Source organism: Strix uralensis, chromosome 11 (assembly GCF_047716275.1).
Source record: "Strix uralensis isolate ZFMK-TIS-50842 chromosome 11, bStrUra1, whole genome shotgun sequence".
Taxonomy (NCBI): domain Eukaryota; kingdom Metazoa; phylum Chordata; class Aves; order Strigiformes; family Strigidae; genus Strix; species Strix uralensis.
Genome location: NC_133982.1, coordinates 11,251,298 through 11,391,182, shown reverse-complemented (window position 1 = coordinate 11,391,182; position 139,885 = coordinate 11,251,298). Strand labels below are relative to the sequence as shown.

Here is a 139,885-nt window from a genome sequence, read left to right as displayed (position 1 = left end):
CCTCTCATGAGCGTCTTTCCCTGGTGTTGTGCTTCCCTCCGTGATTACGCCTGTCAGTGTTGCAGTGAGCTCTTGCATGTTACTGACACTCAAATGTTGGCTGAACCATCACTGGTGTAGCGTGAAGTCTCCATTGCAGTGATTTTACTAAGGAGGCTTTAATATCAATCTCTTATTTGCCAGTTTACAGTGGATTTAAGTGCTGTGCTGTGCTCTCTGCTGACGTTAGCGTGCTGTTGGAGCAGGGGAGCCAGGTACAGCTCAGCACCCCGACTCTGCTGCTGCCCAGGGGGATGCAAGTGCTGGACTGGTCTGTGCTGGAAGCCAGCTAACTTCCCCTCCTCAAAAAAACAGATGGGTGGATGCTGCAAAAATGGTGTGCACGCACACCAAGCAGAGAGGGTAATCTCACCAGGGTAGTGCGAAACCAGCCGCTGCAACAGAAAACACATTTCAAGCTTCCACAGGTTTAACTTTTTTCAGTGTTACCTTGCAAAGCAAAATAAATCGATACGGGAATTTTTAAGTACAGCAGGTTGCTTGTGTTTGTTTTAGAACATATTGTTCACTGTTGAAGTCAGGGCTGGGACTTTTATTTGTGGCTGAGACACTCAGTGACCAGAATTTATTAATAGTGTACAAGCTGTTGTGACAATTTTGTTGGGGTTGGGTTGGTTTTTTTTTTTTTTGAGGTGACAGTTTATCCCAGCCCCATCCTGCAGCCTGGGCATGCACTAGACCTGGAGTGGTGCAGCTGCATTTCTCCTTTAGCAGTTTTGATTTTTACCTGGGTTTTTCCCCTTGTTCCTTCCTTCCTTGCCTGTCCAATCTCCCTGCCCCTTCTCTCCACTCTCCCTTCCAAAGATCTCTCCAGTTTAAGGCCCTGGTTTCTGAGGTGTGCGTGTTCTGGCCTGCGGGAGCTAATGGTTGCAGTCCTCTGGATGTCTGAAAAGGGGGGAATGGGGGATTAGATGCTGAATAGTGGCAAGAACCTCAGGGTGACTTTGTGAAGAAGTTGCCAAGAGCAGAGGAGACTGCTGCTGGTGCAACCACAGTGGCTGGAGACTTTGGAGGAAATCTTAAATGTTTTCCAAGACGTTTCTGGATGCTAAGCCAACCGCAGGTCCTTCTTATGGAGTTTGTACTGCATTTTCACTTCAAATGTTGCTGTAAACAGGCCAAGGGCAGGTTTGATGGACTCATGCATTGTCCACAATTATATATTGATCTTTGAAGTATGTTTTTATTGCAGTTGCAGGCATGACTGCAGCAGGCGATATGCTGCTGAGCATGGTGTGGTCTAGCGAGTTCAGGTATTAGAGGCAGCAAAGTGGTTTTGGCACAGACTTCAACACAGGCCATCCATGGACATTGTACATCCTTGGGCCACTTGTGACCTGGCTTTTGGTGCCTGGCCTGAACATGCCATGGGCTGTCCACCAAGACTTGCAAAGACAAGTCCCACTGACGCTGTAGTCTCAGCTTTGGTGGAAATCTCTGTTCTCCCATTCCCTGTTTAAAAGCAAAGAAAAAAAAAACCAAGACAAATCAAAATGGAAAAACAACCACCAGATTCTGAAAAACATCTAGTAAAACCATCCCTTCAGCCTGAGAAAAATCCTCACTAGAGCAATATAGTCTAAAAACACGGGAAATCTAAAGAGTAGTTTCAAGTTAAGCTTGTTCCTAGGGAGAAGAGTGAGTGTGTAAAACCCCAGGCTTCAGTGGAATGACCTCACAAAACAAAGCAAATAGGGTGAACAGCATGGCTAGCTGACGTTTTCAACCTTGCGTAGCCTGCAGTTTCCCTTTGCGTGTTGTGAGTAGCTTAAATGCAAGGATATACTGGGTGTGAGATGTTTTCCTCTGCGGGGAGCCTCTCCATCGTAAAGGAGATTCATGGGAGAAGCGGACTGGCTTTAATAGCTGTTTTTTAATTGCCCCAATGCATCTGCTCTTCCTTGTCTGTGGGCTCTTGATTGTTTTTCCCTAGTTCTCACTAGCATCCTTGACTGTTGTTTTGTTTAAGAAGCAAAACAGCTACTACTAGGTTATGTTGCTTCTAATAAGCATTTACCTTACTCGTGCACATTTGCACCCGAAAGTACCAAAGTGCTGGGCAAAATATGCTTGCACTGATTCTCACAGCACTCTCGTGAGAGAGCAGAATCGTTTATTCCCTTTTTAACCATGAGGCTGAGGGAGATTAAGCAGCTTTGTGAAGGTCATGCTGGAAAGTGTGTGGCAGCTTGGGAATAAACGCCAGAACTCCTGTCTCTGGATTCCTGATTGTGCCCTCTCCTGAATTGTTTTCATGGGTAGGAACCAAGTAAAACCAGGAATATTTCAGATTGAATTTGTTTAGTAAAACGGTGAAACCCAAATATACGTGGGATGTCTGGAGTGGGAGATAAAAAAAAAAAGAGGGTGCTGTCTGTCTTTAGTGTTGTTCCTGATGTTAGACATTCAAGACCAAAGCTAAAGATTTTTAGTAGCCAGGTGTTGGAAGGAGAAAGACGTTGCCCATATGTTTAGTGCCGCAAGCATCTGTGTACTTCAATGCATCATTTTAAGATCATCCATCTTCTCTTTGGTAGCATTGAACTGTCGCCATCCTCGGAGCTCTCGAATGGACTCTGGGTATGTTGCTCTTCCTTGGTGAACCATTTTCCAAGCAGTGACTGAGTGTGAGCACACAGGCAGCTGCCTGCATGGGAAATTCAGAGCGCTCTGACAAATTTAAAGTTACTGTCTACAGCTAAGAATGGCTGAAAGGAAGCAATTTGCTTCAAAAAATTGAATATGGGGGGAAAACATCTATTTCTGTAGCAGTTACAAAGAGCAAACTCAGAAAGGTCGATTACAATGGCAGGTAGCAGCTGCCCACAATTTCAAAGGCCTGGAGATAAAATTAAGGGCTTGTAGCTTGAGCCTGGTGGGAAACACTGACAAATCTGAGAAGGGGAAGGCAAGTTCTTTGAACTGACTTTGCTGTGGAAACATGTAATCACACGAGAGTTGTGCTGCAGCCTCCATTTTGCAGGAGTCGGGTTTGTATCTGCAGATTTCAGCATGTTTTCTGGGTTGTGCATATCCACACGTATGTGGGCTTTCACACAAAAGGAGTTTTACATAGAAAAGCTCATGAGCTCATGAGCAACTGTGCCATTTCTGTTGTAGCTTCACCCTAGTCACTGCGGTGTCTTTTAGATTCTGGCATGTTGGTTGGGTTTTTTTTTCCCCCCGTTTCAAATTTGAGTTCTACACTGAGCAGACTGAAGCTTTCCTTGGGGTGAAAAAGCAGGGCAGCCATTGGGTTGCAGTGCGCATGTAAGGCGTTCCCAAAGGCTGTGCTTTGTGTGCACCCCGTAAATAAAGAAATCCAAGAAGGAGTAGAGGCCACCAGCCTGACCTGTTGATGCTGATACTGGTAAGGAAACCCACGAGTGCAGCTTCTCCCTGCCCAGGCTGAAATACCGACTGTTGCTGCAATAGACGTGGCAGGGCAATGAATGAACCTGGGGAGGAAACGTGTGGGGTATTAGTCCTTGCACGAGCAAATCATAACAGACCTCTCTACATCACGGGGTTTTGCTCTCGCAGTTCAGCTGCTGCTGGAATTATTCATATACTCACTGGTCATCGGCAGTGAGGTTTGTTGGGAAGTGACTGGGGTATAGTTGTTTAAAGTAAATTATCTGCTCTCCACCAAGGTCTGGCCGTTCTTGTAGGGTGGTCACAGCATAAACCTGTGCAGTCTCTGATGAATCGATGGAGAAAAGTTTGATTTAAGTAGTTCCAAAGTAAGATCTGTTCATAGCTGAGAGATTAAGCCACTAAATGTCCTGCCAGGTGCAGCTGTGTCTCCTCCCACTTCCCAGCTCTTTATTAGCTTAGAGGCAAACTTGCTTCTCCATTTTTCCCCACTTTTGGGGTCTCTCCCTCACCTTTTTTTAGCCATATCCTCTCATCGTAATACACCTTTTGTCTCAAGTCTGTGGGCTGTGCCACCTCGACTCCCACTAGTTTAATTGTGGGAATGAGTCTTTTGAGATGAATGGAGGTGAGAACCAGTTCCCAACAACTATTGGTGAGTTCACCTTTACGTGTTTATTAGCTTTGTCTTGCCTCTTACTGTGGTGTTCCTCTATCTATGTGAAGAAGGACCCACATTTGCAGTTTTCCCCACCACGAGAGCGCAGAAGAGATTGCAGTGTGAGCAGAAAAAAAGACCAAGTAACATGCTAGTTCTGTGGGCTACAGGGGTCGGTCGCTGCCCGTCTGGGGACCTACTGGCACAGAGATTGCTGTGTGCTGGTTTTCTTCTCTGAGCTTAAAACGCAAGCTCAGAGCTGATCCAAGACCACCACTGATCCAGGCATGGAGCGGCACTGTCTTTCTGGCCACTGCACCAGGACCCTTTTCAAGCTGAAGTGTTGGGTGCCAGGAAGTTGCTGAGATGGAAGAACCATTTGGGCTGGACTCTGCTCCATGTATGCAGGCCCGGGTCACAATGGCTCTTGCGTTGCCCCTTCCTTGCGTTGCCTTTCCCAAAAGCCCGTGGAGGTGCAGCCAGCGTCCTGCAGATGTGCCCATGGAGAGGGAAAGCTGCTCTTCTGCCAAGCCCTGGGGTTGTGGCTGGCTGGGGCCCGTGCTGCAAAGAAACTCAAGCCCAGGGCTGTTAGGCAGCTTTCATGGCAAAATAAAACACTTGAGACATTTGTAGCTCTTCATGGCGTAGCCTGTGTGTTGTGTTCTCCTCGTGGTGGACCTCTTGCTCAACTAAGTCACTCCACCAGAGTATTCCTTCCGTCTTTCCTCTATGAGGTTAACTGGGAAAGCAAACTGAGCTGGTCCCAGTAAGATCTGAAGGGCTCTCCACGTCTCAGACATCTTCCTAAAAAGTTATAGCTGAGATTTCCAGCCATCCCAAAGAGTTGAAGCAACAGCATCTCGCCCTTCCTCCATAATTCTTGTAGATAATGGCATATTTTATTCCTGTGGCTCCTGCATTTGCTGGCCCTGGCCCACAGAGTGTTTTATTGCTTGGAGCTGATGCCGTGAGGATTTATTGTGCTCTATTTAGCCTGGCGCTGCTTCATTGCTCCGCTCGGTGCCATCCTAACCCAGCCAACGACCAGGCTTCCTGGGCCCCACGTCAGACCCATGCTTGCTCTCCGTGTGCCGATTGCTGCCGTCCACCGCTGCGGCTGGCGTCGGGCTGCGCGCGCCGGTAATTCCCACATGTACGTCACCCTCCCAGAGGCTCCCCGGCAGATCTACTCTGATTCCTTTCAGGCATTGTTTGCAAGAGCCATGAAGTTTAGTGTTGCAAAAACTGAGCTGCTTTTGAGTGATTTGGAGTAGAGGTTTTCATCATCTGTGATGGTTTCTCCTGGCGATTGCTTTCTTTCAGTCATTTATGTAATTGTGGTACTCGGTTTCCTGTGGATTTTTATACTTCATTTGAGATTCATCTGAAGATGGCATGTTCCCATCTCTAGGAATGTGGCCAGATTGAGACATGAACTGCCTAAGCTGGCTGCTGAAATTGCAGGCCATATTTTTGTTTCATCCTGAGATGCTGTTCTGATTTTCTGAGGTGTCTAAGACACAGTCTTCCAGTGCCTGCAGTAGCCATTTAATTCATGACCGGGAATATTTTATAGTTATCCCTCTTCCCATCATACTTAATTCCCACAGTAGCTTCTCGTGAAGACCTGTTTCAGTTACACTTGGGTGATATTTTCATTTCTGTATCAACCGATCACTCCAAATGATGTGTACTAGCATGTACGTGCATGAACAAATCCCTCTCCTTACGGATGCTGTAAGTGCTGCAGAGCCTGGCGCCTGGTCCTGCAGGCACAGAGCTCAGCAACCAAGGAACAAATGGAATTTAACACTTGCAGGGATATTGTTTTTTTCCTAGGTAATTTGTAGAAGCGTCCATTTAAGGGATGCCTGCGCACAGGGTAAGGCATAAGGTTTCCACTGATAAAAGTCAAGGACACAAATGTAAGTGAAGGTGCCGTGTGTACAGCGGCGTGTTTTCATGCCCCGTGCCACGATTCAGTCTCTGCCCCACGAACAAAGTAGTTCAGGTAAAGGGGGCTACTAAAGAGAGAAACTTTACAATTAAGAGATCACAGACCTTTTCAAGCAGGCTAGTAGATCAGTGGTTTTGTCAGGATACCCTTTTACTAAGACATCATTTAGAAGTTGAACAGCCTGGCAGGCCATCCTAGAAAGGAGCTGGTTCAAAGCATGATGAGCTAATTGAACATAAAAAAAAAATCTGTGTTTTCAAGGAGTGATAGGCTAAGGCCTCAGTAGAGAGTCTGGGTTCCCTCAGCCCTCCTTTCTCTGTATGAACAGTGTACGTGGATAACATGGATCCAAGAGGAAGTTCACTGGTTCGAATCACTGGTTTATTGCATTTTTATAGCTGTAACCACAGGATGTTCCAATATATTTTTTCCAAAAAAAATTTTAAAAACCCAACCTTTTTTGGGTTTTGACTGGAAGGGTTGTGTTTATCTTGGCTAACTCTGCCTTCTCCCGCTTTCCAGGGCCACCCGTTCATCGTGCAGTACAACGATGGGAACGCAGAAGTCGTGTCCATGTGGGTGTGCAGGATGCTGGAGGAACGGCGATCGACCCAAGGACCGCCATGAGCTGGGCTGGCTCGCAGCACCGCGCCAGGCAGCAGCTCATCCTGGACTAGCAGCACCAGCCCCGCGCTTCGGACTCTCAGTCTCTCTGGATCGTATTTTACTAAAAATATTTTCTAGAAGCACCAACAAAATCTTTCAGGATATTTGTTGCTGCCTTTCCCTCACCACCGCATTAAGGATTTTTCTTCCCACGTTTCTTTTGTTGCTGAACAATTTAATGTCCTCAGATTATCTTCAGTTAAACTGTACACAGCCTTAAAGCAAGTATTTTATATCTATATTTTTTGTTATTGAATGTATTGTATATTTCCTGGCTCCAGAGTATTTTTTAACTGTTAGTCTTTTGCTATTGTACGAATGACCCGCCGAGTGTTCAGAGGATCTCGTAAGGAGTTGTTGGCTGTCTTTGAGTGCAGACATCCACAAAATGCTGGTTTTAAATGTAAACTGAAAGCAAGCAAACAAGCAAAAAAAGTATCTAGACTTGCCTGTCCTGTGAGGAGGTGGGGGCTTGCCCTTCCAGAGTTAAAAGCAGGGCAGGTAGGTGGGCATCGCACTATCAAATGACCGGCGATGCCTCTCTGCTCCGGGTGCTGTGGCTCGGGTTTGCCAAGCGGGAACGACCTGATCCGTAAACACAGGAAGGTTTTCTGAGGTGGAAGGAGGTGAAGTGAAAGAGGACAGTGCTCTGCTAAAGCAAGGGGTGCTGCTGGGTGAGCACCAGCCACAGGTGGTGGCCCCAGAGCCACACGAGATGGACTATTGGCCTCTGGCCACAAAGGGAGAGCAGCCCCGAGCGTGGGGCTTTGCAGACAGCAGCAGTGCAGAGGGGGTGAGGCTCTGCCCGTGCTCACGAGGAAGCTGAGGGCCACCACAGCCCCGGGGGGGGGCACGGGAGACTGCACAGAGGGGCCCAAGCTATGCTGTGCCACTTGCCCTCATGGCCAGAGACAGGCTGCAGGGTTTTAGTTATTATCGTGGCTCACTTGGAAGCGTCTTGCCTTTCTCAGCTCTACCTTGATCACTTATTTCCTTAACATGGGAGTCACTGCACAGTGGGTGCCACTGGGTCAAGCAAAGGCTCCCAGGTTTGCTGTTACCATAAAGGAAAGAAGAACGATTGCAACATCTCTGCTGTGTGTTTCTTCCTCCTGCAATTTCTGTGTACGTTTCCACAAGAGACTGACACAGATTTAATCAGTCCTTGTGTTAAGACGCTTATTAAAAAAAAAAAAAAACACAGAAGAGAGGACCGTGAAAGGCAGGATTGGTGTGTGTGACTTGGGTGGGGGAGGAGGTTGGGGCTTTTGTCTGCTTGCTTTGCATTAGAAATAAACTTTTGCTAAAAAAAAAGCTCAGGTAGTTTATTATATACCAGCAGCTTAAAAAAAACCCAACAATTCAGTGAAAAATTCCTCCTCAACCACTGCAAATCCTAAATGTTACTCTGGAAGCAGCTTGGAAAAGACTTTTGTTTCCTTCCTTGGAGGGATCGTTTGTCTTCTTTTGAAGTATAGAGGTTGCAGGCATGAACTTATAGACTAAAGTTTGTCTTAATTGCTCTGATGTCACAACCTCCCTGGCAGATAACAGTACAATGAATGAGTCAACAGCCCCCATACCTCCAGGTCCTTTTTCTAAAGTGAGACAAATTTCTTCCCTGTGAGCCAACCAGACTATAGGCAGCTCTTCCATTTATTTATCTCTAACAGTTTGCATTAGCTTTCTCTGGATAAAAAGTCTCTCCCTTGGATTTAGTTAAAAAGTCAGTAAAACCAAGGCTTTTCCTCGCGCTTTCCCTGGCAGGGAGGTCGGGAGGGGAAGACGTCACCCTGAAAATCTGTGCGGGATGCCAGCTGATGGAAACGTGAAAAATCTCCTGGCTAACGGGCTGACAGTGTTATAATTCACTGGCACAGGTATTAACCTTGCTGTCTTCATCAGTATACTTAATCAATCCAGCAATCATGGGGGAGGTTTGGGGCCTCTGTCATCTTTCTGTCCCCAAGTCCTTGAGTTTGGTGCAGATGGGAGGGGGGGGGGAGCGGCCAGGGGTCTGCTGGGCGGCACCGCTTCCACCCGACTCTGCTCCTAGTGCCAGGTTAACACCGTTTTGGGGGGGTTAGGGCTGGATGGGAGAGCAGAGCAGGCAGGCTGGGGAAAAAACAGCTCCTCTTCAGCCCGGCCAGCCTTGCTGCAACCCCAGTGTCAAGTGGCGGCGAGGTGGGGTGTCCCCAAACTGCCACCTCCTCGGGGATGGTGGCCCTGGATGGTGGATCCCTATGGGAGGTCTGGACCCCACAGCCCACTCTGTGTTGCTGCATGGGGGCTACTGCCCGCCCCCGCCCCCAGCACAGCACCTCGCTCTCCCCTTCCAACCCGTGTCCTGGCCCTGCTTTGCATGCGTGTGTGCAAACCCCTGGCGCCCACAGAGCCCAATTCCAGCAATTCAGCCCGATTCTCACCACCACCCATCAGCACCAAGAGGCAAAAGTAAGGGGAAAGCGGGGAGGGGAAGGCAATAAAATTGTGCCAGGATCTGGGCAGATTTGGCTTCACTGGGTGCCCCCACCCACAGCAAGCAGGTCTGCACCCAGGAGAGCTGCTCCTTTCCCTGCAGCCTGTGCCAACCCCGTGTCTGTGCTGTGCGGGGCGTCAGGGTGGGCCTGGCGTGGGGCACCCTGATGCGGTGCAGTGTGTCCTGTCCCCTGTCCCCCCCAAATCTGGCTGAAGGGATCCCCTGGGGTGCAGTGCTGGGGGCAGCACGATGAAGCAGGGCTGCTGCGCTGCGTTTGGGCTGAGGAAATTCTGCCTGGGCACCAGTGACTTTGAGATCACAAGACACGTGAACCGTGCCCCGGGCTCTGCCGCCAGCCTTGAGTATAACGTCATCCTGGCCCCAAATCCCACTCTGGGGACAGGAAACAAACCGGCACGGAGCTTTTCCCAGCTGCCAGGCAGGGCTGGAAGTGCTGGGTGCTGCGGAGGGGCCCAGCAGTGCTGCCCTCCGTGCTGCACTGGAGCTGAGGCTGCCCGGGGACGTTGTCCTTCTCTCCTTCCCTCTGCAACTTTTTGGAGTCTGAATCAAGGCATTTCTTGTCTGAAAAGCTTGCAGAAAGTGCAGCAATATTATACCCTACAGCTGAGTCCTGCTCAGAACACAGCACTGGGGCAGGGGGATGCGTAACAAACACATTAATTCAGCAGTGGATGCTATAGATGAGCTGAGTGACCACCCCCATCTCCCCCAGTCCCACTCCTCATCCCACCAGCTCTTTTAGGGACTCCACCAGCAGCCCCACACCAGCCTCACCACTCTGTCTCCTCTCCCTGTAACCTCAGCCACAGCGGTACCGATAGACCCAATCTCCTATGGGAATGTGTCTGCGGGAGCTCGCAGGCTCTGCAAAAAACTGGGTACGTCCCATCCATGCCAAAACTTCCAGTGTTTTCCGCTTTTCCCTGTCTGTGATCCTTGCCAGGTAAAGCTCATCCTGTGAGACGAGCCCGCGGTAGTTTGCCCTTCAACACAGTGTAGAAAATCAGAAAATATTTTGTTGTTTGTATCCCGTGGCCGAATACATCCTGCTGTCAGCTTTCCAAAGGCAAAGTGTCGGTCTTTGTTTTCCAAATAACAGCCTGAAAAGCTGCGTATGCATGTGTGTGTGTGTCTGTACACACTCTTACATCTGGCAAAGAAACCAAAACGGGGAATTGCAGCGGGCTGTGGCTTCGAGGGCTGCAAGGGGTCCCCGACCCATCCCTCTCCCTGGGCTTAACGTCTGTCAAGCAGGGACAGCAGCGGCTGAAAATATGTTAGCGTTAATAACTGAACAATCACTAGAAACGGCTCTTAGGAGCTTCACTGAATCCCTTTGATATCGGAGAGCATACACAAACCAGAGGATTTGGGAGTGGCATTTGTGTTTTCCTGCCTCCCGGAGCTTTGTGGTCCTGCAGGGAAAGTTTACCTGGAAGCATCAGTGGAAAAGGGATAGACCGCAGGGACCCTCCGCCACTATGATGCAGGGAGCATGTGGGCAACGTCTGAAGCAAAAACTGGGAATTTGGGTCTTAGATGGAAAAAAAAAAAAAAAAATCCCTAATCCTGCAGAGACCAAAATCCGCTGACCGAGAGCAAAGGCCCTGGGAGCCCCTGGCAGAGATCACTGTTTGGTGGGCGAGGGGCAATGCCGCCAGGGCAGGACAGCCCGGGGGGGGGCCATCGGCATCCAGCCCTGTGGGAGCTGCACCTGGGACCCCCCCCAGGGAGTCTACAGCCTCAGCCAGTGAGGAAGAGGAGGGAGGAGGCAGGTCAGGCAGCAGCAAGAGCTGATATGCCCCAAGCTGGAGCTCTGCTCTTCGGCAGGGGGGGTCCCCAGCACAGAGAGAAAAGCCGAGGTGCTCTGCTGCTCCCCGCAGCGCAGGCGTCCCGGGCATGCAGAAACCCCCTCAGCCTCTTCGGGCACTGAATGGGAGAAGCAAATCTTTCGCCTTCACGGGGGTTTGGGGCGGGCGGCCCCCACGCTGCTCCCTGTGAAGGACTCTGAGGCTGCTCAGCCTCTCAAGGACTGAACATCTTTGTGCAGAGGCTCTTCCTCCTGCTCCCGTTGAGACGTGGCACCAGCAGAGAGAAACACGTAAGAAACCCCACAACACCCCGAGGAGACCCGTCCTCGCTCAGCTGCCAGGAGTTGGCCCAGGCAGGCCTCGGCGTGCTGATGGGGCTGAGTTAAACACATCCCCGGTGACCCCAGCTCTTGGAGAGCTGCACAGGAACCGGCTCTGGCCTCTCAAGCTTCCCCAGAGGGTGCTCAGGAGACCCTCGTCAGCCGTGTGACGTTATTTGTGGGTGACTCCTGCCCCACTGCTGCCCTGGGGCTGTCCTCTGCCCTGCGGGGACCCGGGCAGGAACCAGCCTGAGCCCCAAACACTGCAGCTTGGTGGGCACCATGTCCCTGCGGTGGGATCCAGGCCCCGGGGAGCAGAGGGGGTGTCTGGTGGGGAGGGGGAGCCGGGGTGCATTGCATGATGGTGAGGTCCTGAGCTATAGCAGTTCTTTTAGGATAACCTATTTTCAGCCTTCCCTCAGGCTGGGGGAGGGGGGGCTCAGAGGCACCGTGGGACACAAATCTGGAGGGATGGGGGGAACATCCCCTGAATTTGTTGGCCTCATCCTGTTCCTCCAGCTCACCAGTACTGCACTGCCAGGCTGCCCAGTCTGGTGTGTGAAAGCCTAATGGGGAAAAAAAACCCCCACAAACCCTAAAAAATCTCTAACTCTATGGAAGTATTTTGGGCACATCGAATAAAAAGAAGGTTGTGCTTTAAGAAAAGAAAAACTCAGAGGTCTGTGCCTTTCCCCGCGGGAAGCTGCAGCGGGAGTGCTGCGGCACGGCTGCCGAGGAGCTGCGCTGACCCGGGGCCACTTTACCTTCGCTAAAGGGTACGGCCATAAACTACAAGTGTGCACTAAGGACAGGATTTATAGATTGAGCCTTACCGGCTACTGGAGCTGCTGCTGCTTCGCCCGTACCCCGCTGCGGCTGCTCTCGCTGCCGAGTCCTGCAGTGAAAGTTCAAGGTTTATAAGTAGCTGGTCAGCCCAGGAGATGTTTAATGGTAAATGGATGTCTGGGGCTTTTACAGGCTGGAGGAGGAAAACTTCTCTGTGGCCAAGACAGAGCTGCTGGCCGGGGCCCAGACGCAGGTGAGTGCAGCTCGGTCCCGGGGGGCTGCGGTGCCCGGGTGTCCCTGGCACGGCACGGCACGGCCTGGCAGGATGAAGGCACAGTTAATGGCTGCCCTCAGCTCATCCCGCTCCAGCTCCACCAAGGTTTAACCTAATCAATAAAGCCGTGTCTATCGATCGTGTACGTTGCGTTCCGCCGTAGCCCCAGCCGCCCCGCAGCCGCTCCAGCCGAGGGAAATCAGGCAGATTTAGAGCTGGAGGGGACGGTGCAGGGGAGGTGAGGGGCAGCACTGCCATGGGGGGGGGGGGCAGGGGACAAAGTGACAGAAATTGGAGGGATGGGGGGTGAATAGTGGGGAACCTGAGGCACATCAAGAGGTGCACATTGGAGAGAGCCAGGGTGCGTGTGGTGGGGGCAGATAGTGCATGGTGGGGGCACGGTGGGCATCGTGGAGAGCACAGAACAGGGGGACGTGGTGGGAGAGATGGGGTGCATGGGGGGGGCAGCAGGAGAGTTGGGGTGCATAGACGAGGGGTGGGGAGAGAGGGAGCACAAAGGGTGGGCGGTGGGAGAGCTGGGGTGCATAGATTGGGGGGGCATGGTGGGAGAGTTGGGGTGCATGAAGGGGGCGTGGTGGTGGGAGAACTGGGGTGCACAGTGGGAGTGTATCGGGGGGGGGGGGGGGTACGACGACACGGGAGGGGGGACGGACAGACGGACAGGTGTGCACAGCCAGGGCCCCAGGGCCCACCGAGAGGGCCCCACGGGCTCCCCGGGGGTCGCAGGGGAGGAACCTCGGGGGGGCCCGATCCCCCCCCCCCCCCCGCGCCGTGTCGCTGCCGGTCCCTGCCCACCCCCGCGGGGGCTCAGCACGCTGGGTCAGGCGGAGTGTGCCCGGCCTGCAGAGAGCCTCCGCCCGCTCCCTTTGTCAATGTCCAGTAATTAAAATGTCACCGTTTAATTTTCAGGCCTCTCGGAGCAATCTTTTCCTAATAAAGAGTCTAATCGAAACGCTCCTTTCCCCCCCCGCCTCCCCGGGAAGGGCCGCGGAAGAGGCTGTAAAGGCGCAGAGCCGCGGCGGATCGATAGAGAGAAGCCCGGATTGATCGGCCTCTAAAATTAAATTTATTGGGGTCATGGTTTTATATGGTGCTGATACAACTGTTAAATGGGGAACATTCATTTCCAATAGGAGGCGTTTATTAAACTTCCACTGAATTAGACCGCCGTGATTTATGTGGCAATCTCGGCGCAGCCCTCCAGGAGAGAGGGGCCTTTCGCGGCCGTCCCCGCGTGATTATTTATTTATACACCCGTGACACGGCTCCCTAAGTTTTAACCTAAATTATCCGCCGGCCTCGCCTGCCAGCCGTACCGGCCCGGGGGCGGGAGGTGGGGGGGTCCCGTCGGGGCGCACCGCCCTGCCCGCCACTCCTAACCGGCGGCCTGGAGGGGGGGGGGGTGTTGGGGGGGGGTGGGGGGGGGTAGGGTGTCCCGTCACGCTCCTCCGCGCCCCTCCGCGTCCCTTCCGCGACCGCGCACCCCAGTTCGCTCGGGGGCCCCCGGGGGGACGCCCGGGGCGGCGGCGGAGCCCGCAAACGTCCCGGCTCTCGCGTGCGGCGATCGTTGAGCGTTAATTAGAAATTCATTACAATTAAAAGCCGCGCGCACACGCCTTAATTACATCTGATTTTTAATTCCGAATCCGTGTTTACACAGTAAGCGAGACGTACCTCCTGATTATCCCCAATACTCTTTATACTGTACTAATTATGTAAATTAAACCTAATTAACTGACAAAAACTGCAGTCAATTCAACTGTTAAAAGATACGGCGGCTGCGAGAAGCCGGGGGCCGGCGGGGGGAGCGGCCGGAGCGGCGGGGCCGGAGCGGCGGGGCCGGGGCCGGGGCCGGAGCCGGTCCCCGCCTCGGGGCTCCGCGCTGCCGCCCCGCCGTCGGGGCGAAGCCGCCGGCCGGTTCCGCCGCTCCGGGCTCCGGCGGGCACCGGGGCAGCCGCCCGGCCCGGGGAAGGGCACGGCGGAGGGGGGCCAGGCCTCCCGGAGCCCCCCGCCTCCCTTCACCCACACCCCCCTACACACACACCCCCCCCCGCCCCGACGTGCCACCGCAGGAGCGGCCCCGGGAAGGGGGGTACCGGCTCGGTCCCCGCCGCCGCCTGCTCCCGGTGCCTCGCAGCCTGGCGTGGCCTGGCAGCCGGTTCCGCAGCCGCTGCGGGTATTTCACGCCGTGGGATCACCCGAAAAGCGGCGGCGAGAGGGGCAGCGGGGCTCGTCCCCAGCGCGGGCGCGTCTCACCGCGCTCCTGCACCCGCCTAGCCGGAGGATGATTGGGGCGGGGGGGATAAATAATTAAAAGGCGAGGAATAATTACCGGCTCGGGTTGCGATCATTGCGGGAAGGCCGCGCCGCAAGGCCCGGCCCGGCAGCACCCGGTCCGTGTCCATTCCCGCCCCCCCCCCTCCCCGCAACTCGACGGGACGTCCCGGGGGGAGCGGCCGCCGCTTTCCCGCGTGGGAGCGTGGACCGGGGCCGGTTCAACCGCGGCGGCCCGGGGAGCGCGGAGGAGGTGGGTGGCTCCGCACCTGCGTTTCGCTCCGCGCCGGCTCCGCCGCATCCTCGCGGCGCCGCTGGTGATGGCGGGGAAGGGCGGGGGACACACACACACACACACGCACAAAAGTGATAGCTGGGGGCGATCCGCGCCGTTATTAACTTCTGTTTGATCAGTGTAATTGCGCCGATCGCGGCCGGACGCGATGATTAATTACAGTTTAATTAACGTGGCCGTGACGAGTGCTGCATGCGGGAACCCAACCAGGGCAGGGACGCGGCTGTGGGCCCCCGCCACGCCGGCAGCACCGGCGGCCACCGGAGCGGGGGGTCCGTGTGTGTGTGTTTGTGTGTGTGTATGTGTCCCGCTCCGGTGGCCGCCGGTGCTGCCGGCACGGAGTGGGCCCCCGTGGGGAACGAAAAAACACGGGCGCGCACCCCCCCGCCCTCGCTTCCCGGCGATTTCGTTGCCGCGCCGGTGTCCCCCCCTCTTCACCCCCGGTGCCTCTCCGCACCCGCGCCCCGCCGGCAGAGCGCGCATCCCGGTAAGAGGGGGGGGAGGATGCGCGGCGGCCACGCATTCCCGATTTCGATGGGGCCCCTCCGCCACCCCCCCCGGGCTCCTCTTTTCGTTACCTCCCTCTCCCCACGCAAACTTTCAACGAGCGATCGCTCCCCCCGGGGGGATACCCACACCGGTAGAAGGTGGGGGGGGGCGCGGAGAGGCGCGGAGCCCCGCGCAGGTGCGGCCTGGGGCTGATCCCCGCTCTTACCTCGGGCAGCCCGGGCGGGTCCCCGCTCGGTGGCGGCCCCCCACGCCCCCCCCTCTCCCTCCCTCCCTCCCCGCTGTGCCTTAAAGCCGCGCCGTGATTGACTGGAGCGCATCGGTGATTGACGGCCGCGGGGTCCCGGAGGCAGTTAATGTAAATATGCTGGTGCTAAGTGGGTGTGTCTTCCCGTTATTTTAGCTGTCACCGGATCAATGTGCAGCGTCTCCAAGTACGGATCCGGATCCTCCCTCGGTGGCGCGGCTGGTCACTCGCTCTTGTTGCATCTCGCCCGGGCGGACACGGCGGCGGCGGGGCGGGCGGCGGCCCCGAGGCGTCGGTGAAGGGCGCGTCGCTGCCCGCCCGCCCCGCGCCCCGGCGGCTGCCCGCGGGAAAAGGGCTCGGAGGGGACGGGACCCCCCTTACACACACACACCCCCCACACCCCGGATGGCGGCCCCGGCGCCGGGCTGCGGCCCCTAACCCCGAGGAGAGCCCGCACGTCCAGCCGGGCTCCGCGGCGCGGTAAGTGGGAGCGGGAGGTGGATGGAGGGGACGGGGAGGGGTGGGGGATCGGAGGGTGGGGGGGTGGGGTGGTGTTTTCGGAAAGCGCTCCCCGTTATTTTGTGTAATGACCACGGAAGCGGCTTACCGCCGCCCGGAGCCCTCCCCGCTAAGCCAATTTGCTTGGCTCGCCGCTGCCCTTCTGCTGCTACGTGCTGCCGGTCCTGCCCCCCCCTCCACCCCCCTGCCCTGGCCCCTAAGCCGCCCGTTCCTAGTCGCCGACCGGAGACACGACAAAGGGGCTCCCGGTCAACCGCGCCCGCCGCCCCGCTCCGCCCGATAACGGGCACCGAGCGGCAAGTTTCGGCCCGCCCGGCCCGGCCCCACGGCTCGGCGACCCTCACACCCCCCCCACCCCCCAACCCCGGCCCCGCCGCCGCGGGACGAGCCCGGTCGCATCCTCCTGCGCGTTTCGTTGGAACCCGCCCGGGGCTCGGTGCAACCGGCGGCCCGGCACGGCTCGGCGAGCCGGCACAAAGGGAAGGGACGCGGTACCTCCCGGGGACCCGGGGAGAAGAGAGGTGGGGTGGGGATGCCCTTGCCCCGGGCGACCGCTGCCGCTGGGCTCCCGGGGCCGCCCAGCTGCGGGTGTTTGCGCCGGGGCTCGGTACCGGCGGCCGCGGCGCGGAGGATGCGCCACGGATCCGCCAGACCCCTCCGGCCGGCCTGCCCGCGGCGGGGGGGGGGGGGTCCTGCGGCAGCGCCCGGGGCGGGGGATGGTGTGGAGAGCGGGGGGGGGACACACACGGACACCCACCGCCGAGAGGGGACAGGCCGGGGCGCGGAGCTGGGAGCGGGGGGCGGGGGGGGGAGCTCCGGGAGCGGCGGGGCCCCGGGAGCGGTTCTAACCCGCGTCTTTCCCCGATTTTGTTTTGCAGGGGCGTTTTGGGGGGGAATGGAGGCGATCGCCAGTCAGATGGGAAATGGGAGAGATGCAAGCTCCTCCCCAAATTCAAAGCAAGAGCTGCAGCCGTACCAGGGCTCCAATACCCTCAAGCCCAACCAAGTGGGTGAGACCTCTCTGTACGGCGTGCCCATCGTGTCCCTGGTCATCGACGGGCAGGAGCGGCTGTGCCTGGCGCAGATCTCCAACACGCTGCTCAAGAACTACAGCTACAATGAGATCCACAACCGGCGGGTGGCCCTGGGCATCACCTGCGTGCAGTGCACGCCGGTGCAGCTGGAGATCCTGCGGCGGGCCGGGGCCATGCCCATCTCCTCCCGCCGCTGCGGCATGATCACCAAGCGGGAGGCGGAGCGGCTCTGCAAGTCCTTCCTGGGCGAGCACAAGCCGCCCAAGCTGCCCGAGAACTTCGCCTTCGACGTGGTGCACGAGTGCGCCTGGGGCTCCCGGGGCAGCTTCATCCCGGCCCGGTACAACAGTTCCCGCGCTAAGTGCATCAAGTGCAGCTACTGCAGCATGTACTTCTCCCCCAACAAGTTCATCTTCCACTCCCACCGCACCCCGGACTCCAAATACACCCAGCCCGACGCCGCCAACTTCAACTCCTGGCGCCGCCACCTCAAGCTCAGCGACAAAACGGCCACGGAGGAGCTGTCGCACGCCTGGGAGGATGTCAAGGCCATGTTCAACGGCGGCACCCGCAAGCGGACCTTCTCCCTGCAAGGGGCGGCCGCCGGCGGGCCCGGTGCCGGCTCCCCGGCCGCCAAGGCCGCGCTGCACCCGCCGCCGCCCGCCGGCCCCGAGCTGGCCCCGGCGCACAAGAGCCTCCGGTGCAGCGGGCAGGAGCCGGCGGGCGAGCGCGGAGCGCTGGGGCTACCGGCGGCGCACGGCGGGGCGGCGGGGGGGCACGGCGGGGCGGGCGCGGTGCGCAGCTACCCGGTGATCCCGGTGCCCAGCAAGGGCTTCGGGATGCTGCAGAAGCTGCCGCCGCCGCTCTTCCCCCACCCTTACGGCTTCCCCGCCGCCGCTTTCGGACTCTGCCCCAAAAAGCAGGAGGACGCGCTGGGCGGCGCGGGGGGCGGCGAGGCGGGCAAGGGCGGCGCGCTGCCCCCCGGCATGTTCTGGGGACCCCCGCACCCCCACCCGCACCAACCGGCCCAGCCGCCACACCAGCCCGGAGCCGCCAAGGACGCCGGCGTCTACCCTTCGTTCCCGGTTTTCTGGCCGGCCGCCGGCAGCCTGCCCGTGCCGCCCTACCCGGCGCAGAGCCAGGCCAAGGCGGCGGCCACGGCCGTGGTGGTGGCGGCAGCGGCGGCGGCGGCGGCGGCGGCGGCCGAACCGCCGGGCTTGGCGGGCCGGCACGGCGAGCTGGAGGGCTCGGAGCCGTCGGGCAGCGGGAGGAGCAGCGCTACCCCCCAGGAAGGCGCCGGGGCGGAGGGCGAGCGCTGCCCCAGCGCCTTGTCGCGGGCGGCGGGCGAGGAGGAGCGCTCCGGGGACGAGGCGCTGCTCCCGCCGCTGCCCCTCCCCAGGAAGGGCAGCTACCTCTCCGCTTTCCGCCCGGTGGTGAAGGACGCCGAGAGCATCGCCAAGCTCTACGGCACCCGGGAGGCGTACGGCGGCGCGGCCCCCCGCGGCCCCGGTTACCTCTCCCCGGACTTCCTCAGCGAGGGCAGCTCCAGCTACCGCTCGCTCTCCCCCGGGGGGGACACGGCCGAGGAGCCCGAGGTGGACGTGGAGTCCAACCGCTTCCCGGAGGACGAGGAGGAGGATGCTGCCGTCGCCGCCGCCGCCCACCCCGAGGGACGGGACCCGCCGCCGCCGCGGCTGCTGGCCGGGACCGAGGAGCCGCCGCCCGTCGGGGCCGACGGGCCCGAGGAAAAGGCAGGCGAGCCGGCGGCGCAGGAGGGTGGCCAACCGCCCGACGGCAGCCCCGAGCGGAGCAGCAGCCGGGGCGCCTACGAGGTGCAGGACCGGGCTGGGAGGGGGTCGGGGGGGGGTGGGTGTGTCTGCCCTCGGGGGTCCCCTCGGCACCGGCCGCGGGGCCGCCGCCGCCGCCCTGACTCGTTTTTTGTAGGTGTACGCGCCGGAGAGGGGGGAGCACCTGCAGCCGCTGAAGACCGCCGCCTCCCTGGGAGCCCCGGCCGCGTACCTGTGCACCCCCGAGGCGAAGGGTAACACGGCGCCGGGGGGTGTCGGTGCACATCGAGGGCGCGGCCCCGGTGCCCCCCGCCACCGGCTGCTCAGCCCCGGGGGGGCTCCCGGGCCGCCACTTTCGTTTTGGGGAGATTTCGGGCGAAAAACGAATGCAAACGGTTTCCGTATAGGGGACGGGGCCAGACCCCCCCACCCCCCCGGGCCCGGGGGTGCCGCCGTGGGACGGGGCCGGTGCGGCTGGGATGGGCTGGGGTGGGCAAAGCTCCTGCCAGCGAGCTACTTTCCAACAGCAAAGCGATTAGGGTGTCCGCTAAGAAGGTTTTAACGAGGGCTTTGTCCGTAATTATGTAATTAAGGATATATCAGGCCCGTACTTTCATTGCTTACGGTTGATAATCGGTTTACTAACTTTAAGAGCAAGATAAAGAAGACAATCACTCCGCGGCAGAGGATTTAGAGACCAGAAAATCCTATCAGGACCAAAGGAATGTCTCGCATCCCAGCCCTGTAAATACCGACAGAGGTAAGCGCCCGTCCGCGCTCCGCCGCGGCCCTTCCGCGGGGCGATGCGCGGCCGGCGGAGCCCCCCGCGGCGAGGCTGACGGCGTTCTGCCCCCCCGTAGGAGAGGACGGCCTCGGCATGGATGTCGCCGGGACGCAGCTGGTGGAAAAGGACATCGAAAATTTGGCCCGAGGTGAGGGGGGGGGGGGGGGCACGCGTACCGTGGCGGGGCGGGGGGCTGGCGGGACCCTCCAGCCTCTCCCCGCAGCTCGAGGTATTTGTGTTTTCTGCAGGAGTGATTAGCTCCTGTGATTAATGTAACGTAATGCGATTAGCGCCGCGCTGAGCCGCCTCCATATGGAAAAGTGGGGGCTCCCCTCAACCCCGCCATGTATTTTTAAACAGACGAGTTGCAAAAACTGGTCCTGGAACAAATGGAGCTGAGGAAAAAGCTGGAGAGGGACTTTCAGAGCCTGAAAGGTACCGGCGATCCCCCCCCGGCTCTGCCCCGGCCGGAGAGCGGTGCTGAGCCCCCCCCTGCCCCCCTAGATAACTTCCAGGACCAGATGAAGCGGGAGCTGGCGTACCGGGAGGAGATGGTGCAGCAGCTCCAGATCGTCCGAGGTAAGGCCGGGCCGAAGCCATCCGGCAATTAGCACTTTTATTTTTTTAATCTCCTTTTTGCATCTCTCCTTTTATTTTTTTTTATTTTTTTTTATTTTTTATTAAATCGATATCCTTTCGCCTCGGGGTTTCCAGCCGCCCCGCAAACGGCTGCGAGGCATCATTACACGGGAGCGAATGAACCTTCCCTCTCGCAGCAATTTCCACCCGGGCTAAATTAAAAAACCGAGGCGTAAAATTACCCGGGAAGCCGTGCCCGACTTTGCGCGCATCGCGGGCCTCCCCGTGTCCCCGTGTGTCCCCCCCCTCCTCCCCCGCCCTGCCTACGAGCGCGATGCCCTTCGGCCCGGCGCATCCCCGACGGGGCGGCCGCACCCTGGACCCCCCGGCGCTGTGTGATGCTCCCCCCACCCCCCCAATCCCAGATACTCTCTGCAACGAGCTGGACCAGGAGAGGAAAGCGCGCTACGCCATCCAGCAGAAGTTGAAAGGTACCGGGGCAGGACGGGGCGGGGGAGCAGCACAGACATCTAAAGGGGGGGGGGGGGGGGGGAAGACACCCCCCCGTGTGCATGGGAGGGTCTGGGGGTGACGGTTGTGTCGCTTTTGCAGAGGCCCACGACGCGCTGCATCACTTCTCCTGCAAAATGCTGACCCCGCGGCACTGCACGGGGAACTGCTCCTTCAAGCCGCCGCTGCTGCCCCAGTGAGCCCCTCCGCTCCTTCCCCGACCACTCCCAGCCCCCCCCCCGGACCCCCCTTTTCCCCCGAAGCCATGCGGGCAGAGCCCACACAAGCCATTTCCACGAGGAGACTCTTTGTACATAGAGGACTCGGAGCCCGGTTTTCCTCGGACTGGCAATACGGCGGGGAGCGGCCCCGGGACGGCGGGAGGGGGGAGCCGGGCCCCACCCCTGCGCCCCGCGCCCCCCGGGGCCCCCCGCTCCGCCTCCCCCCCCTTCCCCCCCGTGTGTCCGCTTCTTCAACCCTTGTCCAGACTGGAAACAAAAGTGGCTATGTGCAATGGATATAAATGTACTGTGATTCTCTTGGTACAGTATTTGTTGGATTTTTATTTATTTATGATGTATATTTATTTCCCCCCCCCCCCCCTCGGGCCCCCCCTCCTCCTTCACCACCCCCCTGTACATTTATGGATGTAACAGCACTTTAACGGGCGGTCCGCGACTCCGGAGGCAGAACAACGCTCGCCCGCTCTGGGGAGAGACACCCCCCCCGGCCCTTCCCTGTACGTGATTTTGGTTCTTTAATAAAAACTCGACTTTAAGAAGCCGCCTGGTCCGTGGGGGCTGTCCCGTGGGGGGGTGGGGGTCCCCCCCCTACCATGGGCACGCCGCAAGAGGGGCTCGCACAGCCCCGACAGCCCCCCGGGGCTCTACCCCCCCCTCCCCCGTGCCCGGGGCGGGCCGACACCGGGTGCCGCAGCCGGGGAGGGGTGGGGGGGCCGTTCCCCTTTCCTCCTCCCCCCCCCTCCTCCTCCGCGCCGCAGCCGGGAGCTCATTAATGCCCATTTATATGCTCGTTTCACACATGAAAGTCTTACATTAATGAGCTCTGAGAGCGGGCGTGGAGGTGCTCGCACACCTATTAGCCCGAAATACCTGTTTTTCAGTCCAGGATTAACCTCGCACGACAGCTCGGGGGGCTGGGACCGGGGCCGGGGGGGCGGGGGGTGATACACCTTGCACCGGGGTTCTGGGGCGCTCCGGGGACGGGAGGGACCGGGACCGGGGGGACACGCACGTCGCACCGGGAGCTGCCGCGGTTGGGGGGTGGGGATGCACCTTGCGCCGCCGCGCACCGGGACTGCGGGTACCGGGAGCATCCCGGGACCGGGGCGGGATGGACTCAGGGGGGCGGGAGGGTGCTGGGCGTTGCCCATCCCGGCGCTGCCCGCGGGGTTTCTGCGGTGTGACCCGTCCCCGGGGGTTGCGCAGCGCGGATGTGTCGTTAATTAGTTTCGGGACTCTCATTAGGCGGAGCAGCGGCGGTTCCGCGGCCTCGGCCGCCACCGCGTGGGCTCAGCCGGTGCTGCAGCCCCCCCCCCACCCCCCCGACCATCTCCTTCGAGGGGTGGAGGGGCAGCATCCACCATCACCTGTGGGTGAGAAAGACCATCCGAGCCCCAGCTGGGGACACGGTGGGCTGGGCTGAAGGTTGCAGAACCCTCGGGGTGGAAGCACAGTTGATTTTCTCAGGTTTTCCTCGTTTCTCTGAGCACCAGGTAAAAAGCTCTCAGGGCTGGTTTGGGGTCAGATGTCCTCCTGTGCTGTGAGAGCGGCTGATGGTGTCCCTGATACGTGACCCGGAGCGGGAGCAGCGGGGCTGGGGGTGCTGGTGGCACCTCTCCTGTAGGTAAGTTGATGGGAAGGGGGGGGTCATCCTGCCCCAACGGGGAAGGGCTGCATAGACCTGGGAGACGGTAGCAAGGAGGTGACTAACAAGGTAGAGTCCAGCTCTGCAAGGTGAGAGGTGGGTCAGTGAGGGGATGAAATAGTTGGGCCTTTTTGGAGCTGGTGGAGGGGCAGCTGAGCCTCTTCCCTCTGCGTCTCTCCGGCTGGGTCGTCGCTGGCACCTCGGGTGCTGGAAGTGGCACGGGGTGACCCTGTGGAGGAGCTTGGCCTGGGCACTGCTCTCGCTCCTGACCCCAGCCCCTCGCCAGGACCCGGCCTGCCCTACATCCCTCTTTCCTTGTGCTGGGGGGCTGGAGCCGTGCTCTCCCCAGCAGCTCACCAGCCCATGAGCTCGTCCGGCCTCGGCTGCACTCACCTGCCTGGGGAACACCAGGCACGGCGGCGGCGCTTGCCAGCGCGGGTGCAAAAATGAACTATTATGTTGTATTAGTATTTTCACACTACTTAGCTCTCATTAAAATGTACTTTGCTGAATTTAATATGCGACTTCAAATGACACAACGTATTAAGTGCTTAATATACTAGAAATTATGAAACTATTATAGTCTAAGTAATATGAAATAATTAGAGTGAATTAAACTTCACCGGCAGAATGAGGGAAAGGCTTCAAATTTTTTAATTTTTTTTCCCAGTCTTAAAATAGTCGAACGCAGTAATAGCCCCTGAAAATAAACAACCAGAGTTAGGATTTCTAAATAATTAAAGCAGGAAAAAGCCTGGAGTGTCTGATTTGAGCCTGTGATGAATTCTGAACTGAGGGAAGCAGAAGGTCTGTTTGCTGTAGCTGATGGAGTTGTTCTTTCAGGCCAGTGGCAGAGCAGCTCCAAGGAGCTGATCACCAGACCTCCAGCCCTGCCCAGGCTTTTCCCCATATGCTATTTTCCTCCAGTACACAAGGCTGTTTATTTGGTGGCAAGCAGACGTGATGGCTCCCAGTTCCGGAGCGGTGTCTGCTCTGGGTTTCGCTGTCACGCTGCCTCTGAGCTGAAAGTCCCCTTCGCAGAGCAACTCGCCTCTTAACGGGGGTGCAAACGCCAGAGACCCCCCGCGTTAAAATCACAGCGCCTGGATGGAGCGTGGCCTCTTGTTTTGAAACTCTTTGAGCCGTCACACTGAAGATGGGGGTGAATTGTGGGTGCTTTCCTCGCGGGAAGGGGATCGTCCTGGAGCGTGGGTGGACTCGGGGTGGGTAGATGTTCTCTGGCGGGTCTGCAGCGGCAACACAAAGCGCCCAGCCCACCGTCTGCCAGGTTTAGGCACGGTATTTCGTGCTGTGGTGTGGACGTGGGGGACCTGCTCGATCGGTGTGTCACAGGCCCCAAACCTCTGCCGTTGACCCGTTGCAGAGCGGGGTCAGCTCGGATGCGGGTTGTCTGTGGCCAGATTCAGAGGACGCCAGGAGATGGCGTTCCCAGTGCCGTTCTGTGCAGTGCTCCTCACTGGAGTTTGTCTGGTTTTGAACAGAGGTTCTGTGCAACTTCCATGGAAACTACCAAAATTATCCCTTGTGAAAGCAAGTCTGAGCCTGGGAGGGGGGTACACGGGCAGAGCAGCCCAGCTGGGCAGAGGTGGGCCATCGCCTCTGTGCGAGATGGATGTGCAGCGGTGAAGCTGTTGAGTCCCCCCCGAAGCAGCAGCTTTTGGGGGCAGGAGAAGAAAACAGGTTCTTACTATCCCCATGGGCTTTAGGGTGTCGCTGCTACGCTGCGGGATGGTGGCCTTCAACGAGTGAAAACGTGCTTGTACAATATTCTGCCTTGAGGGGAAGAAAATGAGCAACGGGTGGATGCCAGTCCCAGCAGTGCAGGACTGGGGTGCTCGGGTGGCATGGAGCCGTGGAGGGGGGGCCTTCCCGAGAGGCTTGTGTGTCCCTCACAGGTTTGCTGCCCCCCAGAACGCAGGGGAGAGGGGAAAAGCAGCTTTCCTGTGAAATCTTGGTGTCAGGAGAAACCTGGACTGAACCAGAGGTCACAGACCTGATTCTGGGGACTAGACCAGTGGTACTGTTACAGGTGGTCTAAGCTGCTCTGTCCTGAAGTAAGGACAGGCTCTTCTGTAAATGCGTAAGGCTCTCCCCAGATTTATGGAGCAGTATCAGAGAAATTGTGCTGCACTCAGGTGAACACTAGGAAAGCTAACGCTGAAGTTAAAAGTGAAGAAAATGGTCCTTAATTTGCCTCCTTGAGGATTATTTAGGTTCCACTGACTGTATCATCAAAAGACACATTTGCTTGGAAAGTCTAATCATTAAGTACAAAGAACTTGGCAGCAAGCATCTAAAAAAAGTGTTAACTTTTTTTGTACGTCTCTTTGATTTCAAGGGACTCTTTGCTGTTGGTGACAGGGAGGAAAAATTATTGCCTGATCAATCTGTTTGAAAACAAGTGGTCTAGTTTTGGGCTAGCATGGCGTGCTTTGTGTGTTTTTAAGACTCCTCTGACTTTGAGCGTGTTCTTTTATTCCTGTTTTATTGCTATAGTAAGTATTATTTTGGACTGTGGGCTGGTGAGTGCTGTGCAGAGACACAGGGAAAACGTTCCCTTTTCCACCGACCGTCCAGGCCCAGGGTGGGCGTGGCAACCAGCAGGTCCCATCCAGGTTGGAAGGGACCTGTGGCTCTAGTCCAGCCCCTGCTGAAAGCAGGGCACCTCCATCAGGTTGCTCAGGGCTGTGTTCAGCTGAAGCTTGGATACCTAAACGAGCTCCACAACCTCTCTCCACTTCGAGTGCTTGACCTCCCTCATGATAAAAGAAAAAAAGATTTTCTCTGTCATGTACTCAGAATTTCTCATGTTTCCTGTTACCTCTCTGTGCTCCTCTGAGAAGAGCCTGGCTCGCCTTCTCTGCACCCTCCCACTTGGGATTTGCAGGCAGCAGCCAGACCTCCCCTTTGCCTTCTCCTCTCCAGGCCGGATGAAGGCAGCTCCCTCTGCATCTCCCCGTACATCACGTCCTCCAGCCCCAAACATCTCGGCCCATCAGGACTCCCAGTCCCTTCCTGCGAGGCTGTTCTCCAGCTGCTCACCCCCTCCTTGTGCTGGTGCAGGGGCTTATCCCAGCCCAGGGGCAGACCGTGGCATCTGCCTTCATGAGGTCCCTGTCCTTTCTCCAGCCTGCCCCAGTCTCTCAGAATCTTATGAGGAGCAGCTGAGGGAACAGGGGGGGTTTAGTCTGGAGAAGAGGAGGCTGAGGGGAGACCTCATCGCCCTCCACAACTCCCTGAAAGGAGGGTGCAGAGAGGGGGGGATGAGTCTCTTGAACCAAGGAATGAGTGACAGGACAAGAGGGAATGGCCTCAAGCTGCGCCAGGGCAGGGTTAGACTGGCTCTTAGGAAGTATTTCTTTCCAGAAGGGGTTGTTGGGCATTGGAATGGGCTGCCCAGGGCAGTGGTGGAGTCCCCATCCCTGGAGGGGTTTAAGAGTTGGGTTGACCCAGCGCTGAGGGATCTGGTGGAGTTGAGAACGGTCAGTGTGAGGTTAATGGTTGGAGTGGATGATCTTCAAGGTCTTTTTCCAATCCAGATGATTCTGTGATTCTGTGGAATCACCCTCCTGTCTTCCCCAACATGGACATGGAATGGGCTGCCCAGGGAGGTGGTGGAGTCCCCATCCCTGGAGGTGTTTAAGAGTAGGGTTGACTTAGGGCAGAGGGATATGGTGTAGTTGGGAACCTAACTGAATGTTAGGTTAATGGTTGGACTGGATGATCTTCAAGGTCTTTTCCAACCTAGATGATTCTGTGACTGCCCCTCCCAGTCTGGTGTCATCTGCCAATGCTCCAGCCCATCATCCAGGTAGCTAATAAGGACAATATTGATCTCTAAGGACAGCACAGCTCGCTGGCTGCCAGTTGGACTTTGTACCCCCAAACCAGTGTTTGAGCCTGGCAGCCTGGCCAATTTTCCTACTAGTCCGCTTAGCCAGTTCGTATCTCACCAGTCTGGCTATGAGGATGCTCTGGGAAGTCATGCCAAAGGCCTTGCTAAAGCCAAGGTAAATAAACCCCCTTGCTTTCCCCTCATCCCCAGAGCCAGCCCTTTCATCACAGAGGGCATCCAGGAACAATTTGTACCTGGGGACCCTGCGCTGGCTGTTCCCAGTCGCCGTCATCTAGCCTCTTGGCAATGCTTTACAGCAGGACTTGCTCCATCACCTTCCCGGGGTGATGCTGGTGAGGCCAACTGTTCTGCACCACTCCAGACCCTCCTCCTCGCCCAGACCAAAGCTGGGTGTCGTATTTGCTTTTTCCCAACCATCAGCATTGCCGTGACCTTTCGGAGATGATCCAGAGTGGCCCCACAGTGACACTGGCCGATCCCTTGGGTGCTGCCCGTCTGGCACCACAGACATCTGTTTGTCCAGGTGGCTGAAGTGGACCTGAAATGTGGAGTTGTGACCAAAATGTGCCGTTGGCTGCCTCGGCCTCATCTCAGCAAACTGAAAAAGCTCTTTCTTAGGGGAAAAATCCTGGCTATTTCGGAATCTGGCTGGCTGCAAGGGGCTGGGAACAAGGTGTGTGTCTAGTCCTTGCCTGGCTGGAGGTTCCTCCTGCCTTCATCTTAAGTGGTTTGTGTAAATCACTTTAATTTGTGCAATGAAGTGTATGGCTGGTGTCCTTTGGGTTTAATTTCAAGATGTAAGGGACAAGTGTGAACAGGACAGCAAGGAGCTGTATGTAAACAGGCTGGAGTGTCCACATGCAAGGAGGTGTGGGTTTAATTAAATTGATGGAGGTTTGGGTGCAAACAAGATTTTCTGCGCGGCGTGGATGAGAGAAGGGTGTACAGCAGGGTAGCTCTGCCTTGCTTACAAAATCACTGATTTATTTTCATGTAACAAAGTGAACTCTGTGGTTTTCTTGGAAACTTAAAACATATTTCCCCCCCTTTTTTTTTTTTCTTTTTTAAAGCTGAAAATTCTTTCCTTTGATCTCCTTTCTGACTCTTAATGAAGCTGTGGGATCTGACTTCCCGCATCGTGCCTGTTGTTTTCGCTTCGCTTTGCTGCCTGACCGTGGCGGAGCCAGCAAGTGGGGCGAGCTCCCCTCTCCCGAGTATTTCACACCTCCTAACACCAGCCCAGCTTCAAAGCTCGCTACAAACAGGAAAGGCCCATGTCTGCCTGCGTGAAGGCCACGCTTTCACTGAAGTCCGTAAGAGCTGAACATGCACATCCAAAGGTATAATTTGACACTAACAAATTAATTCTCACTCTTTTTTTTTTTTTTTTTTTTTTTTTTTTGTGGAGGAATTAAGCTGCTATTGGCACAGCCCAGACGGATGAACTGGGGAGGGGGCGGGCGGCGGGGACTGGTGCCTGTGCTGGAGAAGGGGCGTTTTCCAGTCCATGTGTTGGAGGCAGCGAGGGGATGATGGGTCTCCAAGAACTTTGTCCCAGCAGTCTGACTGCCCAGAGCCACTTCTCTGGTGTTGCAATTAAATAAATTGGTAGCCCAGGAAGGAGCAGTGGGCACGATGTGTTGCACAGCGCTTGCATGCGGAGCTGCAGTAGTGTTGGTCCCACTCTGCTCCTTGCCAGTCAAGGTGCCCGATGGACAGTTGTGAGGTCACCGAGGCCTGCTTGCCCCCATCCACAGTGTGCCTGCATGGTGGGTTCCTCAGCCCAAACCTGTCCCGGATTGCCACTGGTGAGCTCTGAACGGCTGTGCCAGCCAGGAGGACACAGGCGTGCAGCGCTGCAGAAGCTCTTGCACCCATGGCAAAGCCCTTTTGGGAGAGGACGGGAGCACCTTTTTGAGAAGCCTTTGCTGATCCTGCTTGTGCTACCCCAGCTCTGGAAGAAAGAGCAGCCTTCAGCTGCTAGGGCCGTAATGTCACCTTTCACAAGTACTACGCTTGCAAAAGGAACCTGCCAAGTATAGCACATTTTAATTTGCTCTTTTCCCATGCATTCCTGGATTTATGGCTTAGTTCAGTCTGGTTACTGCTTGCTGTAGAGATGTAAAGCTCCCTCCAGAGGGTCACTCCATGCCATAAGCTTTGTGGGTTCCCTGGAGGAAACTGATGTGCTATTCCCTGAAAAGCATGCACCTAAAGAGGGGGTTTTATGTTTGATTTTGCAGAAACTTGAGCTTCAAAAGCTGGCAAGGAGGTTTGTCTATCCAGTGATTGCATCTAACAGGCTTCTGTCTAAACACAGATATATTGCACTTTATTCTCTGTGTGCCTTTAAAGGTGTATTTGTTTTTAGGTAGTGTGGATTTGGGAACATATTAATGGTTTAAAAATGAAGAAAAAAGAAAAAAAACAGAGAAAAAGAAAGAGCAACTTAGAGAAAATGCATTTTCAGTGATGCCTGCACCAGGTTGAGAAGTACATTTGCAGTTGCTTGCCATCTGTAACAACTTGTCCAAAGCAAACATTACCAGTCAGTCCAGGTTTGGCTGCATAATTGCCATAAACCATTGCAAGGGCATCCAGACTAGCACAGCCCTGGAACTACTTCTAGGATTAGGCCCTACTCCCTTGAAAAATAAACCTTGGCAAAAGCTCAGTTCTCCCTAATAAAAATTCCGTTTTCACAGCTCTAATCAAGTTTTCCAGAGCTGTGGTCCAAATTAGAAACTGCATGCAGAATATCTGACCCAGGAGAACAAGATGGAGCTTTTCATTTAAAGAAGTGCCAGGCTGGAAATTTCCAAAGTTCTCGGTGGTTCACCTATGGCAAAATTGTGGAGTGTGTCCTAATAAAGCTGTTCCTTCCACAGCAAAGCTCTGTCAGACCCAAACTCCTGGTCCCTGCCCACAGGTGCAAGAGTCTCCTTTGGAGGATTCTTCCAGAAATGGCATCTCCCCTCACAGACTTGCAGATACTTCCAGATTGATCTCATGGCCAACCATTATTTTTTTTATTTTTTTTTTTTAACTGGGAAAGGTGGTGTGGAAAAGGGGCAATGGAGCTGAAGCCACCTTGCTGAGCAGGCATCCGGTGTGGCAGCGGGCTCCGTGCTGAACCCTGCTTGCCTGGATAGCACCCCATGTCTGAAAACCTCTTTGAGATCCTCCAAAATTGTTCCATAAATGGTCTTTGTGGAAGATGCTGCGGTTCCCCTAGGATCCCTCCACATTTGATACTTACCTGCCCTTCTCACCAGCAGCAGGACCCATGAGGGCGTCGTTGAAGTGTGATTGGGGGTGACTGTGCAGGCCTGGTCCCACTTTCCAACACCCCCCTCCCCCCCCATTATACAGAGTATTTCTGCATTTATGGGAGGGAGACTTCAGAAATACGGGGCTGTCCCCAGGAGGGCTACGAGGACCGATGGCTGGGTTTGTGCAAGTCATCTGGAGTTCAGCACTAAGTGTTAGGAGAGAGCTGCTCATCAAGCGAACAGCAAAAGCAGTTTTATATTTAATCATTTAAATTGTTTTTGACCATTGTTTTTCCAGACTTAGATCCATCTGTCCATCGGTAGCTTTCTGTGCAAATGTATTTTTCTTTTCATATGATAAATGCACATCTCGCAATATTTGGAAAACAATGAACCTATTAGTGTCTGGAAGAGAGATGATCCGGTTACATGTAACCATGGGATAAATCTCTGTGTGTTCAGTTACGCAGTGCACAGGATTCAAGCAATATATGTTTATTTTTTAAATGCAGCAGTGATCCATGCAGCACAGATCATGGATGAACTTGGCCATCAGTAAATGACAGCGGAGTCTGTAGGAGAAAGGAGGAAACCACAGTCACAGTTCATCTTCGTATCTCAGGCTGGCTGGGCTAAAACATAAAAACCCCAGGCAAGATCGTTGCTTAAATGCTCACGTGGGCTTCTAATTGTGGAAACATGTTGAATTATGTGATACGATGCGGTTATATAACACCTTTTATGAAACTCTTGGCACGAAAACAATGCATAAAAATAACAGATGTGGCAAATCACAACCACGTTCTGAAATCTTTCTGTAGTTCAGTTGAGTGAAAACAATGGACTTGATTTAAATTGGGATTTTCCCCCCTGCCCTCGCCAGAAAATGTCCACAGGCAAAGAAATATTTGAAAGAACAGTAAAAAGGCTAAAAGTGCAAGCAGGGTTTCTCCTAAAGGAATGTGCAAGTGGCCATTAACTCCAGGGCAGTGCGGCAATGGGCGTGGGAGGGGACGGAGGGTCAAGTCCTGCTCGTGCGACGCTTGCTACCTTCAGCAAGACTTTTCTTGTAAGCCAGGCAAGTAAGATGTGGTCCTGAGATGTGTCCCGAGGGAATGGTGGTAAACCAGCATCCTGATTTAACAACAGAGCAGGCCATTGTCTTTCTAGGACCATCGCTTCAGCAAAACCTAAAGGGATGCCTGAGATGAACTGGAAATGCACGAGGGCCTCTGCGAGGGAATACCCAGGCAGGTGCCTGGTTGTCCCCTCCAGCATTTCACCAGTCCCAGAATTTTCCAGGGTATCAGCACACGGGAGATGGGTTTGTAGTGCTCCACGGGAGAGGTCTTAGGTGTTGGAAACGTGGTTTTCCCATGTTTTTGTGAAGCTGTGTTGCTCATAACAGGCCTCGCCGCTCACAGCCTGTAATCAGAGCAGAATCCGTGCGCGAGCGAACGCTCTGTAACTCCGTCGGCTGATAAAGAGGAACAGGCTCCAATTAAACACAAACAATTACTCCTGTTTGTTGTGGTACATGGTGTCCTGAACACCGGCAGCCCACAGCTCAGAGCACATAAAAACAGACCCAGAGCTTTAAACCGTGAGGCAGTGCTGTGCTGCTGCTCTGTATGGAAGAAGAAGGTGGATATTGCTGGTGGTTTACTTTCTTTTTTTTTTTTAAATCCCCTTTCTCGCTATTAGCCTTTTATACAGTCGATTTTGACATCGGCTCAAGCCCTGGCCCCGGTTGGCATACGGGACCATCCCTGGTACGACAGCTCCGTAATAACCGTGCTTCCCAGAACTGAATTTGGCCTTGAGTCTGCTCCATAATGTCTCATTAATTCATTATTCATTGTTCAAGAGAGCCCAGATGTGAGCCCAGGACTGACTGCTCAGTCGTTTCTGAGCGATTTGGCTAAGAGGTGCCAATTATTTCTTGGTGTCATTTTAAAGAGTTTTGGTTCCCAGATGGAGGAAAACTGCAGGACATCTTCTATGAAAATGGGAAAAATAGTATTAATGGCCTATTTTGATTAGTAGAGAAAAGAGAGACTATTCAATTAAAGGTTTCCAACTTTAAAAAAAAAAGGAAGTTTCAACTGAAAGAGAGAACTTACTGTTTTGAAAGAGTTTGCTGGGTGGAGATGTCAAACCAAAAGGATCTTGTGCAACTCTGCTTTTTAGGTCTAATACTAAATTCACCCATTTATTCCTTTGCTTTACCACAGGAAAATCACTGAGGAATGCTAAGGAAAAGACTGATTTTTGGGCTAGCCGAAAGCATGTACCATCTTCCAGGATCAGACCTGGACATTTCTGTCTCTAATTTTTGTCCAGAGAGCTAATATTTCTGTAGCTCTTCCCTTCCTCCAAGTGCTAAGTATTTTTGCATCCAGCAAATGGAACAATAACGGAGGACTTAATTTCCCCATCTGTCAACTAGTCCTGAACAAATTGTACGTCTTCCTCTTTAAAGAGAAATCTTAGGTAAATTAAAAGCTTTCATGTTCATTTTCATGTAACAGAGGTTCTGAAAGAAATTCTGTCATCACATTTCTGTCTCAATTTTCATGGAAGACTTGTTCTTGAAACTCAGAGATGGTGGCTCTCTCTTAGCTAACCTTGGCTCATGCTGCCCCAAAGTAACACACATCACAACACCACAGCCCGATTTTTGGGGGAGCAGATGCTGTACGTGGATGATTAGTGGTGTTGGTAAGGGAAAACTGCAACCAGGGGCTTCGCAGAGATTGCTCTGCTGGTGCAAAGCTTGAGGGCCGCGAGCGTGCGGCGATGCTGCGTGCTCCGTCCTGCCCTGCTCAGGACGGCTGAGCACAGGCAGGTCTTTGTTGTTCCCCAGCCTGCCAGACAGCGTATGGCATAATGCTGTTTGTCTTGGGCTTGACCCGCTGAGGCCATACTCCAGCAAAAACCGCTGCTGGCTTCAGTTGGCCTGTGTGCACGTGTGGGTGCTGATATGTCATTCAAAAACATGTTGGTGGGCTTTTGCATTTGCAGGACTTGGTGGTGGTGACTCTGGGTAGGTGATGGCAGCTCTAGGCCAGTGCCGTTCTCTTCCCCTGCTTCAACCCTGGGTCTGGAGAGGTTTATAACATAAAGGTGCTTTTGGGTGCAGGTTCCCCCCTTCTCTTACGTGCACATAAGCTTTGTCCTTGCTTTCCCGTAGACATCCATCCTCCCCCTTGCCGCCACCGCAGCCTGACACAGCTGGCAGGCACAGATAAGGGCTGAATGGGGAGATAAGAAGCTCTTTTCCTTCTCCTCCCTCATCTGGAGCACCAGCAAATGGTGAGGCTCCGCTTTCAAAATCCCACAAGCTCTGTTAAATACATGGGAAAGTGGCTCCAAAATGAAATGTGTCACACCCTCCCCCCCAAGTCTCTGGAAGACAGATTTGTCAAATACAAATCTTTGGTGAAAGAAGTGAAATGGAAAAAAAAAAAAACAAATTAGAACCAGGTTCCCCTTCTCCTCAGCGTCCCACCACATCTCTTAAGAAGACACCCTTGAAGCTCTAGGATAGTTTTACTTTGAGCAAAACCGTATTATGTGATGTGGCAAAGACACACCCTGAAAGAGACAGGTAGGAATTTGGCTCTGGAGCTATTCTACTGGGAAACAAAAGGGTTTCTGTGATAGTCCAGAACAAGTGCCAGTTAAAGGGTATGAACTCTTTTCATTCTGTGTTAACTGCAGAATATTACTAGCAAGGTTCATACAAGCCATCGGTAGCTTTTTCCACCCTTCTTAATGAGGTAGGGTGAGGGCAATGTGGTGATGTAGTCCAGCAAATTAAGAAAACAGGGCAAAAAAATAACTTTTTCTTGTTGTCTGTTGGCTTCTCCCTCAGCAGTGCATTTTTAGAGCGATATCCATGGATGCAGCAATACAACCATAACAGGACTTTAAATAACAGAGCACAAGGAAACTGTGATAGGGGTCTGGCAGGAATCCTCTGGGCTTTACGGCTAGTGTGATTTCTGCTGCAACATGTGCTGCTTTACAAAGGAGGCATGATAGCTTCATCACACCAGTGATAATGAAGTAGAAGAGGACATAAAGAGGCAGCTATTGACTGGCTCGGGTCTTCCCTGCTCTCAGCCTCAGCGTCAGAAGCTGCCGCCGCTGTGATTCCAGCGTCGGTATCCATAGCACGAGCTTTAGAGCGGATCAGGTTCAAGTATTTTTGCTGGGTTGTGCTGTCTACTCGCTAGCTCGTGCTGCCAGTAGAGCTGCAGCGGGGATAAATTATGATGTCAAAACAGAGAGATGTTGTCACACAACCATCTCCCCTTCTGGGGTCAAGGTTTTGCTTTATAGCTTGGAAACCCATTAGTCCATTTGAAAGCATATGGCCAAGAACGGACAAAAAAAAGTCTTGTGTGTTTGGGTCAGAGCTACAGACAAAAGGCTCTTTGTGCTAAGAGCTGACAATGACAAATAAAGAGGAACCTGTTGATCTAGGAGAGAAATGGAGGATTATGAAAAGATCACATGGTGAGAAAAAGACCTTGGCTGTTTGTCTGGATGTCAGTCTCGCCTGTCATTAAAATGCTTTCTGCAGCTACGGCATATTTGTTAATAGAAATACTGTCTCCTGCTCACATGCTGTTTTTTTTTTTTTCAAGCCTACAAAATGCTACCTGTGCCTAAATATGCCACCCTCATGAGACCACATCAGAGAGGTGATATACTCTTAACTGGATCCTCGCCATGTGTTAGGCATTACGCAGAGTAATTAATGTTTGCAAATCTCTCTGATAGCACTGGGAGCACTAGAAACAGTAAATGCTAAAAAATAGTGCTGTCCAGCCGTGATACATAAATACAGGACACAAAGAAAACCCAATAACAAAGCCCCTATAATTCAACAAAGTTATTGGAAGTAAACCAAAAGCCATGTCTAATGCTAATAATAAGCATATTTCCCAAAGGTAACGTTTGATTTCTATCCAAAACCAAAGATATTTGAAGCTCTGCCTGAACGTTGTCGTATAGCAGATTAACTGGGACAGTTTAATCTGTGAATAACTTTGTAAAGCCTTCAGCCAACTCTGAAGAAACAGCAACAGTCTTGACAAGACTGGGCTACAAAACACTTCACAGATAATGTGTTTTTTTCACAGTAAGTCTGGAGAAAATAGAGAACGGCTTTGGTTTTGTGGTATGCACATCTGGCGAGTACACATTTCTGATCGGTGTGCAGAGAACACACTGAACAGAAATATTTATATTGAACATTGATGGGCTGCCTAAAATGACCTCCAGAGTCTATGAAGTGCACCATAGATTTTTAAGAAATCTATTATAGCCCATTATGTTCTGGAATGTATCCGAGTCCATCATCATAGAGAGTGCCAGCAACTCCTTGCATTTGCTGTAGTGAAGGAGACCTATGGAAACGTGTTTAATTCAAAATAAAGGGGGGGGGTGTGGTGGGGGAAATAACAACAGAGTGCCTTTTCTCTGGTTTTATTTATCTTTACAGCTGAAGAGACTGCGAGGCATAAGGTGACTGGAAAATGAAACACAAAGGGAAAGGTCTCTTGCTGTTCTTTAAGCACTGGTTTGAAATCAGTGCAGATAATGCACTTGGAAGGACCATCTCATTTACTGGTTTTCAGCAAATTGCTGGGCTGTGCTTTCCAATGATAATGGGATAGTCATGTCTGTGCCAGTAAGAATATACTATATTAAAAAAAAAAAAAAAAAAGTCTGCAATTCCTTGCAAGCAGTGTTTGGATAGTTTAGTCTGGGATGCCCTGATTTCTATACGTTGACGGGGAAATAGCTAGGGCTGCTGCGTATCTCTCCTGGTGGTACAGTGTGTGCCTCCGCTCTCTGTAGCTTATTCCAAAGACACAACAAACCAGACTTAAACACAATATCCTCCTGCAGAGAGAAACGTTGCCTCCTGCTCAATACACCCTTGGCACAGCAGAGGTATTTTCTAACCACTGTTCTTCCTTCTTCCTTTGCCATCTTGATTTTTCATCCCTGGTAGTTGGTGATACGCTCCCAGTGACTTCAGTGCTGCTGGATTAGGCTTAGGGTCCAATTATCCTCCTTAAAAGTATAAACTAATAATTCCCAGTTCTAAGTAGGTTTGCTATGGACAGCACCACTAGGGATTTAGAGTGTGATATTGGAATTGGTGCTTAGGTTTTCTTTTAGTAATATTTTTTTAACTGGAGGCAGATCTATTTATATATGCTTTGGGAGAATAATTTTATGGGTAAATATGATCTTTATTAATATTTTCTTTGTTAATTAATTGATGTTAGTAAAGAGCTTTGAAGATGAAAGCACTGTATGCAATAAATATTAACATTATTCCAACTTATTTTAATGTTGCCAGCATTCCAGCTCCATCATCTTTCATCCAAGAATCTCAAAGTGCTTTCCAAATGTTAATTAATTTCCTCTCAACAGTCCAGAGAGATACCTATTATTATCACCCCCATTTCACAAAGGAGTCATTCTGAGTGCATTTCACCCCCTGGCTTGGTCAAAATCGGGTAATACGGCAGGAGTCTCTTTGGGATTGATCCAAAAATTCCTGACACCCATTCTCCCGTTCTTGCTGCTAGACAGCATTCCCTTCTTGGGAGTGGGGTGTGACACTCACCTGCATGGCGCTTGCTTGCCTTCCTCAGGTGCTTTTATTGGTTGCTCTTAAAACAAAAAAATAGATAACGATAACATGCCACACCCAAGACAGGTGAGGAAATAAAACTCTTCAAAATCACAATGACTGAGTGGGCTAGGCTGAATTTTCATTATCTTCTAATGTGCAAGAGTAAATCTTAATTGGGTGCTGTTTTAGAATCCTATTGTTGAGTCAAAAGTCTATTAAAATGGAAACAACCTCAAATGCAGGAGAGGTGAGGATATGTTGTGGTGGAGAGTGCAAGTGAGCATGGAAGATCTGAGCTAAATAGCAAATGCTGCAGCTGAAACTTCTTCAAAAACACTCTCCCCAAAACAGAGGCTAAGTTAATGATGAGACAAGAAGACCATTTAGAGACAGCATGACTCCAGCAATCCATGAGAACAATGCAAAGTTCAAAAATAGCAGTATTGACTGGCGGAAAAACAACATACATATAATTTTCAGGTAATTACTACAGTATAATTAGCTCTGTTGTTTTCATATGAGCCATCTGAAATGAATTCTGCTTGCTACTGGAGCTCAGCTTTATTTACGGTGTTCTCATGACTAAAGTGGTTCTTTAGAAATAGAGAATAGGTAAAAAATAAAGATGTGAGGACTTCATACCAGATACTGTCTCCGTGCCAGTGGGCGTAGCCTAGCTGCCGGCATTTTATTCAGCGTTTTATCCACCTCTACTCTGAACCACTTTAGATGAGAACTAAAGAACCGGAGAAGACAAGCATAATCTACTCCTATATTGTCTACGTTACTGCCATGTGTGGTCCATAATGGAAACTGTAGGACAGGGAGGAGGAAAGAAACTCAAATTCTAATATGTCTCTGCCTCTTTCTAGATCACTGTATGTGACTGATGCCCCATGCAAAATTGTTATAAATTAGGATTGTATGAAAATGTCAGTATTTTACATGTACTGTGTGAGCAGAGGAAGAGGGGGAGAAACATGTAACACCATAACAAGGACTTACTCTCAAAGTTCTGAAACATTTAGCACCTTGGTAGTGGTTTTTTTTTTTTTTCCACAGAATTCTGCTTATTTGGAATTATTTAGTATCTGTAGAAAGCAACTTCTTAAGCACTGGGACCTTGCTGTCTTACATAAAATCACTTTTAATTGGAATGAAAGAGTTTGTCACAGTTAAAACCTGGTTTTGTTGATGCTGTAAGTCTGCACAGCTTAATTAAAAGTCTGCCTCAACTCTCTGAAGATATTTTGGAAATAGATGTAGCTTTCTGCAGTTTTTTGTCCTCATGTTTGAATAGTTCTTGGCCAATTTCAAGCTTTTGAAGCATCTGACACTAGGTATTACTTGGCTTTGATACGGCACTGCGCACTTATAGCTCACGATGGATCGGTGATGGCCTGTTGCTGTTGCTTTTTGCTCTTTCTTCTTGTACTGCACCCACACATTATGAAAATGGGTGCTAATGACAAAAAATCCCAACTGTGATTCAGTGAAGTGGAATTTTGTTGACAAAAAAATCTGGATTCAACTCAGCCAAAGGAAATGCTTTTACAAGTGTAGATAAGTATCTCAGGAATGACCATTTCTTCTCAGAGAAAAAACTGTTCTAGCCTTAATTTTTTTAAAAAAAGATAACAATTCAAATAAAGCCAAGAGAAAAGTGAACAAAGGTAAGTCCATTCAAAAGCGGCATTTTCCCTGGGGTAAAAGTTATAGAAGTTAATCTGTAGGTAAGTTAAACTAAATGCTGCAAGGCCAGCAGGATGCTGTTACCTCCTTAGGTCGGACTGCCTGTACCACGTCAGCCTCATTTCAATACAGAAAGCAGTCCCCTGTGACATAAAACTCCTCTAGTGTAAATGAGTTTTGCTGTTGAGACTACTGTCGTTACGTATAAAATTAAACAAGGCATTTTGCATGATACCCCTGTGGCTGCTTTGGAGGTAATCCAGGCGCTTTTCTTTTCCTGCACCTGTGCTCTATAAAGGTGCAAAACCTGAAAGGCACCGGGCAGAAAGCAGCCGGTCGCTGTGATCCGTGGGCTGTGTGCGGTGTGGTTGGGCAGCTGGGGCAGGCTGATCCCCAGGGGAGACAAGCGGGAAGACCTCGGTCTGTTCGCCCTCACCTTAAAACGTAGTTTCCCTTTGACACGACTGATAACTTCATTTCACTCACTCCACATATAGAATAGCTTAATTATGAAGGACAGGCCTTAGGAACATTAGCGGAGTGCTATGAGCAAGCACATATCATCCATTGATATTGGAGCGGAAAAGGCTAAGCAAATAGTTTTAAAGAATGAGCTAATTGTTGCGCCTATTACTATTGTCTTGCAGCTGCAACGCTTTGTATAGCAGTAAAGTACACAGGGAGCCGAGCTTGACTTGGAATGCATAATTCCAGGCAGGGAATACAATATACAGGGCATTCAGATATCAAGGAGTGCAAGTAAAATTTTTAAAGATTTGCAAAAATCACAATGAAGAAAGAGTTTGTACCATGGCCACAGAAGGCTTTGAGTACTTGGTGGTGTAAAGTGCACTCATATACATACAGCAATAAGGCAAGTCGATATTTAAGAACTGAAAAAACAGGAAATACGCAGATGATGCTGGGATGTGTCACTCTGTAACGCTGCATGTGTAATTAAAGATTATAGTAACTCATTTACATATGCTTTCCATATTGCAATGCCATTGTTATAGCAGGAGATCTAAGGATATAAAAGAGGTGACATTAACAAAATGGCCCAGTATCTTTCCCTAATTTAGGATTTTAGGCGATTAACTCCCCCTCTGTACATTTTAATAACACAGGCTGCAAAGACGTAATGAGTCTTCCCTTTCTAAGCAAGTAGCAGCCCTTGCTTTGGGCCAAATTTGAGAGATGATGGTAACATAATATGATCTAATTTAATATAATATTGCACTTGGATGTGAATTTATGGGGAGATGCGTGTACCAGCCAAGTCCCAGTCACTCAACATTGCTGAACTTACTGTACAGCATATTGAGCAATGCCACATATATTGCTTATAAATATTGAAATGGACTTATTTTATCTGATATACCGGCTACTCCATTTTCTTCACATACAGCCAAGTAATTTTCACTAAAATGTGCCTCTATTACTTCCCCCCCCCGAAAAGGCTATTTCAGTGGCACACCTCAATGTTTTTTAAGCCTCCAAAAGTCTCAGGAAATAAAGATGGTTTTAATGACTTGGACATGTTTCTCTATCAAGAAATAGAGTCGTTGAGAATCTATCATTAAATAAGTTATATTCAGGATCAACAATGTCCCCCCAATATTTTTGAGCAGAGAGTAAGTTTGGACTATTAGACAAAGAGGGAAAAGTCTTGGAGACTTGGACTAATGAAAACAACATGTTAGAAAAAAATGCGTATCTGTTTTAAAAATGTTATTGTGTCTGAACGTGGTTTTAAGCAATGAGTTATGTGACATGATACAATTTTGGGAAGGTTACAGAATAGGAAAATAGAAGAAATGGGGGTGGAAGGTAGATTCTGGAAGTCATTTATTTTACTGCAATAAGGCAAAAAAGGGAAAATGAACTTTTGAAAATTGGGAGTTGAAAATATCAAAACTTTGAGTGATTGAGGAAAACCCTGCTCTGTATTTTTCTCTCTCCTCCCCCCGCCAAAGGTTAAAAGAAAAAATACTGCAGTTTTAGCCCAAAAACAGAGGCGACTGACAATTGGAGGACTATTTTGGAGGTGTTCTTACTTGCTCCAGTTGCACTCCAGTTGCACTACTTGATGGGCACGTCCTTTTGAAATGAAGGCAGAATTGTGACAGGTCTGAGTGTTGCCACCACTGACAGAGCTGCAGCAGAGCTGGAGCAACTGAGAATACCTTTGAAAATTACTGTGTGTTGACAAAGTCTTTTCTTGGCAAAGAAACCATCAACTAAGTCTCAGGAGTAGAGAGGAACAAAATATCATGACATGTAAATAATTGTCTAAAAATAGAAGCACAGATTGCTTTTCACATTAAGTTCCTTCTTCATACTAAAGTATACACCGCATTAAAAAAGTGACTCTCAGAAGTCCAAACTGAAAAATAAAGGGCCTGTATTAGCTTTGTTTGTAAAAACACAGTATTTAGAGTGAACCATTTTGAATTGAATATTCTGCATCCTCTCTTTTAGTTTGCTTCCTTATTTTAATGTATCTGAAGACATTCTCAGCCTGTTTTATTTAAAGCAAGTTTTGAAAGAGGACACTGTGGTTTATGGCCATGTGTCAGGTTTGATAGTGTTATGCCATGATTTAGCAAAGCACTTAAGCACATGTCCACATCCCACTGAATTTGGTAGGAAGTGCAGAAGCAGAGGAAGAACTGTTTGCTGTGCAGCAAGCCTCTTTCAGGGGGAAAAAAAAAGCAATTAGGAAAAAAAGGATTTGTCTTTATACGATTGTAGATCTTTTTGCCAAATTCTCTGAACCAGACATGAACTCATAGATCATATTAGATCATGATTATTAAACATATTCAATCATTCAAAATGAAGTATTCTAAACTGGGCTGGTTCAGACCACTGAAATAGATCAGCTAATTATGGTACATGTGGGTGTACTGGGTAGTCATCTGACTTTTATTTTTTTAGATATCTTGCCTAGCACCCTGCCCCCTCCCCAAACCAGCATTTTAGACACTATGATAAGTCTTCATTACATGCAGTATTAAGCCCAAGTATCGGAGTATTACTTATCAGCCTTTTCTAATTGCTCCTCATTTTCTGAATGCTTCATTTGATATGCCGATGCTGAGTGCCGAGAACTGTAAAAGAAATCAATGAGAACAGCGGATACTTGGCATATCTGCAATAGAAATGGGATGTACGCATGACCAGGAGAAGAAAGAGGGGTACCAGCGAGGAGTCAAAAGATGCACCTGCGTTTCCTGTCAATCTGGTCTTGAGACCAAGCTGGGGAACGTTTCTGGGTGAAATGCTTTGAAATGAAATGTTTGGAAAGAGATGTGGGTTGTTTTCCTTTGCTCAGAGAACCAGGACTTCATATATATTCTTCCCAATAAACAGGATGGTATCAAAGAGCTACCTACTAGAAAGATACTTGGTACCACCATCACATTCTTCCCTCAGTGGAAGCTACCTAATTTTAAATTGTGGCTAACTATTCAGGTCATATGGGAGACATAAATTATAATTCAGTAATAATCATGAGTGGTAATCTTTTTACTGCTGATTCCCTGTGTGGCCTCAAGCATGCTTTCTTTAATCTGTAGAGTGGAGCCATTAATGCTTTTTTTGTCTTGCAATGCAGATAATATAAGTGCTTTCTGATCGTATGATGATGAATTTTATAGCAGCTATGGAAAAATAGCAAATTTTGTATCTCTCTCTCTCTTAAAAGGATGTAGAATATGGGCCATGTTCAACAAATTTTTTCTGTCTTATGCACTAAGGCAAAGGCCAAGGGGAGAAAGTGTCACGTCAATCTGTAATTATAGAGTTACACGCAGGTAAAAGGAAGTTGAATCAAGCTAAGGTGTGCGATTTACACGCTAGTATTTAAGCTAATCAACTTCACAACTGATGCAGTCATCTTGCCGGGTAGCATTTTTGGTATATATTTTTCCCCTCTGCATTATCTGGTCTGCTGTTGCAAGAACCTGCATTTCACTCAAAAATTATACGCCACAGGCAAATTTGGATCTACAAGCTCTGCTCTGATTCTGTAGGCCTTCCTAAAAAACATTTGTATTGCTTTTTCCTAAGTAAGAGGAAAACCCGGGCAAGCTCACGTTGATTCCCTGAACTTCCTCTGCAGTAGCTCAGGGAAGTAAAACTTTATCAATTTTCTGCTTTGTACATATCAGGAGCCGGGGGACGGCTGAGGGCAGGACGCTCGCCCAGCCGCCGCGGCCCAGCAGAGCGGCTCGGCCGGAGCCGGGCACCCACCCTCGGCCTCGGCGGAGCCCGGCCAGCCCGCCGGCAGAGCGCAGCAGCCCGGCGCCCGCGGAGGGTCCCCAGCCGCGCTGCTTCACTCCTAAAGCGCTTAAAGCTGCGGATTAAGTAGCGGGAAGTCGCAAATTCCAATTTTAATCAACTTATTACTACAGGAATGCGCCTCCACCTCTTGCCTCTGGTGATGTTATCCGAGAGGGCCCCCGGCACGGCCGAGGAGAGCCGGGGCGCGGGCACTCTCCGCACCCGGCCGCGAGAGCGCTGCCCGCTCTCCCCTCAGCGCCCCGTTCCCCTCGCGGAGCGACCAGCGGGCAAGGCGGCACCGAGGGGGCCGCGCTGTTAAGAGGAGGGGGGGGAAGAAACTTTCCAAGCAGGGCGGCGGCGACACGCTGCCCCCCACCCCAGGGCAGCCCGGAGAACCCCCGCTGAAAGCCCGGCGCTGCCTGGAACCCTGCGGGCCGCCCCCCGCCCGGCGGAGCGCAGAGGAGGGACAAAATGGCGCCGCGATTCAAACGCTGCGCGCTGCGTGCCGGCGGGGGGGCGGCGGGGGGGCGGTGTCCCGGCGGGGTTCACTGCGCCTGCGCCCGGAGTTGCAAGATGGCGGACAGTGCGGAACTAAAGGTAAAGCGCAGCTTCAATTCCCTTCGCGATGCCCCTCGCTGCCGCGCTCGGGGCCGCCGGGGTTGTGCTTCCCCCCCGCGCCGGGGGCGAACCGAGCCGCTGCCGGCGCCTCGCCGCGCCCCGCCCGCGCTGTGCCTCGCCGGGGTGGCTGCGGCGGCGCCCCGCCGGCAGCGGGGGCTGAGGGACGGAGCGGGGCGGGGAGCGGAGCTGTCCTCTCCTCGCCTCCCGCCCGCCCGCTCTCCGCCGGGCAGCCACGCCGGGCGGCAGCGGGGACGGGCGGGGAGGGGGCTCCCCTCAGCGCCGGCGGAGGGGGCGGTTCGGCTCGGGCCGGGCCGGCGCAGGGGGGGAGGGCGGCGGCGACGGCCGGGGGGAGCCCCCCGGGGAGTTACCGGCGCTGGGCAGCGCGGCTCGGCCGCCCCCGAGGCGGGGGACGGTTCCCCGGGCTACCCGCAAAGTTTCCAGGGGACTCCGCCAGCGGCGCCGGGCGGGGAGGGAGCCCTGAGGATCGGCTCTGCCCGCCGTTGACAGGCGGCCGGTTCCTAACGACCGGGGTGGGGGGACACATACACACACCGCCGGGGGAGCCCCGGTTGCCTCGCCCCGCTCCCACCCCGGTAAATAAAGGACGTCACAAGCAGATGTTGAGGAGTTCAGAGACGCGGAGCTTGCGGCTGTCCCTGTCATCCTGCGAAACGCATCGAAACCTGGTGCTCTGGAGCACCCTCGAGCGAAGTTACAGCTCCCTGAATGGGTGAAGCTGGGCGGGGAGGGGGTCGGTGGGACTCTGCCCGGCATGGAGGAGAGGGAGCAGCTCCGCGTAGCGAGTCCCTTCAGGTATTTTAAGGAATAGTAGTGGTGGAATAGTGGGTGGTGGGGTATCCACACCGTGCACCAATAAAAAAAAAAAAATCCAACAAAAAAGATCCCCCTCAAACTTTCCAGTCGCTTTGGCAAGGTGTGTGGGGGTGCAGGCTCTGCCTTGCACACCTGACAGTGTATTTAGAAGTTGGAGAATTTCATTGCAGTTGTCATAGGGTTGTTATTCATCAGGATGGCTTCTGTCTCCTACTTTAAAGTTAAAGACACAAATCAGAAGTATATTAAATGTGTAACATAAACTACAGAATATGTAAAATATGTCTAGGGAAATATTTTGTCTTTCCCTAGAGTTTTGGTATGTTTCATTTTTCTGTGTATCAAAGATTTCATGTGATTTATTTTTAGATGCTTAAAGAGCTGTCAGGATATAAAGAAGTATAAAATCTTTTGCATGTTCCAACTTTTGGGGGTCTCTGCCAGGTCAGGACAAATAGATCCTCCTTTAAATCCCTTTGGTTTTTTGGGTATCTTGCAGAGCATATTGGTCGAGCTATGTTGTCCCCAAGCCTTTTTTTTTTTTTTTTCCCAAATAGTGCTTCTCACATAATTAGATAAAGGGTTGAGATGTGATTCCAGTGTTAAACTTCTGTTAATCTTAGCGTGGCAAATAGTGCGTTTTGGTAACTGACTCGAAGGATTTTTGGTGTGCAGTAGCCGGCTTGGGTTTCTGTGGTGCCTTTATAAGCAAGACTGACTCAAATGAAGTTAAAAGAAATGAGAGCTAGGGAATAAAGTTGGGGGCTTTTTTGATGTGTGTTAAGATGGCAGGATGGTGGTCAAGGGACAGTGCTTCTGAAAGGTGTGATTTTACTATGAAAATTGACAATTTATTGATCTTGGGAGCTTTGAAACCTGAACCTCCTCCTCTTGTCCATGGCAGAGCCCCCGGGCTCTGGGTACGTATCCACATGTTGGAGTGCCGTTGGTCTGTGAGAGAGTAGCGTAGAGGCCTCTCCTTTTCTCTGCAGCTTTACAAGGTGGAGCTTTCATCAAGTGTATTTGTGTCTGCTTGTCATCCTGGACTTCTTTATTGATCCCTTTCTGAAACCTGCTTCTTGAGAACCAGTAGAGAGAAATTATGATTTACTTTTTTTTTTTTTTTCTAAAGTACTGTTGCTCCCTCAGGGATCAGAAGGGTAAATGCCAAACTGACTAGTTTATTTTCAATTTCACTTTGCTGCTCAGGATGTGTAGTGGTACTTGCAAGCTGGGACTGTAGGATGGTAGCACTGCATTCTGTAAAAAGTTGTTGGATCTTTTTTTTGGTAGCTATGGGGGCTTGGCAGTTTACATAAGAAGAAAATAGTTACTTCATAAATTCATACTTTGAAGACTTTGGTACATTTATTTTTTTTTTTCTAGACTGTACAAGAGAAAAGAGGTGTGTGGGTGTGTCCTTTTCTGTCAGGAAGGAGAGGAGAAGACAAGGGGGCATGAAATTTCTGCTTAGAGTTGTAGCTGTCACATACCAGTTTTGCAGAAGTAGTACAGCTCGGTTATTAGGTACTGGATGAGGTGAGTGCTCCTTGGAAAAATGTGGCTAATGGAAAGCTGCTGCTATATCGTAGTTGGATGCAGTGGGTATTTTTAAGTAGCAGTACCTCCCTAGAAAATGTGCTTTTAAATTTTTTTTTTTTTTAAAGTTGAGAGGTAACCAAGGGAGGGTTTGTGATTAAGACTCTGCTATTTGAAGAATGAACAGTGAATTCCTTTCATTATTTTAATTTTCTTAGGTAAAATCTTTTCATGTTTCTCATCTGATTAATTAGCAAATGACATTGATTTCAGTTAGTGACCTTTAAAAACTAAAATCAAATGTAATAGTTGCACAGTAACTCACTTGCCTTGACAGATAAAGTTTGTCAGAAAAACTCAGTCAAGTTTCTAAAACTTTCTGGCCTTCCATGTAAAGAACCATGGGGTTACATATGGGTAATGCACACACATGTAAATTGGGGTATGTGATATGGCGGGTGGTATTGCCAAGTGCACAAAGTAAAATTAAAGTTTTTGCTTCCTCCAGAAGAACAGTGGTCATTCTTATTTGCCCTAATTTTGCACAGAGCTCTAAATCATGAAGTAGCATTTCCTGTAATGTATTTTCTTACCACGATTAAGAGTATTTCAGTCTCTTGGCCCATTTGAGAATGTTTGTCCTACTGGAAAAAAAAAAAAATCAGATAAGAGCAAACATCCTTTGCGGATCCCAGACTTGTAAGTTTACTGAATTCTCTGTTACTCTCGAAGGTTTGGATAAATTGAACCAGTATGTTTTCACTTCTATTGATGAAACAAGGTAACTGAAAAATCTGTTCTTCTGTGGATTACCTCCCTAACTCTATAGGCTGAGGCATTTGTGAATTTTCCTGATCTTAATTACTATTCCTGTATAATTGCATACAGACTCTAATTTATCTCAAGGTAAGCTATTTAAAGCTCTTTCTAATTGGAAGGAGTATACTTGAGTGATTAAATCTTTCCTTCAATATTTCTTACATCTCTTTAAATTGGTTATTAGATTGTTGTGATCTTTGCCTTCTACTCAGGTCTTTTGGAAATCATTACACAGTTTGCAATAATCAATTCAATTATACATGGATCAAAGAATGAAAAAGAAAAGCTTATGTTCTAGTATTGTCATTCTTGATACTGTCCTAAGAAGCTGGTTTCGAAAGCACATGCTGGGAGGTTTTCTCCTTTGTTCTCTCTCCTTTTAAGAAAGTGCCTTTGGGGATTGAAGAGATCCCTGGTGTGTTTCTTGTTAGACACAATTTATACTTTAAAAAAAAAAAAAGTGAGCCAAGAGTTTGCATGAAAATTCATAATAGCATTTCCACACAATGGTGATGAAAATAAACCATTTAAAAATATTCAGTTGGGAAATACCCCTCCCCTAAATACAGCGAAGCAGTTTTTTGAGGGGGAGAGGCTAGTAGCACGGCTTCCAGGTGGTGGTGGTAATAGTGACAAATGGATCTCTGGTATGGAAACGTGGTTGTGTTAAATTGCACCGACAGTGCTAATAAGTGTAAGCTACCTATTTCAGTGTTCAATTAGAATTTTACTCTTCTGTATTATGAGCTATTTTTGCTTAATCCTTTTATAAGTTGCTGGGGTTGTGCGTTTCTGTGATTAAAGTCAATATAATCCACTTTTCATTGTTATCTGAGTCCACGGATTACGTTATTTTCATGCCTGTAATTTGGTGTATGTCAGTATAATTGCATTTTTAACTGTATTTTGGTCTAGGTATCTTTTTTGAGCTTTTGGTCTTCCACACTGGAATTACAGATATCAGATGAATAAAATTGACAGCTGTGCATCACTGGTTAACTGTCAAAGCCCCAATCCATAACACTTCTTTATTGCCAATAAAAAGCAGATTGCATATTGTGTACATGTAAATATAGTGTCAGCACACCTCTAGTATAAATCTCTCTTGAATGTTAGGGGCCATCCTGGAAGTATTTGTAGGCCTACGCAAGTGAAATTCTTATTCCTTGCCACTTGTGAGAAGGAAGGAAGGTATAAGAACAAGTAGTTCATAGTAGTTATTTTTAATGGATTTACAGTTCATTTCTCTTTTGGTTATAAAGGTATTTAGAAATTACGGTTAAAAGGCTTAGAAGCTAAGAAGCGGGTAGAAGATGCATCTTATTTAGCTTTATTCTGTGAGGTAAGAGAAAAATGTTACCCTAGGGAGGGGAAGGGCTCAGGACTGCTTGGCCATTGATAAGACTGTTTATGGATCAGACACACAAGACAAATATTTAAAAGCATCCCATGAAGCAGGGTGTAGACAGTTAAGATATCTTCAGATACTGAAGTTATTTATAGGGATGTAGATGACGGGTATGGTTTATACTCCGACCTGCATTCATACAGAGCACAAAGATAAGTGCAGACCTGTCACTAATGTGTTTGGCACGGTGGATTTTAGTTCCTGTAATCCGTCCTCGTAGAAGTCAACATCTGATCATTTTTCTCTTTAGTGCCATTATAGTGAAAAACAAAGCAGAACTTGCAAACACTCAAGACTCGAGTGCTCCCCGTAATTGTTCTGAGATACCCCCAGCCCTCCGAGCCTCTGAGTGCCTAGCTGCTGCATTTCTCTGAAGCATCTCTCGTAATCCTTGTTGATTGTAGTAATGCTTATGAGTGAGTTCAGAGCTGAACCCCAGGATTAGTCAGCTGGTGGACTCCATCAACATGGCGTTCATTGGTCTCTGCTGAAACTATTGAATTTGAAGTAATAGTACTTTTCTTGCTATGAATCAATGTTTCGAAAGGATTACTTTGTGGGGCCTTGCCATCACTCAGTGTCCTGGAGGGTGTGTGGCTGGGAGATGGATTGGATCTCTTGCAGCTTTTCTCTTACATGGTGATACTGGTGTTTGGCCCTTTGCCTCCACAAGGAAAAAATTCTACCTACAAACCTTAAGTTGTCTCAGAATCGTCTGTTTTTGCTGCTGTGCTTCCAACTGTAGAAACTTTTGCTTTGATGAAAGATGTTACAGGTACCCTTCTAATGGAAGACTCTGCTTTATCACCCTCCATAAAAAGTAGTAAAAGCCCTCTGAAAGCCATGATTTCAGTGAAGAGTGCAAACATGGTTTTTTACATTAAAAACTTGTTGGTATATACCTGTGTGTCTATTGCAGTCCAGCTGCCTCAGCTTGTGCCCTCCCCTGTAAGTAGGAACTTCAGGTCTGGTTAACACACAAATGTGCTTGCAAGAATCACAGAGAAATGTTTGTCCTGTTCTTAAAGGGGGAGAAAAGGGGAAATGTATTGTTTGAGTAGCTGCTGTGACACATGCTTGGGCAGCTCAATTTTGGAATCCTCTTGATCAAGCTCGAGTATTGATTGTTTCATGGCTCTGTCACTATTCCAGCTCTCTGTAGCCCAATAAATGCTAGGAGTGTTGGTTTGGGCTTTTAAAAATGAACACGATTGGATTTTATGATGCAAAAATTGCATGCAGTACCTTCATTGGTAGTCTGTTCATGAAAATAAATGCCTTTCTTAAAAGTAGATTGTTGTGCTAGTTGAAGGGGGGGGGGCATGAGGAGAACAGCTCCAGTAGCTTACAAAAGAGTGCTTATTTCTGTAATTTTACTCAATGCTATCAAAGCGATTTTGAACAGCTAGTCACTGCTGTAAAATGTGGCTGTTTCAAAGTAAATTAGAAGCTCTGGGGCTACAACAAAAAGTAGAAGATGTTAAACCTTTGAAAATGAGAATATATGGAGTTGAGGATGGGAGATATTAGATTATCTAGCCTTGTTCTGATCTTCCAAATTTTCAATAGCAGCCGGAACCAAATTAAACCAGGTAACATTATATTATTGTTTTCTGTGTCCTGTGGTACAGACCTTTCTATTGTCATTTCTTTTCTTATTGTTTTGCTGAGACTCCTATGTCTGTTGCAGCTGTATTGATCCAGGAGTTTGTCAGCAATTTGCTTAATCTTATTCTCCCGTTGGGATTAAGGATGGCTGTAGATGTACTGCTATGCCTCCGCTGGTATATTCTGTCCCTGAGCATATACTGGAGGCATACCAGAGCACTCTGTAAACAAGCATGTTCCAAGACTAGGGGAGAGTAGGGATTAGCAGAAGGTTGGTATTAGGGGGCTTGTCTAGAATATGTGAAACAAAAATGAAAAGCTAGTATACAGTTAGACCAAAGGTCAACCTAAGATTGACCTTTATGTCTATAGGTGATGATATACAAGAGATTTATATAGGAAGTGGCATGATATTTAACAGAGAAGGAGCTTTTTAAAGCCATTGCTTGGTAATGCAACAAGGCTCTGCAGCAAAGCAAAGACTCTGTGAGTATGCTAAAGTTTATTTAGCATGGAGGACAGAAAGATAAGTGTTATTCACTCTGTGCATCACTGAAGATTGCTCTGTAGTGAACTTCCCTTGTTGTGTTTAGGAAATGGTAATGAGCTTTCTGGATACATGCTAATAAACATGTATGAGTTCTGCCTCCTCTCTGCTTCTGCCAGGACTGTATGGGCTGTAGGTAATGCTTCAGTTGCCAGTTTCCATCCTGTTTTCCACGTCTAACAGCAGGAGACAGTAAGAAAGGGAGAGTTTCAATCTCTACCCTGCTTTGGGGCTGATACACAGCCAACAGCTTCTCCAGAATAGTAAGCTGTGAAGCATCACTTTATCACTGTAGATACTTTCTTCTCTATTCATTGCATGTTTATAGTTTATACTGAATGCTTTTTCCCCAGTTTTCAGCCCAGATACAATTTGTCATGCTAAATTCTTCAAACCGAGAGTTCAGTAGGACTCTCCTGTTAGCTTTTCTTGGTGTTATTTTCAGTTTGACACCTAGTTGCTCCCTTCATCCTGACCACAGATCATTTGGTAATTTTAGTTGGAAGGGACCTAGGGGAATCTCCAGTCCAACCTTCTGCTCAAAGCAGGATCAGCTATGAGGTCAGAACAGGTTATTCAGGACTTTATCCAGTCTGGTCTTTAAAACCTCCAAGGATGAAGACTGCACAACCTTTGTGGGTGTCGTGGTTTGAACTTGGCCAGCAGCCAGACACCACGCAGCCGCTCGCTCACCCTCCCCCTGCCTGGGGGATGGGGAAGAATTGGAGGGGTAAAGGGAGACTTGTGGGTTGAGTTAGAAACAGTTTAATGTTTGTAATAAAAAAATAACAGAAAGTACAAATGGGTAATGCACGATGCGGCTGCTCGTCACCCGCCAACTGATACCCAGCCCGTTCCTGACTAGTGATCCAGAACTACCAAGATCCTGCAGTCTCAATCCTGGAAGCAAGAGAGAACCCCCCTCCTTCCCGGCCACCCCTCCTTTATATACTGAGCATGATGTTACATGATCTGGAATATTCTATTGGCCAATTTGGGTCTGGTGCTCTGGTCATACTCCCTCCCAGCTTCTTGTACACCTGCACACAGGCAGGACATGGGGAGTTGGAGAGTCCTTGATCTCGTAGCAACAACTGAAAACATCAGTGTATTATCAGCATTCTTCTCATACCAAATCCCATACTGAATCCAAAACACAGCACTATTCTAGCTACTAAGAAGAAGAATTAACTCTATCCCAGACGAAACCAGGACAGTGGGTAATCTCTTCCACTGCTTAAGTATTCTCATGGTGAAAACAGTTTTGTTTTGTTTTGGTTTTTTTTATATCCAGCCTGAACCTCTTATTTCAGCTTGTGCCTATTGTCTCACATCCTTCTGCTGTGTACTTCTGTGATGATCATGGCTGTGTTTTCTTGATGACCTCCTTTACGTGTTGGAAGGTTGCCGTTTGGGTCCTCTAAAGCTGCCTCTTCACCAGGCTGAATAATACCTGTTCCCTCAGCCTCTTGCCAGATCATCTTGCGGTACCTCGCGTCTTTGACAATAACACACCAGCACCTTGTTTGGGGATGGGATTTGGGCAGATGATTCCATGCCACAAATGTAGTTCTTGAGGATTATTTACTCCTGTGGATTTCTGTTAGTGGAGATGTATTACGAAATCCATACCATCCTCAGAAATGTGCAAAAGTAGTTCCTGATACCAGGTATCCTGATACCGATATCACTGGAAAAGGTGGAGGTTAGATTAGATTTCAAAAGCAGTGAATGTTCTGAGGGGAGGTTATGAGAGATGACAGGCAGTAGGTAGCATCCCTTCACCAGGAGGCTTCACAGGACTCTTGTCTGTTTTGAAAGTTGGTATACCAAGCTCTCCCACTCTTTCCTCCCCTCCCATTAAATACACGGTTATAAAGCAGATGGGAAACTGAGATCAGTCTCCTTACTGCTCGGTTGCAGCATTGCCTTCACTTCCTGAAGATGTGTCCTTTGTGGCCACAGCCATTCGAGTGTGCAAACATATGTGATAAATGTTCTCAGAAATTTGTGTTGGGCCAGAGTTAAGTCATAATCTTGAGGCAGAACTGAGCTTAGAGACCCGTTTTTTTTAAGACAGGTTTATACTAGGAAAAAAACTCTTCCAAAGAGATGACAAAGTATAAAACTACAGAGCACTTGAGGAACACCAGAATTTTATGTTGAAGCTGTAGTGGTTTGTATTCGTGGTGGTTCTTCCAGTGCGCACGTACTCAAGCTGCCAGCTGGAATTGTGGCTTTACCTTTGCGTACTGTACAACTCGCTGCTGAGCAGCTGTAGGATCTGTCATCTGCAACATTTTCAGGGGGTGTGGTTTGCAGTAGGGTGCCTTAAGTCCATCAGATTTCAGCCTTGACCCTCTTGACCATGTATTTGCTCGGTGCTACTCCTCTGTTCTTGAGGCTCACAAAGGGGAGCAGATTCGCAGCTGAGCCAAAAGGCAGAGTTTAGCAAAATAATTTATCCCTAGTTGTTTCTGGGATTAAAATTGGCTCTACGTATCTCCGCAGAACAACTGGTAGTTCTGAGAGTCACTTTGTTGGCCTAGTCTAATCTTGGTTGTTATGCATATCTGTGGTCTGATCGGTTTAGCAGTCTATGTGAGGATCTTCCAGCTTTGTTTGGCGTGTGGCAGTGCCAGGGTCCTCCTGAGAAAGTGGATCTTCCTTCTTAAGAGCATCTCGGCTTTTTTGCTGTCAGCTTGCTTTTGCTGTCCAGCCACACGAAGACATTTACTGTCCCTTAAAGTGGGACAATCTGTTGAGAATCGATCAGAGCTGAAACTTCTCACTTACCTTCATTTACAGTCTTCTGCAAGATGTTCCTCCTGCCCTCTTTGAGCAGGGTCTGAACTCAGTAAGGCTGCTCTGTTCAGCTTTTCAAATGAAAACATGATTAGTTCATATTCAAAATAGAATATAGGATGGAAATAGTGGTGAACATAGTTTTGCTTGGCAATTTAACATAGGTGCAGCTCACTGTTATTTATTTCTTTAAAAAGCAGATATAAGCAGAGGCCAAATACAATAGGGACAGTGTGCTTGATTCAGGTAAAATCTGTAATCTGAGCCGCAGGAGTGTGTTGTAAAAAGTTGTGTGGATCAGAATGTTTTCTGATACGTTCATTCCTCATATTGTTTCTTGAGACTCCCTTGACAAAATGATCTCACTTTTGTGCAGATGTTGTATCTTGTTTCCCTGGTGCAAAATAAGAGTCTTTGAAACAGTCCAAGTATTTGTGTAGATTTTCATCTTATTGAAAAATCTGTTAGAGACAGCTCTGCTCAGGCTATATATGGAGTTGTTAGTGCACCTATAAATATATTGCACCAAAATGAAAAATGTGGAAGCTTCAGCAGCGGTACAGAAACAAAGCTGTTCTTTTTTGTAGTTCCGTGTTGATTTAGCAGTATCTTGTCAGTGAATCTGCTGAGGCCACTTGATGGCAGGGCTTCAAATTTTTTTAATCAAGTATCAGAACTGTTGTCGGTTTGAATTACAAGTATTTTAGATAATATTTTTCTAAAGGGTGTACACCCAGGTTTTCATTCAGTTAATTTCCACTTTTACCTCTTTGGTGTTAAAATTTGACTCAGTTGAGAAGTAATATTTTTATTAGAGGCTTTTGACAATGGTGCTTGGGTGTCTGGCTAAAAATAAATGTGTTATAAACTGAATATTAAGAATGTTAAAGTAGCTGTACTGGTTCAGACCAAGGGTCTGTCTGGCCCGGTATTGTCTCCTACAGCTTCTGAAAGTAAGCGTGAAGGGAAAAGAAACGAGGACAAAGTATGAGAAGTAACTGTCACCTCCCTGCAATATTCTCCTGGTCTCCAGCTATTTTCAACTCAGTCCTCTGAACCCGATGGGGGCTACTGGCTGGACAAGCTATAATAAATCTATTTTCCAAGTGCCTGTCTGGGTTCCTCGTGAACCTATATAAACTTCTTTCATTCACAGTCTTTTGGTAGGGATTTTTGTTGTTCTGCTTGCTGCGTGAGGACCCTTCTCATTTTGTTTTGAACCAGGTTCCAACCAGCTTGGTCCCCATGTCACTATATTGTGTCATGAAAGAGAGTGGGCAGTGGATCCCTGTCCACTCTCCTTGTGCTGTTCAAGGCTTTCTAGATTGCTATCGTATCTGTTCCCATGTTCTCTATTTTTTTAGGTTGAAAAGTCTTAGCTTTTGCTATTTCTTAATTAGGGAAGTCATGCTGGACTTCTGTCATCCTTCTGTGAACATTTCCACTTATAATGTATTTTTTTATTTAGGGTGAGACTACAAAAACCACCTGCACTTAGAGATCTGGGTGAACCAGAGATTTATGTAGTATATAATGATTTCTCATCTGCTCTCTGTTCCCTTTCTAATGATTTCTGACAATGATTTGTGTGTTTGACTGCTACTGAGCTGATGTTTTCATATGTCTGTTTATCTTGGGCCCAGGAGCTTGCTCTAGTGTGGTAAAGGTCAGCCCAGAGCCCATCACTTTACATGTAAAGCTAGGTCTGTCTGGTCTGCTTTTCCCCATAGGGCATCACTTTACATTTATGTACATTGAATTGCTCTGTCACTGAGGTCTTTCAGTGATTCTTCAGTTTGCCTTCATACTTACAACCACATCATATCATCAGCAACTCTGTCACCCCACTGATCACTTAATTTTCTAGGTTGTTAATGAATACGTTAAGCTACATGTGCCAGCGTAGGCCCTTGTAGAACTCCACGCATGACCTTCCTCTATTGTTTGGTCTTGGAACAGCTTGGACACTTTGGTAATGGAAGAACTATGAATAGCAAGCTAAGGATCTATGGCCAGTTTTTTTAAAAATGATTAATGCTGTAAGAATACCCAGCTTGTGTGTGCAGACTGGATTTTCATAGTTTCCTTTGACCTGTACTATTCTGTTGTTTTTAAACATATGTAGAACTCTGAGGTCGTGCCAAGCTGTTTTAAGGGGAAGCAGAGATGTGTTGAAACTTGTTTCCTATGTTCAGTTAACTAGAAAAGTTTTTTAAAAATGTGCCTTTGTTTTTCAGAGTACATTCACATAGCTTAGTAAAGGGCTTGAACTAAATATTAGTTGATTAACTGCATTGACTCCTTCGTTCTTTGGGCCTGTGCGCGACTAATGTCTTGATGCCTCTATTTTTATTTTTTCCCCAAAACTAGACTGTCCTTTGCTTTTGACATAGAGACTGAGCAACGTTGTGAAGTAATACGATGCTTGCAGCATCCTTACCTGGAAGTAGAAGCTCTGTGTTATCTAGTGAGTGTATCGGGAGGCAAAAGGGTGAAGACAGTGCTAAAATGCTAGGCTGAAACCCGAAAAATGCTTAGTTTTGTCATGAGATCCAAAATAATCTTGCCCCCCCCCCCCCCCCCCCCCCGCCCCCACGCCTTTGGCCCCTATATGTAAAAAGGGACAGGCAGAGTATAAATTCATGAACATGTGAGAGTCATTTAAATGACATTAATGAGCTGCAAAAGGCTTGTATATATGCAAATTCCTGTTCAGAGTGGGATTTGGATGAGTGCGGTGAATGAGGTGGGGCAACAGTTTGGTCAGTAAAGATGAAAAGGAGCAGTGACTGGAGCAGCATCCTCCCTCTGCCCTGCGAGTGGGGTGGGAGTTCGGGGGCAGGCAGCTCACCACAGGGTGGGAAAAGTAAGGAAGTGTTTGTATCTGCAGTCAGTACTGCAGAAACACTGCACATTTTCTATTTTCACTTGGTCAGGATTTCCATGGAAGTTTTAACTTTGCTATCAAAGTTTTCTTAGGCAGCAATTCCAATTCTGGTTGTTCTTGTGGCTGAAGCCAAGTTAAATGCAGTATCGGTTTTGGAGTTTACTTGCAGTAGTTTTCATGTATTTTAAATCATAGGTGTGGCTGAAACTTGGCTTATAAAAACCTTCATTCCATCAAGCAGTTTGTTTCCATGCAGGGCAGGGGTTATTGTGTGAATAGATTAATTGAATTCAATCTTACTTTGATTGTAAGAAAAATACAGTGCTTGAAGGATGAGGTGGCGGGGAGGGGGACAGTGTGTCAGATTGATGGCATGGGGAAATGAAATATCCATCTTCCCGCTGAGCAAGTGGCCTTATATCTCTCCTTAACGTGCACTAGTGTGACTGTGAAAGAATGTTTCTATAGGCCTCATCTGTGCTATACGTGGGCCAGGAAAATATTGCACAGAGAATGCATTCTCAGTTTTCTAACGCAGCGTTGAATGTTTTGTCCTGGGATTAATCATTGTGAGCTAATGGGTTCTTAAGCACTGCATGCTTGTCTCTGAGCCTACAGGTAACACAATGCAGCTAATACATGTGAAAAAACAACTTTCTGGTGTGGACAGCACTGGAAAGTGGAAGGACAGAGTAGCCCAAATTCTGAGTGAGGGGTGAAGTAGGACTGTGGGCTGAGGATCAGCTTTGTCAGGAGTCTAGGCCTTGCCTAAGATGCATCTTCTCTGTCTCTGGCTGCATGTTGTCATTTGAAACTGTTTTCTTTATCCTCTTTTGAATGCTGAAGAAAAGCAGGAAGGTCTGCTTCCTCTCCTATTATTCCATCATCTTTTTGCATTTTTACATAGTGGGAAGAAACCAGTCGTTGTGGGTGATATGAAAAACTGAGCTTCCTGCTTTCCTTTTCTTTGTCCCCATGCCTCTTTTAGATGTCTTCCCCAGGATACGCATTCAGTGTTTGGCACCGCTGCTGCCCCATTGCTCTCTTTCCAAGCTGTGCTGGTACTTGGAATGAAATCAGTGTGATTCTTGACAGTCTTACTGATGCTTTAGTGTCGTGAGCAGCAGCCAAAGAAGTCATCCATGTCTCATTAACTTGACTGACCTAGGATCCTGAATCCGCCTCAGTGGGTACTAGGTTGAGTACAGACACAGTAAGATTTTTGAAATGGGAGATGAACTTCTCTGCCAGTATTTTCACCTGGGTTTGGACAAGTGACATAAGAGAAGGTTTTTTTCATCCAGCTACTGATTTCTTTTCTATAATAATAAATGTATTTTGGCACTTTAAAATTGATCTGTCTCAATATGTGATGTAAATACTAATTCTGTGTCATATGGTTGCATGCAATAAATAATTCAATTTTTAATGCATCTGTACAGTTAGGAATAAATTAGACTTTAGCGTACATTTAACTGCTCTATAAATAGTCAGACCTATAATTTGTGTTCCCTATTGTGCCATGACAGACAATAGCTCTTCAGAGTTTGAAAAACTGACTTTTCTTGAATTACTGGGTGGCCACATATGGTTCACACATAGTTTTCTTGCTAGCAGTTTGCTGTTACGTGGCTACTCTCTATTCTAGATACCTTGTTGAGAGAGAAAATGAGCTAGGATAAGACAAGAGTGATTTTACTAGGCAGTGGTCTGATCTGGTTGCATAGCCCTCTGTGTTCCTAGGACAGCCATGGGCAGTCGTATTCCCACACTGATGCCCTCTTCTCCTGTCCACCTCTGCCCATATTTCGGAGGTTTACAGTATGTATTTTGAAATTCTTTGCCTTTTTGGAATGACTGTAGGACCGGATATGTCATACATCTCGTTTGTAGTTCTTGATTCTCTTCTTTGACTTCTCCTTCAGTTCTGAAAAATACAGAATCTGAGGTTAGAAGGGACCTTCCAAGGTTGTCTTGCCTACTAGTTCCCTGCAAATCTGCTTATTTGGCTGTAGCTGCATGAAGAGCTGTCTGTAGTGATGCCCAAGTTCCTCTCCTGAACCATCAGCTGCATAATGAGAAAAACACATGAGAAATCTAGGTTTTCCTCCAGTTTGGACTACTTAGTGCTTAGTGACTTTGAATTGCATATGCAGTTATCTCTTAACTTGTTGAAAGTGGTCATGGACTGGAAGGGTCATGTAAATATGTGAATGCTACTTCCTGGACTTGATTTTAGGTGCCTAAAAACCTGAACTTGTTGGTTCACAGGTAGATGGTTCTATAAAATATAAAGGAGTGGTAATTCTCCTTAGACCAACTGATATGGTTGAAAAACATTTCAGATGTGCAAATTCTTTCTCTAAATATAATAAAAAGTTATTACTTTCCATCGAGCCTTGCCTCTCTTGCATCCTTTTGTTTATGGCCACTGCAATATTATTAGATAAAATATGGGAAGCAGGGAAGTGGCTCCTAGATAAACAGTGATGCTTAAACAAGAAAATATTTAATAGCTGAGGAACAGAGGAAGGACTATTAGTCCTGTTTCGGTCTCCAGCAAACATCTAGGACAAGTTTTTTTCTAGGAAGGACTAGGGCTAAGCAGAGTGAAAAGAACTTCGTTCATCATCCCTGTTTTGTAATGACGGCGTTGTTTCGGAAATAAGTAGAGGAAGGACAAGAGAATGGGTGTCTCCTTGTGAAAGAGGATGACTTAAGCAGAGAAAATGCTTCTCTTGCCTGCGCTGTATGAGGACTTAGAAAACTGCAGTAAAGGAATGATTTTTAAGAGCTTTGCTAGAACCTGCTTGAAATCAGTACTTCATCACAGTTGAGGCCAATTTATGATGATCTGTGCTGTGAGAACTTTGATGTATGGAACTTGGGGCTTCCCTGGGTTTCATGCTGTGTTAGGCAGTCTCCGCAGAACTAGTGAGAAGATTGATACTTCATTTGTGTGGCGCCTCTTAGCTGATACTCTGAGGAACAGTAACGTAAAAGGAAAATTTCTTAGTATTGTTCAAGCTTTTAATTCATCTTGATGACTTAATGCTGTATGGCTACTTAAAAAGAAGTATCTAGTTTGGTTTCCATAGGTAATTTCTATATATGAATTTGAAGACCTTATGAAATTTTGTGCAGAATGACTAGCGCTTTTTTTAAAAAGAAGACTAGATGGATGCCAGTATGATTGCTTGATGGAATATTTGTTTCCAGCTTATTGACACAGTGGGAACTTTTGGCTCCATTGCTTATTTCTGTGATAGCAATTAAGACTAATTGTTAGTAATAATAAATTACTATTCTCAGTGGACCATTATTAGAAGGGAATAGAGTATTTGGCCAGGGTATTTCATAGGTATTTGTTGTCAGCAGATTTATTTCATTTGTGTTTTGTTTCTTCCTTTGAAAAGGGAAATTTTAAATGATAAATTATTGAGTATTTCTCATACCTGATGTTTTATCTGATCTCTTACTTTTCCTGTTCTTCTCTCTTCCTTCCACCTTTCCTTACCTCCCCAGTTCTTGTTCTAGATGTTATTAACTATTGTTGCAGTCTTTTGTGTATTCCCGTGGTTACAGATAAAAGCACTACCAGGCATTCTCATGCATCTTGTGAAATGGTGTATGAACAAGGTGCTCCTGGTACGTGGTACCACTGCCAAGGCCGATGGCAGCTGTGGCCCCGGCTCAGTTACGGCTGTTGCTGTCCTTAGCCCTGTGGACGGATCCTGCTCATGTGATGGAGCTCAGCGTCTCCGAATTGCTCTTTTTAGGTGTAATTCATAAGGCCTGGGAATACATTTCTCAGGACAGAACTTTGTGAGAACGGTTGCTTCAAAGTCTAAAAGAAAACACTAATTTTATCACGTGCCATTTTGGCTTTAATTTTTTTTTTTTTAAAGGGTGACTTGTGAACAGATAACTTCAGTTTTCTAGCTTTCCTTCTCTTGGGGCATTAACATAGCAATTGGCTACTTTTAAGGGAAATGAGATTCAGTTATGTACTGGCTTCAGCCTGCTCTTCAGTACTTTGCAAGTCAGTATTCAAATTTAATGTGATTGTTAATTAAAACTTTTTGAAATACCAGAATAGTAGTCAGTGATGACGTAGTCATCACACCCTAGAAAATGGGACAAATGAGGGGGGGAAAAGTCAATAGTTTATCTAGAAGTGTTTTGGCTATATTTGACTGTATAATGTCATATCCTGAAGTGTTACCTTATTTGAAGCTCATTAAATAGCAAAAGTTTGTTTATAGTGGACAATTAACTCTTCAGCACTGGATGATGACTTATGGCATGTGGTGAATAGATCACTTTGCGGTTCTGTAAGGTACAGAAATAAAAAGATTTTTTTACCAAAAAAATCATGGAGGAAAATATGTGTCTGTTAGGGCAAGAATTTGTTATAATCAAGTGATGCTTAAGTTGGCTAACACATACAAAGAAATAATGTCTGTTGATGCAGTAGAGATTTAAATAACTGTTGCAAGCAAACATCAAACACTGAATATAAGAATGTAGGTCTTGAAATCGTGGTATGTCTTGCTGTTGAGGGGTTCTGTAAGCTGCTCGTGGAAGCTGCCTCTTTATCCATGTTGCAATGTGAGTACATTCATTGAATTCCAGGTACATTCTTCTCCAGCTTTCCTTCAGAATTGACTTGCAAAAGCTACATGTGCTTCATGCAGGTATTTTAGATATTTAGAAAGTAACTAGAGCTTCATTCTCTACTATTGTGCTGGAAATGAATGGCTAAAAGGATTCTCATTTAGTACCTCCCTATCTGTAAATCTCAAATCAGTCAAATTGTTTATGTAACCATTGCTTTTGTTTTAATTGCATATTTTAAAATGTGTGTTTTCTCTTCTAAAATCACTGAGGGAAGGGAGATAAATGTATGTTTGTGACCTCCTGTATGACTTCCAGAAGCTGAGACTTCTTGGTCCTAACTTTTTTTCTTTTTTATACAAAGAGACAATCTTTCAGACTATTATTGAATGCTCTATAAGTTGTCATATTTTGATTATACTGATGGAGACCTTTTGACTTATTTGTTAGAGAGATTATAATAGGACATACTGTGTTTAGCAAGCTCTTTGGACAGCTGTGTCTGTGGCTGGCTTGGGCTCCATTGAAGCTTATTGCATAGAAATTAGCTCTTCTGTCAGCCAGTTGAAAGGCTTAGTTAAGGATAAGAACGTTCTTAATAAAAAGTAAATTTGTCTGGCAATGACCCTCTCCCAAATAGCTGAAAATAATTGTCTTCATTATTAGCCTTAGGTGTAAGCTGTTTGTCTTTAGAGAGGCACATTGTTATGTATCCAGAGATTGTCTAAACTAGTATTTCTGCAATTACTTGTCATGAAAATCATGCTAGCGCGTAGCTCTGTAAAAAGAATTCCCATCTGCAAAGATAAATACACTAGGGACAATTAAGTTTGAGTGTGGCTGAAAAAATCTTGAGTCTCCAAGAACTGAAATGAGGATTACTACTGTGTCAGGAACCTTATTTAATATCAAAAGTAATAATATAGTTCACCTAGTGAATAAAATCTCTTGAGAATGGTAAAACTTTTGTTACGGATTAAGATAAAATGTGACTTACTTTAAATCAAATACAATTTAGACATGACTAAAGTCTTGGCAGACTTTTTTCAACAAATCTGGCTTTTGCAGTGTGAGCAAGTTACTGCCCCAGCTGCCCACCCCACTTCTCTGCCACGGCAGCGTTAATGTGCAGCCAGGGAGGCAGGGCAAGACACAATGTGGTTTGCAAGCCGTCATATTAAAAAAAAAAAAAAAAATATATATATATATATCCCACAGATCTAAGCGTTCAAGCACTGAAGTGACATTTTGGGTATGTGGGCACACAGTCTGTTTTACTGAATCTCTCATCCAGAGGAAATAACCTCTAGGGAGAGGGGTGGAGTGGAGGTCTAGGAGGGCAATTGCTTACACAAATTTGCCAGGTTATATGTATTAAGGCTTTTAGAAGATATTTCACATGTATGATAGCACAGCAAAATACCACAGGCATCTGCAAAAAACATAAGACAACTTTTAACACATGGGGATTATATTAAAAATTCCAAACTCTGCTTGCCTGTTGTTACTAGCAGCCAGTTCAGTGGGGCTAGAGCTGTCTTACTGTTTTCTTTTGCAGTATCCTTTCACTCTTCAGTGAATTTTTGACTTTTATGACTGTGGATTCTCTTGTCTCCAGTAAGCGACAGACACCTCTAAGAACTTGGTAGCGTCACTGGTGCAGGATTAGACGGAGACCTCTGAACTGTGGGCTGGAAGGAGAACTTAGATTTATTAGTGTTCATGTGTGAAGCAGCATTGCTCTGACCTTACTGAAACTTACTAAATTTGAGGGTAGTCAAGTTTACCAGCATGACAGATAAAAGCAAGCAATGTTTGCCAAGAGCAGATAAGAAAAGTGTTCCTTGTTCTAGTTGATCTGTGGAATTAAGAGTTTAGTGGTACGGTATACTTGGTGAGTTGTTACATGAACTGAATACAGAAGGATGGCAGTAGGGAATTGCAGGACCTCCTGTCCAGAAGCCCTTCAGACTGAACTGCTACAGTTTTCAGATGATCTCTTTGCTGCCAGAGATTCCTAGTGTTAGCAGGAGCTTGAATGTGAGCTTCATCATTTGGGTAGGTTGGTTCAAGGGTTATAATGTTTATATTAGCAGATATGCAAACATATCATTCACAAGGAAATATATTGTTTGCGAGCATGCTAAAGTAAGTAACACCTGATGACATAAGCTTTATAGTGTACTTTCTCAGCTAGTGTGGGAAGAAATATTACCTGGTGAAAATTGTGAGCACAGTGTTTGACCTTAAGGAAGCCTGCATCTATGGAGATACCAACAGTAGGTCAGTCCAGGCTATTTTTGGCATTTACAATATATGGACATCATTTTGTTGACACATTTTTAGTGGATTAAAATCTATTTTTATTACCAGCTAGATGAATGCATAGATTTGTTCATACAATTGCGACATGTTCTTTATGAGTGCTGATATACTGTGTAAATACAGGGTTTCTTTGATTAAGAAATATTCTGTCTCCCTCTGTGTGTAACAAAAGGCAAAAAATATTTGTACCTGCCATTGGTTTGTACCTATTCTTTTAGTGCTGCCCTGCTTGCCAAAACATTGTACGTATGGCTCTAGGATGAGTTTTTCATTGTGAAAACCAATAGCCCCCTTAAAGGTTGTAGTATGTTGCATATTTATGACTCTTCTTCTGTGCTTTTGCCTCCCCTCCATTTTGAATTACGGTGACTTCAACCTTTGAGTGTTTTGGTTGCATTAGACAAACGCAGGAAGTTACAGCCTGTCATCGAGGCACTTGAGCTTCCATGAATTCGTCGTTTCACTCCCTCTTGCAGATTTTCGGTAGACTGATTTCAATTTTTATAGTTTAGCCTTGATAGCTTCCTTGTGTGAGTCTTGCAAATAGAATTTAGGACTAGGGAATGTGCCTTCATAAAAGATGGGAATATTTTTGCCTTCATGATTTCCCATTTTCACAAATCTTAAATGTCTAAGAATCCAAGAGTTTAGTCTGTGTAACTGTAGAGAGCTCATGTAGCACAGGTATAACTTTCTTCTCCAGAAGATTTATATCGGGTTAAAGAGGTTGTTCATAGCATGCGAGAACTCTCCTGTATTTTTACAGCTGGATGTTGGAGGCATACTGAGATTAATTTGAAACCATTTCCATACTAATCTAATGCTTCCTAGTTGCTTTTATTAGAAAAAAGAACAACTTTGATTTGATTTTTTTTTTTTTAAAAAAAAACCCTGTCTTTTGGAAGTGCATTGTGGAATTCCTTGAATAGTAGTTTCCTTGTTTCATAAGGGGGAAATTTCCATTTGTGTTGGCCTTGAAAACAGTGTTAGAGCTTTGCCAGTGTGAATGTGTCCACGCTGGGAATGCAAACTGCAGCCGGGGCCGATCCCTCTGGACGCTGGGGCTGAAGGTGCTGTGCAGGGTGTCAGTGTGGAGGTGCCCTTGGTGCAGCGTTCAAAAGAGTACAGGGGTGCAGTCAGAAGGTTTTTCTGTCTTACACTTTGCCTTTGAAGTGACCTGTTGCAGTGCTTGCCCTCTTCATTAACAATGATTCTTAATTTCAGAGACTGTTAGTAAATTGTTGCTAAACTCTGTGTTTCTAACGACAGAAGAAATTTACTGTCACTGTCTTAAATGGCTGATTATAAATAGGTGACCTCCCGCTTGGTATCTGTTTTTTCACTTCTTTCTCCTTTTCCTTACTCTCTTCTTCCATCTTTTGACTAGTGTTTGAGGTACTTTTTTTCTTTTTTTCCCCTTTAACTTTCATGTTAATGGTTAGAGAATTGTGGAGGACCTGTTGTATAGCTTTAGGCACAAAATGCGGTGTGGTACCTAGCCAAATGCTTCTTATTGTGCTGGCAAATCTTTTGAATGTGTTTTGGAGCTTATTCACAGCTTCTAGTTATCATAAACATCCGGAAATAACTTGTTAAATTCTCCAGATAGATCCTGGGGCTGATTACTAGAGATGCAGAAATACCCTTTCTAGAAAATATTCATCAAATTGTTGGGACTGTTAACACTGCTGCTTATGGATGAATATGCTGCTTTGAAGACAGTATCTTGTGGTGCAGGTATTTGTGATAAATTTTCAGTATGGTCCATCATGCTTTTCTATGGACACTGTTCAATTTATTTAAGAAAAAAATTACTGACTGCTGCTTGGTTTTTACCTCGGGCAAGTCCCTCCCTTCAAAAAAATGGGGAAAAAAAGGTGAAGGCTCACTGTCTGTGGTGTTGGATCTCAGCAGATATCCTATATCTGATCTGATCTTGAGTGGTGGGACTTATAGCTCGTCTTCCTGCATTTCAAACCAGGGTTTTAGCCCCCGTGTATTTACCAGTGTAGAAATTATGTTCTCTGCCTGAATCCGCTTGTCTTTTCAGTTGCCCTTCTCTGAATCACATGCCAGTGAGACCAGCCACACAGGGTTATCAAAGGAATTTCTTATCCAGAGGCGCTAACACTTAGATTTTATTTATTTTTAAACTTAATTCCCAACCTTCATAGATCAGTGACACAAGGTCCAGTTCTTGAAAGGAATTTTCTTAGGTCTGACCTGTTAACCTGTGGTAATGATTGGACTTCTCTAGCCACGAAGCTATGCAGCCTGGGCATCTTTCCGTGATGGGTGGAATGACCGGGTTTGTGTGGAAAACCATTTTTTAAAAACAAAGATTTATCTCTGCTATTTTCTTTGCAGAGAGAAATCAAAGTGACTCTTAATGTTGGCTGCTCCATTAGAAGTTGAGGTTCCTGGCAAAGTATTTGCTCTGAATGCCTAAACAGCATTCACAAAGCAGAATGGTCCTGTTGTGTGGCATAGACACATTTCTTCAACCAGACGTGCTTGTTTATTGAGAGAAAATGTTTGTTGATGTTGTAGACTGATGCTTTTTATTTAATAGTCCTTCTGTGGATATCTTGGCGAAAACCCTTGTTCCTTCTTACCTCATAAGTGTCTACGTGCAAGTTTTGGTTTGGGGGACTTCAACAATTTTTGTATCTGTTAGCTTTTAAAAAAGCATACCAACTTTTTTGAAAGAGCTGTTGGTAGAACATCCTTTCCTATTGATAGTCACAGGAGAGAAGTAGGCGGATGATGTAGGATGCCGCCCATGGATTGCTTTTGCATCCTTAAGCTATTTTCTTCCAAACCTTATTGGTTATCTGAAGTAGGCGTGGAGCAGGAAATAGTCCTTGTTTCCAGATGAGTTGCTTGAGAATGTTTCCTCAACACACAGAAATAGGGAGATGCACCTGCTCAGACGGCTGCAGCACGAACTGCATCAAATGGTTGTGTTAACACAATCTGGTGGGGAAAAGTGGCACAGATTTGGAAACAGGCAACTGGGAGGTGGGAAAATCAACTGGCCTCTTTGCTTCCGTGGACCTCCTGCCTGACATACACAACTAGGTGACTTGTTTTAAGACATGGAAATGCCCTGATGGCCTTGTGAAGGATGGACTGTGGCCACAAGCCTTGAGTGAGGGTACATGGGCCGAAGGGGGAGTGTATCTAACGAGCCAGGCAATCCCCATGACTAATGCAGCTTTTGTGGAGGAACACGTGTTTGTGTTGTGTTGTCGAGCAGGAAATGTCAGATGTATGTTTATAGATTAGTTACCTTCTCAACTCCGTGAAGGTCTTTACAGTGAGTCAAAATAGAAATACTCTGCTAAACTGAGATAAGTCGCATTTCCGTAAAGCTTGTTCATACTCTTTTACACGTTGAGCAATTTTTCTACAGTCCTCGCCCTCTCTCTGAATTTTAGATAGTGCCTAGGTAAGACAACGTACCAAAATGCACAGCATCATCAGAACACCCAGTGTGCTTCATACTGGGATTTGTTGTACCTGAAACTGGCTTGCAGTCAGCTTGCTGTGTTTCTCACACCGAAGTTAGGTAAGTGGCAAGTAGCTCAACCTTTTTGTAGCTAAATAGCATCAATTTCTTGTGCACTAGTGTGCTTTGTAGGAACATGTAATTTACCTGTACGTGAAAACATAACTAAACACCTAGTTATCTGTAATTGCAGTTTGCAAGCTATCCTGCCATCTGTCCTTGGTAGCTGTGTATATCCTTTTATTTTTGTTTGGTTGGGGTAGGTTTTGTTATTGGTTTTTTGGTTTTTTTTGTATTAGGAAAGAAAAAACCAAGCATTTTGCTAATTCTGATAAAACAGCCAGAGGTAGGGGCAGTTATTTGCATTGTGGATATTTGCGATTGTTGGGAGATGGACGCTTTGTGGTGGGTTCTGTAGCTTGCTGCAGGTGTACTGCTGTGAGTGATCTTTTTATTACTCCAGGCAACAGGAAAAAAAAGCAAGATTTCCTGAAGCAAAACGCGTTGTGTCTTTGCCCTTCAGCTTTGCTGGTATAACTAAACCAGCAAGGGGTTTGAATTGTGATGAGGTGAGATGTGACAGGAAAAAAAAAAAAATTAGAAATTGCAGCTTTTTCCTGTATTTACTTTGTGCATTTGACAGCACTTGGTTTGTTTCCCTGCTATAATTATCGTGCCTGTTCTAAGATTAGGGTGCCAGTGTGACATGGGCCAAGGGCTTGTAGCTGGGGTAGTGCTTGTACAGGCAGTGGCACTTCTGCTGGTAGAGCTGGGTTGTGTCCTCAAATAAAACACAACTGTGTTGGAGGAGGGGAGAGGAATTTTCACGTTCAGATTGCAGCGATGTGAGAGACTTTTGCCAGCACGGCTGTCTGTTGGGCTTTGCTTCCCCGTGCCACTGATTGACACGATCCACTGGCAAAACCCTATAGAGGTGTGTGTGGGGGGGTTGTTTTAAGACACTGTCTCTTTTTATTTGTGGAAGAAAGGTTTATCGATGAAGTAATAAAACCACAAGCCTTTATTGCTGGTTTTTCCATAACTGCATTTTTAATCAATGTATCTTGTTAGTTGCAAATAAAAACGTTCTCGTTGTCCTCTGTAAGGAATGCACCAGGGTGGGGAAGATCTGGGGAATTTTATTTGTTTTGGTTTATGAGTCTGGCTACACCATAGACCCTGCTGTCCCTATACTTACTTCTAACTTGCCTATACCTTAAAAAAATGGAAAACATCCAACATGTAGCAGGAGCTTCTCTGTTAGCTCAATTATTTTTTAATCTTGTGTTTTTTGCAATTTAGGCCTATGAGTTTATTACAAAACAAGAACAGAGTGAAGCTCTGAGAGGTTCTGGCTGTTCAGGAAGTGACTTTTAATGGTGATGGGAGCAGGCATTAAACCCTTCATCTGTAACTACTTATTCTATTGAAGAAATGTTTGTAAAGTATTATAAATAGTGTTTTTCCGTGTTTCAGATCTATTTGTTTCACTTTCCTTTCAGCTGTCAACACTTCAGATTGTAACTGAAATGCCTTATTCTTTTAAGACATCTCTGTTTCTTACAAAGTACCTCGTGTCTGTTCTCATTTGTAGCTCCATGACAGTCCCATAGTTGAAAAGTGGGAAGTAAGTTCTCATGGTATTCAGAGAAAAAAATGCCAGCAGACTCCTGTTATATCCGAAGTGTTTGTGGTAGTCTGCAGCAAGGTTTATCTTAATATTTGCAGCAAGGTTATTCAGTTCTGTTGGTGTGGTTCTGCAGAGCAGAAATTGTGTGGCAGATTTAGTTAAATCTATCTGGGTGCATACCTCATTAAGTACATGAATCATCTAATTTAGGGCTTTTAAATAACATGACCTATTTTAGTATAGGGAAATACCCCTCGCGGACACCTGCGCATCGAAGATCTCTTGCAGGTGCTGGAGGTTTGAGGAATTGATAGGAGCTAAAGCTAGGGACAGCGTACTTTCTAATATTAGCACTTTAAGAATTAATGTGAAAATAACTTGAGTAATGTATGTGTCTGAATACTTTGCACAGTCTGAAGAACTAGAACGGTTGGGAGCATTTGTACCCTTATTTCAAAGACTGTTTGCAAATGCATGTGCTAGTTTGTTTATTCAGCCTTCAGTGGCTGGGAAATTGTAGAACCCTGGTATGTTGAATTAGCTGGTTTAGTCCCAAATAGATACTTCAAGTATTATTTTGAATTTGATTGTTTGGGATTGACTCGAAAATATTCAGGGTATTTCATGGTTTCGTACAGAAGATCCAGATAGCCAGTCGTGGTGATGGGCTCGAGGCATTTCACTTTCTTGTGATTTTTTGGGAATCCAGAATTCCGCAGGAATATCATTTCAGCCAGTGTCACAGACCTTGTGCTGGTGAGCAAACCACTGTCAAGCACTGAAAGAAGTTTTTAAATAGAAACTAAGATCGTAAGTTGGCTTTCTGGGTCCTGCTTGACCAGCAGGGAAGTACTTGGCACGCACAGGGGATTGCTGGTTTCACTACTTTACGTAGTGTTTTTCTCGGTTCCTGAAGAAGTGAAACAGTTCACAAGGCTTACCAGTTTGATTCATTAGACCATACTGAGAGACAGTAAAAGACTGTAAATGAAGATGCTAATTAATAGAAGGCAAAGCCCAAGTCCCCCATCTAAAACAGAACATGCAGCTCTGATGTGAGAAGTAAGGAAATGGAATTGGAAAATGTTTCCTTTAACTCAGTGATGATTGTATGGAGTTGCACACCAATTGCATTATAATTTATCTCTCTCTCTTTCTAACATCAGTCATTTCTCTCCTTTCCTTTGAACCTGTGTGGATTAGTTACGCTGCATGGCAAAAAGCGAGGGAGGGACTTGAAAGTGAAGTGGGGTGTCAGAGTTAAGGACTGGCACAGCTTTTAAGTGCAAGTAGTGGAGGCTTGATATTGTCAATGTGTGACTTTTTTTGACTTCAGCTAGATGAATAAAACTTGTTAACATTAGAGATGCTAGCAGACCAGTGATTAGAAAATAGTTACATTTACAAGCTTTATTTTGTACTGGCAACTTGTCCTGGTCAGTTTTTTCCCCCCAGTATCGCTGTCCTGAATTGTGTATGGCAAATGGAAATCCCTTTAAAAATTGCTCGTTACAGACTTTCGAAGTAGATTTATCTGTCTGTGAACAAGTACTGTTTTACATTTTATTTCAGATAATCAGTGGGGGAAGAGCAGTGGTGGTGTCCCTTTAAAAACTGTATGCTTAATGGGATTAAGCCACATTCTAATGTTAGTGTTTAAGATGATGTAACTTGAATACTAATTTTTTGTTTTGTTTCTTTTAAGCAAATGGTTATGAGCCTTAGAGTTTCTGAACTGCAAGTACTTCTGGGTTACGCAGGGAGGAACAAGCACGGACGAAAACACGAACTTCTCACAAAAGCACTGCATTTGTTAAAGGCTGGCTGCAGTCCTGCTGTACAAATGAAAATCAAAGAACTCTATAGGCGAAGGTTCCCTCAGAAAATCATGACACCTGCAGACTTATCTATCCCCAGCGTACACTCGAGCTCCATGCCAGCAACTTTGTCTCCGTCTACCATTCCACAGCTCAGTTACGATGGCCACCCTGCCACGTCACCATTGCTTCCCGTTTCGCTTCTGGGACCTAAACATGAACTGGAACTCCCCCATCTCACATCTGCGCTCCACCCTGTCCATCCCGACATAAAACTTCAGAAATTACCTTTTTATGACTTGTTGGATGAGCTGATAAAACCTACCAGCCTAGGTAAGGTTGCCAATGTTGTAATAATATTTGAAGTTTTGGGTTTTGTTTTGTTTTTTAAATAGTAATGGATGAATTCAGCAGCTAATGCAGTAACTGGTTAAATATTGCATCACACCAGTGTTTAGAGAATTGCTATTTTTGGTAACTTTTGGAACAGATTGTTCTACATGGAGAGACATCTTACGTAACACTCATTAGTTGCTTTAGCTGAGCCACTAAATACGGTTCAAAGATCCGTTATATTTAAGGGGTGAGTTTGACAAGAAACAAACTATACCTTAGAAAAAGGAGAAAACCTGTCTGCTTTCAGTAGTTCTTATAAACCATAGAGCTTAATTATTTAAAACAAAACAAAACAAAAATACCCCCGAATCCATCAAGCCCATGAAATCTCATCTGTGCTGGGAAAGAATGCTAGGCTAGATATTTGCTGTGATCCATTACAGCCTGAACATTTGAGTTTAGGAAGACTTGTGGTTCTTTTGCAGTTGTGGCTACTTTTCTTTAAACTGTCTTTTGTATTAAGGTATAAATCACTGGTGTAGCTGCTGAAAATAATCTGATGCTTACAGAGCATTATATAACAATGTGTGATTTTTCTGGCTCTGACTCCACGTAGCACTTAACAGTGTGGTTAACTTTTAATACTCTTAAATACCGCTTAAATACAGTAGTCCTGTTGATTTCTGGAGGGGCTGTTTGCATGTTGGAACCTTCTGTTGTCTTGAAACCCTGGAAAAGATTCACTGTGAGAATAGCTGGTAGGAGGAGGAGGAGATTTGTGAGAGTAGATACGGGGAGATGGTGGGTGAGTGGAAAAAAATGTCCTTTGCGAAAGAGATCCCTTGTAAACAAAAATGAGCAGGTACTTTACATGAACAGTCTGAACAGCTACAGATGTAGGAGGCCTGATGTGTGAGTGGCGATGGTGGTCTGCAGATTTCTGAAGTATGTTGCACAGTTGTTTGCCTGTTTGTTTTGCTGTAACTGTTATAACAGACATTGAGGGAAAAGCAGATAGCTTTTGATAATCTCATCTTCTGGTTCAGGTATTCTTTTAAGAGGTATGCTGTATCTATTTAGCTTTAATCTAAATCCTAATTGATTAATAAGCATTCCAGGCAGTGCTGGTGGTACAGGATAATTAGGTACTCAGTATGTGCCTCCATCACTTCTACATTATAAATACTTAGAAATAATGCTGTAATTTCAATAAGACATTCCAATGCAGGAATTATGGTATGCATTTATTCCTACATGTGGTAAGAACACTTTGCTGTCAGCTCCATGTCTGACAAACCAGCCCCAAATGAAGAGATCATAATTCATGCTCTGTCATGTTTTACTGCTTGAGGATTGTATACAATATATACAATAGGATATTTTTTCCCCCCTTTGTGGTTTTTGAGTGTCAGGGTAAGAAAATGGAAGTGGGTGAAATTCCAACCAGATGCCTTTTTAAGCAATCTCTGTCCTTTCAGTTAACTTAAGGGTATGTTTGAGGTTTTGTTTTGGATGTGCATCCTGTGATGTCTTTCTGTTTGTCTGAAGCAATAATATTAAAAAGCTTTTTTTCTTGTGCTTTTGGGGGAAGAGAGAGCTTCAGTGTCTATGCATATGAGAAATGGTCGGTTGTTTCCTTTTGTAGTGGAAAGTAACACTGTTACAGATTGTAAAATTGCTGACTATAAATGTCATGAAGATATTTTAGAGTAATAAATATATATATATATGTTAATGAAAAAACCTCTTGGGTTAATAACCAGTGATATGCAGCTTTATACACTTCCAAAACAACTTGGAGCAATTGTGCATACAGCTTAGCAGTTTTAAATGCAAGTGTGGAGCCGACTTGTATTAATTTGCTCCATTTATGCAGTTACTGATACTCTAATTAAAAGCAGTCCTAAATGATTTGTTGAATATTTGCCCCAAAAGGTTTGGGTATCTTCATCACTGCTGCAAACAGTAGGGGTTTCCTCAAATGTCAAATTTTTAGGTTCCCTGGCTTTGTTTTCAAATGGCAGATGCATACTGCAAACACTCAGAACTTTCTCCATGGCATTTGGCCAGTGTTTCAGCATCTCCTGCTTGCTTTTTCCCATCAGATTCCTCATGGAGTAGGGATAAGAAACTTTTGAATTTACTTTGTTTCTCTCCACTGCAAGAATGGATGACTTGATGTGGGGTTTTGAATAATTATCTCCCTGCTTAAAATGGAACCTATTGGAATAGAAAAAAGTGTGTGTGAGAGCATGAGCGTGATCTCCGCTGGTTTGAGGATCTTCAGATTCTTCTGAAATGACAGTCATTACATAGAAGTTGGGCAAAGCACATCTTCGGATGTGATTCTTCCCTGTCTTTCCCAAGTCAAGGTGGAATTGCTTGGAAGGTTTGCTGTAGTAGTCTTCTGTCCCATCAAGATGTGATTATTAATTTGAAAAACAGTAATTTGACAAAGCCTTGGGGTAGGGAGTTGCACTGCAGGGCACTTGAACATGCATTCTGTACCCAAATATTTTACGTAGGTGGGTAGTACATAAGCTAATGTGAATAACAGATAAGGAAATTAAATTTGCTAACTATTACTTTTAATGCCAAGAACAAGGAGGAAGTGGATGTTACCTTCACACACTTACTTCCTCAAAATGTAGCTCTGAACTGTGATTAAAATCCACATGCTGACTGCTTGCTGGGCAGGATTCATGGCAAGGGGGAAATGCAGTGCTTTAGCCATCCGTACCCTTCTCACCAACAGCTACTGAGGATCTGGAGCATGGCTGGCTGAAGTGTGTGTGACAAGCTAAGGTTAGAAGGCTGTTGGATAGCTTCTTTTTTTTTAAAAAAAAAAAAACTTTCTCTGGCTTACAGCAGCCCATACAACTTGTAGCAGTGAGTAGGATGCTTGCAGAAGAGCAGACTTGCCTAGCTAGTTGAACTTGTAAACGCAGCCTATGCTACCTCAACCTGCTCTTGTTTGAAGAACTGAAAATAGCAGCTAGGCCCTGCTGACGGTGGGACTCTTCTCCTGCTGTTACTCTGCTCAGATTGCAGAGTCTCTCGCTTCCTTCCGAGTGTTTCAAGTACATGACTCCTGCGTAGCGCTCTCAGAGCCGTGTGGCTAATACTGACAATTACGGTTCTGCTGGCTGTGCTGTCGGGGGATGACGGCATTTTCTTTACTCCAAAGAAGACTGTCAGTGGGCTTGTTTATCTGAGACGAGGAGATATCTGTCCATGTTCAGTGGAGCTGTCGAATTTGATCCATATTTTATTAGTCATCCTCATTGCAAAATTGAGAAAGCATCTGTATTGGATGTTTTTATGTACAAGCCAACTAGGAATGCTCTACATTCTGAAAATGTATGTTGGTGGATGAATCTGTACACTGAGCTCTTGCAGCGCTGGTGAGAAGTCTGAGCACTCTGCCCCATGGTTAACCACGATTTCATGTGATTATATGACTGGGTTTTTTTTGAGTAAAAGCTATCCAGTTTGTCCTTGATGGTATGTATGGAAGTTGCCTTATTATTGTGACTTCTCTGTTGTTTTTGAATAGAAACTCCTTTAGGAGAATTTTGGTTGTTATTTCTGAAGTGAAGCTGCAGCTTTCACATCTTTTTTCCCTACTTTCAGCCCTCAGTGCACAGAGACTGCTAATTGGTTGTTTTTTAAGCATAGGGCAAATTTTCTAAAAGTAACTTCTAACACACAGATAAGATCTCTTTTGTGTGGTGAAATGTGTTTACTGAGAGATGAGTAACGAGTAACAAAATTTTGCCAGATTATTATGGAAGGGACATTAGTTAAACAACATCTTAAAAATACTTCTTGTTACAGCATATGTCATTCCTAATTGCTTTAGCTGTGTAGTTGTTCCAAGAAACATTTTAACTAGGTTATGGGCCTTTACTTATCTGTAAGGGGAAATTAACCTTTTCTTTTCAATTTAAAAGATTAAAGAGGCTGTGGGCTCTGCTACTCCTTTAAAAGCTGTCCGAATAGCATACGGGTGATCATCCTACAATTTATTTGCTGTGCTTTAGGTTTAAGTGATATGGAACACAACACTGAAACTCAAATCTGAGCTGTGGAAATTGGTATTTTTGCCTACAGGTCCCAACCTTCTGGAAAGAGGAGACAAACATCAGGCTTTCTGGGGAGTCAGAGTATTGCTTATAGAAAACATACTGCCAGACTCCAGATACTGGCTCCAGCGGGTGAAAGGAGCTTCCAGTGGCTCTGCTGAGACTTGTCTTGATTTGGTTAGGTCTCAGCTTAATTTCTTAATCTGTGGACTCTAATATTAAACAGGATTTCTCCAATAAACAGAATTTCACCCCTGGTGCCTGCCCTCAAGGATTATGTGCTTACTAACCAGTGTTCATGCTTCTGACTTGCATTTACCTTGAAATTTTCTTTTTGACTGTGATTGATCATGGTTACTTGGACATGCTGCGTTCTTGAAGACAGGTCTTGCAACTGATCTGACTAAAATCTTTAGGGTGACTAGTTCAAGGTACAGCTATTAAACAATTAAACAGTACAGTGCACTTGGAAATCTAGGTTAGAAACTGTAAAAGTTTTGTTTGGCAAGTATTTTTCTCTTTCATATATCAGCAAGCTGATCTGTTGCTCTGTGCAGTCAGTATCATGGTTTATATGAAAGTTATGCTTTTACTGTCTTCTGTGTTTGTTATTTTTTTAGACGTACTTTGTGGGAGGAAGTTCAAAAAAACACAGTATTCTCAACTTGGGCTTGAGCTTTCTGACTTCCGGCTCTACAGCCTTTAATTGTGCAAGAATAAGCTGAAATATTAGCTCTGTTTTGTTCATGTGCTGTAGCTGAACGAGAATTACAGTGCGCCTAAGTTTCTTTTTTTTGCTTCAACTTGTATTTGCATGTGGTATGCCTCAAGTTCACATATAGAGAATCTTTCCATAGTCTAGAGTCTGTTTCTTTTTAAGTATGAGAGAGCATTAACCAACTGGGTAGCTCTCGTGCTACAAGAAATGGAGTATAATTTTTTTACTGCTCACTTTAGCTGATTGCTCAATCTCCTCATGCGTAGAACTGAGGTCACCCAAATTCCAGGACCTTACAGGATGTGGATGTTTTCAGGCACTGCTGCTCTGATGTGAGTGGATCTGGGAAGCCACTTTGAGTTCCAAGATCAAATTAGGATACCTTTTTGATAATTGATAATTTGATAAGGAGTTGGCCTCGATGATCCTCATGGGTCCCTTCCAACTCAGATTATTCTATGATCCTAATTAAAGCTTCAGTAGAAGGAATGACAGCAAACCACGTGGTTGACTCAAAGCATGTGAGTAATCCGTTAATAATCAGTGAACCAATCTGAGCTTGGGGTGGTATCCCTTTTAAGTGTTCAGAGAGCTAGAGGCCTAGCAGTGGTGCTCACACAGCATGAGAGAGGAAGCTGTGCTATTGCAATATGTATTTTTTAAGATTTCCTCTTGCAGCTGAGATGTTGAGATCACTTAGTTGTGGGAAGTAACTGCTGGGACTTGGAAGTCTTCAGTAACTTGGAGTCTTTTAGAGATACTTTTATCTCCCTGTATTGGGTTTGCGTGGCAAGGTTGTGGTAGCAGGATGGCTACAGGGGTGGCTTCTCTGAGAAGCTGCTAGAAGCTTCCCCCGTGTCCCCGAGACGGACCCGCTGCTGGCCAAGGCCAAGCCTATCAGCTATGGTGGGAGCGCCTCTAGGGTAATGTATTTAAGAAGGGGGGGAAAAAACCTTGAGCAGCATCTGCCAGAGAGAGGAGTGAGAGTATGTGAGAGAAACAACCCTGCAGACACCAAGGTCAGTGGAGAAGGAGGGGAGGAGGAGTTGCTCCAGGTGCTGGAGCAGATTCCCCGGCAGCCCGTGGTGCAGCCCATGGTGAGGCAGCTGTGCCCTGCACTGATGGAGGTCCATGGGGGAGCAGATACCCACCTGCAGCCTGTGGGGGACCCCACACCAGAGCAGGTGGGTGCCTGAAGGAGGCTGTGACCCTGTGGGAAGCCTGTGCTGGAGCAGGCTCCTGGCAACACCTGTGGCCTCGTGGAGAGAGAAGCCCACGCTGGAGCAGGTTTGCTGGCAGAAGTTGTGACCCTGCGGGGGACTCACGCTGGAGCAGCCTGTTCCTGAGGGGCTGCACCCCATGGGAGGAACCCACACTGGAGCAGTTTCTGAAGAGCTTCACCCTGTGGGAAGGACTCATGTTTGAGATGTTCATGGAGCACTGTCTCCTGTGGGAGGGACCCATGCTGGAGCAGGGGAAGAGTGTGAGGAGTCCTCCCCCTGAGGAGGAAGGAGAGGCAGAGACAACGGGTGATGAACTGAACACAACCCCCATCTCCTGTCCCCCTGTGCTGGTGGGGGAGAGGACATAGAGAAAATTGGGAGCAAAGCTCATCCTGGGAAGAAGGGAGGGCTGGGGGGAAGGTGTTTTTAAGAACTGATTTTATTTCTCATTATCCTACTCTGATTTGATTGGTAATAAATTAAACTAATTTCCCCAAGTTGAGTCTGTTTTGCCTTTAACGGTAATTGGTGAGTGACCCCCCTGTCCTTATCTCAACTCACGGCTGCGGAGGGGAGTGACAGAGGCTTTGGGGGCACCTGGTGTCCAGCCTGGGTCAACCCACCAAGTCACTTTATGATGGCTTTTAGAAAAAGATGATATGGGTTGTGCTAGTCCTGGTAGGGAGCTTACTAGGGACTCTTAGCTAATCACGAACTTTAAACTTAGTTTTTTGCCTTTCCTGTTAGCCTTACAAAACTTGCTACTTTCTTGTTGAGAGTAAAAGTATGCTAGAAACAGGGTACCCCGTGTAGGGACATTGCAGGGCCAGCTTTTTAGTACTGCTCATTTGAAGTGTTTAACTGCAGTCAGTGCTCTTAGGAATAGAAGCTAAAATTTTCAAGCCTGAATGGCAGCAGTTGAGTTCTGGGACATACATTGAGGTGTCTAAAGGAATCAAGTGACTTAATTTGAGTATAGAGGACCCAGTGATGTTCCTTCCCTCTGGCAACATGATGGAACAGATGTGCCATGGAGATCTGTGGGCCCAGGAGGGGCAGCAGTGAGAGGAGAACTGGGGTAGGTGGGTATTAACTCCAGAGTTCTGGTACTGAAGGTCGGTGTGAAATTGCCCCTTAATACTTCCTGTAGGTCTTCAGGAATCCTCATTGCTCAGAAATGCTCTAATACATGACTGATGAAAAAAAAAATCAAACATAAATATCTGTCCAATTGCACAGAGTTTCCAGCTGATCTGTTCTGTTTATACACCATATCGTAGAGAGTTATAAAATACGTAATATTTATGAATTAATTGTAGCCCTTGGAGCATTTCCAGGCTATTTTCATACATATATTTAGGCACTATTTCAAATAAGCTCCTTCGCATCTCTTTACTCCCTGCCTTTCCCACCCCCGGTGCAGCTCTGCCTATTCCTTCTGAGTATTAACTGTTAAAAGCTTAAGTTGAACAGAATCTAAAAATGATTGTAAGTGATAAATGCAGCAGACTGACCAGAACCTGAGTCCAGTTTTTCATCTGTTTTAACCTGAGGAACATGGCATTGTCACTTCACAGTAATGCAGTGTACTTGTGAGCACAGTGCAGTTGTAACCTGTGGAAGTAGGTTAAGAGCTAGTCACTGCTATCAAGGAAAGAATGATTTGTTTACTAAAATGCTTCCCTTCAAGTAGTTATGAAGTGCTTTGAAATGTTAAGGTTGCACAACATCCATTGTGATAAGTGATTGAAATGATGTGAAATGGCCACGATGTCACAGCGAGCAAGTGACAAAACAGAAACAGGAATCTGGGACTTGTCTCGGTGCTGGCCGTGAGCTCGGTGTGGCCACGCTCCTGAAGCCCAGGGCTTGCGTAGGCCACGCCGTGCTGCTGCACAGCCCTCTGCCCTGCTCTTAGGTGTCTGCCATGCGACAGCCGGTCAGGGCGGACGGTCCCGCTTTGGCTTGGTCTGATGTGGCTCGAGTGATTCGCAAGAGGCTTTTTCTGCCTTCCAGGGGAGAGGGTGGCTCTCCGAGGAGGGGTCTAGCAGGGACCGACCTGATATTGCACACTAGGAATGCGTTTCATGGGTAGCAGGAAATTAAGGGTATGGTGGTAGTCATTTAAAAGGTACTGCTGCTCGATTCCAGAAGCCGGCAGGAGCTTGGTGCTAAGAGGCTGTGGTTAATAGAGAGGAAGCGTTTATGTACTTGCACTTGTGTTACCCAGGAACTTCATCAATTGTGGTGGTTTTAAAAGGGCTAGTGATGTGTCCGAGATGTCGTAGATCCCCCATTAAGGTGTATCCTTTCATCGTTTCTCCCCCCTGTAGCTGCTTGGTTTCTCTTACGTACAGATATTGCAATGTACTGTACACAGGCGTTTGATCTCGCCTCCAAAAGCAGTTGTATAAACGAACCCCGTTCAGAATTGATACAAGTGATTTTGGACAAACTACATTGTGAGGAGCTGTGTGTATGTAGTATTGAGTAATGGATTTCCTGGCTTCTGCTGCTGTTGAACATAATTCAAAGCCTGACTGAATTTTACCTTTTTTAAAAGGTAAACATTTTCTGTGCCTTAATCTAAATGCAGTAATTTTGGTCTAGCTTGGAGGCAGTGTATTAAATTTTCAGCAGTGATATTTGAAAGAGAAGTGAACACAAATTGATACAATGCCTTCTGTTGTTTAAAAGAAAAAGCAAGATGCCGGTGCTGCAACAAAATGAGGTATCTTACCTATCTGGGGAAGATAAGCACGAGTTATTTATGTGTTGGGTTGACAATTCCTACAATGTTTAGGTTTTTCTGGCTGATATTTCCACAAATGTAACTGATCAAAATTATGTATTGTATTAGGTTAGTGAATAACCAGTTAGATAGCTCTTGTTTATCTTACAGCATGTAGCAAAAATTTGCTATAGTCCTGATACTCTTACTTAACATAACTATTTTTGCCTTTGGAAATAAACATGCTATTATTGGAAATCGTTGGTAATAGGCCAACTGAATGATAGCTTTTCTCATGGCCTGAACTTAGGTAATTACTGCAGTGTAAAGTGCAAGTTTAATTTTAGTCCAAGTATCTTTCTGTATTAGAAGGTATTATATTCCCTTCATTTATTAAATAATCTGCACTTGGTGATGATAGATGGAAAAGATTAACCGTAGTATATTGTCAGTACAATGGTCAGCTGCAGTTGCATTAGGAAGCATCACCCCCTCAGCGATGTGATAACATACGATTCATTAAAGATTTTAAGGTATCTGTTCTTGAATGGAAATTTAGAGACTGGCTTTTTCTCAAGACAGCAAGAGGTATTTTACTGCAGAAAGATTGTGTGGCTATTTTTAGCCATGGGTACTGGTGAGGTGGAACAGAATATTTTTAGAGCTGTAGAAAATGCAGCCACTCAAGCTGGGTTCTTTTTTTCACTCTAGCGCTTTAGGGTTTTTCCAAAATAAAGAACAAAATTGGTAGGAAATGGTTTTTATGTATCATTATTATTACTTATATAAGTAATATATTCATTGCCTATATATACACACATATGTGTATATATATATTCATGTAGAATTTTAAGTGTTTTGGTCCTGTGAATGATACTGTCATGTATTAAAACATTTTTTGCTCAAATTTTGAAAACTCATTACCATGCAAAATGTTTAACAAAATATACAACTAGCAAGGCGTAACTGGGTCACTCTCACTTAATATATACCAATCCCATATGCTGTTTGGATCATTACTTGAATGAGGTAAGCATGAAATAATTGAGGAAACTGTGGTGATAATGAATTGGTAAAAAGAATAGCTTTGGAGAAGAAACTCTGCCCTGTAATGTTTTTGCAATGTTTTAGGCATTTTAGAGTGTTTTGTACTAATGCTGGGGACCTGCAGAGGCAACAAACCTGAGCTGGTGCTGGTTCTTAATAAGTGTATGTACATGTTTACAAAAACCCGTGGATTCTGTTCATTGCCTTTCCTGGAATTAAGCTGGATGAATGAAGAAGTAGTAAATATTCCCCTTGGCCCGCCCCCCTTCCACACCCCCTCAGAAATGGTGAGATTCCGGTAAGATGAGAAGTGAATTTTATATGGCTTGTCTGAAACTGTTCTTGTTGACACCCATTTAGTTACATAAGTCTTCATGAAAAGCTTTTTATTATACTTTCAAAACCTGCCCTTTCAGATTTATGAATTATTTGGGAAATTTTTTAGCAGCAAGGTAAAGTGATGCTTGTGATTCGTGGTGGTTTTTTAAAATTACTGTGTCTTTGTTCTTTATATGCAAATTAAAAAAAAAAGTCCGTTAGACATTGTGCATTGTACCTCCTTTCTGAGATTGCAAAGGAGATGTCGCCTATAAACAACTCTTTGACTAATCCTCCAAGCTCTGTACCATTCAGAGGGTGCTAAAGGAAGGGTTATAAAATTTAATAACTCGTAGTTATGGGAAAAAACCCACCACGCAAGCCCCAAAAAACAGTTTCTGGCAACTTTCTTAAGAATGTTCATATTAACTCTGTTGTCCTGGCTAGATTCCAGCTTTATTAGATTATAAATTCTATTTTAATCCACTCAGTTTTCAGTTGGAGATCTATTTTTGCCTTTCTTTTGTTAAATAATAATAGTTGTTTGCAGGGCATGGTTGAATGTTTCTAGCCATCAAAATTATTTTCTTGTATAAAACTATATATTTGCATATTTCTGGTTTTAATCATACTGCAGAACTTTAAAAGTAAATGATGTGCTTGATTTGCCAGGATCTGTTTGGTGTTCTTAAACACAGCAGATACACCAGATGAATTAATAGAAATCTGTTAGCTTTTCTACACTCTTAAATTCCCAGATTTTGAGTGTTTCTTCCTTGAAAAAGCTGAACTGCTTAGAAATAGAGGAGTTCACATAGTCATAGATAAGCTTGGAAGCTTCGTATTTAATTGTATAAAGCTGCTAAATTAGCTCTGTTTAATGTGTTTTGTTGAAATTTTCATGCATCATTTGTAGGGTAAGTAGATCTAGAAAGAATACATACGAGTATAAAAAGATTGTGTGAAAACATATGGGAGAAGATTAGAGAAAACCACAAAGAAAAAAACACTTCTCATCTCCCTTCCAAGGGATGCTTTGGGTTTGTTTGCTGCATTTCCCCTTGCTCCAAGGGGAGTCCCAGATGTGCAAAGTCCTCCTCCCTAACCTGCCCCCTCTGTGTACCCCGCCCCCCCCAGACAAACCCCCTCATACCCCTGGTTTGCGATAGCACGGGGGGCAGCAGAATAAACAGGCAGTTGGTTTTCACATGTGGTAAGCAGAGTCCTTGTGAAGCTGTTGACTTTTCCTTGCCATATTTAACTGACCTCTGCTTGAATTAACTTGCTGTGATTTTGCAGCTGGGGGGTATATTTTACCCTCCGTTCCTTTCCGCAGCCTGGCTGCCAACGCCGATCTGGTGCGGGGAGCCGGGTTCCCGGCAGCGCTGGCGGGTGGGAGGCTGTCCCGCTGTGTTGGTGTTGGAGTGGCAACTGCAGGATCTTAACTCAATGCTAGAAAATGGCAGTAATGCTTTTCACCACCACAGCCCTTGTAAAACTTAACTGCGCTTTCAAATGCGATAGCTTAGGATTTTCACTGTTGTTCCAGGCCTCTTTTACAAGTTTTTTTTGTGTCTGCATTCAACTGATTCTGTTTGTTCTTTGCATAGTTTGTTCTTGCCATTTCTTAATATTGTGCTGAATGTAAAGAATAAAATTATGTCTTTATAATTGGCTGCAGTGTGCCTGTTTCTAAAGGTTAGACTTACATATGGTAGCACACACTGAATTAGGCAATTGGTGATTAAATTTGCGCTTTTTCCTGTTGGTAGTTACACGTCCAAGGGGCAGAGTTGTATCCTAATACTAGTTGAAGAGCCTGACTGTAACTCTTTTAGTTTAGAGTAATGTAGCTTCTTGTCTGTCTTCCTCTGTCTGTACTGCTCAATCTGTCAAGAGTTTTGAAATCTTTTGATTGGCTTTTGGATCATCTTTGCCTAATTAACAAGTTGTTCCATCCTTCTTTGCGATTTGGCCATGCTCCCGTGGTAATCACAATGATTGCTTGTACACAAAAGCCATGTATTGAAAACACGGCATGTGGATATTAATGCTGTTTTACAGCTAAGAAAACATCAAGCAGCCTGTGACAAGGTACATCTCTGATCACTGCGGATCATTGATCTATCAGCTCGCAGACTTTTGCTTACAGTGATTAAGATGAGTTAATATAAAGTTAATAGCCAACAGAAGAAGAAATGTTGGAGTCCTTTTGTTCTTTATCTAAACTGACAGTGTTAAAACCAACCAACCACCCAGCCTCCCCCAACCCCAGAGCCTTCCTCCTTGCCTTTTTCATTTTAGGTGGCTTCTAGTTAAGAGTAAATTCATTAACTGCAATGTGCACAATGCAGTTATTGGTAATACTTTTGTGGTGTTTTAATGGTTATGAGCTTGAAGTGGCTATTTCGGTTGCAAAAATTTGTGATTCAAGCAGAGGTTATTTACTGTCTTATAAATGTGCTAGAACTAGCTGATGAAGAAAACTGGAATTATGAAAGCTCCCATATCAGCACTGAAGAATGTCCTTTTTAATTTTTTGCCATTTTAATGTATAATGCTTTAATTTGGCCAATGCAAGAGAACGATGAAACTGAATATAGAAGTTAGAAACCCACTTTTCAAGGTCACATATCACTGTTGAGTAAAAGTAAGTCTTGTGTTAAGACCAGCCAGTAACGAACAGAGGAAAAGGGTTGAATTTTGGAAGCTTTGCTGTTTTGCTAACAGTTATTTTGCACCTCCCTTATTTCTAACGCTTGCAAAAATCCGTATTACCTACTTGATTCTTTAAATTGGAGATGCTGCAACACCAAAACAAGCAAAAAGATGAGCCGTTGAAAGGGAAAAAGATTGTTTGGGAAATTTGGGTTTAGGCTTTTGGTAACTGCTATTTAACTTCTTTGGATAATTTAAGTTTTAAATGAAGGCAGCATTAGTTAGATGTTCAACAGTCTTGTCCTTTAATTAAAGGTGTTGGAGTTCACAACAAAAGTTTGCAAAGAGCTTCCAGAACTTTTCTAATAAAGCCAAAGCTGGCAATTTTTAGGGTAAAGCAAATAATACATGGGAGGAAAACAAACCCAGCAGATTAAGGCCACATTTAACCATGTAAAAATATGAAGTAATAACTTGAGTTCATTCAGTTCTCTGGTCTGCAGTGCATTAACTTTGCTAATTCATCTTTTCTTGATTACAGTATGTAATTCTGATCTTTCCATTTGTATTTCTACACCTATTTTTAGTTATATTGAAGACCAAATATTGTAACAGATTTTCATTGTTAATTGTATACATTGTGTTTATATTTCCTGCAAATTCTTACATTGTGATACCATGAATGGCTGTCATCTGAAGCCCTGCATGTTTCTCATTTGAGGAAATGTAATTGAAAATGTATTAAAATAGATGCTGGATACTGTAGGCATGAGCATCTAACTAAAGATTAACTTGAGGCTGCATGCTGCACCCTAGCCCAGATGGTGCTTTTGGACATTACAGTAGAACTTATTATTGAAAGAAAGGGAAATATATGCATATAAAAATATAAAAAGTTATAATGCTTTCATAAAGATTTACTACTGCTGGTATTTTCACAAAAGTTGCTGTTTGGTATATATTACCTATTCTTACCCATCTAGCTGTAGAGCAACTGATAATCAACTGCATGTGGTTTTTGCATATAATGTGATAAAATGTACAGATCTTGTAGCATTGTCATGCAAGAAAGATATAAATGTAGTTTTGTGGGATTGCTGCTGTTAATATTTATACTAAGTCAATGTCTATTCTATTGTTGGTTCCAACCTACCACATGCTGTTTTTAACAAAATATCTGAAGTATCACCCTGAAGTATTCACTCATCTGTCACTCAAGGATGAGTCAGGAAGTGTATTATAGTAAAACAAAAAATGATAAATTTATGGAGTGTTTAATACACAATATAGTTATTCATAATCTTATAAAATTATTAAGAATAATGAAATTGAATGGCAAGCTTCTTTCAACTTTCACTTCAGTGCATGTGTTGATGAGCATGTTGAGTTCTCTGGGGAGATGCTTTTTTTTTTTTTTTTAATTTCTTTTTTTAAAAAGCCATTTTTGTTGCCATCGTGTATGGTTCTGTACTGCAATGGTGCTTGTAGCTCTGGTGAAGGGATGTGTTTTAGATATAATAAGCACTATTTTGGAGACATTTAACATTACTTTGATTTTCAGCAGGTGCATTAATTCTGTAGTGTTTGTTTTGTTATGGAGCACTATGGCACAGAGTTGAAGGACTTCAAAACCAGATTTCATACTTGCATATCTCATGAGTTGTTTGCATATTATATATTTGGTGCATTTAACTCCATAAAATATCTTACTGAAACATGAGAAGTTGCATGTGTTGTACTTCTCTGTCACTCTGTATACTTCTGTAGGTTAATCCATGATCTTATGCATTAAAGGAAATAAAAAAGTGATTGATGAGAATTCCTAAGAATTTTTTTTACTTGGTATCAAAGAACATTTAGCATTAAATTACCATGACTAACATAAAGTCTTAAGCTGATTTGTCTCCGCTTTGCTGTTACCTGTATCACTAATGTATACTTCATATGCATATAAGGTTTGTTTATTATATTTTTATTTACAGGAGGGTTTAAATGACAGCTTTCTTGCTGGCTCTAAAATTGTTTACAGAAACAGATGTATGTTGTACTATGGGGATCGCTATAAAAATGTGTGCGTATATATATGTAGACACTTTAATGAAAGGAGATAATTCTGTTAATTATTCTCTCTGCTGTTTTTAAAGTGATGATCTCTTGTTTTCTTCTAGCATCAGATAATAGTCAGCGATTTCGAGAAACCTGCTTTGCATTTGCACTGACGCCACAACAAGTGCAGCAAATCAGCAGTTCAATGTGAGTGCATTTGATCCATAATACAGTATTTAAGTAAAAATAAATAAAAGAAGGAACTAGCTTACCATCTCTTTCATTTTGAAATGTGATCTTAAAGAGCACAGGGGTGTATGTAGTGCCTCAGAGAATACTCTTCTGGGGGATCCTTTTCTCCTTTGTAAGCTGATGGAGAAGAAAAAGGTGAGGAAGAGAGAATTAAATACCACCAGTGTCCAGTGAGTATTTGGCAGGTTTCTCTTCTACTAAGCGCTGTACAAATACATAACTCTCCTCCTTGCAGCCCTTCCTTGCCACCAGATCCTTTGTCAAGTTCTGTGTTTATTCACTATAAAGATGGTATTTCATAGTAACCCATCAGAATTTTCTTTAAGTATAGCAGAAAAAGGAAATGGTAGAGGTCAGATGAGAATGTAATTGATTTATTTACCTTTAAAAATAAAAAGTCTACCTTTTAGTGTGTCTTAAGAGTAGTGGTTTGACTGACCAGAAGGAGAAAAGTATGGTATACACTATATATACTGGAAAGAGTGGTTTACATATATTGAACTTACTCTGAACTTACTCAGAGCAAACTCTGAGAAAATACTGATGAACCTGTTGTATAAACAACATGTTTTAACCTGTGTTCTCTTGTTTCTAGGGATATTTCTGGGACCAAATGTGACTTCACAGTACAGGTCCAGCTAAGGTATGTATTTGTATCACCTGTTCTTGATGCTGTTGTTTTAAAAATATATCAGATATACGCTACCCAGATGGAGTCTCCTTTATGGAGAAGATTCTCATCCAGTTGTTTTCTTGAGAAAAGCTTGCTGTTGGCTGATTTGAAAAGCGCAGGCTTAACTACTTGTCCGTGTTACATGCAGCTTCCCTGAAGTTGCTGGTGGCCTGATCTCTGGTGTGTTGGAATACTGCATGTACTTAGCTGCTATAGCTGATTTTCTTCAGTTAGTTATTTTAGATTGTTTGTCTGCTCCTTTCTTTAACTCCACATCTGTCAGATTCCAGGTGCCTGGACCTTCAAAATCTACGTGCAGGGAGGGTTGTTTTTTCTAGCAGAGATGTCAAACACAGTATTTCCTGGGCATGGCAACCCAAGGTCAACTTTTCTTTAGACAATGGGAGGCAAGACTTTGAGAGTCACCAGCTTGGGTCTTAACATGATGTGGTTTTTTTAGAGGTTTTGACAAATGTATTGTAAGTTGATTAAATCCTATGTATGCTTGTAATTCTGCGGAGGGCTGTGAGCAGAGCTGACTTCAGAGCTTGCTCCTGTCAGAAATGGCTGTCTTGCCTTTCACCCACCTGGTCATGTCTGCGTGGTGAGCTGTTCACTCGCCAGACAGAAAGCGATTGCTTTTGGGTCTTGCTTGTTAGGATACCTTCTGCTGACCAGCAAGTCAGGTTGGCTTGGTGGGAGCTCAGTCGGACTAAGGGACGAGGAGGGCACGAGGGAAAATGGGGACAGAAGGTAGCTCCCACTTTTTGAAAGCAGCAGCCTGTTAGACTCAGCTGTGTTGAATAGCTACACCCTGATGTGATGGTACACTTGTGTGGATGGGGCAAGTCCCCTGGAAGAAATCCCCTGGAGTTGGGAGGCTCTTTTTGGTCCTTTGCCTATTGTCTGTGATCTTGGCCTACACACATTTTGTAGGACAAGGAAGGGTGTGTCTTATTTTAGTTCCAGCAGCAAATAAGCCTGTCTGAACTTAAGTAAATAAACAAAACTGTCTGGACTTAAGTAAGAGGCTTGACAGAGGCATGAGGGATAGTGTTTGATGCTGTGGCTAAACAGCTGTCTGGTTTACTGAAGTTAGAGAATGGACAGTTGAAGAATATTTTGTTCTTTGTGAAACCCTGGTCTTGTATCAGGAGGTCAGGCTGGAGAAATGGTAGGAAAGAAATTTGGATGATCTGTCTTTTGTAACAGGAACCTGCATATCTGAATGAGTCAGAGTCAGTCTGAGGAATTCAAGAAATCTGAGGACGAACGTACAGCCATCTTGATCCAAACCTGTGATTTTGGGGGGTTTTCCTTCTTAATGATCTGTACAGCTAATTTGAGGAATGAGTTTAGCAGATTTGTCATGCTTTTATAACTTGGTAGAAGAAAAATTCCTTCTAGGAGGAGATGATCTTTCACTTCTAAAGTGATTTAAAGATGATGGAAGCTCTTTGCTTTTAGGTTTTGTTTATCAGAAACTAGTTGTCCACAAGAAGATCACTTCCCACCCAATCTGTGTGTGAAAGTAAATGGGAAACCATGCAGCCTTCCAGTAAGTAAAATGTTATTTTGATATACCTATTTGGACAGCACTGTTAGGAACTGTCTGTCAGAAATTAGCCTGAGAATTTATACCAACCTTTGTTTTCACATTTTGGACCATTTGAATGAAGATGGGTAGATGAATGGAAAAGATAGTTAAGTAAATTGTTTCTCAGGAGACCAACCAGTAGATCTGGAAGATTAATTTTCAAAAAATATGGTAGTAAATTTTAATGTTTGACAAACTGTCTGAAATTGGACTCTGCTTTGGAGATCGTCTGTGCAGGGAATAAACCATCACTGACCAACAGGACTAAGGAGAAAAACACCAATTTACAGTCCAGGGGCAGCGCACGGGGTTAGACTGGGCACTGTTAGCCAGGCACGCTGAACAGCAGTACTGAGAAAGGAGGGGTGGCAAAGGTGCCTGTTAATATTCCATGGGAAGGGTTAGGATTTGGGAAGTGTGAGGCTCTGCGTAAGGAGAAAGGGCTTGTAAAACACCTGATACTTCATTGTCTGATACATATATCTATCTCTTTAAATTGAAGAGGGACCCTGGTTCAGGTGAGAGACAGCTTCTATTGGGGCAGTGTTGTGGAAAGAGGAGAAGAAGGCAAAAGCAGTATTTACTTTTTTTTTGCTGAGGGGAAAAATACTTTGATTTCTAGGGCTATCTTCCACCAACCAAAAATGGTGTTGAACCAAAGCGACCTAGCCGACCAATCAACATTACCTCACTCGTCAGATTATCTACGACGGTACCAAACACAATCGTTGTTTCATGGACTGCAGAAATTGGAAGAGTAAGTAACTTTGGTACATAATGCTGTTTAAAGCTTACTAGTTTCTGCTTTGGCATCTGTTTGAAAGATTTGAAAGACAAGGAAGTTTAATTGTGCAGAAAATACTTCATGGTGTAGCAGTAGACTGTTCCTTCTTTTGATTGTATTACTTTATGCTAGGCAGATACGACATGCTCCCTTAGATCAGTAGCCCTCAAATTTTTTTGTGTGATCTCTCCCTCTTCACCTCCCCCCACCTATCTTTGTGACTCATTGAGGTTCCAGATACTAAGATCAAGACATCCTATAAAGCTTCTGTTTGTTTAACTTCAGACTTCAAGATCGTCCTGATTTTAGGGACAAACCTTATCTTGGCTTCAACTTGTAACTGGCATGTGATATTCAGTACAGAGTGGTCTTTTATAACTGTGTAAATGTGGACACAAAGGATAGCAACTCAGCAGGGCCTGGGAGATTTAATTTGCCCTTTTTACATTTCTGTTCTCACAGCTGCTGTCCTTATACTTAATATTTTAAAAGTCACATTATTATAACTTTTTTGTGTCTGTGGGAAGAATGTTACAATTGGTATTATAAAATTGCTGATGTTCCATTGGACTAATTAAATCTGGAAAATGCTGCACAAAGTTACTTCAATAAATTAGTCTGTGAATTAGTCCGCTGCTTTCACTGATGGCGAAAAACCTGCTAGATACGCATTACAGAGACAACATGGACTTGAAAAACGGTGGCTTTGCCATTGCAACTATCCTGTTTTTAGAAGTCCCGAGAACTGTCCTGAGATGAAACCTTGTCCAAGAATTTGTCAGTTCGCAAAGCCCAGGATTCCTGAACCAGCGTGGAAAAATGCTTACAGCCCAATCATGCACAATAGCCAGTTATAAAACATCATGATGCTATTTCGTGATGGATTTCTTGTGGAGCGTAAAACAGTCTCCATTCAGATTATAGAATAAACGATGGTTGAATGATTTTTTTTTTTTTTTTTTAAACCATCGTTTATCTGATGAGAACTGCAGGTATCAGAAATAAGCATTTAAAAATGAACCTATTTTGGTTTACATTGCCTGCATGAGAGTTGATGAATCCTGGTTATTACTCTGAATACAGTGCTGCACTTTTGCTTAAGAATACCAGTGAGGATTTAGGGAAAAGAAATGTCACAAGTCTGCATGGACTCTAAGCTAGTCTCTTGTGAACTAGCTAGTTTCTCGGGTTTCATGGATACTTCAGTTATAAAAAACATATTGGCTAACTTCTAGCTTACAATACAAAACTGAAGAGAGTGGCAAATCTTAGTGTATTTCATGAGAATTAGATACCAGTCAGAACTTCCCCACTCATGAGGTGCAGTGCTTCCTAAAGTGATTGTTTAAGACCTTGACCATTAAATGTGAGGAATTATTTTATATTTGGATGTGTCTGTATAGTACAAAATTTGAATTCCCTCCTCCCCTTCCCTTAAGAGTCAGTTGCATGTCTCAACTGGTGTACTCTACCTTTCCCGAAGTCATAATTGTGATTTTTACACAATCTGTTTCAAGAGCCTTCTGTACAAGATGCCTTGGGCAAGTTCCTAGCTTTGTAGATTCAAGCTGTCGGTAAATAATTTCACAATGTTAATTAGCATTTTTCTAACTTCTATACTAATTGAGGCATTAAACAAACAAGTTAAAGCAGTAGTGGTTTTTAACGATGTGAGAAGCATTTATTGTAAGAATAAAATATTTCAAATGTGGTGTTTCTGATGCTATTTCAGTTTGTGTAATTTTATGGTAAGATATATTACTGAAATCCCATCTTCAAATTCTGGTGGCATCCTAAATAAAGGATTGTGGATGTCACAATTGTATGGATTTTTTTGTTAGTGGAAACGTACATGGCAGTTGCTGGGAGAAGCCTTTCATTTTCAATTTAAAGTATATGAGTGCAGCTACAGGTTTAGCGAATGGTGTTTATATCAAAAAATAATTGATGAACACTAATGCAAGAACATGGATTTTGCCCTTTCCATTTTGGGGATGGGGAGGAGAGAGGAGTGTTGCTGATGAATGCATAGTACAGTATCACATTTTTAGAAAGACAGTTATTGCCTGCTGTTGTTAGTAGCTCTACAAGAAGAATGAGAGCTTCAGAAATCTCAGACTGCGGTTTGAAATCAGTTAGTGATGCCAGGAAGAGCACTTTGCCACTCTTGCTCATCCCTGAGGGAAGGCTTACCCTGCTTACGGGGGAGCTGGCAGAGTTGATGTTCGGTCCACATCTGACCTGCTTGTATGCCAGATTATTTTCTGTAGTGGCAGAAGTGAGCATCCATGGCTTATTGCTGACACTGATAAGGAACATTTGCATGGTCTGTTCTGTTGGGGCTGATGGGGGGATGTGACCTAACCTCTTCCAGAGTGGAAGGGCAGACAGTTAGCAGTGGTGACTTCTTGCCTGCTCTGGCTAGATTCACTAGAGTACATCTTGGCCCCACTGAACTCTTAAACTCTTTAACTGCCTTGCTTCTGGTAAGCTTTGGCAGTGAAGTTAGCATTTCGTAGATGGTAAGTGCAAGAAGGTCAGAAAAAGGAAGTTGAACAGTGCTTCCAGACTGAATAGGGAATACTGCAGATGGTGCATCTTTTTATGTATTGCCTTTGAAGAGGCATCACTGTTGATTTTCCTATTTTGAAAATGAAATAAGCATGTATTTTTAAAAAAAAAGTTTTGATCATATTTGACCTGACAACTTCCTTTAAATGTATTGACACAACTGCAGAACCTAACATTATTGATGTAAATGGGCTGTAGATTGCATGTCCCGAGTTAGATGAAAAACTTCCAGAAGTGTCCGAAATGCTGGTTTTATAGCTTGGTTTGCAGCTAAATCTAATCTCAGTGAAGCGTGAAGTCACTTTTGTTGTATCTCTAAAACTCCAGCCCTGTGAACTTTCTGAAGCACGATGGGTTTTCTCTAGTCTGAAAACTTTGCCATCTAAAGTCTTATTAACTGCTTCAGCAAGACAGTGCCCTCTAATCACATAACAAATTGCATAAGCATTGTATAAAATACAAGCTGTCTTTTGATTAAAACAGTTTTTACTTTGATCTTTTGTTCTGTTTTCTAGAACTATTCCATGGCAGTCTATCTTGTAAAGCAGCTGTCCTCTACGGTGTTACTGCAGAGGTTGCGAGCAAAAGGAATACGGAACCCTGATCATTCTAGAGCACTAAGTATGTCTGATATACTACTTGTTTAAAAAGGAAAAATAGCTTTTGTAAAAGGAGATTTGAAATAGGACTGTGCTAACTGAGGTTTGGACTTCCTACAATTCTCTGGGTTTTGAGAATCTGATAGTGGTGTTCTTTGTATTCAGTTCCAATTCAAAGACTCAGAGGCCTTTGTTTGTACTAGGAGCCAGTCCAGGAACCCTGTTGACACTGTGAAGGGAAAAATGCAAGAGAATCTCTTTCAGTTCAGCCATACTGGCTTTGTTTCTTCAGAACAGAACAACTGTATTTATATAGTTAACTGGTAATTCAGTACCTCAAGCAAGCTGAACTAACTGCCTGATACTGAACCTTGATGCTGACACGCTGGAGGAAAGTCTCCATCAACGCAGTTTTTGTTCCTTTGACACAGTATCGTGGAGTGAGCTCCTGGAGAGAGAGTGTCTAGCACAGTACTCCTCCCATCCCCCTTCCAAATGTAGTGTGAGGTTTGCCGCTTTTATTGTTTTCTCTGACAAGTACATGTTGGCATAAGTTTGTACAATAAAAATTTGTACAAGCAAAAACTGCTGCATGTTTCCTTTTCAGGGAGAGGGCAAAAATACCAACACCCGACAGCTGTTGGTCATGCTCTTTAATGCTCAGATAATGTGTGTTGTACATAGCACAGGACCTTCTCCAGAAGGGACGAAATTAGTCCACCAGTAAATGCTACAAAGCCAGTGGCATATAGTGCTGGGCATTCGCTTGTGCTAACGCTGTGTGATGATTTAAATGCACAAAAATCTAGAGAGTTTCCAGGTGGCTACTGCTCTGTGTACACAAGGTGAGAATGAGGGTGTGGGTCAGGTTCATGGAGCAGGAAGAACGTGGAACTGACTTGTTCACTTAACCAATGGCTGTTTATAAAACAGTCTTTAAAAAGTAGAGGATGGGTAGAGATGAAAGACTTCTGCAGTGCTCATACCGCAGTTATTTACAACTCAGATTTTGTCAGGGTACTTCTGATTCCGTATTTCTCAATTTGCTATTCAATTTTAAATCACAGGATTGCTTGATAAGTATTTCAGAGGTTTACAGTGGTGCTTGTCCATGTGAGAGTTACTAACACTTTTTTTTAAATGGGCTTGAAGTTAACAGTCAAGTCAATGTGGCTCATCTTGTTGGTACATTTTAAATAACTGTCAAGTACAAAGTTGCATGTATATGAAAAGAGATACCTCTGTATAAATGCATTTTCTAGAGATCTTGGTTTAAGATGAGCTTTTCCTGCTTTTGGCTTTCTTAAATCTCGTTGTTTATGATCTTTCTAGAGAGTAAAGACTGCTTATGTTACGTTTACTGTGTGAGTCTGAAACAGTAGTCACTGCTGCTTGCTTCCAGTAGATATGGCAAACTGAAAGTTTAGCACACAGTTTCAGACTTGTTTTATTTCTCTGTCCTGCAATTTATGTTTTAAACCAACTGTAAATGAAACCTTTTCTTCTTTCAAATAACAGTTAAAGAGAAACTGACTGCTGATCCAGACAGTGAAATAGCAACGACAAGCTTAAGAGTTTCTCTTCTTTGTCCAGTAAGTTGGGTTTTTTTATTCCCTCAAAACTGATTCTGATCAAAATGTGGCTCTTCTGGGACATGCATTTGGTAGAGGTTAGCTTGTGTTTACCTGTGTGTTAACTCTGTGGGGGCAGGATCCAGTGCTGAAGTTATCTGTCACTGTGCTTAAGCATGTCATACACCCCTGAGAAAATGGGTATTCTGTTAACTTGAAAATGCTATTCAAAATTAAATGTAAGCATACATTTAACTCTGTCACTAGATCATCTGAGTGTGCAGTTTGGGTCCTTGGTTGTGATAAAACCACTCTCAGTGGTAAGGTAGGTGAATCTGACTATTAAAAGCAGCTCTTCAGCCAGTGTCTGCAGTCAAAGAATTGAGCGTCTTTTAACTGAAGTCGATTATATGCATGTGTACACTTTGAGTATTTAATAATCTTAGATTAAAAACAAAGCAGCGCCCTAGAGGTGGTTCAAACAAAATTTGTTCCAAATGTGAAGTGGGAGAATACAGTTCCAAAGAACGTGGAAGAGGCAGAGATGTACTGTATCTTGACCTAATTGTTTTTTAAACAAGTAGATGCAGAGATAAGCAGTAGTTTATACCTCGCTTTATGTTGTCATTGGTAAACTGCACAACATTAATATTATGTGCACTTTTTTAATCTTTGGGACTTAGTGCTCTTGTTTCAAGTACCATGCACCTTCAGAATAGCTGCTCTCTGTATTAATTGACACAGTATCTTTACTGCAGTATAGCATTTCAACCTCTTCTCAAGATTAAGGATACATCTGTTTCCTGGTTTGGCTCAATCTGTTCAAGCTTGACACAAAATTTTCAGTTTTGATATCTGAAGGAGAAAACTGACTTTATTCTTGCAAAATTGAAACTTATTTCTCAAGTTATTAAGTACATTCTTAAACTCTACCATTGTAAAGATAAACTTTCAGATATATAAGCTTTGCTTCGTAAAAAGCACAGTTGACATTGTGGTTACTTTTACAATAGCCTAATACATATATAAAATCTTTAAACGTGGTATTTTCATGGTCTTCAATCTTAAGACTTTCTCCATATCAACATTGATGCTAATTAAACAATAACACATTTATAAGGAAGATAAAACTCAGCTGTAAGAAAGATACAGGGATTGTATTTACAAAATAAAATCCCGATCTGTAAACTTACAACCTCATATCCTGTAATTTTACAGACCTATGAATTTATGTGTCACATGGAAACTGCTGCAGATTTGGAACACTGAAGTATTTTGGGTCCACACCTGGCAGCTTATTTTGCTGAGCTGTTACAGTTGAATTTTTGTTGTGCTGTTAGTACTGTGTTGTTCTAGAAAGCACAACAATAGTCCTGTTGGGTTTTTTGTCATTCTTTAGGCACAGTATTCTTACCACTTAAAATTAGTTTCCAATACAGACAAAAATAGTAATCAGTTAGTAGGAACTAAATGGCTGTAAGAGTTTAGAAGTGCCTATGTATTAATTCACTAAATTAATCTTCATGCATCTTCTGGAATTACAGATCTTTACTTCAGTTATACTTGATTTGTCAAAACTGCCACTTCAGGGAGTTATGTTGCTCTTCTGTTTATCCTGATTGCTTCCATTGCTGATGAAAGTTCTTCTGCAGTGCTTTTAGATGTATTTTTTGATCACTGTGATTCAGACGAGTTGGTATTAGAGCAGGAATATCCTCTACAATAATTCTTTTAGGATGGCAAGTTTGCTAAAGATGTCAAATTCTGTTTTACTTTCTCAGAGTTCTGCCAGGGGTAAAAACAAAACAGCAGTCGGACATTAGGATGTAGCTCTTCAGAAGTCCTACCTTTGTCAGTATTTCCTCTTTAAAATTTACTGCTTTCTGATAGACATACAAAACAAAATCTATAGCAGATTAATTTGAGCATATTTGTCTCTGTGTCATTTTAATAATGTCTACAAAACGTGCACACTTGACTTTTTTTCCAGTATGTTCCTCATTCAGTGCTGTCTGATTTCACTGTAGCTCTTGGAATAATCCATCATTGCAAAGCTTGTTGGGACAGAGACTGCACCTTTCAACCTGTCCTATGAATAGAAAGGGTATTAGCACGATTCAGCCTGTGCAATTTTATTATAGCCTCCATATTTTTACTTGCTAATTGGTAGGCATTTGGCTCAGGGAGAATTTTTTCGTAAATATTTTGTGCTTACTTTCTAATGCTTGAATGGACAGTGTATGCTTTGAAAGTACACACTGAAAATGCTGTTTTGGTCTCCAACAGCAGAAGCAAAAATTAAAGAATGGTGCATTTTCAGCTCTGTTAATGTGAGGATGCTGTTCTCCCATCTCATTTGCTATGGGTGTAATTAATTCTCATGTGTGTATACTTCAATAAAATAAATGGTATTGCATCTCTGGATGGGGATGACAGGTTAGACTTTATAACCTTTATTTTGCCCTCAAAAAAGTGCAGAGTGAAGCAGCTTCCTCTGAATTTGTTTTGGATTGCTGCTGAGCTTTTTTTAGCACAGAGGCCTGCTCTCCCTCTGAGACCGTGGAGTATGGAGAAAAAGCTGTCCTTAACTATTGGCTGAATCTATCCAAGATACAGCAGGCAAATGGGCTGGACTGAGTCTGTATTTCAAAAAGACACTTGAATTCATGTTCTTTTTTTCCCTTGAAATAAAAATAAATAAATCCACAGGCTTTGCAGCCGGACCAAATACTTAACTGAACAAAAATTCCAGATCTAGCATTTTACTGTAGGTTGTGCAGCTTTGTTTACAAATCCTTAACTCCTGTTTTGGGTGCTTTTTTTTTTTTTAGCATGAAAAGATAGCAGTGTTTTGTATGGTTATAAAAGAAATTAATGCAGTGTTTCTTTGGCTGCGTACAGGCAGGAATCAAAACAGTACCAGTGTTGGGAAACGCAGTTTTTCAAAAGTTGGGATGCCTCCCTTCTTTTATCACCTTTTCTTTTGTCGGTTCTGACACAGCTTGGCCAGTATGGCAGAGCTGATCCAGAAGGTTCAATGCCAAAAACGGGAAAGGAGACATCAACTTGTTAATGCTGAGTACGCTGATTCTAGCTGCACGTGTGTGGCTTTGATTAGATCTGACTGCTGCTTAGAAATTAGAGCCACAGTTTTTATACCAAAAGCCTGTGAAAATGTTTCTGGTTTGAATCTACTTTTTTAGTCAGGAGACAGGTATTTATGTTCTTCCTGCAGCATGTATCTTCAACCTTTCTTATTTTTATTTTGCATCACATAGAAGCATCCAGGTTTTATCTCTGGTAGCCTTACTCTTGATCCTTGCTGAGCTAGGAGACTTACTGTGCCCAAAAGACAAATGAGCCATTGACCTGCCATCTGGGAGATAAGAATTCATAACAGACATGGATCAGGGGGCCTTGCTTTGTTGGGGGTTGATTATGTGATAAAAATAATGTGCTTGGTCATGGATTTTGGGGGAGGGGATACCAAACACATGGCACATACAGCACCTCCTGCTGTCTGAGCTCTCCAGCACCATCACTGCAGGCTCCCAGGGGAGTTCGCTGCTCCCCTCCCATCTGCTGGTGAGGTTTGTGACAGTGACTGAGAGCCAGAGGGAAGAAAAATAAGCAAAATCCTGCAGTCTAGCTGAATTTACTGGGAATGGGGTGGAGGGATTTCTGCTTACGGGGGATGAAAAAAAAAAAAAAAAAAAAAAGCATCATGGAGGAAGTAGTGGACTGTGAGTAGAGCCTTTGTTCTTGATATTGTTTTTAGTTTTCTGATATTCTGAGATTGAGTGCCATCCTGTGGCACCCATCTTGTATTGCTCAGAATCAGTATGCATGACCACGGTGCTTGCTTAAGCCATTCTAAAAACAGTTCCTCCTACTATCCACTGCTAGAGTTGGCTGAAGGTTTTCAAATGAAGTCATTGTGCATATTTTAGTCAAATATGTATCACTTCAAAATACTCATTATAAATAGTTCTTAATAAATAATTGTTTTGTTGCTTTTTAATGTGGGAAAAGTCTTGTTTAGACATTCCTACTTTTTACCTTTAGTGTGGTCAGTTAATGCCTTTCCTAAACTGCAGCATAAGCCCTTTGCCAGAACACAACTGCTTGGTGTTTTTTGAGGAGCAGAAACTTTTTTATTTCAGATTAGTATGGAACACCTTTCACTGTCTAATCAATTTAGCATTCAAGGTAATCATATGTTAATGTTTTATGGTCTTGGTTAACGTTGATTTATCCAATCCAAACTAAGATATTCCTGTTGCACAGTTCAGCCTAAACGCTCACTGTGTTCAGCGCTCCTATGTTATCTGCTTAGTTTAAGTACCCAACTGTGCTTTTTGTATTAAACTTGTGGAAGCTTTGTGCTGGCCTGTAAAACCTCACTCTCCTGGCTTTTCTACAGACTTGAAGGAAAGGACAGTCCCCATCTGAAAGTGTACTTTAGAACTCATTTTCTCCTGTCTCATCTTCTGTTAACATCTGCAGGCCCTTTGTAGTGTTGCAAAGGTATGGTGGTATTATAGGGGATAGTCAGCTATTTGTATTTTACACAAGAAAAAGGGAGTGAAATTTCAGGTTAGCTCACAACTGTATACATAGCAGGGGTGTTAATCGCAGTAGGAGGAGTATAAAATAGTTTCTTAATACTTAACAGGTGTGACTTACTTTGTCAGTAGTCACTTTCTGACAGTTCTTTGGAGAAAGTGGTGAAAATGATGGAGTTAGAGAAACACATCAGGAAATGATCCATAATCCTGGAAATGCATTTTGTATATGCTTGCTTCTTGTAAAGTTAAACTAGTGCCCTGATGACTGAGAGGTGGGCAGCAGCTGGAATGCACACTTTAACTGGGAGTGCGTAGGAGAGGACTGACCCATGTTATAGAATCACAGAATCATCATCTAGGTTGGAAAAGACGTTGAAGATCATCTAGTCCAACCATGTTCATCAGCTTTTAAAATCCTGATGAAGAACAATTCTTTTTTGCGGTTCATCCAGGACATTGGTATGTTACAGGTGCTCAGTGGACTCTGTGTTTTGATACAGGAATATGGAAGGATGTAGTCTTCAGTTTCCTTGATCAAATGTAGTTCAAAATGTGATTTTTAGTAACTTTTATGTGATAATCAAACCTACAAGAAGGAGGGAACAGTGTATGTGGCATGTATTTTCATCAAAACTTGGACTTGTGAGAGTTCCTTCTGGAGTAAAACTCAACCTGTCTCTGTCTCTTTTCAGACGGAAAAGCTCTGTTTGTTGATTTAATACTAAGATGATGTAATCTTGTTTTTTTTTTTTTCCTCCTAAAGCTTGGTAAAATGCGGCTAACTATACCATGCAGGGCCTTGACCTGTTCACACCTGCAGTGTTTTGACGCCACTTTGTATATTCAAATGAATGAAAAGAAACCAACCTGGGTTTGTCCTGTCTGTGACAAGAAGGCTCCCTATGAACATCTCATTATTGATGGGTAAGTAAAACTGGAATCAAAACGAAGGATGTACCTTACGCTTTCTGCTTACTGTTCTTGTGCTGCACAGCATGCAGTGCTCTGAAATCTTGGTGATCTGGCCATGACCTGGTTTAAGTTACCACATCCTTTCATTTCCCTGCTGTTGGTCAAGAATTGCTAACCAGATACCTCTTCGTTCAGTATTCTGGAAGAACTGTGGTCATCAAACTGTTAAAGTTAATAATAATGAAAGGTATTCCTTCCAATCCTAGGTCAATTTTTGAGCTATCCTTCCTAAAACAGTTGCAGTTTTGTTTGGTGGGTTTTTTTTTTTCCAGTATTCCAGAGTGCTGGATCCTTAGGTGAAAACAGCGCATGTTGTCTTTTCTTTCAACTGCGCAAATCTGGCATCGTTGATAGCAGACATTCATGTTTGATCAAATAAATACTGCCACTCCCCACATGCATGTACAGTTCCATGTACAATTGCCCACTTGGGGAGTTGCTATATATAGAAAGTGACATAGAGATTGATTCCCTGGTACTGCCTACCTACAAAACATTAAATAAATAAATCAATCTGTTGTTGTCTCCATGAAGAAATGCCAAGTATGTATTTCTGGGTTTGCATTTTAATTCCTTAGGAATCTTTTTTCCAAAGTGTGATGAAAGAAGAGAACAAGTAAAGTCTTCTGAGAATACTCTTAGAATGTTTTACTCAAACCCACAAAAAACCCCAACAACCTACCAACCAACCAAGTCAAACAAAACCCCAAAAAGAAAAACTAAAAACCTTGAAATGAACAGAACCCCAGAAAACCACCTCACAAATGATTGAGTCTTTTTTTAGTGAGTATGTGCTTCATTTTGGTGGTCTGCCAGGGAAGCATAAAGTTGCTTGGGATCCTCTTGAAGGCCTTGCAAAAAAGCTCTGGAAGAGACACCTGGGCCTCACACAGGCTGCTTTGGATTCATGGACCCCATGATTTACAGGTCCCCTGCTTTGGATCAAAGAACTGTGGGGTTCCTTGTTCTAGGTTTCAGCCTAAAATAGTGAGGACTAAGTGTAGTATTAATTAAAACAATGCATTTTCCTTATTTCTTCTGTGTTGCCAGGTGCAAATTTTAAAGATTAGGTGATGTAATTACAGCATCCCAAAGAGAAGGTTATTTCTAGAAAATGTTTCAAGAGTGAACTTTCTTGCTAATTAAAGCAAAGCTCTTTCCTACGCAGAACCACATGAATAGTTTTGGTCAAAAGATGGAATTCCCATTGGGAGTGATGTGGTGCCAGGATCCCAAAAGTTTTAGGAGACACAGGGAGAAGAGGCTGCAAGTTTAGATTCCCATGCTCAGCTTTTGTTAGGAAGTTTTTGCTTGTGAAGAGGTTTCAGAAAATATTAGTCCTTATACTCAGCTATATGGACTGCTTTAAGATACAGGCTTCCTCAGTTACCCATATTTATCTTTGACAATATTTAAGAAGGAGATTATTTTTTTAAATGCTAGTTCACATTCTTCTTTATTTTGGGAAATGGAGAGTTCTGTGTCATGAGCTTTGCAGGATTCCACCTTTGTTGGTTTTTTAAGTGAGTGTGCAGATTTTTAAATTTTTCAGTGACTCCTTTTTATGAAGGAAGCAGATGAGAGAAGGGTAGAACAATGAAAGCTTTCGACTCTTTTTAAACACTAATTCAAACTTGCACAGACTACTAAAGATATGGGAGGAAAAAAAAGGAGTTAAGCTCTTTTTGAGAACTGTTATGAAATGTTTTGGATTGACAGGTTGTTCATGGAAATCCTAAAGTATTGTACAGATTGTGATGAAATTCAGTTTAAGGAGGATGGATCATGGGCCCCTATGAGATCGAAGAAGGAAGTGCAGGAAGTAACTGCATCTTACAATGGAGTTGATGGTAAGTCATAGTTTGGGGTGTATGGACTGAACATTATACTGTTGAACTGTTAAGTATTGATGTTCCTTTAACTTTTCAAAAGGCTCATTTTTGCCTGTATGTTTGTCACTTTTAATGATCATTTGTGTGAAATATTGAATAATACCTGTTTGGGGCTGATGGTACTTTTTTAAGTTATCAGTGTTATGTGATTTTGCTGTCTTTTATTCGAAGTGGTAGCTTTATTTATGAAGGCATATAATAAGCTGTGATGTTATGATGATTGTAGTGTTGTAAGCTACAGCTTATAATGTTGACTTACTTTGTATAGGATGCATAAGCTCTTCCTTGGAACATCAGGTGTCTTCTCACCAACAGTCAAATAAAAATAAGAAAGTAGAAGTGATTGATTTAACCATTGACAGCTCATCAGATGAAGAGGAGGAAGAACCATCTGCAAAGAGAAGCTGTCCTTCCATATCTCCAGCATCACCGTTAAATAATAAGGGGTGAGAATAAAATATACAGGCCAATGCAGAGAGAATATACTCACAATGGGGAGTAGTAACAACTTTCAAAAGAAATTGTGTCTAGAAAGTTCTGTATTTGTATTATATGCTGATTTAGTAGCTTATTGCAAATGGATTTGATCTCAGGTCACAAGGCCCGAGAAGACTGGGACAACAACTCTAAGTTAAGTGTGTAACATGATACAGTTCTTCAGTTATATTTGTGAAAATTAGTATAAAATAATGCAAAAGGTTGTGGCTTAGAAGTACGTTTTTTGCAAATCTGGAAATGTTTTTCTTCCATAGAGAAATATAAAAGCAGCACATACGGAGAGAGAGCGCAACGAGAAACATGGGTGTGGTATGGGAGTGTGTGGGTTTTGCCAGTGATTATTGCCAGTAGCATAGTAATAAAGAATGCCAGAATAACCTGATTACTCCTAAGTAGCCAAGCACCCTGTTTACATAAACATGTAGGAATGAAAACTGAGTCTAAACCGAAGGGATCCCATTGTTGAAGTGATTGCTACTCCAGTAGTGTAAATGATTCAGTGATCACTTAAAACTTGTCAGGACCTTTTTGGCTGTCTTCCATTGCTAATTACCTTGTAGAGTATAAATGTTGTGGCATAACACAGATTTATATTTTTTGGGGGGGTTCAGTATACCTTTAGGATCGTCTTGTCCTGGCTTAGGAGTATTTGTAACCTATTTATAGCAGAGATCCCAATAGCATTTATAGTGAGTCATCAGTTTCTGCTGCTTGAGACTGATCTTTCTTTTGCTTTTCATTTTGCTAAACTTCAACTGTCTTGGACGGAATTAACTTTTCTGATAAAACGTCATTGTGAGAAGAAAGCTTGGGGAATGTGTGATGCTCATGGCTCTTACCCCCACCTTCCCACTGCCCCCTTCCAGTCCCTACCAGACTCTTCGGGGTGCTGTAGCACTGTGATGTTTTCTAGCAAAGCTCTGAAATTTAGTAGGGGAGTTGTTGCGCACCTGCCACAAAGTTCATAATGCTTATTGGCAGGTTGACTTTGTGTTGTTTGAAAATAGGCATAGCCTGCATGGGACAGCAATAGAAATCTTCAAACGCTGTTCTCTTAGCATTAAAGCCAAGACAATATTTTACACTTGTAACAAGCCTTTGTTTCTTCCAGCATTTTAAATTTACCCCATCAAGCATCTCCTGTGTCAAGAACACCAAGCCTTCCTGCTGTTGACACCAGCTACATCAATACATCACTTATCCAAGACTACAGGCATCCATTCCATATGACCCCTATGCCTTATGACTTGCAAGGTGAGCTTCTGACTGTTTGTAGCTGTAAGTACAGCTCTCCACGCAATATTAACTTGTAAAAGGATCTAAACATGCAGTCATTTGACAGTTCAGTACTGCAAAATATTATTTTGCATCCACAGAGGGTGAGATGGTATTAAAAAAAACCCCAGACCCTAAAACATTTAGGTTAATATCTTAAGGATTTAAAAGGTTGGTGTTTTGCAGTTCTGGTAGTGAAGAGAATCTGAAGTGTCCTCAGTATTATGCTGGTTTTATTTCAAAATAGGTGCTTTTATGTTTTGAGAAGCTTAATTTTTTTCTTTGGCTCTTTACAGGTTTAGATTTCTTCCCTTTCCTGTCAGGAGACAATCAGGTAAGTCGAGGAAAATCAAGTCATATGGCAGATACTGTTTTCTGAGAAGGACTTGCTGGCATGGATGTATAGGCAGGGAGGGAGCAGATGTATGATGTAGGTGTGAATGCAGGCAGGCTGCAGCTTTATTTTATACACATAGAAACTGTGACCAAACATAAGCATTTTCTAAATACAGGTGTAGGATAAGGCATAACAGAAGATAAACATTTCAGTTCCCAAGGGTTAAGCTCAGTCAGCCACTGGTGGTGTGGAATGACCCTTGGCTGTGGCTGAAGGTCCACCAGCCACCTCCTTAGTTTTTCAGACCTGATGTCTGACTTTGGCCGTCTGTCGGTGCTGGGCCCCACCGCTGGGACACTTGACAGTCCTTTAGGCAATTCGGGGAGTCAGGGGCAGCTCTCTGGTTTTTCTGAGGCTGTGTGCCTGTTCACATCATGTTTGTCACCTTTCTGTCAATACTGAAACGGACTAGATTGGTGCTGGCTTCTCCAGTTTTGGGAACTAAGCGGGTCATTCTCAAAAGGAGTCTGGGGTGGCAAGTCTTCCCACTTGATCACTTTTCCTCCTGTGCCTCGGAGAAAAGAAGGGGACTGGGGTGACTCACCTGCCCTTTGTCCCTTCATGTCTGTTCTGCAGTCTCAAGCAGGAGAATTGCACTAAATGCAGAGGGAAACTTTCATATCATAATTAAGACCAGAGTCTGCCCTGTAGAATTTGGATTCAGAAAAGCTATCTTGATATTCAGTAAAACATAGATATGAGAATTATTCTGAAACAAGTAATGCAGAAGTCTAATGCTGCACTGATACGGCATAATGATACCAGTGCATAAATGTTGGGGAACAAGGCTGAATAGCCTGCATGTATGTTTTGTCATAGTGGAAAGAAACATAAAGAGCAAAATTACCCTACAGAGAGATTGTATTTAAATTCTGATTCTTGATAGATGAAGTTCTTGCCTTTTGGGGCTGCCCAGCAGCCTGTAACCTGGGACAGCCCTTGCTGCGATCTCATGGACTAAGTGTGCTCTTTCTAAACGCGTTTTTCGCAGAAGTGTGCCTTCCTCCACCAACAGTGATTAGCACATAGTTTCACCAGCTCTGGTTGGTCTGTGACTTTTGAGTGGAGGAGAGGGATGGCAAAATGTTTCTTTGAATTTGGGGGAATTTTGCCACCAAGGGATTTTTTGAAGAGGTAAAATAGTGCTGCTTCTTGCTCTTACTGTTTTGGGTGTCTTGCGATACTGTTGCCTTTCTAGTGTTTGCTCTTACTAATACTAGTATTTCCAATTTCTTTTGGCTTCGGAAATCAGGGGCTGCAGAGATAAAAGTTCACAGCATCGGTCCACTTACCTTACAGAAAGGTTGAGTAGACTAGCTGGTGTGAAATCCAGAAGCTGTCAGAGCTTTAGCTTACAAATACCTTCTTTTGTGCTGGTCTGAATCAAAACTATGGTGTCTGAAATGTAACTTGAAAATGTTGTTTTTCCCCCCAGCATTACAACACATCCCTTCTTGCCGCTGCAGCTGCGGCAGTTTCCGCATCAGATGATCAAGAACTCTTACACTCTCGTTTTTTCCCATACACTTCATCTCAGATGTTTCTCGATCAGCTAAATGCAGGAGGAAGCAGTTCTCTGCCAGCCACAAATGGTAGCAATAGTGGCAGTAACAGCAGTCTTGTTTCCTCCAACAGCCTGCGAGAGAATCATGGTCATCCAGTTGCAAGTAGGAGCAGCACGGACACGGCGTCTATCTTTGGTATCATACCAGACATTATTTCGTTGGACTGATTTTTGGAGTAAATGAACTCGTCAGAGGAAATCTTTGTGCTTGGTTTTACTTTATGTTAGAAACATAGACAAGTTTTTTTCCTTTTTTAGGGAAAAAAATTTATGTGTACAGAGAACAAAAGTATATTTTCAGTTTTACTTTTGTATATAAACCTAAGATGGCCTCACTGGTAAAAATAAGAAAAAAAAAAAAAACACAAAACAAAAAAAAAATAACAAAAACAAGGAGCTTCAGTTCATTTTTATGGATGCTGAAGATTTTACACCTGTGCATTTGTCATGTGAGTTACTTTTTTTTTCCCCCCATAGTTTGGACACAAATGGCATTATTTTCTTCACAGTAACATAAACAGGAAAGGAGCTGAACTTCTAAAGTTCAAACTTGAGAGAGGGTTTTTTTTCCTCTTCTTGGAGACATTTACCTTTGGTGGTGGAATCTAATTCCCCATCCCATATTTAGTGCAGATTTTACTATGCTTAAAGCGGAATAAACCCTACCCAAACTGTTCCACAGCATCCCCTCTGTTTGCAGGACAGAGCCTTTCAGGAGTGGGTTTGGTTTTTTAGGATTTTTTTTGGTCATTTCTGGTTGTGACCCTCTATTCAGATGATTATAATTTTGTTTTTAATTCCATGCTTTAGTCAAGCATGTCGCAAGCTCATTAGTGCACCAATTATTCTTGAGGGCCAGACTCAATAAAATCTCAGGCTGAGGAATTACTTGGCTGTGCTTATGTGGGACAAGACAGAGAATTTTTATAGAATCTAGCCCCAAATAAAAGCATTGACACACTGGACTGTAGGGTTTTGTTTCTAAGAACTTACTATGAAATCCTTTTAAAATAACTTAAGATCTTAATCAGCAAAATATTAAGCATGTATCAATTTTAAATTTGTGGAACTGCTTGTGCTTTGAAGTTAGCCATGCGTGTATAAATGGCCTATTGAATTGAGGCCTATCTTGTTCTGTCTGGAGAAACCTACTTTTAGCTGCAGTAGATCAAATTTCTGCTTAAAAGTGAACTTGTCAACAAAAGGAAGAAAATACAAATACCAACACACTATTGCATGGTTGTGCAGCTGATAATGGTCTTGGTACACTGTCTTCTGAGTTCACATTCATCAAAATTAGTATTAAATGTTCAATGTGAGTCTCTTAAACCAAAAACCAACCCAATAAAAAAGCCCCACCCTGTAGCCCATGTACTCAAACATATTGCTACCTATTGAAGTCTCTTAGGGTAGTGGGTTTCAAAATTCAGTTTTCTCTTTTTGGCCTTGTGATTTTTTTTGATTTCCCTGATTTTTCAGTATGCATATGTTGAACTTTGAGCCATACTTACTTCCTGTTTCTCTTTTTTTTTTTTTTTTTTTTTTAAAGTTGTGCATGATATAGGAAAATCTTTTTTTAGAACTGATGGGTCATTTGGGCTGATCCGTTCTTATTAAGAGTGAAATGTGTAAATAGCTGGAATGCAGTTTTTCAGGAGATTCTTTAAAGTAAGAGAAGGGGGAGGGAAGGAAGTGATTCTCTTGTGTCCCAAAGTCCATGTCAGAGAGAGTAAATATTTCCTCTGGTGTGAAAAATATTTTTATAACTCGTTGAAAGTGCAGGTAACAAGTTTATCAGGAAAGAGAGTTAAGGAATACTAAAATTAGCAGATTCTTGTCTGAATTTTTAATGTCCAAAACTGTTGATTGCAGTTAGTTGCTTTGAGCATTGACAAGGGCCACCTTTTGCCTATGAAGTTGTCTCAAAATCTTGCATTGATTAAAAAAGAAAAAAAAAAGGAAAAAAAAAAAAAGGAAAAAAAGAAAAAAAAATCTTTAATCCAAGTAGCATTAGGTATTGCTGTATGATCAGTCGTATGGTTATTTGAAAGGTTCACATTATGTGGCATCAAAATCGTTTTTAGTGTTTTTACAGCATCCCTCTGCCACTAAATAGTTGACTTGAATTTTGAAAACAAATGTTTGTGTTTATATGTATATGTGTGTGTATATATGTATTTATAGATCTGTGTGTGTGAGTTAAAAGTGAGTTAAATAGTTTTTCCCATGCATGTGTATTTCATACATATCTGGCTGATATATATATTTCACCATACACCAATTTTATAATTTATTAAATGTCAGTTAAAAAATAAATAAAAGGATAGAAAATGGGAAATACTTATTTTTTAAACTCAGTCTGATTTTGAAGTGATTAAACCTACACTAGGAATATATCTCATACATTTTAGTCATGAATACTAACCTGGTAACTTCAGAGCATATGCTTTGCTATAATACCGTTTGTAAATCTGGAGTACGACTGCCATCAGTGTAACTGGGAGCGTGCGTGTCCCCAGCTTCTGAAACACCTATGAGAAATTCGGGAGAGCTTGTGGCTGTTTTACCGACGATCGTGGCAACATTTCCATTGACTGTATTGTTAAAGATGACCTGAAGAGAGTTTATGTCACTTTTGACAATGGTATTAAAATCTTGTTAATTCACATATAAAATTAAATGTGGCGACTGTCTGGTAACACAGAATCTGGCATCTTTATGCCTGTCTTAGCTTTTGGAAAGTGAGGTCAGCTGATGACGTCTTCCGTTTCCTCACGAGTTACCCTGAAGGGAAGGAAGGCTGTTCAGTTCGCCGTTGTCATTTTTTTAACCTCATTGCTCTACAAAGAAGGGACAGAAATGTTCTGAAATCCTCCTTTGTGGTATTAATCCCATATGCTTTGTGAGTATTCCTGTTTCATGCTAGGGTGTTCTCTATAGCTGATAATTCTCTGTGCCTCTGACCACAGTTAACATTGCTTGGTAGAAGTCTCAGTCTGAGTTCTCGACAAGTTCCCTGCAAACATCACTCCAAAACTCAATCTCCGTTAGTTCGCGTTTTGTCAAAGCGGCAGTAAAGCAACCCAGGGTGGCCTGGCTTGCCGTGCTGCTCCATTCGCTGCAGACTGCAGAGTTCCGGTGATCCTTAGGCCAGTGGTCTCTTGTCCTCAAATTCTTCCACTGGAGGAGTGGGGTGTGGGCACGTGTTTGTGTGTACAGGAGGGTGAGTACATAGCTGTTGGAAGAGCAGGGTGGAAGTGGCTGTGAATCGCTCTTGAGGGCGTCACTGATGCATCCTTTAGAAGATGAAAAAGCACACTGAACTGTAATTGATGCCATGCGTTAAAAACTTTGTAGCACTTCTGTAATGATCGATGTGACAGCAATTCCAGGCTTGCCCTTTCCTCTCCATGGCCAGGATTCAATAAGCCTTTCAAGGACGGGATGACTGATAGATTTTCATTGGACTCTCTTGGACCTGCCTCCCAACGCAGAGCTAAGGACTGTGAGGAGAACGTTTTGAAAATTAATTCTTCGTTGCAGATTAACATTTCAGGGTTTTAAGCACATTTTAAATAGAAAAGATTTTGTTTTGTCAGTGTAACTGTTTTTCTTTCTTTTTTTTTTTTTTTTTAAACAGAGCTTAGATTTCTAACAAGGGAAAATTGCTGGTGGTCCCCAAAAGTGCTGCTGTTAATTGTTTTAATTAACAAAGGGAAAAATGTATATAAGCAGAATATTAAAATTACCATTAATTCCATGAATTTAAATCTGTCATTCATTGCCTTAAAAACTTTCTCTTAGTTTCCATACGGCATGCCAAACCAGTAAATGACTTTTAAAAATGTATAGTAGACCAATGTCAGTTTGTATAAAAGTACCAAGTGAAAATATTTATTATATGCATTGGAAAAAAAAAATGGTTTACCTATTGAATGTTACCTGTTTATGTAGAAATCTTTAGATGTAATAAAAAGCATTCAGTTATGTTGTGTTTCCTGGGGGGAAAAAAAAAAGGGGAGGGAGGAGGGTGTTTTCTGTGAACTCAGAGTTGCAGAGGTCCCTTTTGAACAGGAATGCTTTGCTTCTGAATGTTTTGTGGCACCGAGTGTCTCACACTTGTCTGCCCAAGCTCTAACAATGCTGCTTTGTTTTGTGAGTGTGTGTGAAGTGCGGTTCCTTTCTGCTGGCTTTTATTTGGGTAATGTTTACCCACCCAGAGAGGATAGTAACCGCCTGTTATGATACAGATGCATTCTGGAGTAATCCAAAGTGATTTTGAGCTGATCAATCCCCATGACATACAAGCTTTTATATTGTCTGCAGCTGAAAGGATTTGTTAATCAACTGTTCTGGTCAATAGGGAAGAATTAAGCTGTGTATTGGATCATTTGTAATTTGGCTATTGATGCATATTGGAAACAAATGCTTCTAAATGAACTCCTTGTTTCATAAGCTAATAATGCTCATGCTCAAAGCAGCCGAGGTTTTTGCTCGCCTTCATTGCTGGTACTTCTGTAGCAAAGGTCTGGAAGAGCTCTGGGGGTCAGAAACTGAACTCCACGCTGTGGGCAGACCTCCAAAAGGAAAGGCATGAGTGCGGAAAGGCTCGGCGTCAAGGTAGGTGGGTTTTTTGTCCAAACATTGAGGTTAACTCTGAACACTTGCAAGAGAGTTACAAGAGAAATCCTATCTTCTGCTGTTAGTTGGAACCTGTTCTTGTTTTTTCTAGTGGATCCTATCACTATTTCACTGTATAATGTTTTTCTGGAGTGTTATCTGAGTGTTGAGCTGCTTTTAACTCTTAATTTTCAGAGAACAAGGGGCTTTTTGTTTTGTTTTCTGTCTGTAGAGTAGGAAGAGCTCATAGAAGAATTGAGGGATGTGGCTGGCAGGCACGAGGTGTGGCAGTTACACATTGAGCAGAGTTCATTTCCCCATGAAGCACGATCCTTCACTGTTCAGAGGGCCTTTGGTTAGTATCTTGGTGGGTCAGGATCCAAGTCTGAGTTTACTGGGTTAGTCTGGGACTGCTGCCTTGTGAGAACTGCAGACTCTGCAGCTTGGCTCTGAATCGGGAGGTTGGGCACAAAACTGCCATTTGTCTTAAATAAGATACGTCCTGGATCCGCTTCCATTTCTTGTATAGCATTCAGCATGTCGTTTCATCTGTGCTTTTTTTACCCCCATGTAATAATATTCCATGAGAATAATCCCAGCCTTACCCTTCTAGAGACACTGTTACTGATCTGGAAGGGTTAAGGTTGGCTCATGCTTTGTTTTTTTCGGTTTATAACCAAGTTTGTGCTGGCTGTAGTTCTGGTTGATTCCAAGTGTTGCAGCGATGTGTGATGGTTTTGGTGGTGCCCTTAGTCCGCGGTGTTCAGGCTGTGCTGGGCGTCTCAGTAGGGGATGAATGCATTGTATCCCCCGTGGCTGTAATGATTTAATTGCTGGTCATTTCACAAATTGAGCAAAGAGTTGTTTCAGCGATAAAGATTCAGAATTAAGAAAAGAAAGGAGAGGCAGGGATGGAAGGAGGGGATGGGGGGTCCCGTGGGTAGAAGCCCCAGCAGAGGTGGCAGGAGCGCGTGCTCTTCCAGCGTACTTCACAGGTTGCTGCAAATTTCCAGTTGACTCCAGAGAATCTGCTGTACGTTGTCCTAAATGTCATGTCAGTCTGAGGACCTCAGCTGGGGCTGCCAAGAGGTAGATGGAATAAGATCAGTAATGATTGCCGCGGGTCACGTTGGTTTTCATCGGTCTAAAGTCAAGAGAGATGAGGTGGGTTTTTTCCTGTTGTAGAGAAGCTGCATTTTCATGGCCTCTCTTTTTTTCCTTGCCAGGCTGTCTCTAGGAGTATGTTCTGGGCAGCTAGCCCAGAACTTGGTAACAGATACATTTACCAAGCACAGCATTTTCAGTGTGTTGCCTCAAAATGCAGGGGCACTTTAACTGCACAGAAACTTGACGTTGCAAGATACCACACCTCAATAAATAATGCGAGAAGCACAACGCCACAGAGATCTTGTCTGTTGGAGGTGCGAAAGATGAGGAGGAATGAGACAGCGATCCTAGGCCGTTCCTGTGCTTGGAGACCGGGAGTTGTCCTCTGCAGCCGGTGAGCATTGCTGACGGGGAGCTGGGGAGTTGCTGGCTGCTCGTCTCCTGTCGCTCTGGGAGTCAGCAGGGATGCGGCCACCCCGCATGCGGGACCGTTAACTTGACAGCTTCGTGACAGGGGAACATCTGGTTGAGATAGTACCACGGATCTGAGGAATACTGGGGAGCTGTGCATAGTTATGCTAAATTTACCACCGTCGTGACATAATCGAGCTTCCTGGGGAATCTGTTTCTGCACAAAGAACTGTATCTGGGTTTGGGTGTGTGGAAGCAGCAAATGGTTCTGGGTGATGCTGGTTTCTTGGAACACAGTCACTGTGAGACCCTAACTACAAGTTATCATTTGTGCCGCAACCTGTAGACTCAAATGCATTTTTAAAATAAGAGTTGGGGTTTTTTTAAGCATGACACACATTACACAAGGGAATGTCACATTCCATTTATTTAAGTAACAGCTCACATTTTGTGACAACATTTCTCCAGAAATAGGGTGGGAACCTGTGTAAGTGTAAGCACTATCATGAAGGCAAAATAAGGATTTTAAAGGCAAATGATGACTCCTGAGTCCAAACAGTAACTAGGAGAAACTGAAATCAAAATAAGTTTCAGGTTTTGCTCTTACCAAATCTCTTGCTTTGAATTTTAGTAGTCAACTGTAGGAAGACAAATGGTGTGGACAAATTCTTCATATTTTATCGTTCCATTCGGTCCAACTTTGGCTCCTTTTAGCAGGTCATCAACTGAAAGAGTAAAAGAAAAATAGGAGTTTGAGTGGCACATATTAGGGATGTTGTGATCCTCAAAAGAAGAGTAATGCAGGATTTGGGTTTTCAAATCATTTTTGTTAGAAGTAATAACTTCTGGGATCAGTTGGAGGTGCCATCCAGATTATAGTTTTAAATGACCCTTAGCACTTCGATTTTGATTTCCATGTCTGACTTTCTGGAGCAGAGATGTTCATCTCTTTGAGTTCCACATGGAAAAGATTCACAAATTTAGACCAAATCAGCTTTTAATTGCTCTTGGTATGAGTGGCTTATTTGGCTTGGATAGCAAACCTGTCCCTATTTAATTCAGACAAAACTAAGTGCTCGTGCAGATTTTGTGCCCAACTTTAAGTAGATTTGTGTGGCGCTTGTTAATATCAACGGGCCTTTAGCGTTTGAAAGGGAAGAATACCTTCTCAGCTGGGGCTCTAAGGCTCTTGCTGAAAATACTCCTAGAAGCCGTGCGGTTGGCACCTGGCAGTAGTGATGCTTTTTCATTCCAGCTTTGGGAGTGCCTTGGCAGCAACAGCAGTTATCTAACTTAAAATGCTCTCTTCTGTACAGGCTAAACCGTTAAAAAGTATGTTTCCTGTCAAATAACGTCAATAAAATAGAAGTATGTAAGAAATGACACAGAAAAGTCACATTAAATGTTGCTGAATGAAGCTGCTACTGGGAATTAGGTGCCTTCTTCCTTCGGATGACAGGAGGGGAGGCGAATTCCTTGGCTTGTTTTTTACTCATAACCTATAGCAGATAGGCACTAAAACATCAGAGAATCCCAGTAGCTTTTATTTGATAACATTTTGGGCAGCAGTTTCCTTACGTAAGGCATCTAATACAGACCAGGAGAGAGGTTTTTGCTTGCGTACGTGCTGATGTTGAAGGGCGCGTGTCTGGTTTCACCAGCCTGCTGGTGTTTTCTTTTGGGCCCGTGGCTGGGCGCTGTGCAGAGGGACAGGACGGGTGTGATCTGTTGGAGGGGAAGCTGTTGGGTTGTGGACCTGCATTTATCGTTTGATATTTCATTAGTGGGACACCTTCTAGGTGTTCAGAGCCCGTTTAGGGAACTGGGGTTGTTTAGTCTGGAGAAGAGGAGGCTGAGGGGAGACCTCATCGCCCTCTACAACTCCCTGAAAGGAGGGTGCAGAGAGGGGGGGATGAGTCTCTTGAACCAAGGAACAAGCAACAGGACGAGGGAATGGCCTCAAGCTGCACCAGGGCAGGGTTAGAATGGCTCTTAGGAAGTATTTCTTTCCAGAAGGGGTTGTTGGGCGTTGGAATGGGCTGCCCAGGGCAGGGGTGGAGTCCCCATCCCTGGAGGGGTTTAAGAGTCGGGTTGACCCAGCGCTGAGGGATCTGGTGGAGTTGAGAATGGTCAGTGTGAGGTTAATGGTTGGACTGGATGATCTTCAAGGGCTTTTCAAACTGAGGTGATTCTGTGATAGACCATGGAAACAGAGGGATCGTACATGGTGATGCGCTAATTCTGAGTCCACCATAATTCCTGCCCGTGAGGGCTGGAGTCACCTCACCAGAGCAGTGCTGCAGTGCTCCAGTGCTCACCTGTTCTGAAATGGGTGCGGGAGCTTGGAGGAGGCTGGTTTTTACCTGACAGCTACTTGGCTACGCTTACCAGAACGGCTGTTCAGGCTGAGCAAGCGGTGGTGGTTTAAATAAGACTCTGAGTACTCATACTGGAGCACGGAATAATGGCTTTGCAGTTGCCAGTTGTGAAATCCAGGAGGAAGGTCATGGGGGGAGGGAGCAGGGAGGTTTGGGGGGGAAAAAAGCTGTTTTACTGCACATAGTTGTGGAAGGTCTCTGTGAGCAGCATTACCTGTTTCCTCTCTCTGCTGTTCGTGGGGGTACTGGATGAGACACTTTCCCCCTTGGTTTGCAGGCAGCGTGTGCAGGGGATAAGTGCAGCCCTGGTGGAAGCTGCTGCCAGGAGGATTTGGGTGCAGTGTGGGGTAAATGAGGGGTAAATTGTACGAACTGCTGTTACTGTAAGGTAACAGTTCTTTCTTTCCAGGAGATCTAATCCTCCTTTCAAAAAGAATACCTTGATGGTAATCAAGTGCTTCTAGGGACATAAATTCAAAAAATAATTAATGCTCCTCAGAACATCTAAAAATAACATAGAAGAGAAATGTGTTCGTTCTTATTTGGTAAAAGTACGTTAAATTAAAATGAAGTGAAGGCTTTTCTGGAGCCTCTGTAAATGAAGGTACGTGCCAGTAGTTACTGGACAATTGCAGATGCTAATGAAATTGAGTCTGTTCCGGTATCAAATATTTATAGCAGCTTAGCAAGCTGGAGTTCAGTGTGTCAAGCCAAAAGGGGAGTTTCTTGTTGAGAAGAAGCATCCCTTCCAACAGTAGGACCTATAGTGCCTTGGTACAGGCTGAGAGTAGATGCGCAACCTGTACGTCAAAAGTAATGGGAAATCCCCCCACACCTCCCAAATCTTTATATAACGGCGGTTCTTGCTAGGATGCCTTTAATTAGGAGTAATGTCTCCATGTTTTCACTGTTTGTTCAGCTCTCATAATAGCTCTGAAAGTGTTTTCAAATGCCAATAGCTCCATGAACTATTATTCCAGTTAAACAATTGAAGAAAACACTAGGAAGAAATGCCTTGTTGGTGTATCCCTTGTGAAGCTGGTGACCGATTGGGCTGACCAGCCTTGCTCTGATTAAATCAAAATTCTCCTTTAACATTAGACAGGACAGTTCTTACACCCTCAAGGAGCCAAGTGGGGTCCGTACAAACCCCATAACCCTGGTAAAACTCATTCCTTGCCTGTATCAAACTGATGATGGGTTTTTCTAACGTGATCTTAGGCAGAGAGTGAGCAGTTTGAAAGCTCCAGAGCCTGCTCCCTGCAGCGGGGTCGGAGGGGCAAGAGCTCTGCGAGAGCTGGAGAAGAACCCAAAGGTGATGTGGTTTGGAGCAGGGAGGGGACAGGACACCGTGTCCCAAGGGCAGAGGGTGTGTGGGGCACTGCCCTGCTTTCCTGCAGGCTGGGCCCCGCTCCTGCAGCCTGGGGAAGCTGAAAGAATGGGGAATGCATTTAAAAAATTCATATGTGTACTAAAATGCCTAGCACAAAATCTGCTGTCTAAAAGGTCTTGATCATTTGAAGCTTCCTGGAAATTCCCTTCTACTGTGTCCCTTGGAAACAAATTTCTGACAAACAAGACCTTCCCCCTCCCTTTTTTTTTTTTTTAAGAATCTTAATTAAAATATTCCCCTCTTTCTTCCAAATTGTGCTCTTGGGAAGCTGCCAGCACCCTGTGTGCTCCTTACAGCATCCCTGCAGCTGGGGGCACGGATGTCTCCCATGGGACAGATGCTCGCTTATGAATACTACAGAGGAAAATCAGGAAGGAAATAAGAAGATGGGGGAGCATTTGATACATCTTTGAATTGCAAAATACCTTCTTCCTCGGAAAGCTTTTCTCCTAGTCTTGTAAGTTTGGCTCTCAGCTCCGAAACGGTGATAACGCCTATCTTCTGCCTGTCTATCATGGACAAGGCGGTGAGGATTTCCCTCTCGGGTTCCTCTTGCTTCATTTGCCTGTACATTATATTCAGGAAAGTGGAGAAATCCAGCTCTGCGTTTCTGTCTGGAAAAATAAGAGCAGACTCTTTAGGAGTGGCTCAGTTTTGTAGTCTGGATCCAGACCTAAGCGTCCCCCCTCCTCTCCCTGCCAGTTCCCCTTCCTGTGGCACCTTTTGCCTGACTCTGGTCTGGACCAGGCTGGGCCACTGCTGGGGCCTTTCTCCTGACCCAAAACCCCATTTATAGCATTGCTAGGCTTGAGCTCTGAAACCTCACAGCCAGAACTTTTAATCCAGCCTGTTTTATCTCATGATTCTTCTTTAGTCTTTGTGCTGTGCTTTGGATTTATTTATATATATCTGCAGAAGAGTATCTTTCTGTGCTCTTCTACCTCTGCTGGTTGGACTGGACAGTTTCCCAGCCTCCACAATCAATAGGTATGCCTCCTCCTGCTCTTGAAGCTTTTCTGTTTTAATGGCACTGGTTTAATCCATGTGCTGGATTGACTGTGTTCACCGTCCAGCACATCAGACTAGGTTTTGGTGACTGCTCTGGATTATAGCTGCATTGCCTGGGCTGTTTCACCTAAGAGTAAATATTATCTCCTGGGCTCCAGGCAGCTTCCTTGTCTTTGCATGTAGCCTCCTGACCACAGAAAAGTTGAATTTCTCCAGCCATGATCCAGTGTGGTTTTATTCATGTGCTACTGCTGCGCTTTGCTTACCGATCTTGTGCAAGTGCAGGTGCCTCTGCACCTCTCCCGGCGTCGGGCTGGCTCCCAGGCACCGCATCACTGCCATCAGGTCGGAGGCTTTTATCTTGCCTTTTTGTTTCTTGTCGTACAGGGAAAAACATTCCTTGAACTCTAATTAAAAACCAAAACTCTGTTATGCCATGTAAGATTACATTGATCTACCAGTGATGTTTCTTCTCCCGTTGCCTGGTCAGGCGGCGTTGGTTGGGTTCCAGCGAGGATATTGTGTCTGGCTCGGGGTGTCTCGTTTCAAGGAAGATGATGGACAGTGCGGGAGGACCCTGGGGTAAAGTGCCAAGGGCAATTAAAATCCAGGATTGTGAATAGCTGAGCTAATTGGGGTCCTTCAGCCTAATGAAGCAAGTCTGAAAGTGGAGTCAGGCTTCCAAATATGTAGAATACTGTTAAAAAGTACCTTTCTCTGCCTTCACGGGGGGTAGGAGAGGATGCTGGAGGAATGAGCCTAAGGAGTGGTGGAGGATGCTGGGTTGATCCCTGCTGTGGTCTGTGCAGGGTCTGGTGATTGCCCCTCCTTGGCCTGCCACTGGCTGGCTTTTAATAAAAGAACTGATAATGTGACATTTGACAGCCGGAGTGCCAGCCGCTGCGTGATCCAGGCAGAGCAGAGCCTCTGCCTGCCCTGCGGCCCTCCCTCGCCTCTCCCCGCCGGCCCCGCCTGCCCGCCCGCCCTCTCCCCTTCCCCCTCCAACACTGGCTTCGCAGTTTTCAAATAAATAAATAAGGCTGGCAGCTGACCTAGATAAGGCTGCCATCTCTCATCCTGCCTCCCCGCTCTGCTCCTAGCACAGTGGCTCCTCCACACACTCAACTCTGTCGGGCAAGTTGTGCTGCACAGGGACAGTCCTGTCTGCAGAGCAGCCCTGGGAATAAAAACCAGCCTGTTTCGGTGCAACCACCCTCATCTTCTCTGTCCCTAGACCTTACTGCAGGCATGGGTGCTGGGTGCCCCATGGGAGCTGTGGCCTCCCCCTGCCCCAGCTGCCTCCTCCCCTGCAGCAATCCTGCAGAGCTGCTGAGCCCGCAGGGGCTGCAGATTAACAGATTTGCAATAATACTGTTCTTTCAGCTTTTTTCTGCCATTCTTGTAGCAAACCCTTCCTCGTTCCAGCCCGAGGCAGTGGTCCCCTTTCCCAGGGAAAGCCCAGGTGCCCCATGATGAGAATTTGTACTTCCTGCACCCTCTCCTTCCTCCTCTTCCTCCTTCATCTTCTCTTCCATCTTACGTGAAGCCTCCAGTACTGCAAATGGTCACCTGAAATTTCTCCAGGTCCCTGCTAGCTTGGCCAGGGCTGATGTTTATGGGTTTGGGAGGGTGCTGGTTAACCTCTGTGGGTCTTGGTGCAATCCAGTGTGTGGGTCTGCGGCGGGTTTTCAGCTCCATGCCTGTGCCCAGCGCTGTCTTAACAAAACTGGGGAGATTTCTGTGATTTCAGAGCAAGCAGATCCCCTTGAGAGGAAGGAGGAGGGCAAGTGGGGGAGCACAAACCCAGACTGAGACCCTTTTGGGGAAATGCCAGTTTTTATATATATATATATATATAAAAATATATATATGTATAAATATATAAAAATTTGTTAAGCTGATCTTGTTAATAAAAAAAAAAACAAACCAGAACAAAGCTCTACGTACCATTAATTTGATCCTGGGACAGAAATTTTGCCTGTAGCATGGAGGGAAGGAGAGGGGGGGAAAAAAAAAAAGCTTTAAAATCTGGGTAGGGGGAGCGGGGGGCAGCAGTTTGTATCAGCCGAAACGCTTCACTCACCATTATTTTGGGGGCCCTCCTTGTGTTTGATGCTGCCCCTCGGGATCAGAGGCGTCTGCTGCTACTTTTCTACTCGATGAAGGGCTAAAGTCCGCCAGCCCGGGGTGGAGTGTGGCTGGGCTGTAATAAATACCCCGCTGCTATGGCTACGAGACCTGATCCCTGCCAGGGCTGGATCCCGCTGCCAGCATGGCTCCTGCTCACCGGCCGTGGGGAGAAGGGCTCTCCCCACGCTGCCCAGAGCTCTGGACCCCCTGAGCAGCTATGTCTGGAGGAAGCAGGGCCAGAGCTTCCCTTGGTCGAAGTTGAAGGGTGTTTGGGGTGGAGCTGGCTGGAGATGAGCTGGTTGAGCACAGAAGGTTTGATCATCTCAAATAGCTGCACACCTTGCGCTAAGCTTTGCTGCTGGGAGACAAATCCAGCCTTCTTGTTATCTGCTGAGGAAGGGTGCGGGGGGATTTACAGCTTTGCAGTTGGCTGCTGGAGGGGTTTTGCTGGTGGGCAGGAGGAGTTGTTAATTCCGGCTTTGCAGGGCCTGGCTGAGCTCGGTGCAGGGCGTTGGGCATCGCTAGCACTGTTGCTGTGCCCAGCCCCACGGGTTTGCAGGGGAAGGGGGGGTTTAGACTGCAAACATTGAGGAGTTGGGGCATTGCAGGCAGGCTGAGAAGACAAGGGATTTCTGAGATGGTTTAAAAAGCTCCTTGTTGTCTGAGTATTTATTAGCATTTATTTAACTAATCTGCCTGGGAACCAACGGCCTCCAGGACAGCCAAGTCTTGTTGCAGCCCTCGGCGGGGAGTCGGAAGGAGGACACCGAGGAAATGATGCTGAGGGAGAGGGAGGGCTGCGGGGGTTTAAACCCGGATGCATGGGGGAGGCAGAGCCTCCTGCTGTTGTGGACTAGCCCAGACAAACAGTCCTGTTTGCTCACTTCTTCTGTTCCCTCCCAGCCCTCTGCTTCTGCCACTCAGTTGACATTCAAGCCATTAAAAAGCAAGTGTCACATGTGAATCTACAGTTTTGTCTCATCCTGTCCCCTATAAAAAGAGCTTGGTTGGTGTTCCTGGGTGCGGAACGAGAGCGATGCTCTGCCTCTCCGGATCTGCCAGTGCTGGAAGTATCCTGAAAAGAATACTGCAGGGCCAGCACGTGTGGGGGGATGAAGTACCTGATGCCAGACTGGGGTGGAGATGCAGACCCAAGAACAAAATATTTAGTGGCTGTAGTGACCACTGTAGCATGGACCGGACCCTCCCAGGGCAGACCCTGCTCTGTTACACGTTCAGGGTCCCTAAATCTTGTGGGATAAAGATGCTCCCTTCAAAGAACAGAGCTACTTCAGGAACCCACCGGAGTCACTCCGCTTTTACTGAATGTTTTTGTTCAGTATGTTTCACTAACAGCTTTTTTCTTCTACCACTTGGATTCCGTCACACCGGGCTCTAATACAGATTTTAGACATAAACCATTCCAGGGATGCAGCTGGAGTGGCAGGAGCTCAGCTCCGTCACCCGAGGATGGGGAAGTAGTGACTGGGAGCAGAAGCCGGCGCAGGCCCTGCACGAGTGGGGCTGGTGCTCACCCCCCCCACCTGATGCTCTTTTTGGGCTGCATTTGTGGGGAATTGGCCCTTCTGCCTCTGCCACCAGCCAGACCCTTCCTGCCCCGCACCTGCACCCAGCAGTGGGGGCTTAACCCCAGCGCAATGGCCGGGACCCTGGGAGGGCTCCCCGGGGCGGGGGGCACAGGGGATGACTTAACCCCCTTCCCAGCGTGTTTTCTCGGGTGGGAGAAGTGGATCCATCTCTCTGTGCCAAGACACTAACTTCCCAGCAAAACTGCTCCCGTTAAAGGCTGGGACGCTCTCCGGGGTGGTGGTGGTGGGATGGGGCTTCGGCAGCGGCCTGGGGCTGGGCTGCTGTGCCCCTGCTCTGAGGCAGGAGGGGTTTGGTGCTGCCCCATAAGCACCTAAAATAGTCAAGCACAGAATTATGTTGTGCATGTGTGAGGGCTGGCAGGTGCAAAGCCAGTGGAGACGCCCCAGCCCTGGCTTTAAAGCAAAGTCTATTTTCCCCTTTTGTTTAAACACCCCCTCCCTAGCCTAGGTCTAGTGAACATACAATACTTCTTGCAGCTAATGTTGGTCAGGAATTTATTTGAAATACATCTACATTAGAAAAACTAGATTTATTTTTTTGTTTGTTTGTTTCTTCAAATCACTTTAAAATATCAAAACTTATAAACTTTCCTTTGCTGCGTGGAGGTTGTTCATGTGCAGGGTGTAAAAGGCCCATGGCTCAGGGATATAGATCACGCCAGGGTACTTCTTCCTGAGAATTTTGTCATTCCACAACCAAACCACCCAAACAGCAATGAGGACCAGCGTTATGATGAAGGAGTAGAAGAGAAAAAGCCCATTGCTGTCCAGGACGAGTCCTTTGCGTTTCTGGTGCATCACTAAAGCCATCATGGCAAAGAAAGTGAAAATGTAGAGGATGAAAATCTGACCCTCCGTCACAAGATACCTACAAAGCAAAAACACCTGTTAGTGCCCCCCAGGAGAAAGCACCGAGAGCCAGCAGCACTTCCAGCTTCACCTGGGGTGAACGTCTCCCCCTTCTTCCTGCTCTGTATCCAAACAAAGCTGTGCTGCTTTCTACTGCCAGATTTTAAGCTGTGATTTGTTTTCACATTTCTTATCAGTAATTTAATAACTGAGCTATGGGCTTCATTAAGAGAAGGGGTAAAGAAACACGTGCCCATTATGGGATTTGAAAGGTGCTGGGCTCCATTTGTGAATGGGATGATTAAAGGCAGAACCAAAGCCAGACTCTGGCTCCGACCCATGGATGTTGTGCTCCTTTAGTCCAAAAATCCACTGCCTGCCCAGCGGCCAGCCTGGAACGGGTGTTAGCAGGGACAAGGAGGAATTACACTCCCTGGTTCTGAAATCGCTAGCACACAAGCTGCAGAGATTCACACTGATGTATTTAAAGGAAGTGCAACGGACTAACTGGGAACTGACCAAATCATCTTGATGATTTTGACTATCAAAAATTAATTTACTATATAAAAACAATCTCAGCAGGGGGTAAAGCCACGGGCAAGGGAGAACATAATCTCTGAAGATGAATGAAAAGTTGTTTGGCTGCCATCAGGGAAACTGTTTGGGAAGATGAGGCTAATGAAAATGGGAAATAAATAAGACCTCTCTCAAAAGGCCATTTGGACGCGCAGGGTGAGCCGAGGAGGCAGCATCTGAGCGTCATGCAGGCGGCTGGGGCTCTGTGTTAACGTGCCTGGACAACTGGCGAGAGCCTCCCCATTGCCCCCGACGAGCGGAGAGCGGGTGGGCATGCTGCAGGCGCTGCGTGACCACCCCAAAATCATCCAGAACTGTCTAACGGCGCCACGAACAGCAGCTTTGAGGGGGGACAGGTGGCGAGTACCAGGGAGGCTGGAAGCTGGAGCTCCAGCAGTAACAACATGCCTGTGGTTGAAGAAACACCCCGAGCAGGGACAGGAGTGGTGATGGGTGACCCTGAAGTTGTCCCAACCTGCAAAGGCTAAAGCAGCTGCAAATTTCAACCAGATTTCATTTGATTTTCCAGATCTGCATAGCAGAAGCTGCCCTGTGGAATGGAGAACCCCTGCCTGCAGGCTGCGGGGCTGCCTGTGGTGCTCCCTCTGCATCCCTCACCCATCCAGAGCAGTCAGAAGCCACTTACCAGTAATAAAGGCTGCTGGGCCCCATCAGAAGCAAGGCAGCCACTGGCATCCTGCTCTCCTCTTCAACAGGGGTGAAGCAGCCGGTGAAATATATGAACAGTATCAGGAAAAAAGGAATATACCTGCAAGCATAAACAACTCCAGTCAGTGATGTGACCCTGGAACGTGTTTAAGCCCCCCCCAAATCCAAACCATGCACATAGGTAATTACAGAATCCTCTAGGTTGGTAAAGACCTTGAAGATCATCCAGTCCAAGCATTAATCTCCACCAGATCCCTCAGCGCTGGGTCAACCCGACTCTTAAACCCCTCCAGGGATGGGGACTCCAGCCCTGCCCTGGGCAGCCCATTCCAATGCCCAACAACCCCTTCTGGAAAGAAATACTTCCTAAGAGCCAGTCTAACCCTGCCCTGGCGCAGCTTGAGGCCATTCCCTCTTGTCCTGTTGCTTGTTCCTTTGTTCAAGAGACTCATCCCCCCTCTCTGCACCCTCCTTTCAGGGAGTTGTGGAGGGCGATGAGGTTTCCCCTCAGCCTCCTCTTCTCCAGACTAAACCCCCCCAGTTCCCTCAGCCGCTCTTCATAAGACCTGTGCTGAGCCCGTGAATTAATTTGGTGAGGCCACCCAGGCTGCTCCAGCCCCATGTGCTGAGGCGGGTGAAGTAGCGGGTAACTGGGGTGCATGGTCCTGCTCCATGGGGTCCTGCGGTGCCAGTTGGGGCATCGTTTCTCTGCCAGTGTCACAGCTCTTGCTACAAGATGACAGCCACGTCCACAGGACAGGTGAAGGGCTGGCAGAGCCTGGTGCAGGGCTATTGTGTGTCCTGGCTGCACCGAGGGCTCCTGCAGATAATGAGACTTCGGGGGCTCTCGCAGGAAAAGCCCAAGTTTACTGATTAGGTCAGCCGCTGGGCTCAAGTGCTCTGCTGAACAATTGCATTTGTTACACTCCCAGGCTCTGAGAGGCTGTGTAAGAGCGTTGTGTTGTGTTAAAAGCTGAACCACAGGAAAGCAGGATGTGGAGCAGGATTTCAACAACCTAACAGAGCCCTTTTTTATTTAAAAGAACAGGATTTGCTTGCTTCACAGCGCTCAAGAAATGGCAAATAAACTGGAAAAGCCTTATGGGGGAGAAATTTCCCTCCGCTCTGAGCAATTTCAGGATTACCTGGCAGTGGATAAAGGACCAGCCTGTCCTTTCTGGGGTCTTTGGTGCAGACAGAGCAGCAGGACAGGGGCCATGGGTGCTGCTGGGACCTGCCGCTGCCTGGGGGCACCAGCAAGGGCAGCCAGGCCGGATGAAACCCACTGTCCAGCTGCAACAAGCGTTTCCAGGCTTGGCTTGGGGTGACAGCGCGGAAATCGGACCCTAACTGAGCTCCCTGGATCACCATGGCCAAATGGCCTCTGCTCCGGGGCAGCACCGGTCTGGCTACGCGAACAAACCCTCCCTCAGTGACAGAGAAGAGCGAGCAAAGGGCTGGAGAGACTGGGCAGTGTCGGGTGGTTTTGGGGTCAACCTGCAAAGGAGCAAAAATGTGAGTGGTGGTGACAGCCAAGGGGCCGGTGCTGTCACCTGCCTCTTCACCTGGGCATCCCATGGAAGGGGGGCGAGGGGCGAGAACAGAGGAGCAGTTCCTCAGGCCCCTACAGCTGTCAAACAGCTGCTACATCCCAGAAATATCCCCGAGACAGAGACAAAACTAGGGGGAACAGGTGATTTTCCAGGGGAGAGATCCACTGTAATCACGCTGGCTCCGAGAACGTTATTCCCAGCCGGCTCTCATCAGCTGCGTTTCATTTTTTTACATACTAAGCTATAATCAGATGAGATCTGCCCGCCCTTGTACCACGTTCTGAGGCCACTAGATAGACTGCAAATCGCTTACCACATCGAATGACCTAAATATTCATCGTAGTAGTAGAGCAGCTCAAAGGAATCAATCTGCAATGCAATGAAAAGAGATTTAAAAGGGCAGAGGGAACAGGGTGCTATTAAATGTGAACAAGCAATTAACATTTTTTTTAAGTGCTTGTATAAAACATAGCCTCTTTACCAGCGTCTCTGGTTTCAGGTTCTTGATGATGGGGTTCTCTCGTACAGACAGATGGTGCTGGTAGCCACTGAAAATCAGGCGGTGGTTTACGGAGTCTCCGACCAGGTGGATGCTGGCTCCCATGACAAACATGATGATGCTGACATAGACCATTGATCTTGGCAAGGTCTTGGGGGATCTCTCGATGAGCTAAAACCGCGGAGACGTGTTGAACAGGTACCCGCAGAGACGCGCGACAAGTTCTGCCCTCGCCGACTGTATGGTGCTGTGCAAAAAATCATCCAAAAAACCCAAGCACGAGGCCTGCAGAAAGCTGCAGGTTGTGCTGCCATGGCAGGCGTGAGCTGCTGCCCACAGTGGCTGGCACCCTGCCGGGGAAACAGAGTCACCCCCCTGGGGAAAGCGGTGTGACCACACCAGAACGAGCTTCCCTGATTCCTGCTGCCTTCCCTAAATGCACCTCAGGAGCGTTTCCACCAGCCTACGCAGCTTTCAGGTTTGAGTACGCACTTTATGTTTGCAACAATAAAACCACATTTTTTGCCCTTGTTAAACCCTTCTGCAAAGCAACACCCCTTAACCTGAGTCAACGCTTAGACCGAATCAGTGATGGGGTGCTTCCAACAGAGTACTCGAAGCAGTTTCTTCACCAGATGCGATCAAAAACGATGAATGAGAAACAAAAAGGCAGCTGCTTTCTGTAGCTGCTGTGCTGAGCGGATCTGCAAGGCTGGCTGTGCCCTCCAGTGGCAGGGAGAGCCTCCAGCAGCACTCCAGCTGAGCACCCGCACTTCACTCCCCTGGTAAGAAACACTTGCTCCTTTGTAATTCTCTGCTGGATGATTTTCAAAGGACTCTTGTTGAACTGTTTGTTGTTTTTTTTTTTTTTTCTTTCTGTCTTCCTAACGGAATCAGACTCACCTCTCTGTGTATTTGCTTCTAAAGAGGAAGCTGCATTTAAACCTGTATCTAGAAATACCTAATTGCCAGTAAAACCGGTTGAGGCAACCTTTTGAACACCAGCTTTAGTGATGAGCTCTCCCTGTACCATCTCAGGGTCTGCTTAGGTCTGGGTAGAGGCACGTGAGGCTGGCGGGGAATCCAGGGTTTCTCAAAACCTGGGGCGAGCCCCTGCAAGCCCAGCTGGGGCCGAGGAGCAGGAGCTTCTCTTTGGAAAGAAGCTCCCCACTCCGCTTGCAAAGCAGGAAAGACCTTGAAAGACGTAAATCCCAGCTCAAGCGGTTCAGGCGTTGGAGGGGACGCCAAGCTGGGCTCAGGAACAGTGGGTCAGGGGGGACGTGTCAGCCCAGCCCGAGGATCAGCTGGGGCCACCTTTGCTTCCCATCTCCCTGCTGCCAAATCAGCTTTGCAGCCCTTCATAAACAGTGAAAAGCTCCTTATTTGTATTTAATTTTGAGGCTTAACTTTCCCTTTCTCTGTAACTGCTGTATGAACGTCAGAGGAGTCTGAAGGGGGAGGAGAGCAAAAGGTCCAGGAAAGCTCTTGTCTGATGGGAAAGGACGGTGGGACACATCCTTCAAGGGCACACTGGGCACAAGGAACGCACCCTGAATAGCAAGTGGATTTTTTCTGTGGACCAACCCTTCATGCTGTGCAGCCAGAGACGTCCAAGACAGCAAACTTTAACCCAACAGCAGGAATCGGCTGTGTCAGACTGAGCTCCAGAGCTTTCACATCCCCAAAAGGACTGGATCCTGAATATTCCTTTTTGGCCACACTGGTATTTAAAATCTCCCAGACAGACCCAGGAAAGAGAGAGTCATTTACTTCTTAGGACATAATTCAATTTCTAGCTAATGAAGGTTAAAATATATTTATAATTGCTTTCTCCTGTCTTCTGGCTGCTAAGTATTTAATATAAGAAGATTTCTAATGATACGACAGTCTTTAACCTCATAAATGGTTTACACAATCCAGTAGCTGGCAGCTCAAGCAAGATAAATTCAAGCTAAAGATACAATTCTAATGTCAAAGAGCAAGTGTATTTAAGCTCTGAACAATTTAGAAAGTCTATTATAGTTCCAGCTGTCTCGTAAGGTCTTTTAAGTCACGGATGGATGTTGTCTGAAAAATATGCTTTGCTTCAGCCAGGGAGAAGGGCTCTGACTCCTCCTGAATCTGGAGTTCCTGGGGGAAGCGATTTGCTCTGGATATGCAGGAAATTGAGTTGTATTCAGACGGTCACTGCTTTGCTCTTTAGAAGGTGGCCTCACAAATTCCTTCTGGAGAGGAAAACCTCTAACACAGAGTAGGGCTGCCTCACTCGCAGGAGTTTGTGAATAACCAATGTTCGTTCAACCAATTCCTACCAAGCCTTTACAAAACTGTATTGTTTACCCTGTTTTTACAACCGGTACTATTAAAACAAAAATAGAACACCTGCACCTTGAGGTTTACCTTTAGCAGAAGAAATGGCGTGATAACATTGTAAGCCATGTGGAAATAATCTCCAGCGCTCGGTTTGTTTAGAGGAAACCACTCCAAAGGTAGAATTATCTGAGGAAGTGGGGGAGAAAAGCACATCAGTCTATGCTCACCACCCAGCTCGCGATTACGGCCCGGTCACTGGCTGAAAGACGGGGAGAGAGAAAATCCTTGCTTTGGAGCGCTGCTGCTTGCTAATTGTCAGCTTGCCTTCACGTAGCTGTTAGTGACGACGTCGGGCAGCTCTCCCTGCAGTAAGCACCCCTAAGAGCGCAATCTGGAGGCGGGTGCTAAATGCAGGGTGTAGTTACACCTCAGCCGCTCGCTCCTGCAGTGCTGCCCAAAGCTGAGGCCGTCAAGTTGTGTGGCCAAGCAAGCGAGCAAGAGCCCTGCAGCAGCGGATCTCCGTTAACCCTCTGCCACGTGCAGAAGCCAGCGATAAAAAAATATATTTGAGGGTAACGGCCGCTTCTGCCCCGCGCTATGTGTAGAGCAGGAGTCCCGAGCTCTGGAGATACAGGCAAGGTACCGGGAGGAGAAGTAGGAACATCTCCAGGGAACTTTTGTTATGAAAACATAAAGTTGTGGGATAGATACATGGAACGAGCTTCTCAGATACCTTCCCCGTGCCTGGAGCAACACGCTCGGTACCAGTTACTCCAGTACATTGCAGCGGTCATCATCTCAAGGGCGGCTCCTCAAGGGCGTCCCTTTGGTGTAGAAAACAGCCCATGGGTCTACAGGGGACCACCACAGCTCTACCCCCCACCCTAAAGAAGTTGATTGCAAGCAAAGCAGTGGGCCTGCCTCTGCCACACTCACCATCGCAATGGGACGCCCGAAGTCCAGCACCCAGTTCTGCAGAGTGAAGTAGAACCACAGGTCAAAATGAAACGGGGAGGTCTTGAAGGTGTCCTCGTTCTTGACGGTTCCATGCCTAGAGGTGACAGAAGTGACAGCGTCAGCCTTAGGTCATGTAACAGGTTTTTGAGGAGGCAGGGAGCAGACTCTGGGTCTGCATTCCCACCCAAAACCTCTGCTTCCCTGGCTGCTGGCGTGGCTCCGGGCTTTGGGATCTGTGGAATAACAACAATGTTGAGAGGCCGAAGAGAGGAGGAGGCAGTACAGAAAGGCAAAATGTTATTAACAAAAAACACCATGTCCCCGTAAGAAGGTTCTTCCTGGCTGAGAAGTGAGCATAAAAGCAGGATGAAAAGCTTAAGTGCTGAATTAAGTGCACCTATTTTTAACTTTTGCATGACAAAGCAAAATTCAACTCCCATGGCACTTCTGCCGAACGCTAAAAACGCCTGGATGCCTGGTGGTACTCGAGCATGGGGATGCTCTGGACGCACGAACACCTTCATCTCCCATTCTGGAGATCCTCCTCCTCCTCCTCGGCAGAGCAAGGCCTGATCCAACCCCGCCGAAGTCTTTCCATCAAACAACCCTCCGGCACCACCGGACCTTCACCTGCCTACGGGAGCAGTGGCCAGATCGCTCTCCTGTGGTGCCAGGACCAGAACAGCCTCAGCTGGATCAGCCACGACTTGCGCTCCCTAAGCCCACGGTCCAAACCCGGTGGATGGAGGATGAGGATGGTGCTACCCTGGACAAGCCGGGGTGCTCTGGGTGAGCCGGGACCAGATGGGGTGACCCAGGTAAGCCGGGCCCTGGCCGAGCGGGGGGGACCCTCCGGGATACCCCGGCCAACCGCAGCATCCTGGACGGGGTGGTGGGGCTGGGGGATCCCGGGGGAGCTGGATGAGCCGGGTTGGGGACCCCCGGGGAAGGGGAGGGGGGGTGTCCCGTTCCCATGCCCGCCCCCCGGTCCCACCGCTCACCTGCCCGCGTAGAGCGGCCCGGCGGGCTGCGGGGAGCCCGGAGCCGCCGCCGGGAACGGCCGCTTCCGCGCCGCGCCCTGCATGTGCCCGGCTGGGCCCGGCCCGGCTGGTCCCGGCCCCGCTCAGCCCGGCCCGGCGCGGCTCCGCCCAGGCCCCGCCTCGGCGGCGGGGGACGAGCCGCGGCTGCGCGGCCGGTGGCCCCGAGACCGCCCCGACCTGGGCGGGTGGGGGGGAACGGCGGGGCGGGGGTGGCACAGCATGGCCCGGCACGGCTCGGCATGGCACGGCTCGGTAGGCTCGGCTCACAGCCCGGCCCAGCGCAGCCCAGCCTTCCCCTCCCCATACAAAGTCCAGGCAGCGGATTTCATTTCCCTTCCCTCTCCAAAGCACCTTCGCTGTTTTTAAAACTAGACGAAAAGGAGCAGGACGACATTTAACGCCTGAATTGCTCTTCCCCTGAAAAGTTCTGGGCCCTCATGTCCTGCCACGTGTCCCGGCGTGAGCCCTCACCAGGCCGAGACCACACGACTGGGCGGTGGGCAGAGGCCGGCAGAGAACCAGACGGAAATCACTGCGTCGTTTTAAGCGCGAGGTTTAATGGAAACCAGGTGCTGGCGCACAGCCGGGCTCTGCCAACCATCTGGCTTCTCGCCACAAGAATCGGTGCTTGTGGCCAGGCTCGTCTCTTGTCACCCTGGAGCGAAATCCCTCATGTTCCGCACCCAAACGGATGCTGGTGCTCCGAGGGGTCGGGAGACGCGGGGGCTGTGCCCTGTTCCCTCTCCCCCGTTTTGCCATTGGGCTGGGACAACTTCGGGGCGGTAAAAGTGTGAGGCAGGGAAGGATCCACACCCCCTGCGACTTAATTTGCACCTCCTGGGGTCTAAATCGGGAGATGCACCTGCACTGGGAACAAGCCGAGCTCCTCAAGTGGAGACACAGCTTTGCTGGTCAGGGGAAATGGGAATTTAAGGTGGTTTGAGGCACCAAAACCTTTTGGCTTCTGCTCCTGGGTAGCTCCTGGAACCCGACGCTGAGCTCAGAATCGGCCTCGAGCCGGGAGCTCTGCAGTAACTACGCTGCCATGTTGGTCTCTCCGTGTCCAACCGCCCAGGTGGTAATTGGGGAGAATAACGAAGGTGAGTCAAAGCTTTCTGCTGAGGAATCGTGGTCCAGGCCGCAGCGAGCTGGACCCCGCAAAGCTGAGGAGGCTCCGAAAAAAAGAAAAACTCTTGCAAAGTGGAGGAGATTGTTGAGGTAATGGAGACAGGTTCCACTTAAACTTACCATGAACCCAGCTTGTCACGCCGTACCTTACACGCCTAGGTGGCTGTTAAAAGCTGATCTTCCTTGACTGAACACAGCGGAGCTGACCGCGGCCTGACTCGCTTCCCTCTCGCCTCCCCGGGGCTCCTCTCGGCGACGGCGGCCACGCTGCCAGGCTGCTGCTCCCATCCATAATGCACATGCCGGCCCGCGCGAAACTTTCCACAAAGAGCCGCGGCTCCGGTTGCACGATTTTAAATTAACTATTAATAGGGCCGATACCGTATCCCCTTCAGAACAATGGCGCACAGCAGACAGCGGCGCAGGGCGCGTATCGCATTACTTAGCGCAGCATTTATCAGAACGCGTGTAAGCGGTCGCAGCGTGGGGCAACTCCTGGAGGTCGCTGGGAGATGATCTGTGCAGAGGAAAGCAGAGGCAGCCAGGCCGGGGGGGGAAATTTAGCTCTCGGTTAAGGTGATACGTGTGCAGCGAGGCTGGTAATGGCGTCCCTGAGTTAAGATGAAGTGCCTGCATGTGCTGGGATTGGGCACGACAAGATTGTTGGGGTGGAGGCATGGTCGAGGTGATGGAAGCTGCTGGTGCCTTCTTTAAAAAAAAACCCAACAAACTGAACCAAAGAAAACCAAACCCAGCTCAGCTGAACCCAACCAACCCAATCCAGCTGAACCAGACCCAACCCAACCCAACCCAATGAACCTAGCCCAACTGAACCCAACCCAACCCAGCCCAACTGAATCCAACCAACCCAATCCAGCTGAACCAGACTCAAGACAACCCAGTCCAACTGAACCCAACCCAGATCAACCTAACCCAACCAACCCAATCCAACTGAACCAGACCCAACCCACCCTAACCCAACCAACCCAATCCAGCTGAACCAGACCTGATCCAACCCGGCCCAGCTGAACCCAACCCAACCTAACCCAACCAACTCAGCCCAGCCAAACCCAATCCAATCCAACTGAACCAGATCCAATCCAACCCAATGAACCCAGCCCAACTGAACCCAACTCAATCCAACCTAACCCAACCAACCCAATCCAGCTGAACGAGACACAACCCAACTCAGCTCAGCTGAACCCAACCCAGCCCAACTGAACCCAACCAACCCAATCTAGCTGAACCAGACCCAACCCAACCCAACCCAACCCAGCCCAATTTAACCCAACCAACCCAATCCAGCTGAACGAGACCTTACCCAACCCGGCCCAACTGAACCCAACCCAATCTGACTTCACTGGACCCAGCCCAGCTGAACCCAACCCAACCAACACAGCCCAACTGAACCCAACCCAGCCCAGCCCAGCCCAACCCAACCCAACCGAAGCAGAGCCGGGTGGGCCTGGCCCGGTGCCAGGCCACTGGAGCAGGGAAGGCCAGGGGAGGCCGTGCAGCCTCCGGCCGGCCAGCGGGCCCTGCGGCCCCGGGGGGCGGGCGGACAGCACCAGGGAAGCGGCGGCGACCTCACACCCTGCCGGGCTCGTGTGCCGGCCGCGGCCCGGAACGTTCGTGCGCTGCCGCCGGTTTCCGGGGGGGAATCGGGACAGAGGGGGCGGAGCTTCCCGTTGCGCTTCCGGAGTCGGCGGCGGGGGGCGGAGCCGCGGCCCAGGCCCGTGCCCGCCGCGCGCCCGGCAGGGCCCTTCCGGCGACCCGTAGCGGTGCCCCGCGCGCGCGGCGCCGGGCCCGGTCCCTGCGCTGCCGTTCTCCGCACCCCCCCCCGCACCCCCGTAGGGCGGGACCGGCGGGTTGGGCCGCGGGTTCGCGTCCGCCGCGGCGGCGCCGGGGATGGGCCGCGGCCCCGGGGGCTCGTGGGGCGGGTGAGGCGGCCGTGGGCGCTGGGGCTGCCCCGTCTCGCCGCCGGCCCGCAGGGGCTGGCCGGGCCCGGGGGGCAGCTGGCCCCGAGGGGGCCGCATGTGCCCCCCGCCGGGCACCGAGGCAGGACGGAGGAGGAGGCGGAGGGAGAGGCCGCCCCGGCGGCGGGGCAGGCCGGTAGGCCCGAGCGGGGCCGTCCCGGTCGTCGAGGCCGAAGTCGTGAGGAGGAGGAGGCGGCGATGGAGGGCCTGGCCGGGTACGTGTACAAGGCGGCGAGCGAGGGGCGAGTGCTGACCTTGGCCGCGCTGCTCCTCAACCGCTCCGAGAGTGACATCAAGTACCTGCTGGGCTACGTCAGCCAGCACGGCGGGCAGCGCTCCACCCCGCTCATCATCGCCGCCCGCAACGGCCACACCAAGGTGGTCCGCCTGCTCCTCGAGCACTACCGCGTGCAGACCCAGCAGACCGGCACGGTCCGCTTTGACGGGTACGTACACCAGGCCCGGCCAGAAACTGGTGTCGGCACAGCGTTACGGGGCTCGGGGCGCTCCGCTGCTCACCCGGCTGGCGTTGGGAAAGTTGCTTTGGTAGCCGCAAAAATGCCTTTGCTGTGTGAGATCCCCCCACCTGATGCTTTATGAGCCACAAAGGCTTTTGCCCTTCCGACATCCCCCACCTGGAATAATATTCGCTGTGCCAGAACGGCCTTTTCTGTGATGTTGCTGCTGTAGGTAATGGCAGGGAACGGGTCAGGGTAGGGTGGTACCTCCACACCGGGAGCCAGGCCGTTATTTACTCAAATTGAGGGTTTTTCAGTGTCCGTCCAGCCCAGACGTCCTGAGGAACATCCCCCATCATATGGGATGGCCAGGAGTGAAAAGTGACATTTTAGGATGGGAAGGGAAGAAAGGGAGGGAAGGGGGTACCAGGCTGGGGCAGCAGTTTGGGGAGAAGCCTGGCTGGGATATGTCCAGGTCCCCGGGCAGTGTGCTGCCATGGCAGAAGGAAGGAGAAATGTTGTTTTTAAAATCTCCCACAGTGCTCATCAAGTTCTTGCCCGTATGTCAGTCTTAAACATAAAGCTGACTAATCGTGAAGGTAGATTGGTCTTTTGAACAGCTTCAGGTTTTGCAGGTGGCTAGCACAGAGAGGAGAGCTCACATCAGATACTGAGCGAGAGGGATCATAATGAGTCCCTGCTGATATCTTTCATCTGGCTCCTACTTGATGAGCTGGAGTTATGCCTGTGCAGCTCCACCTGGCTCAGGGAAAGGCTGGCTTGGTTCTTACATGCTGAATGAAGGGGGAGGAACTGGCTTCCCTGTGTGGTTTGGTTTTTTTTTCTTTCATCCAACCCTTTTTTTCAGAAGCAAAAACTGGTTCAGAATACTTTGGGTGAGGTCTGCCCCAAATTCAGTGAAAGGAAGGGCCTCTGTTGACAGAAAGTGATAGGAAGGGCTGTCAGCCTCCCTCTGCTGCTGAATTTTCTCGTTTCTTGTGCTGTGCTGGGATGGGATGGTGATCTGCTTGCCAGAGCCTCTGCCTGCTACAGATTAAAGGAGGTGTTGTCTGAGGCACAATGGGCACAGTGGCAGCCTGGTGAGGAGAGGAGGCATGTGATCCTGGCGTTATTGTCGTTCTTCTTGAGATAAGGTGGCACAGCAGCTGTAAATACATACCTGTAGTGTACCAAAAAATCACCTCGTGTTCATTAACAAATCCTAGGCCCTGACTTTCCACCTGTTTTAATATAGAAGTGTTTTAATGTGATTATTTACAGTATAGGGAACTTATTAATGTGAATGAAAGGTGTAGACATTTCTGCGTGCCAGAGCTCTTAAAGTGTTGTCTGGAGGTGTTGAATTTACAAACAGCCACACAACTATTCCTGTTGAGCTACATGAGAGCTTCATAAAATTATAAAAATCACTGTTAAAGTTAAGTCAGTGTCTTATGATATTTTAACTTTGGGAAACGTGACTGGACGCATGGAAATATATGTCTCTCCTTTGTGATTTGGGATGCGCCTTGAGTGTGCATTAACTGCGGTGTGAACGCCACCTGTTTCTACATTTAAGTGCTACTTCAAAAATCAGGGGAATGGAAAAGACATCAGGCTTTGTCTTTGTAGTTACACACCGTGCTGGATTTGGGAATGAAAACAGCTTAAGAAACTGTGATGCTTTGCTGAAGTTAACTGTCCCCTCATTTACGAGTGCCAGCAAGCTGTCTACAAGGCTGTGATGTAAAACAGATGTCTGAAACAGTACAGCTCAGAAGAACTTCTGCTTTTTTAAATTTTATTTTGTTCCTGGAGTTCCATTTGTTGTAACCAGACTGCTGGTCTGGTTTACAGCGCGGGCTCTCGAACAAGAGGTATCGGCACAGCGGAAGCGGTGGCAGTTTTGCAGCTCAGGGAGGGAGAACAAGTGAAGTGGTACGAAATTCTTAAGCTGCCAGGGCCGGTGTGAACTGCAATTCATGTCTGAGTTTGTTTTTTTGTGTCAATATGTCAATTTTAAGTTTTCTCTCTTTCTTTAATGTGTCAGTTTCTGGCACAAGGCATCAAAGGTGCGGTAAATCTTGCAACTCTTCTTCCCGAGACCTCTGTAGGCTGAGGGCTGGAGCTTGCAGGTAGGATCTTCAAAGCAGCCTGGGGAGTCCTAGTGCAAAATGTGGCTAAATCCCCTGGCTGCTTTGAAGTTTCAGCTTCCAACGCTTCTTCTTTCAGGAGGTCTGTGTGCTTGATAAGTCTCTTATTCTTTTTTACCCTGCCTATCCCGGTGAGTCCCTTCAAGTACAAAAATAGCTATAAAATGTCTCTTAATGGCTGGGTATGTACGTGCCTGTTGCGTACTGCTCGGCTGTCTGTAAAATGTTTTTGAAGGAGCGTCGGTTTAACTGCTTGTCCGTGTCGTTGCGTTTGCAGCTTTGTCATCGATGGAGCCACGGCTCTGTGGTGTGCGGCAGGAGCCGGCCACTTTGAAGTAGTCAAATTGCTGGTGAGTCACGGCGCCAACGTGAATCACACGACGGTGACCAATTCGACTCCCCTGAGGGCTGCGTGTTTCGATGGCAGGCTGGACATTGTGAAATACCTGGTAGAAAACAACGCCAACATCAGCATCGCCAACAAGTACGACAACACTTGCCTTATGATCGCGGCTTACAAAGGGCACACGGACGTGGTGAGGTACCTCCTGGAGCAGCATGCCGATCCCAACGCCAAAGCCCACTGCGGTGCCACGGCGCTGCACTTCGCGGCCGAAGCCGGCCACTTGGAAATTGTGAGGGAGCTGGTCAAGTGGAAGGCGGCGATGATGGTCAACGGCCACGGGATGACTCCGCTGAAGGTTGCGGCCGAGAGCTGCAAAGCCGACGTGGTGGAGCTGCTGCTCGCTCACGCCGACTGTGACAGGAGGAGCCGGATTGAAGCGCTGGAACTTCTGGGTGCCTCGTTTGCAAATGACAGAGAAAACTATGATATAATGAAGACTTACCACTATTTATATTTAGCGATGCTGGAGAGGTACCGAGACAGCGAGAATATAATTGAAAAAGAAGTTCTTCCACAAATAGAAGCTTATGGGAACAGGACTGAATGCAGGACTCCTCAGGAATTAGAGTCTATTAGGCAGGACAGAGATGCCCTTCACATGGAAGGCCTCATTGTGCGGGAAAGAATTCTGGGCTCGGACAACATCGATGTTTCTCACCCCATTATTTACCGTGGGGCTGTTTATGCAGATAACATGGAGTTTGAACAGTGTATCAAGCTATGGCTCCATGCGTTGCACCTCCGGCAGAAAGGCAACAGGAACACTCATAAGGACCTCCTGAGGTTTGCCCAAGTCTTTTCTCAGATGATACACTTAAACGAGCCTGTTAAAGCCAAGGACATCGAGAGCGTTCTGAGGTGCAGCGTCTTGGAAATCGAACAAGGCATGTCTCGGATCAAAACCACCCAGGACTCTGACATCCACACAGCCATGGACAACTATGAATGCAACATTTTCACCTTTCTCTACTTAGTCTGCATCTCTACCAAGACCCAGTGCAGTGAAGAGGATCAGTCGCGAATCAACAAGCAGATTTATAACCTGATTCACCTCGATCCCAGAACTCGGGATGGCTCTAGTTTGCTGCACCACGCTGTCAACTCCAGCACACCGGTGGATGACTTCCACACCAATGACGTCTGCAGCTTTCCTAACGCGCTGGTCACAAAACTCTTGCTAGATTGTGGTGCTGACGTGAACGCCGTGGACAACGAAGGGAATAGTCCGCTCCACATCATTGTCCAGTACCACAGGCCCATCAGTGACTTCTTGACGTTGCATTCCATCATCATTAGCCTGGTGGAGGCTGGTGCTCATACAGACATGACGAATAAGCAGAAGAAAACCCCTCTTGACAAAAGTACAACAGGGGTGTCTGAAATACTCCTTAAAACTCAAATGAAGCTGAGTCTCAAGTGCCTGGCTGCCCGAGCAGTACGGATCTATAACATCAGCTACCAAAACCAGATCCCCAGAACTCTGGAAGAATTTGTGAAGTTTCACTAGGCTACGTAAAATCTTTTCATGGTGGTGCTATCCCGGGATGACATCAATTGCAGACAGCAGAATGCATAATGTATACATGGATTTGTTTTTCTCTGTTCTTTTGGGTTTGGGTTCCTCTCGATTCAGTCTGCAGCCTCAGTTCTTGTGCAGATCTTGGGGCGGGGGAGGGGGTTTAAAAAAAAAAAAAGCCACATCGTTTTCCTGTAGTCAGATCTGATGTTTGAGATTTTGGTCATTTCTTTTGATTAAAAGAATTGCTTCGTTATCTCTTGCTTTTGTAAACGAAGTGGAAAGAATCCCAACGTAACCTGTGCAGAATGTTTTCTTGCCAATGCACATCTCCACTTATGATTTGCAGCCGAATGCTTTAGGTAGTTATTTACAAAGGTGCCTCTGAAAGCCGGTGTCGCCGTGCTACTGAGGCAGTAGCTTTGCAAATTTTAAAAACTTTTTGGAGTGAGGTGGGAAAGAAAAATTGGAAATTATGTGGTAGTTGGTTCAAGGTGAAATCTCAACATACAGAGCAGTCCATTGCTCTCATACCTCACCATCTTTTTATGCCTTTTAGTTAATGCTGAAGATGTTGGTAACATTTTAAATTTTAATTTTTTTTAATTAAATTTTGAACAGCAGTTATCAACAGCTACAGACGTATGGAATGCTCTGTTAGGAAATACAGGTTTAAATTCAGCTATGATATGTTCATCTGGTAAGAGTTGAAGTATCAAGCTCTTCATTTACACTACTACAGTAAGTATTGAATAACTTTTGAAAAAGGAACTTGCACATTGACCGAAATGAACCGAAGTCATGGTTTCTTTTTACGTAGCTAAGTTGCTCATATATAAAGATCATGCATGGATACCTAGAAAATTTATAGGGTATTTGTGTTTGTGTGTGTCCCAACATTTCAGAATGCTTTTGACTTGTTTTTTGTTGTTTCAATGATCAACGTGCACCTTTTTGACTCAAAGTATGTAAAACTGCACTCTTGGATTCAAAATGCTGTATCTTCCTAACGGAGTAGTCTGTTGCCAAAGAGAGTCTTCCTTGAAACTGCTAGAAACTGGCTTTTCCAATAAGCATGGAGTCTGTGCCTCCCTGAATTGGACTTGAGGATTTTTCATGATTTTTACTCCTTTCATTATGAAAATCTCTATGAAACCTGATTTTTAAAAAATTGTCCTATCATAAGATCTTTTATGATAAGCAACTGATTGTATAATACCGCTGTTGCTTGAGAAAGTACTTCTCCTTGGTAGAAGTTGCAGATACTCCGACAGTAAAATGTCACTTGTTTTGACAGGCTACTGAAAACTCTGTTTATTTTAAATGCAGCTTTTTAACTGTCAGATGATGAAAGAATGTTCTGTAGGTTTTTTTTAAACAATCTGGATAGAACTTTAAGGCGAGATTTGGGCACACGTTTCTATTTGTATTACAAATAAATAAACATTGAATGTGGAATTAGCTTGTAACTCTTAATTTGTGTCTAGTGCCAAGCAGAATAGCGCTGCTTAGACTCTATGGTGCCGTCAGCGCTGGCTGTTGTGTCTCCTTCAAGGGAAAAGCTTTCGAAATACTGTGTCTTCTAAGCTGCAAACTTTACCCTGCTAGAAACTAGCGCCTGAAGTGAAAAAATGTGTCTGTCACTTGTATCTCAGGTAGGTTGGACTACTGCACTTAAAAACCATGACTCTTGCAACCAAACTTCAGGCAAAATGGCAAAGCCAAATTCAGCCTTAATGCAGCAAGTGGATGTTATCAAACGGTTGGGGGGGTAGCAGTGTTTCTGTAAATTGTTACCCTAAATGTCTTCCTCCTGTGTGCTGAGGTGTATTCACCTGAGGTCCTCAGGAAAGCTGCAGTTCTGTATTTTGCTGAGAATTTGCAGTGGTGATTTTTAGCCTGGCTGTTGGAAATGCAAAAAAAACCCCCAACCTGTTGAAGTCGCTGTTGCTAATTGCGAGAGCTGGGGAATGCTTTTAGTCTCCCATTTTGGGATTGTGTCCGTTACTGCTAAAGCTTTGAACCTGAAATTCCAACAACTTGAGGCCACATACCAGATGATTATTATTTAGCTGGTAAAGTTGCTGTAGCCGACTCAGTTAAAATTAACCAGTTTATGAATTGATGTGTACGTGTTACAGAAAAAAAGTCTTCTGTGACACTGTGCCGCATGCTTCAAACAGAACTCTGAGGCCTTGCTGTCCCTTTTTACGCTTCCACACTTATAATTTGTGATGTGCCTATAGTTAAAAATGAGTCAGTGGTCCTTGACTTGACTTGACTCCCTGACTTGGGAGAGTGTGGGGAAAGGGGAGAGGGCTGAACACCCGCAGCGACTCGGGCTGCTTGCTGCGTTCTGGATTGGACATCATTTTGAGTTGCTGTATCATCGATTAAGACAGTATTTCCTTGCACTGTATTTTTATTTCTCAGGACCTGTTTCTGCTGTGGAATAATCTAAGTGTTGTGTTCTTGTGCAATACCTGTATAAAACCGTTCCTGGAACAAACGTGCATGCTTGAAATATCTGTAGATAATAATAAGGTGAAGAAAGCTGCTCCTCCCACAATTCTGCTTTTTTAATAAGAAAAAAATGTTACACCAAATGCTCGTGTGGAAAAGCTGCTGCTTCTTCCCTTCCTGTAGCTTTGTCCTGATCCTTTCCCGCTTTTGGCTCCATTGCAGGATATTTGCTGACGTTCTGCTTTGTTCATTCTGTTCCTGGGATGATTTCAGTATTTGAAGACCTGAAGAGAGAGGATGCTGTTACCCAGAAGCAGCAATAAAACTTCCTGACAGTAGATTGCAAAGCACTTTTTATAAAAAGAGGGGAAGGTCTGTGCTACAGAAGGAGCAGCTCATGCTAAAGCCGCTCTGCTCTCAGGTGTGGTCCCTGGTCTTTGTCCCGGTTCCTGGGGAAGATGACGGGTTTCTGCTTGTCTGCAGCCCAGGAAGGTGGCGTCATGGATGTGCTGTTCTGCTGCCTTTGCTGCGGCAGTAAAAGCTCTTGGCCAAACTATAGGGGGGAAAAAAAAAAAAAAAAAAAAAGTGGGTGCCTGTTTCTGCACGCCTGCGGACGCAGCAAAGTCCATCACGGCTCTTGCTGTCCCAGGACCTTCCCTCTCCTTAGTCTGGAAATTCCTTTTTCAAGCATTAAAAGCTGAAAGAGTGCGCTTGCTCTTTTTGTGGGAGTTATTTAAAGCTCTTGATAAAAATCTGTGTGAACCCCACAGGTGCTTCTTCCACTGGGAAAAGGGAGCGGTGTGACATCCCCCCTGCCAGGGCCAAGGCGTGTGTGTGCCCGTAGGTGGTGGTCTGTTATTTATAGAGCTGGCTCAGCACAGATTGCTGCTGTTGGAGAGCAGACTGGCTTTTAAAAATATACCTTCCCGAGGCCAGCCCACGCTCGGTGGGATGCAAACCCTTGGCAGATCCGGAGTCTCGGTCCCTCTGGCCGGAGGGATGCGCTTGGGGAGGTGAGCCCTGGCAGAAGGGCAGCGCCACGCACACGCAGGGAGCTGCAGCTGGCATTTCACGTGCTTGTTTTTGGGTCAGCTACGCTTCAGCCGTGGTCCTTGGGTGGTGCTGAGAGCCCTGGGTGCTCCCAGCATCGTGTAGCTGTGAGAAAAGCTGAGTTTTTTGCTTATTCCATAGGCTTCTGCATCTGCGGAGGCAAACACCGCTCAGCTCTACCCCAGAGCAGCAGCAAGCAGGGGAGAGTGCTCAGCCGAGTAAAGAAAACCTGTCATTTGAAAACGGGTCACTTTTTTTTTTTTTTTTTTTTTTTCAAATGACAGGACCCCAGTTTTGTCTTTGGCAGGGATTGCACGCTGTTTGCTCTGCTCCCCGCTGCGCTCACAGCAGGGTTTGCCGGGTCAGGCCCTGGCTGGGACTGCGCCGCTCTCTTCAGGATATGTCAGGGTGCAGAATTCATTTCTGAGTTTTTCTGATACTGGTGAGAGCCGCTTGTCGATGCGGGTAGACTGGGCAGGTTAGGAGAGCTCGTTTTACCGCTTGTGAACCCAAGTACCCGTGCAGAGCAGCTCAACTGCTTTGTCTGTGCTGTTTGGAGTCATAAATTGATGAAAGCTGTCGGTGTAAGTAGCTTTTAACCAAGCTCTCCTCAGTAGCTGCAAACCCTCTTTACATTTTAACCCACAGACAAAGAAGCACTGATGCTTTGATGCCCGGTTTCAGTCAGAAGCAGCCCGTGGTGGGGAATGGGAATTTTGTTCCTGGAGTGTTTTGACTGAATGGCAATAAAAATGCAGTTTTCCCTCCCGTGAGGCGGCTGCCACACCGAGGAACGGCCCCACACCTCAGCCGGGGACAGGCACTGGGTACCGGTGGGTGACGGCTGCAGCTCTGGGCCCTGGGACACTGCTGGGCACGGGTGTGTATACAGGGACAGTATAGAAATATATATATCTGTATATATCTACACACACATACATGTGCACACATATATATGCCTAAACATACATACAGACACACTTTTTCAATATATACACATATTTAAGCATATACAGACACATGTATACATACACATATTTGTATATATCCACACATATTTGTATATACACACCCACACTGGTCCCAGCTGGTGCACAGTGTCCCCTGTGACCACGGCTTCCCAAAGCTGAAGATGTTCCTTCTCTCTCAAGCACACACACACTGATTTTATTTTTTTATATATATATACACACACCACACACACATATATATATTTATGCATGCATGTACACATAAATACACATTGATACACAAACACATACATGTACACACATACACACCCCCTGTGTGTGCACCATCTTTCCTGGGAGCATGGTTTCCCATGCATGGAGGATGTATACAGACATATATATGTGTATATATAGAGAGAACACATAAAAATATATACACACATATATGTGTGCATGCTTATACATGGCTCTGGAGCCGGATGGCAGCGGGACGGCCCCCCACCCTGCTCCCCATCCCTGGGGATGCCCCACTGAAGGGTCCTGCCCAGCCCTTGCTGACCTTCAGCTCTTTTCCTCGCACCCAGTGCCGCAGGTATCTAAAGCGTGGGGAGGGAGGGAGCCGAGCAGCTGCTCTGTTCGTAGCACCGAGCGCTGAGATGCTTTTGGGCAAATCTTTGAAAAGCAGTTAT

The 139,885-nt window shown here is 46.2% G+C and overlaps 6 protein-coding genes across 20 annotated transcripts in view; 4 read left to right on the top strand and 2 right to left on the bottom strand.

Moving 5' to 3' along the window:
• The window catches only part of MAP2K5 (mitogen-activated protein kinase kinase 5), a 141,399-nt gene extending 133,596 nt beyond the window's left edge, over window positions 1-7,803 (top strand). For all 7 annotated transcript variants that reach the window (XM_074880149.1, XM_074880152.1, XM_074880148.1 and 4 more), the window contains one exon: window positions 6,573-7,803. In XM_074880149.1, coding sequence (XP_074736250.1) covers window positions 6,573-6,727 — 155 coding nt within the window. In that variant the 3' untranslated portion in view covers window positions 6,728-7,803. The remainder of the gene's footprint in view (window positions 1-6,572) is intronic.
• An 8,222-nt stretch (window positions 7,804-16,025) lies between these two features.
• On the top strand, window positions 16,026-21,508 carry SKOR1 (SKI family transcriptional corepressor 1). 3 transcript variants are annotated; one of them, XM_074880231.1, is made up of 9 exons: window positions 16,026-16,231; window positions 17,149-19,136; window positions 19,249-19,345; window positions 19,744-19,851; window positions 19,952-20,023; window positions 20,236-20,310; window positions 20,380-20,454; window positions 20,880-20,945; window positions 21,067-21,508. In XM_074880231.1, the coding sequence occupies exons 2-9, from the start codon at window positions 17,166-17,168 to the stop codon at window positions 21,162-21,164; spliced, it is 2,562 nt and encodes an 853-aa protein (XP_074736332.1). In that variant the 5' UTR covers window positions 16,026-16,231; window positions 17,149-17,165; the 3' UTR covers window positions 21,165-21,508. The 3 variants fall into 3 exon arrangements, with proteins under 3 accessions (XP_074736332.1, XP_074736334.1, XP_074736335.1); XM_074880233.1 differs by lacking the exon at window positions 20,880-20,945; XM_074880234.1 differs by lacking the exons at window positions 20,880-20,945; window positions 21,067-21,508 and adding an exon at window positions 20,590-20,767.
• A 21,606-nt stretch (window positions 21,509-43,114) lies between these two features.
• PIAS1 (protein inhibitor of activated STAT 1) lies at window positions 43,115-107,970 on the top strand. 3 transcript variants are annotated; one of them, XM_074880934.1, is made up of 14 exons: window positions 43,115-43,240; window positions 69,497-69,941; window positions 84,893-84,977; window positions 85,618-85,665; window positions 87,163-87,253; window positions 87,915-88,049; window positions 91,163-91,268; window positions 92,765-92,838; window positions 98,149-98,309; window positions 100,077-100,207; window positions 100,518-100,695; window positions 101,859-102,001; window positions 102,319-102,356; window positions 103,855-107,970. In XM_074880934.1, exons 1-14 carry the CDS (start codon window positions 43,115-43,117, stop codon window positions 104,149-104,151), a joined length of 2,058 nt encoding a protein of 685 aa, XP_074737035.1. In that variant the 3' UTR covers window positions 104,152-107,970. The 3 variants fall into 3 exon arrangements, with proteins under 3 accessions (XP_074737035.1, XP_074737038.1, XP_074737036.1); XM_074880937.1 differs by lacking the exon at window positions 43,115-43,240 and adding an exon at window positions 43,751-44,074 and having other exon boundaries at window positions 104,055-107,970; XM_074880935.1 differs by lacking the exon at window positions 43,115-43,240 and adding an exon at window positions 43,751-44,074.
• Window positions 107,356-117,323, bottom strand: CALML4 (calmodulin like 4). 3 transcript variants are annotated; one of them, XM_074880939.1, is made up of 6 exons: window positions 116,984-117,323; window positions 116,848-116,878; window positions 115,167-115,307; window positions 114,318-114,506; window positions 110,729-110,846; window positions 107,356-107,486 (listed from the first exon to the last, which is right to left on the bottom strand). In XM_074880939.1, the coding sequence occupies exons 1-5, from the start codon at window positions 116,984-116,986 to the stop codon at window positions 110,749-110,751; spliced, it is 462 nt and encodes a 153-aa protein (XP_074737040.1). In that variant the 5' UTR covers window positions 116,987-117,323; the 3' UTR covers window positions 107,356-107,486; window positions 110,729-110,748. The 3 variants fall into 3 exon arrangements, with proteins under 3 accessions (XP_074737040.1, XP_074737039.1, XP_074737041.1); XM_074880938.1 differs by lacking the exon at window positions 107,356-107,486 and having other exon boundaries at window positions 110,531-110,846; XM_074880940.1 differs by lacking the exons at window positions 107,356-107,486; window positions 116,848-116,878 and having other exon boundaries at window positions 110,531-110,846.
• Window positions 117,324-119,118: 1,795 nt separating this feature from the next.
• CLN6 (CLN6 transmembrane ER protein) lies at window positions 119,119-127,207 on the bottom strand. 2 transcript variants are annotated; one of them, XM_074880674.1, is made up of 7 exons: window positions 127,058-127,207; window positions 126,036-126,150; window positions 125,187-125,285; window positions 122,769-122,957; window positions 122,601-122,656; window positions 120,712-120,834; window positions 119,119-119,508 (listed from the first exon to the last, which is right to left on the bottom strand). In XM_074880674.1, the coding sequence occupies exons 1-7, from the start codon at window positions 127,138-127,140 to the stop codon at window positions 119,220-119,222; spliced, it is 954 nt and encodes a 317-aa protein (XP_074736775.1). In that variant the 5' UTR covers window positions 127,141-127,207; the 3' UTR covers window positions 119,119-119,219. The 2 variants fall into 2 exon arrangements, with proteins under 2 accessions (XP_074736775.1, XP_074736776.1); XM_074880675.1 differs by lacking the exon at window positions 122,769-122,957.
• Window positions 127,208-130,049: 2,842 nt separating this feature from the next.
• Window positions 130,050-136,191, top strand: FEM1B (fem-1 homolog B). Of its 2 annotated transcripts, none has more exons than XM_074880338.1 (2): window positions 130,050-130,415; window positions 133,089-136,191. In XM_074880338.1, the coding sequence occupies exons 1-2, from the start codon at window positions 130,399-130,401 to the stop codon at window positions 134,722-134,724; spliced, it is 1,653 nt and encodes a 550-aa protein (XP_074736439.1). In that variant the 5' UTR covers window positions 130,050-130,398; the 3' UTR covers window positions 134,725-136,191. The 2 variants fall into 2 exon arrangements, with proteins under 2 accessions (XP_074736439.1, XP_074736438.1); XM_074880337.1 differs by having other exon boundaries at window positions 130,062-130,646.
• Window positions 136,192-139,885: the final 3,694 nt, after the last annotated feature.

What these genes read in the sequence shown, in the direction of transcription:
- SKOR1 (XM_074880231.1), top strand. Translation starts at nt 17,166, where the DNA reads ATGGAGGCGATCGCCAGTCAGATGGGAAATGGGAGAGATGCAAGCTCC. An exon ending in GCAGCCGGGGCGCCTACGAG is followed by an intron (nt 19,137 to 19,248) that starts GTGCAGGACCGG and finishes CGTTTTTTGTAG; the next exon opens with GTGTACGCGCCGGAGAGGGG. An exon ending in GTGCACCCCCGAGGCGAAGG is followed by an intron (nt 19,346 to 19,743) that starts GTAACACGGCGC and finishes ACTAACTTTAAG; the next exon opens with AGCAAGATAAAGAAGACAAT.
- PIAS1 (XM_074880934.1), top strand. Translation starts at nt 43,115, where the DNA reads ATGGCGCCGCGATTCAAACGCTGCGCGCTGCGTGCCGGCGGGGGGGCG. An exon ending in CGGACAGTGCGGAACTAAAG is followed by an intron (nt 43,241 to 69,496) that starts GTAAAGCGCAGC and finishes GTTTCTTTTAAG; the next exon opens with CAAATGGTTATGAGCCTTAG. An exon ending in TGATCATTCTAGAGCACTAA is followed by an intron (nt 91,269 to 92,764) that starts GTATGTCTGATA and finishes TTCAAATAACAG; the next exon opens with TTAAAGAGAAACTGACTGCT.
- CALML4 (XM_074880939.1), bottom strand. An exon ending in CCTGCACTTGCACAAGATCG is followed by an intron (nt 114,507 to 115,166) that starts GTAAGCAAAGCG and finishes TTATTTTTCCAG; the next exon opens with ACAGAAACGCAGAGCTGGAT. An exon ending in AAAGCTTTCCGAGGAAGAAG is followed by an intron (nt 110,847 to 114,317) that starts GTATTTTGCAAT and finishes TTACTCTTTCAG; the next exon opens with TTGATGACCTGCTAAAAGGA.
- CLN6 (XM_074880674.1), bottom strand. Translation starts at nt 127,140, where the DNA reads ATGCAGGGCGCGGCGCGGAAGCGGCCGTTCCCGGCGGCGGCTCCGGGC. An exon ending in GGGCCGCTCTACGCGGGCAG is followed by an intron (nt 126,151 to 127,057) that starts GTGAGCGGTGGG and finishes TGTCACCTCTAG; the next exon opens with GCATGGAACCGTCAAGAACG. An exon ending in CGCCATTTCTTCTGCTAAAG is followed by an intron (nt 122,958 to 125,186) that starts GTAAACCTCAAG and finishes CCGCGGTTTTAG; the next exon opens with CTCATCGAGAGATCCCCCAA.
- FEM1B (XM_074880337.1), top strand. Translation starts at nt 130,399, where the DNA reads ATGGAGGGCCTGGCCGGGTACGTGTACAAGGCGGCGAGCGAGGGGCGA. An exon ending in GGCACGGTCCGCTTTGACGG is followed by an intron (nt 130,647 to 133,088) that starts GTACGTACACCA and finishes TTGCGTTTGCAG; the next exon opens with CTTTGTCATCGATGGAGCCA.